Consider the following 101,389-nt stretch of genomic DNA (forward strand, 5'->3'; position numbering starts at 1 on the left):
AGATGTTAGAGGAATAATTAATAACCGAAGATAATATAGAATTCAGAAACAATATAAATTATGTGAATTTACTGTCTCTATTGTTTATTTATAGATTCATGGTGAGTTCAATTTTTATAAGCAATTGTTCAGAGAAAAAATGTTACATGTGATATTAATTATTTTGTAGTGGAGATCAAACGGGTTAAGTCATAAGAATTGTGATGTTTGTATTACTGCGGGAAAGATATTTGGCACCGATTATTTTGAAGAATATACTTCAGTTCCTAAATTGATGCATATGAAGACAAGGTAAAAAATGATAGTTTTTTTACCTCAGTTCTTAACCAAAACCTAAACTTCAACATCAGGCTTTAATTCTAAAAGAAATCAAAGAACAAAATCATAAATAAATAAATAACAGAAAATAAAATAAAATAAAAAATATCATGCTTAAGTTCTATTAACAACTGACATTTAATATCCTTAAAACTACATTATTTTTAAAAATTCCATAATTTAAGCATGTTTACAATAAAGTATTGACCATTACTCAAAAATGAGGCATGAATCTCTTAAAAATATATACATTCATTCTTATTAAGGTTGCCATAACACAAAATTTGATTTAATCCTAAGATGTCTAACCTATGTTATGGGAACTAGCAAAATTTTCTCTTGCAATTCCCTATCAAATCAAGGGCTATTTTCAATTTCCATCTCCTATGATCCAAAAATAGAAACCATAAACATCAAAAGCCATAATCACCGCCCCGAAGAAAATTTCTTGCACCCCACTCAAATTTTCACTTGGTCTCAATACAACAAAAGATGAAGGTGCCAACTTAGGAAAAACTATGAGGGGCGGGTCAAAATTTTCGGTCTACATTTTTTATGTGAGGCAGGCTAGCTTGGCTAACATTTTGCGGACCACTTATGAGGCAAGCCTAAATGGACCGAGTCGGCCTGCATTGTTACCCACAGTTTTTATTTTGGAGATTTTCTAAAATTCAATTTGGAAGATTAATAAATTTGGGCTTGCTTCTTTTGCTTAGAGATGAGTAATAAATATGAAATAAGGCCTCGAAGAGTGATCAAGGTTTTTAGTAGTGATGAAGCCTAAGGTACGATATATTTTATTAAGACCATGTCGTTTCGAAGTCTATAGGGTTTAGGGAAAAGTAGTGAGTTGAACTAGTAATCAAGGTGAGGGGAGCTAACTATTTTAGGTTTTCTAACTATTTTAATAATTCAACATGTTTTAACTTGCTTTTGTATCTTATTATACATATATAACGAGTTTTGGTGGTTTATTGGTGTGGTGTTGTGTGAGAAATCTTGTACGAGAAGGGGATGATTGTTGACATGTGTGTGCGTGATGATGATGACTTGACAAAAGGTGGTGAAGGTAACTATGTGTTGTTGTATCGAAAGTGACACGTGTGTACTTTGACGGGTAAGCTCTCGAGGGGAGCGATGGGAAGTGATACACGTGTAGAGGTGTCAATTTGGCCCCAAGCCCATGGGCCATCCCTGACCCACTCTTCATAAAGCCCCCTTTAAGGGGGCCACCAAATGAGGGGGCCAAAAAAAAGCCCTAGCCCCCAAAGCCCCCTCTCTAGTGGGTTAGGGCTAGGGCTAAGGTAGGTTAGTCCCCCAAATAATACTACATTAAGCCAAAGTCAAAGATCAAGTCGAGCGACCCGGACGGGCCCGACGACCTGGATGGACTCGACGATCCAGACGGGCTCGACGATCCAGATGGGAACGATGACCAGGACAGGCCCGATGACAAGGATGTGCCTGACGACTAGGACGGGCTCGATGACCAGGACAGGCTCGACAACCAAGACGGGCCTAACGACACAGACAGACCTGACGACACGAACGGGCCAAACGACCCGGACGGCCTCGACAACCCAGACGTGCCCCACGAACCGGACGGGCCCGAGGACCCGAACGGGCACGATGACTAAGACAGGCACGATGACCAGGACAGACCCGACGACCAGGACGGGCCCGACGACTATGATGGGCCAGGAAAAATAGACGGGCCCGACGAACCTGACGGGCTCGACGACCCAGACGAGTTCTACGACCCGGACAGGCCCGATGATCCGGAGGCGCTTGACGACCAGAACGCGCCCGAGGACCTAAACAAGCCTAACGACCCGGATGGGAACGACTGTGTCATAGGCCCGTTAGGGTCGTCGGGCCCGTCTGTGTCGTAATGCCCCTCTGGGTCGTCGAGCATGTTAGTGTCGTCGAGCCTGTCTGGGTTGTCGGGCCCGTCATGGTCATCGGGCCCGTCTATTTCGTTGTGTCTGTCAGGGTCGTCGGGCCCGTTCGGGTCGTTGAGCCTGTCTGGATCATTAAGCTCGTTCGGGTCGTTGAGGAAAATAATGAAAAGTGACACATATGTACTTCTCATGGTAAGGTCTTGAGGAGAATGATGAAAAAGGGAGCCTATCCGTAAGGCTTTAGAGAAGTAGGAAGTGTGGTAGCTCCAGTAGTGAGGTAGGTTGCATGCTAAAGTTACAAATTAGTTCCTGATGTTGGGATCATTGGTAGTTGCATTAATTGTTATGATGACATGTTTTAAACTTGTGACGATATGTTTGAACTATTCATCGAGATAATAGGCTTTGTGAATGATTAAAAATTGATGAAATTGAATTGTATTGTGAATCACTAGAGTTAGGAAGGTTTTGGTGAATTATTATATTATTATTTATGCATGTTATTTGTTACGATCTTTGAGGTTTCTGTTAGTTTACCCTTATATGTGTGTGTTTGACTATAATAATCATATATGTACAATGATATACCAAGAGAAGATGTTTTTATAGATATTTTGATATAGATGCATAACAGTGAGGAGTTTTGGATTGTTTCGAGAAAAATACTTGGAAATGAATTTGTTTTAGACAGATTATTTTGTAATAATGTATACTTTTATTTAATTATAGATTTTGAAATCTTACTCTTGAATTGTTTGAACAAATAAATGAAAATTGTTTGAAAAAAAAAAACTCAGTTTCGATCGATCTTAGACGGCAATATCACAATTATAAAATAAAAAATTTTAAAATTTACAATTAATTAATGACATCTTACTCGGACGTTACATTATTCCTGTTGCAAAATTATTTTCTACAAAATTGAGAGAAAAAAAGTCTTTCAAAATTAGTTACGCCAAACAAATAGAAATTTTAGCAATTTTGTAATTTTAACAATCTGTAATTTTAACTTACAATCCTGATTTCACATATATTAGTCTTAATATACTTTAGTTTTATCAAGAAATACCTGTTTTTTTTACTGAATACGTGCATAATTTGTTTTTTCTTTTTTTTTTAACGAAGAGAGGATGTAGATAATATCCATTTATGTTTACATTTTTCTTATAATAATAAACAAAATTACAGTTAAAAAATTTAATTTAATTATTATTAGAACAAAGAAAAATCACCAAAACATTAAAAGTAAAATTGCAATAAAGTATGCGAAAAAAATAGTTAAAAAATAATTTATTTTTTATTAATTATTATAAATTCACTTTTAATTTTTCATTACAATTGGTGATCTTTTTTAGATATTGAAAACTAAAAGTTGGTTAATGAAGATAATGGTCGAAGGATAAACGAGGTAAAAAAATAAACAAAAAATAATACATATTATGTTAGCATATTAATATAATATTTTATCGTTATATTTTTATAATTTTTAAAAATATAAGTTTATTGTTTTAATAGTTATTATTTCAAATATAAAATGATTAATTAAATAAAAAATTATAAATCATAATATAAAAACGAATTATAATATAATACAATATTTAACTTTATTTTAAGTATTTTTGAATTTTAATTTATCTCAATTGTTATAACATGTGGCGAACGAGTCACGTTATGTCATAGTGAAACTTAAGTTGCTACACTGTTAAAAAAATTTACATTTTTATTACTAATTATAGATTTTGACATAGTTATAAATATTTTATTCAACATTAATATATATAATAATATATTTGAATGAAATGTGTAAAAAAATTTAAAAACAGATTATGCAACTAATAAAAATAAAAATAAAATAAAACTTAAAATTAAAATTTTAAATTTGTCTCTTCTAGATCTCAACTCTGATAATTATCGAGTTTATTTATCACTTGTAATTTAGGTATAATATTCAGACTCAAATATTGATATCGAATACGTTTACCATTAGGCACATCTTAAATGAATTAATTGATTATAAATTAATTAAAGTCTAGCTAAAATGTTTTGAAAAATATAACCTACATAATTTGTTTTTCATTATTTATGTGTTGCCCAAGAATAATAAACACATAAATGAGAAATGAAGGAGTCGAGAAGTATTTGACGTCCTAAATTTATGTTTGAGTAAAATAATTATTTTGAAACATAAGATTGATATAGCGATAAAAGTTGGAAAAAAAAAATTTAAGAAGTTGTGGGTTCACGTAAGCCAAATCACATGTAACTTCAAGCTTAAAAGTGAAAACTGTCTTTTAAATAATGATGGGGTTGGGTTGAGAGATAATAATAATCATAATATTATTCTATTCTTAATCACACTATTTAATGTCCTCCTCAAAAATCATATCCAGTGTTATCAACTCATAATATCTTTGCTAACGGTATTATCTCTGCAATAATTGTCTCTATATTATTTTTGGACAATATCAAATTCAACAAAATTTCTTTGTTTTCTTGACTTTCCTTGCAAAGGGGATTTTCTTTACTCTATAACAAACAATGCTCATAATCAACTTTCCTTTTTCTCTTCCTTTTAATTTTCTCTTTTTACACTATGATTTTGTTGGTAGTTGCATGTAATAGGTGAAAACCCAATCATGCTTCTATACATGTTTATGTTCGGGACACTTTGATGAATGTCGATAAAAGCTATAAATTTGTCTCTTCATTTCATCGGTTAATTAATTAATTAATTAATTAATTAAAATAGGAAATTTGACTGATGAAAAAAAAAATTGAGATCTATGTATAACATGTATTGGAAGGGTATTTTTGAGTAAAAAATAGAATGAAGAAGGGGTTATAAGGAAATTGAGTTGGCATAAGGGCATAGTCAAGATTCTCATGCTTATTTGTCACAATTTGTTGTTTATCCCTTTCCATGGAATCATGATTCTCACTAAAATGATTTGAGAGGGCTTTTGTGTGTTTGTATGGTGGAGTGGATCACACAAACCCACCCACAATAAAAAGCCTCTTCCTTATCCCCCATTTTCCACACCCTTGTGGGAATAATAATCCTTGCCAAATCCTACCCAAAGATCTTTTTCTCTCTTTTTGTCTTTCTTTACCCTTTCCCTTCTTTCTCAATCCACACACAAATAGAAGAAATTTTGACTTATGGGTACCCTCCTAAGGACACTGCCCCATTTCCTTTGCCTCCCACCCTTTCTCTTCTTCCTTTTCTAGGCCCCCTTCACCCATTATCTTCGATTCTTCATCATTTTGTACTGCATACACAATCATATCCAGGTTGCTATGACTTTCTCAAATAAAATCAATTTTAGTATATGTATTGTGTATGTAGTTCTTTCAAAAAATTATAACACTATCTTCAATTTAACAATATAACAAATATTGTATCTAAGATCTCACATCGACTACAAATAAATTGAATTTACAGTATATAAGTAAGTATAAACCTTATCTTACAACCTAATTATTAAGAAGTAGATTGTAAATCTAACTCAACCCCACAAAACTGACTTGTAAAGTGAAATTTGCACTTACTTAATATACTACAGGTCTTATCTCTAGTCAATGTGAGATTTTCAACACGGTTGAGTTAAACTTAAAGTTTATTTCTTAAAATCTTATTGGGTTACTCGTTATCGGATCACTCATTAACATTTAATCTTACACTTTGAAACGTAGATATTTTGGAGTGAAAAAATGTATTAAAATCTTACATTTGAAAATGAAAACCCAATCTTTACCGAACTTGCATCTTCAATTTGAGAAGACATGAATCCTTTTACTTACGAATAAACTATGCATCGAAAGAAGAAAGAGAAAATGGCATTTGATGAATGTAGCTTTGCCTGAAATACGGAGAAAGAAAGGGTATGTGCCATCCCTTTCTACTTTACAAGAAAATGACCATACGGATTAACCTTTTAGATTAAGGCATATAATAGTCGCATGTGGTTTCGAAAGGGTACTAATCTGTGAGTAATTAAGTAGGATATGTGCCCTTATGAGAACCCTAAAGGGCAATGTGTTTGACATAACAGTGATGATAGTTTGAAGCGGCAAAACAAGTCAAAAGGCTCTCTTGGTTGGGTATTGCTAATTGATTGCTACATTCAAAACCAAAACTATGACCAAAATGTGCATTCCCACCTTTTCATGGAATGGGTACACACTACCTTTGGCAAAACCTACTGTGCTACAACCTCGTAGCTTTGCTTGTTCCCTGATTCCTTAATACCCTACATTAATTAACTGTTATCTGATTAAGTGAGATTAACTAACAACTAATCTAATCTAACTCATCATCACCTTTTTCTTTTCCTAGGTTTCTCATCAGATAATACATCACCATAGTATGGCCAAATAGGTTTCTTTCTTTCACTTTTTCTAACAACTTGGACCACATATTTTCTCCCTCAGATGCATATACAATAATTATCACCAACAAGTTTATTAAGTTTTATGATAATTATGTATATTCATAATAACGGTTATTGGATAATGCATGACGATTCAACTTTTTTAAAATATATGTTTTTAATTTCCTTTAAAATTGTCAATTATACTGTATCATGTTACGTTATATACGAATTGAATTTTAATTTAAAATTGATGATATTTGCTACGGTAAACTACATAAAGATATGGACAAAGTTGCATCGTCCGGTCCAATGTTTTGGTAAGGATAAAACTTTAGGAAAGTCACCTCCCACTTTTTCCGTTTCTTTCTTTTTCTTTTCTCTATTGCATGTTTCATATTTGTTTTCTACTTAATGAAAATATAAAAACTTTAATTAAAAAGGATATAAACAGCGTAAAATTGTACTGGCATAGATTCTCATACGAAACTATTACTAACTTTTAGAGTAGTTGTTATTTTATTAAAATTTACATCACAAGCAAATTTTTTAATTAATTAACAATTATACTTTTAAGTTCTCGCATCAAGTGAAATATTTATTAGTTTTTAAAGATTAAATATATTTTTACTTCGCATTGAAATTCATTCGTATATGAAATTTCGATATATTTCATCCATAAATTTTATAAATAAATGAATAAAATCCTTTTTAATCTAATTACGTTAATTGTTTTAGGTGTTAAATATATTTTCTAACAAATATTTAATTAAAAATGTGTTAAACAGTATAAATAATTTTAATACTAACATGAAATACATTCAACACGTCTTGAAAAACTAAAATCATATTTAATTTTCTTTTTATTATTCGCAGACAATTTTGACTGATTATTCTTTTAAATCTTTTGTTTCCAACTATAAAACTAAAATTCAAGACTGTCAATAAAAATGATAAATTTGTATGAAGCCAGTAAAAGAATTTTACACTGATAATATATTATAATTAAATTCTTAACTGACATGATTGGTACTTGACATAACAGTGTTTTTAGTACTACTAACACGCATTAACTGATAACAAATATGATAAAGAAATATGAAACAGTATCGAAATATAGATATATTAATAATTTGGATGAGATGAAATTATTAGGTTATAGTTGTTTGAGTAAACCTTACTCCATGAATTATGAAAAGGCATTGGCAGAGAGAGATAGCATGAAAGTGGAAGAACAGTCAACGTTGGAGGGGTGAGAAAAGATTGAATATGATTATCAAAGTTGCAGAGGACAGACACAAGAATAGGAATCTTTTTACTCGTTTCCCCACAAAAATTACTATGCCCTACTGTTAGGTGAAATAATAAAAGTAACACAACACAAACCCAGAAACAAACCACATCAACAAACGCACACTCATGTGTCTTGCTCCTGTCTCCAACTACTGCTCCATTTCATTTTTTATACTTCTTTCTTCATCTCTCCAACAACACACACCACTCACTCACTGTCGTACCAATCATACTCTCATTCCTCTTTTTCTTTCCTTCTAAAACAATATTAACACACTTTTATTCAAATAACATATACAATTATTATAAACAGTAACAGTTCTTTTCTTCTCTTCATGTGATTACATGTTTAAAACCCTAACTTAAATAATTAATTATGTATAAGTTTATACACACTTTCTTCAAAAATCCGACGCGGATTAGATATAAGACAATTTTATAATAAGTGAAAACGCGCAAACTTCATCTTGCAAACCAGTTTTGTGAGATTGAGTTAGACTTAAAGTTTACTTCTTAACATGGTATCAGAGTTATTGTTTAAAAAAACTTATTCTAGCGAGATTTCTTAGACATTCTGTTTCACTCGCTATCGGACCGCTAACGAACCATCAATTTTTAGTCTCACGCACGAGATGATCATATCTCGACGTGAGGAAAGTATGTTAGAAGTCACACATCACATCGACTAAAGATAAGACAAATTCATAGTAAGTGAAGTACAAACCTCATCTTACAAACCGATCTTGTAAAATTGAATTAGGCTTAAATTTCACTTCTTAACATAATCTATACTGTATTCTATGAAATGGAGTGTATGATCACAAAATTACTTCTGGTTGGCTTTTATCCATTCTTTATTTTGACAGGATTTTCTTTTAAATTCTGAATTAGATAGAACTAAATGTTTGATAAAATATATTTTTTTGTTTTTTTAATTTATTAAGTGGAAAATAAGTGGTGGTGTTCGTAGTACTATGATTCATCCAACAAGTTTACTAAATCTACTAAAGATGCATCTTTTCAAATGTTTCATTTAAATTTTAAAATATATTTTTATTTGAAAAATAGGGTTATAGACTGAGAGCAAAATTGAACGTTGAACACTCTTGGTGGCATTAGATTAAAGAGAGGCCTAATAATCATTCCTCTTGAAAATCACGATTCATAATCTTAGGTTACTACTAATTAATTCTAATCTCTATAAACATAGTAATAATAATATATAACTACGTGTATAAGCTTCATAATTCGTTGTAGCTTTAAAGCTTTAAATGAATATAGTATGGGAGGAGTAAAACAGATGAATGCATCACAAGATGCACGATTTCCAATGGAAGATTATTATTAATTAAACATCTTAATTAACAAAAGATACTTTACACATTAATTACATGATTATTTTAATAATAAAGCTGGGCAGGTAGGGACAGTGACTGGAGTGTCAGCCAACCAGAGTGATGCACGAGAATAGAAAAGAATGGAATGCAGAAGGCAAAGTATAGAAAGGAGAAAAATTATGGGGCATTTTAGGTTTTGATTTTCTTGGATTTGATTAAATAATGTGAGTTTGTTCTGTTCTATAAAGACATCAAAAACCTAGAACAGAAACAAAAATTAAGAAAAAGTTAACCCACTGAAGGCATTAACATGTGCTACTACTATAATAGTTTGAAATTCCAAATGCTACCCTAAGCTATATGAATGAATATATTTATTTCATCAGGATGTTAGGTTTATAGGTGTATCATGCAAATATACTCACTTCAACCTGATCAATGCACACATGTTTTTATACAATACTACCATTTTGTCCTTTCCAAACAAGAAACTACAACCACCCACCTACAAATATAGACATAAAATAAAGTTCAACTTCTTTTTTCAGTTTTTGAGAGGTTTTTTTTCATTGTTTTTCTGATATATTTTTAAAATATATTAATTTTAATATTCTAAACTTGTTAATATATTTTAAAATATATTTTTTATAAAAATAGTATAAATGGTACAATTTTTTTTTTGTGAGAGATGCACGACATAATTCACACAAACATGAAGAATATTCTCACTTGGTAAGAGAAGAAAAAAAGCACATTGATGTTGGGTATGTTGATAGATTTTGACTACTTACGTGGAATGAGTGTGGATGTGAGTTTAGTGGTGGATTTGAATGGGGGACATGAGAATAGGGATGAAAAATGTGGATGAGGGTTTTTTAGTGTATTTAATTAAGGAAAAATTGGAAAAAAAATTGACATTTTTAGAAATAGCAAAATTCAAGTTAGTGGAAAACTGTTTACTAGTATATAATTTACATTGTTCGATTCTTAGTGACACTCAAATTCTATAAAATTTAAATGGTTTGATAATTTAATTAAAGATACTCAATTTTAATATATAATATTTATTCGAATCTCACATTTTCTCATCAAAATAAAAAAAAATAAAAAAATTTAATAATTACTTTAAAAATATTATGAAAAAAACATTATTATTTTAGAATAATTCTTGAAAGTTAATGAACTTAATTATAATATAAATAACCAAAACATGTTAATTTGAAAACTCTTATAAACAATTTTATATATAAAATAGTTTATTAAAAATATAATATATTACATTTTTATGTAGACATCAACTCGGTGTCTACCCGTTAGTCAACACATAATAAAATATTCATCTGTTATTCATTCCGTTACACATCATTGAAAAATACTTGTAGGTATTTTAGAATCCGTAGGTATCCGTAATACTCACGGATATTTAAAAATTATATTTTATAATTTTTTAAAATAAAATATAAATAAATTACAAAAAATATAAAATAAAATATTAATTCAATTAATATAAATCAAATTTTAATTTAATTTAATAAAATATAAGTTAAATTTTATCTTTATTGTTTCGTGAGTAATGTATTTTCGCAACTAGAGGTAATATGATATCCGCATCTAAGTCGTTTGTAAACGAGTATTAGAATATGTATTATAATATCCACTACCAGCAAGTAATAGATACCCAAGAATATATTTAATTCTTTCAATACTTTATTTATTATTGGTAAAACGTGTATTTATATTACTATTCAGTTTATGATAAGTAACTATGATATAAATGTTAGGATCGAGGCTTACCTCTAGGACAAAAGCTATGGTCATTAGCCAAGACATAACTCTTTTTTTTTACTTAAGAATGTAACAGTTCAAACGCTACAATTCGATTGTGAATTGGGCTCTGATACCAATTTTTAGGATCAAACGCTTATCACTTGGCAAAAAACTATCAGTTGAAAGTCTAAACTTCAAGGAAGAGTAGTCTCCCTCTCAACCACTGAAATTGAGTATGTAATTATCTCATAAGCAACAAAGGAAATTATATGGTTGAAGAACATAAACATTTATTCATAGTCTTGTTTATTAAGAAACTTGAAAACATTTTTACCAATGTTTAAATTTTCAAAATCAAAATTGTTACTCCTTTTATTCTTTTCTTGGAACAACTTTCACAGTTTTAGCTTTAAAATATATTTTTCTTCTTCTTCTTCTTCTCATTTTCCTTTTCTTCTATTAATCTCCCAAATTTCAACCCATGTTCTTTAAATTTTTCAAACAATGTAGTCATATTTATGTAGGTAAGATCTCTAACCCTAGAAATTGTTGGACTTAGGTTGTCATGACATATTCAAACTTTTTAGAATATCGATGTTATGAACACTTGATTTTGTACATCATGCTAATGTTTACACAATAATGTAAACTAAATCATCTTGTTTTATTTTTTTTATTTTTTTTACACCAATGCTAAATAAAAATGAGTTTATCTTTATTTAATTAATTTTTGTTACAAGATCTCAAACTTTTTAATTAAAAGTAAATTAAAGTTTTTCTAAAATTTAATTAAAAGGTTGTTATTAGGTTACTTGGTCCATGTGGGTCAATAGTCAATTTTCTTTTTTCATTTATTAGGTCTTACTTTACCTTTCTAACCATTTAGTAGATATTCAAATCATATTATTATCCACAACCACTCCAAGAAAAATCTTAAATAATGATCAAATTTAGTCACAAAAAATTAATTAGTCACTATAGTTGACCAATTTAGATACTCATTTATAAACTAAAAATTATTGGTAAATAAACTAGTTTCAAAAAATTATAATTGGTCTCTAAATTAGTAACTATTTCTCTAAATTGGTCACTAACATTATTTATCTAAATTGGTCACTAACGTTATCTATCTAGGTTTTGGCTACCAATGAATTAGTCACTAAATTAGTCTCTAATTAATTATTTAGAGACCAATCTAGAAATCAATTTCTTTAGTAACCAAAACCTAGGTAGCTAACGTTATTGACCAATTTAGAGACAAATTCATAATAAAAACTATTTTAGTTACCAATTTAGAGACCAATTACAATTTTTTGAAATTAGTTTAGTTACGAATAATTTTTAGTTTATAAATTAGTATCTAAATTGGTTACTATAGTGACTAACTTTTTTTGTCACTAAATTTGGTCTTTATTTAAGGTTTTTCTTGTATTGAACCATCTTTATTTTTTTTTTGTATGACACATTTCTTTCTTTCTCTCTCTTCCTCATGTCCTTCCTCCTAAATAATATCAACTTCCTTCCTCAATTAGTTAATGATAATGTTTTTTCTCCTGCAATTTCACCATGTTTTCAATTGATTGACCATTTGGTTCTCATTTATTCTAGTTTCCTCAATTAAAACTAATAGAGTGTTGACCCTCTACAAAATTATCCAATAAAATCTCCTTGGTGCAACTCTCAATTACCCATATGTTATTTCTTGCATTTTCTTTTTTTGTTGCTTCTACTTTCCTCAACTAAAGATGATAAACTAACACTATTCATTTTGAAAAAAATAAAATAAAAAATTCCTCTCTCTAAAAATATAATGAGAGTGCTTTGTTGGTCTATAAATAGACTCTCCCAAAGTAAAAAGTGGTTGAAAAAAAAACAGATGAGGAGATTAAAATTTAAGATTGTGATTCTGAGATAAAAAATTATGAAAATAACAACTAAGAAATAGTAGAAAGAAGAAGTATTAATGTTGTGTCTTTGCATTGATTTATTGTGCAAAGGAATTGTCAAGCACTAATTACAATGGATTGCTCATGTTTGTTTGTGTGTGACAAGAGGCGTTTGTGAGTGATGAATAGCGGGATTGCTATGAAATCCCATCCCGCTATATGTGTTGTGAGTTGAAGGTGACCAACCACCATTTACCTTATTACCTTCATATCAATTCATATTTCATGCATGTGCTACCTTTGTGAAATAGGAATGGTGGTTGATTTTGTGTAGGAACACGGTGACGAAGAGGAAGAACCACTAGAATCAGATATGGAATAAGTTGGAACAATTCCTAAATATTGTAGAAGGAGTGGAAATACTTAAGCATGTGTTTGGATTGGGTTATTTACTATTTACATAGATTGAAATGTAAGTATTCTTCATGTTTGGTTTTATAAATTTGAACAAATTTGTGGGCGCATAAACGGGAAAGAGTATAAGTTTACAATCCTCCTCCTTTATATGAGAAAAAATGGTGAGAAAGTCACATCATAAAATGTAAAATTTCTCTCTTGCCCTCATTATTTTATAATTCTCTTTTCATTTGTCTTCGTTGCATTTGAGGGAAAAAAAAGCAAATATGTTGTTCTCCTGTTTTTATGTTTCTCTCTCCCTTATACCCCTTCACTATTGTATTTGAGAAAACAAAATTTATTATATTTGAAAAAAAAACTTATGCTACATTTAAGAAATAATAACAATAATAATATAATAATAATTATTATTATAACAATAAAAATAGTAGTAATAATAATATTTACATCTAAATTCATATCATATTTAGTTTTAAGGATAAAATGACAATCATTTAATTTCATTTCCTAAAACATTTTTTTAATTTATCATTTATATCACATACAAATCTTTACATATTTTCATTTCAAATTTATTCAAATCGCACATAATTTCTATATTTCAAATAAAATCACTTTCACTTTCTTTTCTTCTCAAACCTACTCCATCAAATTCAACTTCAAATTCAAACTCAACCTAAAAAGAACACAAGAAAAAAAAAAAACACATCCTAAATCCAAAGACAAGCTCACAATAGATGAAAATTATCATTATGCTTATAAGTTGTGCCAGTTCATAATTTCTTTTGAATAAAATAAATAGTAAAAATTCACAATTTTCAATATATAATTTATTTTAATATAAACTACGTGAAATAAATTTTGTATTGTATTTAGAAATACGTAAGAGCATGAGTCCACTTCTGTCAAGCTAAATATAAAAAATTTCTCATATACTAATTTTACGTAGTAACAATAATAATAACTAATTTATCTTTTAAACATGATAAAATAAAAAAAATTAATTAAATATTTAATTATTAAGATGAGATAAATATTTAAGAAAAATAAATAATACGCTTAATTAATTATAGACAATTTTTATATATAATATTTAATAATTTTTCTGCACATAATAGACTTTTGACTTCGAAATGAAATTTTACGTACCAATATTTTCTAAACGATCTTTTCAATATTTTCTAAATAAATATTGGTGACATATTCTTTCTTTTTTCTTTTTTTTTCACATGTCGCGTTATCAATTGTAAACTATGATGTATAGATACGATACATATATAGAATACAACACATATCTGATATGATAGGTGATATATGCATGTTAAAAAATGTACAATAATTCTTAAAAATAGGATAAATATGTGATTGAAAATAACATGTATTGAAAAGTCTCACATCGTCTAGGATAACTAAGGGGTGAATGTTAGTGACTATATAATGGGCTCTAAGTTCATGATGTTCTTACCCTAAGTCAAAGACACTTTGAGCTATTGTTTGATTTTTATTATTCTCTTGTAATAGAGTGTGGTGAGGTGTAATTAAATTTTTGCTCTGAAGGGTGTAAGTGTACTTGGGGTCAAATGATTGAGAGTGTTTTCTGTGTGTTGTACAAATTTACACATAATTATTATTCTTTGTGGTTGTGGTTTTTCTCTATATTTGGAGTTTTCACATTATATTCTTGTGTTCTTTGTTAATTGGGTGATTCTTGGGGGAAAACGGTAATGTTTTGTGGTTTTGCATCGTGGGTGATATTTATGCAAGGTGTGTGGTGATTATCACGAGCATTGATGTAGGGTGCATAGAAATTCTTGGGATGACTTAATTCGAAGTGGAAATAATGGTTTGATTCCAAGTTGAAATTCTTAGGATGATTTGATTCCAAGTGGAAATTCTTGGGATGGTTTGATTCCAAGTGAAAATTCTTCGAATGATTTAATTCCAAGTGAAAATTCTTCAAATGGTTTAATTCCAAGTGGAAATTCTCGAGATGGTTTGATTGTAAGTGAAAATTCTTGGGATACTTTGATTCCAAGTGGAAATTTTTGAGATGGTTTGATTCCAAGTGAAAAAAATTCTTGGGATAGTTTGATTCTAAGTGAAAATTCTTGGGACGACTTGATTCCAAGTGATATTCCTTATGAAGTATGATTGCTGGTATAGGCAATGAAGATGTGTTTATTTTAATCAAGGTGAAGGATGTTAGGTTGATGAAAATAACATGTCTTGAAAAGTCCCACGTCGCCTAGGATAACCAATGGGGTGGGTGTTAGTGACTATATAATGGACTCTAAGTTAATTATGTTCCTTGTCCCAAGTCAAAGACAATTTGAGTTAGTGTTTGACTCTTGTAATAGAGTGTTGTGAGATGTAGCTAAATTCTTGCTGTGAAGGGTATGAGTGTACTTGAGATCAAATGATTGAGAGTGTTTTCTGTGTGTTGTAAAATTTATACATAGTGATTACTCTATGTGGTTGTGGTTTTTCTTCGTATTTAGAGTTTCCATGTTATATTCTTGTGTTCTTTGTGTTAATCTCATTTATCTATTAATAGGGTGATTTTTGGAAAAAAATGATAATGTTCTTAATTGATGATGCATTTTTCCCAACAATAAGTAACCTCAAGAACATTACACATATTGTTTCTTTTACAGGCAGAAACTAAAACTTTGTATAACTCATCAAGCATGATAAAAGGAAGATAATTTTCACCACATTTGTTTTCGCTTAACAAATCACCGTTAACAATAAAATCTCCAATTTCTTTTTTCTTTTCAAAAAATTTATTAGTGAGAAACTTCTCATAATAACTAAGTTAATACAGTAAATATTCGCTTAACTCCGCACTCATCTAAGTCTGCATCCTGTCTAAATCCGTAGTTGGAAGGGAAAAATTTTGGGATCAATAATTTGTGATTTTATTTCAAGAAAAAAATCACCTAAAGTCATTTTACTTTATATTTTTTTACATTTTGTTATATATATATATATATATATATATATATATTATCATATATTTTATCTCTGGCATATTTTTACAATCCCTACAAATACTCAATGGTCATAATATTTCCTACTATGATTATATGAATAATAATATTTCATATTGTAATATGACTCTTAAAATTTCATAAGTCCTCATTCCAATTAAATCTTATTAAACATTCAAAATCAAAATGCAGACTTAAACGAATGTTTATTGTAATTAATATTTTTTTTCCTTGTTTTTTTTTTCTATGTATTATTTTCATTTCAAAATTATTGATGTTTTAATTAAATACAAAAATAAAGCATTTTTATAAATATACACATTTCAAATTTTTTCATCAGAAAAATTATTGTATTGATAAATTAATTAATTTAATTTTCATTAATAAAAAAACTATATAAATGACTAAATTTGAAATTTGTGGAATGAGAAGTAATAATTTTAAAAGAGAAATGGGTTTTGTTTTGTGATGGAATTGAGAAAGTTAAGAGGGAAAGAAAGCAAGAAGTTGCAGAAAAATGTGTTTTTGATTTGGAAATCTGAATGCATTTAATAGGTAATTAAAAGGGGATGACAAAAATCTGGTAGCCATTTTATCTTAGAGTGGTACAAGGGACTTAATCAGTACATCACAATTAATCATTCACACACAACAACTAAACAACCAACCATCATCACTGTCACACTGCAACGCATTACTATAATTCAAATCTCAATCACAAGAAATGCAAAGTGTCCAAAAACATGCATAATAAAAAAAATTATACCGTAGTCATTAAATTTGAGAATTTGTTTTTATAATTTAAATTGTTTTTTTTAAATAATTTTTTACTTTTTTATATTTCAAATCCATTTAAAATATATTAACTTAGATTACAAAAGAAAACTGTAAAAATTTAATTGTTATAATATCATTATTTCCATAATAATTCCGAGTTTTAAGTGATGGAAGCCAACAACAGACATCCTACATGAGTCCACATCATTCTCACTCTATCAGTGATGAACTTAAGTGTACATAATTAGAAACAATTATATTTTTTTATTCGGTTAAAATGATTACTAAATATATAAAATAAATTTATTTTATCCAAATTTTATATATTAATCTTCTTAATATATTGTTCTTAGATTTAACTGGTCTTCATGATCTGGCCTCCTTCCTCCTGGAATAAAATCATATTATACATTAATGTCCTTAATGGAACACTTAAATCTGCTATAACACTCTATTTAATATGGAAAGAACAATGAGCTATCATCAATTAATCATTTCCTTTTTAGTTTGTATCAACTTTGACTAGTTGCTCATGGAAGAAAGATTCCTTTATAGATTTAAGACTGATGCTAAGTTAATAAGACCTTTAACTGAAATATATATATATATATATATATATATATATATATATATATATATATATATATATATATATATATATATATATATATATATATATATAAATGCAAGTTTTTCAAAAGTGAGTGGATCCAATATTTAAATTTTATCATATTAGAATTGGACCTTTGCATTCATACATTTCAAAATATATGAACATTTTGTATTAATATATTATTATTTACACAAAATCATGTTAAACTTTTATTTCAAAATATATGAACATTTTGTATTTTATATTATTATTACTCTACCGTTGGATAATAATTTCATATTATTTTTAATTCTTATCTATAGTAACGCGTAGTTAGCATTCTCTCATTCATTCTTAACTTTTCACATTAAATAAAAATAAAATATAAAATATTATTATGGTAAAAATAATTGCACAAATACAAAATAAACTACACACTATACAAATTAGCACCATAGAGAAATTTTTGAATTTTTTAAATTTTAAATTAAATATATTTTTAATCTTTAAATTTTGATATAAAATTATATTTTATTTTTATCTGAAATTTTAATGTTATTTAATTTTAAATTGTAAACGTAAATATATATAATTCTTTTGATTCAATCGATTTAAATTTTTTTATAAATAAAATAATTCTTTATCTTATTCATATTTATATTATTTGACATATTTTAATTTAAATATCATACTAAAATGTTATTTTAGTAATAAAAATATTTAACATCTTTATGTTAAAAGAATTATAATAATTTAAGAATAAATATTTAGAATAAAAATAAATTTTAATTTTACATAATTTAATTACTATAAACATATTTAATTCTCTGTATATATATTTATATAATTTAAAATTTATATTTTTAAATTTTAAATATTTATGTATTTAAAAATAATGACTACATTTATATAAAAATTTTAACACTCTAAAATATTTATTATGAGTTGCAAATCCCTAATTTCTTCCAAGTTCCAATGTTACACACTACATACCACAGTAATTTTTATACAACCACAGTTGCTTTTGTTTACATAAAATTTATATTTAGAATACAAAAAGTAAAAACAAAGTTAATCTCCATTTCATTTAAATTATTGTATTGCTATTCAAAGAAACAATTAAGAGTGTATTCCTGTTGTACCTGCATCATTTAAATTAACTTTTAATTTTCATTGAACATTAATAGTAGTAGACGCACATGTGATTTAAAACGTTTTTTATTCACATTTTTTTTAACGTTAGAATAATAAATTTGTAAGAAAATACATAACTTCGTGATAATTATTTAAAAATATATAAAATAATTATTTTTGAAGTGAATAGTTTATTTAGTTAGTTTAAGTGTTAAATAATGGTATTATTTTTATCAGTTAAAAAAATATAATTATATAACTAAAGGATGATGACATTGAAAATCATATACTCTTTATTCAATATATTCCATCACTTCCTTTCAAACCTAGTTTGATAGACATTTATCTGAAAATTCTGTTGATTTATAAGGTATAATATTTTTGTTTAATTTTTCAATTAAGTTTAATTTCTTAATAAAAAACACAAACCTAGATAAAGTTAGCAGCTATTATTGTTTATTCCATTTGGTTACACTATTAGTGCTTTATCTTCCTGCTTCCTCTTGACCTTAGGAAAGTTGGTGGTATGGCATTCTTGTAATTTCACCAAAAGTTAGGGGCAATGAATGTGTGACGTCAGCAAGATAGCTACCCGCACTACTAACTCATGGGGAAAGATAAATTATTGAATGCTTTTCTTCATCAATGCATATTTATCACTTCAGGTTTTCAGTCAATTTTAACATGAAATTTAATTAAAAAGAACTTTTTTAATTTATTATCAACCCACAAAATCTGAGAATTCTATTCTACCATGTAATTTTAATTTTCTCATGTTTCATTGAACAGACATCTGAATAAAGGTTTTAAATTTAAACACAGATAAATGAAGTTACACATATTTTAACAAGATAAATTTTGAAGTTTATATATTGAAACTAAGATTGACTTTGGAAGAAAATGAATGTGTTGGTAAAAAGAAAAATGATCTTAAACAGAGGAAAATTTCAAATCAAACAATAATTTTGCCATGGCCACCACCAGTGCTGCTGAGAACAGACCACCTATGTTTCATTTCACAATCCGACAAAACTTTCTCTACTGAGTGGCTCCCTCTGTAATATTCCCCCAAATCCCTCCTTTTTCTCAACCCTTTTCCTCTCCTCTCACTTCCATTTATTTTCTCACAAGGGTCATCACAAAGAGAGAGAAAGAAAACACCCCACACACACAGAACACAGACCAGAACAGAGGAAGCTGAAGAAAGAGAAAGCACATCACAGTTCCACAGAACCTGAACGTAAACACAGACACCAACGATCTCACTCTCACTTCATCTCACCAACTAAACCACACACCCTACCCTTTTCATCTTCTTCTTCGTCATCTTCTTCGTTTTCTTCTTCTCTTCAAATTTATCTTTCTTCTACCATATTCTCTGCACAAATGGAGGTCATAGCTCTCTACAAGCTTGAATCTCGTGGGATAGTGTAGTCCCTCCGATACTTTTTCTTTTCGACTTTGTGACTCTCGAGGTCCTTCTTCTTCCTCTTCGCGCTCTCTTTTTCTCTCTTACCTTCCACTTTCGCTCTCTAGAACTTCCTCTGCCGGAGGATGGCCATCTCGTGTCGGAAACTGACCGTCGTGAACTTGGATCCGGAGAGAAAGCGAAGCGGGGGGTTGAGGACTAAACAGGCGGGGAGAGGATCGTGCCGTGGTAGTTAGTTTTTCGGGAATGTGCTTTTTGCTCTCTCTCTCTTTCTTCGTGAATGAATGCTAGTGTGACTCCATTGCGTTGGAAAAAGGATAACTTTTTACCGGTTTCGGAAACCCTTTTGCGAGAAACCAAATGGGGTTTTTGCTCAAAGAGGTTTTGAAGACTCTGTGCTCAAGGAATCGCTGGTCTTATGCCGTGTTTTGGAAGATCGGTTGCAACAATTCCAAGTGAGTTTCAAATGCCTTTTCTTTGTGTCTCGTGCTCTCTCTCTCTCTCTCTCTCTCTCTCTCTTTAGCTTGTGAGAAATTCAGAGAGAATCAGGTTGGCTTGTTGGTTTTTTTTTTTTTTGTTTTCGGTTGGATGTGATTTTGATGCTCGTACTTTCAAAGAGGGGATCTCAAGTGCTTAGATTCTATTTCCGGGGTTGCTTCGTTTTCGAGATAAAGTCCACTTGTTAGTTCCTGTTTTGGAACTTTATTTGGGCCTTTGTTGCTTCTCTTCTGTTTTGTTTTCAAGAATCTTTTGTTTTTTTTTTTTTAAAACATAAGTTTGTTTTTTTAGCTAAAAAGAAGTTTATTTGCCTTGATTTGTAAAGGAACTATCCATTGATTCAGTACTTGTTTGATTCTGTTTGGTCTTATCTTCTTGTGTCGTTAATAAAAATCTGACCCTTTTCTTCTTGAGCTAATTTGAAACGTTGCCGGTTTAATCTTATAATCTCTCTATTTAATACTAATCACCATGATGCTTTGAGTATTCTGTTGAAAAATCCGTTAAACTTTTAAGCTTTAAATAGTTAGATTCCTGAATCAATTACAAGTGGGAAAAAGGGTTTACTTAGCTCGGGATCTTCAATTTGAAGCTTGTAATTTTGAAAAGAATTATGAACTATAATTAGTAGTTTGTGCTTGGTTTTATGTATTGTTTTGTAGGTAGACATTAACTACAAACATAGAAAACTGCTACTTTATTTATTTTCTTTCCTTAATCTCCTGTAAACCTTTTCTTTTGTTTTTTAACCAAACATATGAATCTATTGTTGCTTGTCTTCTAACTTTTGTGTTTGCTTTCCCATAATGTTTTCTAACCTGCAAGATAGACGCCAAAATATTATGCTTTGACTTTAGCCCTGATTGCAGCCATGGTTTGTTTGTTTGAGTTAACTGAGTATGGTTTACTTGTCAGGCTGTTAATCTGGGAAGATCATTACTATGAACCCTTGCCATCTCCTTTCCCTCCACGCCATGTTGGGATGTCTAATTTTCCATACCGTGACGGGGAAGGGTGCTGGTTTTCTTCTGAGTCTCAACTGGGGATTCAGGAGGAGGACAGAGTCGGTGGATTGATTAACAAAATGATGCTGAATAATTCAGTCAGTATTGCTGGAGAAGGGTTGGTCCTCATTTTCATTGCTTATTATTATCAATGTTTCAAGTGTTTTCCTTCTCATTCCCATCTTACTCAAGTGCTGTCTTTTGTTGTTAACCAGGATGGTTGGACGGGCAACATTTACAGGAAACTATCAGTGGATTCTTATGAACAATTTCAGTAGAGATGCATATCCACCACAGGTATGGAGTTGATTCTAATCCCTCAGGATTATGTGCTAGTAGTTTATGATGAATATCTTGGTTTCCTTTTGAAGTTTGATGGTAAGGCACATAAATTTTCTATAATTTTCCATTGTCTTGGTCAAATGAGTGTATATTAATGTAGTATAAGAAGTGCATAACATAAGCCTCTTTTATGTGATAGAGTGTATTTATTCCAATAATGATCAAAGGCTTGGAGTAGGTGAACATATGAGCTTCTTTTTCATTTCTCTTTATTGCTGTCTTTTTTGTAGGTGTATACTGAGTTGCATTACCAATTTTCTGCTGGAATGCAGGTTTGTGATTTTTTTTTTTTTTTTTTTATGTTTCACAGTACCAGTTATTATCCTGAGTTGGATTTTTATTACTGTTTCTTAATTGTGGACTACTATTGTTTGCAGACAGTAGCAGTTATTCCTGTGCTTCCTCATGGGGTTGTTCAATTTGGTTCTTTATTGCCAGTAAGTCTTTCTCAAGCTTTCTGTAGTTTTTTAGAAACTTAAGACCATGTCTGAAGTGATATATTTTGATGGAAAATGGGATTATGATGAGAAGTCACATTCTTTGGATCATAAATAAGTGCTTCAGGTCAACTTAAAAGCCATATATCATTCATGGCATGAATGTGTCCATCCTTGAAAACTGAAAGAGTGGCATTCTTATGCTTAGAATGTGTCTATCCTAGTTCATGATTGTGAACATACATTTTCTGGTGCCCTGATGCTAGCTAATGCAGCCATTCAATCTTGTTACTGCAGATAATGGAAGATATTGGATTTGTGAATGATGTGAAGAACTTGATCTTGCAATTGGGATGTGTACCTGGTGCCCTTCTTTCTGAAGACTATTCAGCAAAAGTTTCTAGTGAAAGACTTGGTGTACCTGTCACTATTGATCCACCTGTCGTTACGTCTAAATGCACTCCCTCTGCAGCTAATGGCTCCAACCAACTAACTGATTCTACTATTGCTTCAAGGTCTATTGCTCCATCACCTCATCCGCCAAGGCAAGAAATAGATAATTACCAGGCTTCTGTATTGACACCTCAAACCTATGACCAAAACCAAATATTTGATAGCATTTGCCAACCAAAATCTCATTCAATGATCAAAACAATTGCCTATGGCCAGCAGAAGAAGACAGTGGTCCATGCTGAAGCTAAAGTGATACCTACAAATTTTGATTCATGTATGCAACAACCTTCTGCTTATAATTCCAGATCTGCATTCAATGAATTAGCTGGCTTCAATCAATCAAATCTGAGTTGCAACCTTAACTATATGGAACAACAAACATCAGGTGTTGGAAGACAGAGTCACGTTAATCCCAACATGAATCCATCAAGTGCCTCAAATATGCCTCAACTGAAAACAGGTGCAGGCAAAATTCTTGAACAGAATCAGAGTTCTGGTGGCAGTTCACTATTTGGAGGAATCCCAATGTGTGGTGGGAGTAATCTTTTGAGGACAAATATGATTAACTGCTCTGTTTCGAATTCTCCCAAAGTACCACCCACTTCTGAATTTTCTGGAAGTCACAAGCTTGAGTTTGGGCTTCAAAATAACAATTCAACAACTGATGCTGGACTCTGTTCTGTGCCTACTTTCTGTAATCAATCAGTTACCAGTCACGTGAATCTTGAAAACTCTGCTCAGAAGAACCTTCCCATTGATTTAAAGCATGCTTTCGTTTCAACTGAACAAAGGATACCCGATGATTTGCTTCATACCGCCCTTAATATTCCGTCTCTTCATCTTGAGGAGAATGAGCCTATGAGAGATCATATTCCTGGTTTTGTTCAAGATTGCCTCAATAAAGATGTTACTGGTATGGTGAAAATGAATGTTAAGCATGAAGACACCTATACTCAACTTCCATCGGGGGATGATCTCTTCGATGTTTTAGGTGTGGATTTGAAAAGGCAACTACTCAATGGAAACTGGGATAATTTACTTGCCACTGATTCAGAGGCCAACAGAGAAAATCTAGATAAAAAGGCAACATGCATGAATTTGCAAGGTGTACGTCCTGATAACAGCTATTCAGTTAAAGAAGCAATATCAGACAGTGGCATCTTCTCTGGAACCGGCACCGACCACCTCTTAGATGCTGTTGTTTCAAAAGCTCAATCTGCTCCAAAACAAAGTTCTGATGAAATTTCTTGCAGGACAACATTGACAAGGGTTAGTACTGCCTCTGTTTCCTCTCCTGCCTGCAACCAGGTTCTATCTGATCATGTCTTAAAGGGATTGTTTGATTTTCCCAAGAACGGGGCTAAAAGAGCTGCTGGGGAAACCAGTTCTCTTAGGTCTGGCTGCAGCAAGGATGAGGCTGGAAACTGCTCTCAAATGACTTCCATATATGGTTCTAAGCTTAGTTCATGGGTTGAGAATGGTAGTAGTGTGAAACGTGAAAGCAGCGTTTCAACTGGATACTCTAAGAGACCGGAAGAAGTTTGCAAATCAAATAGGAAAAGGCTTAAACCTGGAGAGAATCCCAGACCTCGGCCTAAAGATCGCCAAATGATTCAAGATCGTGTTAAAGAGTTAAGGGAAATTGTGCCAAATGGAGCAAAAGTATGTAGTCTTTCTTGTGCTCTCTTACATATCAGTCCTGAACTTTTTGTTTAGTTATCAGATCTAGGTGCTGATTTTATTTTCTTCAATTTCTTATCATAATTCAACAGTGTAGCATAGATGCACTTCTGGAAAAGACCATCAAGCATATGCTTTTCCTGCAAAGTGTAACAAAGCATGCTGACAAGTTGAAACAGACAGGGGAATCTAAGGTATAAATATCATCATCCACTGCTTTTTTTGTCAGTATGTTAGATTCAGGCAACTTATCTAGTTATGGTATCGCAATTGTTTTCGTTTTCACCAGCATTGTATTGATATGTTGAATAAAAGAAGGATGAATAGCTGATTCATTGTACTGAAAATTCATTCTTTCCTGAATATGCAGATTGTTAGTAAAGAAGGTGGGTTGCTATTAAAAGATAACTTCGAGGGAGGGGCTACATGGGCATATGAGGTTGGCTCGCAATCTATGGTTTGTCCAATCATTGTCGAGGATCTTAATCCACCTCGTCAGATGCTAGTAGAGGTAATTATTGAAGCTTTATAATTTTGTAACATCCCTTTATCCATTAAGTGTAAGTGTTGGAGTCCACATTCTCTACTGCATTTTTTGGTGTTGTCATTTGCTGAGCATTAATGATACACTGATGTTGGTACTTTAAAAATCTTTTTAATATATTTTTAAATATCAAAATCAGTGTTCATCCGTGTATTTTGAAGACACAGCAGATAAACAACACAGACAAACTCAGCAGAGAATCTAAATTCTCAAGTGTTGTTGCCTCTAATATGTTGTATTTGCTTGGTTTTTGCAGATGCTTTGTGAGGAAAGGGGTTTCTTTCTGGAAATAGCTGACTTAATCAGAGGATTAGGATTAACCATCTTGAAGGGGGTTATGGAAGCTCGTAATGACAAGATCTGGGCACGCTTTGCAGTTGAGGTAATACACTGTCAAGGGAAATAAATGATCATAACTCACCACAAGTATTATTTTGGTAGTGACATTATAAATTTTTGTTTGCAGGCCAACAGGGATGTGACGAGGATGGAAATATTCATGTCACTGGTTCGTCTTTTGGATCAAACAGTGAAGGGTGGTGCAGCTTCATCGAACGCAACTGATAACAACATGATGATGTATCATTCTTTTCCACAAGCTACCCAGATAGCAGCAACTGGTAGGCCTAGTAGTTTGCAATGAAGCATCATCCACTTGTAGTTCTTGGCATCAAATTCACTCTAAAAAACTTAATATGAACATAACTTAGTGAAGGGCATTTGAAATGCATTTGTATTTGTATTATGTACATGCATGTTTCCTCCAGTGCCTTCCAAAGCCAGTGTTGTTGGCAGTGTCTACTGGTGCTTTAGGCAACTTAGATAACTTGCATTTTTTCTTTCTCTTGTGTGAGTAATGCCATTGGTCACCAACTGGGATAAGGCTTTTTTATTGATGTTGTTGATGAGCAATGCCATTGGTATTGTTGTATAGAAACTGTAGGATCTGCAAAGGGCTCTTGCATGTGTTGCTCTTTTATGACACCATTTTTCACCATGTTTTTTCTTTCTTGGAGTGGTGATATTGGCTCTGTTATAATATACACTTTGTATTAATATCAGCTTTGTGTGGTTTGTATACCAGTCTAAGCTAAATGACAGTAATCATGCATCCATGAATGGTTGTGTTGTGCTAAGGATCAAGGTAATCTTGAACTCTAAAAAGTGATTACAGAACTTAGTTTTTTAATGTGAGAATAACAAGTTATTAATACTTGTTTTAAAATTGAGGTAGGGTAAGAATCCAAAACTTTTGCAATAATAAATATACGTCTACGTTGATGATTAGTTTGTTATTGGGTCATTTATAAATGTTTAGTTTTAAACTTGAAATATATGTCTAAATCTCAGGTTTGTTGGAGATTTGATATTAATTATAGATAAGATAATTTTAGGGTGGAAATCTTATCTTACAAACTATGTCTAAATCCAATATTTTACGTTTACAAACAACATAGTTTAGGGTTTCTGAAGTGAGTTCGTTCTTAACAGTTATCAAATTGTGACAGATAAAATATTCGCTTGTGTTTGGCTAAAACTGCAAGTGTGCAGTGTTCAGACTTTTTGATATAACAGAGAAAAATAATTTAAAGATTCACAATTTAATTCAATTAATTGAAAATTCAATTTATTTAGGAATGAGAATTTTGTAGAGGGTTCCGATGTATATGTATATTTTTTAATTTAAATATCTATGACGTCAAATTAACCTAAGTTATCTTCGGCCTGAATTCTGGAAGGAATTGGGTTCATTTGTTTTCTAATTGTCTAACACATGTCGAATTGTTTTGCAAAATAAATTAACATGACAGATAAAGAAAGGAAGAAAATAACACAAAAGGAAATTTGATTAATTGAACTGAACAAGTTTTCAAAATCTTCCAGTCTTAGAAAAATAAAACTGTGATAAAATTTTCGAAAGAAAATTATATGATTGGAAAATACAAGCATGAAGAACATGAAACATTCTAGATTCAGATTTTATTGAAAATAAAATGAAACACTCGTAAATTTAGTTTTGATCCATTAAAGGTTTCTCTATGGGTCGCCAATATGAAATTGACTAAAAAGTATGAAAAATAACCAAATAAAATCATGTTTTTTTATTAGAAAAATTTAGATCAGTTGGATTTCGAGACCTGAAAGCTCAAAATGTGTTTATTGAATTACTTACAGATAGATAACCACTATCATTGACACCAAGATTCAATCTCCATATTTTTTAAGATATGAGTTTGATTTTTTTTTTTTTTTATCAAATGGACCCATCTTTTTTCACCTCCATTCAAAACCTTTAATACACTAAACACAAAAAGTCCCATTTATTATGTAAATAATTTATTGAATTCTTTTTGTAATGAAATTTCAACAAAAACTTCATCCTTTTAAAAAATTAGTCATTAGAGGAGAAAGTAGTGAAATTGTTTTTTTTTTTCTTTGATTCCTTTATAGAAGGTGATTTGTGCCCAAACTATATTTACTCGTGCTCTTCTTGTACACACCATATTTTTTACATCACTAAATTTTTCAATATTGGAATCAACACACATTGTTATTGAGATTTAACTATATGATCTAAAGCAAAGTATGGCTTCTGCAACACTAATTTAATTCTAATTAAAATTAGTGTGAGATTAGGGAAAATAAGTTAGCAGACGCAGGTGGCAAATGGATGTCCCAATCAAATATTTGTCTGCTTAAAGTAAATGTTTTTTTAGGTTATTGTTAAAAGTGAGATCTTCAATCTTAGTGGTTGTCGTTATCAAGTTTATACCAAAACCCTATGCGCCGATCAAGCATATGCCTAACCCTACTTTTGAAACCACTAAATCATGCTCAAACCTTGTTCATTGAAAACAACAAAAATAGTGGCGACACATAATATTTGTTATTGAGTGAATTTAACGTCAATTTCTTACATAAATCTGGTACAACGTTTGTTTAATGGAAGGGCACGTGAAATTGGTCCAAATAAAGAATGTGGCTACAAATGGTATCAAGGAATATATTGTGAAGAATCCTTTTTTGAAGGTAAATAAATGATTGAGCAAAGTTGTATGGCAAGCAAGCCCTAGCTTGAAATCTAAGATTAGATTATATGCTGTAATGTTGAGTAGATGTTTCTACCATAAATCCAGGTACCAAGGAATCACCAACATTTTTGTTTCAATGCCATGCTTAATTCTCCTTCTCAACCGTTTATAACTATTCTATGCAGCAGCGGAACTTAATATCGTAGTATCCATTCCTAACTGACATCAAATTCAACATTTAATATTATGTGGGAATGGAACAACGAAACAAAAAATACTACCGTGAAAATAATTCTCCTAAGAAAAACAATTATAGAAAATGACAATAATAATTAATTATAAAAAGAATATCAATATTTTTAGCGGTGGAAAACTCTCTTAATACATGCATAAACCTATCAAACAAACTTAATCAAGAATAGATAAAATATATGTACAAGAGAGTTAAATAGAAAACAATAATGCTTTAAAATATGAAAAGTCAAAAGAAAGATAAATATTATAATAGAACAATAGTGTTAGACTTTCTTTAATCACAAACATCTAATTTACTATTCCAATAGTTAAAATAAAATATCCATATATTACAAATTTTATGTCAAAATTTTAGTTTGATGTAACGGTGAACGAAGTCGAAATCACAATTTTACTGAGGTAGCTCAATGAATATATCAACAATTTTTTTTTTCTCTTTTCTCTCTTTTTAAGGCTATGACATTTTTATTCTTTCATGATCTAAAAGACCCTTCAACAATTAGGTTAAGTGAGATATATTGGATTTGAGCAAGTTGAATTTTTATACACATAGTTGGAAGTCCAACCCCAATATTTTTTTTCTAATTGCATAATAAGGAGTCAATGTTGCTCATAATTACAAAGGGTGTAATTATTCCATACGCATGTTAGAGGTAAAGAAGTTCATCAATGTTATTTTGCCATCACCTCTCGTAATGAATTTTAGTAACTTGAGATTGATACTAGACATTTACACTAGGTGTAAGTATATGATAAATTTGAGAACTTTCAATTAGGTTTCTAATAAATTTTTATGGTATATTAAGTACAGAGTAAATTTATATTATTCAATTGAGTTCCTGTTATACGTTTATGTTGAAGGGATGATGAGACAATTAAGTGTCTCACATAGTTATTATCTTACCATATCATAACTAGGTTAATTGTACCACATGTTATTTTATAGATTTAAAATTTTATAATTTTAAAATTTATGATTTAATAATTTTAAAATTTAATAATTAAATATAAAATTATTAAATTTTAAAATAATATAAAAAAAATAACATGTGACGACAATCAACCAGATGACATTAAAATAACAATGCGTAGATCACCTGACCATCACATAAGTTATAAAAAGAATTTAACAACGATGATTCAATTGAAATAAATTAATTTATTAAATACTCAATGTAATATAACAAAAATATTAGAAACTCAATTAAAATTTTGCAAATTTATAATCAAAACTTTAAATTATTCTTTAAGTTGAATATATTATTTTTAATTTTTAAAATTATTCGTCAAAATTCATCTCTTACTCTGGACAAGTAGCGTAAGATAATTCATATGTGAGTATGAGTCTATTAAATAAAAATAAAAAAGTTAAACAATATATTAAAAATATATTAAAGAAACAATCCATTATTACTTTAGGGTTTTAACTTAGAGATGATGTTATTTTAAGCTAACTAATACTAAAAAAGTCATTGCTATCAGGTCATCATGTAGTGTGCCAACTTTGTTTCATATAATAGATATTATAATATGAATTCACATTGCGTTAGTAGTTTATATACAATGCATGTTATAAAGTGAATAATTTTTTATTCCATGGGCAAATGCAAATTTCCCCGTCTAACACGATCGAGTGTGTGCATTATTATTTTTTGCATTGCAACTTTTTGAACGGTGGAACCATTGACGAGGCATGTAATAATAACCTTCCAAGAAACTCACTGAATAATAATGCGAAAAGATCGAACAAGTTTAGCATGAAAAATGGCAAAACAAAATCTGAGCAAGTGATGCTTGTTTGATTCACATGTTCACTCTCTAATGACCACCCCACACACACATGTCATCCAACATATCGAATTTTCCCTACATATATATGCACCTTTAGAAGTTCATAGCTAGAGAGGAAGTGCAAAAACAAAAAGAACAATGATCTAATTAATGTGCTCGAATCTTTGTTAATGGCCACAATTTGATTTCAGCACAGAAACTCACAGGGATGGATACGATTCTTCAACTACTTCTTCTTCGGTTTATACTGTTTTTACTACACTCAATAGTTTCACATCGTTTAAGAGTCGAGGTTTAAAGTTCCTTATTGCATAGACCCATGTTTGTTTTCTACACTTTCATCCTACGAGACATCTTTGAAAGATAGAACTGTGATAAAATACACACTTCAAAACAGACAATATCTCTGATGTATGGTGATTGATAATAATTTTATCGACTTAGAATGAAAAAATATATATATTTTAAAAGAAAAGTTGAGGGAACGATGACTTAAAAGAAAAAAAATAATGAAATGCAAAATGCTTGATGTCTTAACATATACAAAGAATATATTCAGAAAATATGCATGCATGTATGCATGTTCTATATGGTGTTAATAACGAACGTTATTGGTTTCACGAAACTGACGAGTTCACTGTTAACGTGGAGCCTAGACCACGAGATTGTTTGAAGGTACGATGTGAAGAATAAAAGAGGTTAAGCAGAAGGCATCTTATCCCATGAAAGGTATAGAATAAGTGAAGAAATAATCGAAAATGAGGCTTCACATCATTTCTTAAAAGAAACCCTTTTATATGCACAACCTCTTTTTATGTGATTTTTTATGTTCTATTGTTGGGAATGTTTCCTTCTTTGTCTTTGCCACAATATTTATTTTCATCAATTTGTCTAATACATCTCCAACACATGATAATGTACATGTCAATTTTATTCCAATTATGGCACCGTCAACATTTTTCTTTCTTCGTCGTTTAATTCACCTTAGCAAGTGAGACATTAGTTATAGATGCTTGCATTTTTTTTTCTTTTTTTTTCTTATATTGCATGTTTATCTGATCTAAAATTGTGTGTTTTTTATCTTCCTTTCTATCTTTATATATATATTAAGTATAAACGTATAATTTCACTGTAGGGTATTGTTTTTTGTATGGTTAAAACTATTTTTAATATACTATGGATACGAAATTTTTACCGTTCACATTTAATCACAAAAATTATTATAAATGGTAAGAATGTTGTCTTTTATTATTTAAATGCATATGAATGATATGACTTTTCTTACCCTAATTTATATTTTAATCAGGTCACAATTTGACACAATAAGTTTTAGCCATGTATAGAATAAATTATCCCTCTAAAAATATATAATTATTTTTTGTTTTTTTATATATAAAATTATATAAAAATACTAAGTTATCCCGTTAGTATTTTTTTAACAAACAGGAGACAAGTTACTAACTACAACCTATAATTGATTAATAATTACACACTTCATCATTTATGTAACAAATTTTTTCTTCTTTTTTTCTTTGAGAAAATAAACTCATGACTTCTTGCTTGATCACAATCCTCTGATAAAAAAAAAAAACTTGTCGACCAATTTGTTGCTCAAAGAAAACAAACCTATGTAGTTCCTTGTGTAGTCAACTTTTACTAATAATTTATAAAAAATAAAAACTCACATATGTTCAATAATTGTTTTATTTTACAATGGATTCATTAATCACATATTCTAGTTTGTGATAGTCTTCATTTAACAGGTAAATAACAACTAATGGAGTGAAAAAAAAAATGAAAAGACAGCTCTTTTAGTACTAATAATTTCTACATATTCTTTTAAGGACTAAGAAAAATAATTGTGTTAAATTGAAGAACTAAAAGTATATTTAAATCTTGTAATTAAAATCATTTCATAGCTTTAATAATTGATTAATGTTATTAAATATCTCAATTATCAATGTTATTAGTTTCGTAAAGTTTTTCATTGAGTGTATAGTATTTGATATTATTCATTTAATATCAATGAAGAGTAGTTCTCTCTGTTTCTTATTTTTACTATACAAAAATGTAAGAATTTATAAAAAAAATATAGGATTTATTCGAATTGCACACAATCCAACATATTCTTGAATAAAATTGTGCCATAAAAGATGCAATACTATTATAGACATAATTGTGAGAAAAGGGAAATCTTTTTTCATACATAAAATTTATGGATTAGGTGTGTTGTGATATTCTTTGTTGTGTATGAAGCAAAACTTTAAAGCTGGATGCACAAAATATGATAGTTTGGAAGGAATCGTTTTGTAGTGGAATGAACTACCTATCCTAGAAAGTGAGTTACTAGCTGTATCACACGCCTAAGACCCAACACTCTACTTAGAAACTTCCACCAAAGTGTTTACAATTCAACAAAACTGGAAAAGATCAGAAAAAATAAAGGATTCGGCCAATATTTTAGGGTGCCAAAATTTGGGTTGAATTACCTTTTTGGTATATTTTTTCGTCCAAAAATGTAAAAATGTCAAGTTGATCCCCTAATTTTTTTCAGTCTCAATTTGATCTCGATTTTAAAAAAATTAATGCAATTTAATCCTTTTTGTGGTAAATTTCTTAAAGTGGAACAAAGATTTTTCATCAAAATTGACACTAGGATTATGTCAATTACACCAACAAAGGAAATCAACCTTATTCAAAACTTCAATCTTGATGAAAAAACGTTGATCCGATTCAAGAAATTTAACAGAAAAAAAGGCCAAATTGCATCATTTTTTCAAAAGTTGAGACCAAATTGAGAATAAAAAAAATTGGAGGACAAATTGATATTTTTGAACAAAAATAAAAACCAAAAGCGTAATCCCATAATTTTTATACAAACTAGTAAAACTATTGTCTTTACTTTTTTATGATAATAAAAAATAAAAAATAAAAAATTATAATTATTGTTATTATTATAATTATAAAATTAAATATAAATAATTTTAATAATTTTCCTATAATTAGTTTTCATTTATAATGATTAAGTTTAAGAAAATAATCAAATAAAAAAAGGATTAAATTAAACAAATGATCACTTAAAAGATAATATCAATAAAATAATTAATTTTATTTAAAAAATATTTAAAAGGTAAAATTGAAAAATAGATATAGAGAAAAAAAGACTTTACCTTATATATAGATATAGATGTATAAAAAAAATTATAGAATATCAAATACATAAAATATATTACAAATATTAATTTTAAAAAATATTTTTAAAATTATATATTAAATTATATAAATGCAAAAAAATTTGGGAGACCATGACCCTCTTAGTCATAACAAAGGACTGCAATTGATTGATACTTTAATTTTAATTTTCACCTACTATCTTTATAATGATCTTTAGTAAAATAATGAACACTTTATTTATAATGTTATAAAATAATGAGTTGATCTATCCATTTTGACTTTATCGTAATAAATATATAAAATAAATTAAAAAATATTCATTCATTTTATATTAAAATATTTTAATTAAAGATCAAGTATAGTCATGTTTATTAACTTGACCACTTTTCGTAGATGTAATAAACATAAGACTTAAATACTTTATTAGTTAAATTTTCGGAAATTTTATTTTGGTTGGTCCTATTTTTTGAAATGTTTAAAATGATTTTACTTTTTAAATTGTAAGTAATTTGGTCGTTTTTATAAACGTTGTTTAAATCATTAGAGAGAGATAAACAGTAATTGTCACGTGTCATTTTATGTTTTTTTTTAATTTTTTAAAATATTAAAATATTAAAATTTTTTAATTTTAAAAATGTTGTCTACATGTCAAGTCACCATTGTAACACTTGGCAATGTTACTGCCACGTGTCAAGCCTGTGTCATTGCCATGTGTCAACTTAGTGTCATTGCTACATGTTAGTGTTTCGTGACTTATATTCAATTCGGTCCCAATTTTTGTTAATTTTGTTCAATTGAGTCCCAATTTTTGTTATTTTTGTTCAATTCAGTCCCAATTTTGTCTTCCTCCAAATTGACCAAATTTAATTTTTATATAAATGTTATACTGAATTTTTTTTTTATTAAAATTCACATTTATTTTAAATATTTATTTTATTATTTTTATACCAAACCTAACTATACTTTTGGAAGGAAATTATTATATATATGTTTGATTTTTGCTACATAAAAAATATGGTTAAAGTTAGTTTAAAATTAGAGGATAAATTTTTCATTGTTTTTAAAATTAAAAAGAAATTTCTTCATTATTTTTTAAATATTAAGAAAATGTCTTAATTTTTTTTTTATAAATTAGAAGGAAAGTTCTTTATTATTTTTAAAATTAGAAGGAAAATTCTTTATTATTTTTTGAATGATAAGGAAAATTCTTAGTATAAATTTAAATTTTAATAAAAATAAAAATTTTAGTATAACATCTATATAGAGATTAAATTTGGTCAATTTGGAGAGAGGCAAAATTGGGTCTGATTTGAACAAACATAACAAAAATTGAGACTAAATTGAACAAAATTAACAAAAATTATGACCGAATTGAATATAAGTCACGAGACACTGACACGTGAGAATAACACTAACTTACACATGGTAGTGACACTAGCATGACACATGGCACTGACACTGTCATGTGTCACAATGCTGACGTGACAGTTATTGTTCACCTCCTGTTAATAATTTGAATGACGTATGTAAAAAGGACCAAATTAACTATAATTTACAAAAATTAGGACCATTTTAAACATTTAAAAAAATATGATCAATCGAAACAAAACTTACAAAATTGGGACCGATAAAGTATTTAAGCCGAAAAATAAAATACTTATGTTCTGCAACATAAATTATTATCAGCACGTATGAATTCATGATGTATAATCCAGTTTAATAAATATTATTTTGGAGAAGAGCATGTGGTGTGAATTTAATTTCATGTTATCTTGAAAAAACTTTATTATCTAAATAAGAGAAAAACCAGCCTTCAAATCCTCGTGAACCGAACTTAACATAATACCTTCGCTTTCAGGTTGTTTTCAATATCTTTTTCATGTTCATACTTCGGTTATATAACTCAGGCTATAATAAAAAAAAACAACAAAAAAATCTATTTCATATACATGTTTATGTTTGGAAGCGTTAGGAATCTAGATATGAATCAAAAGTTTGGTACTAAGTAGAAGTAATATATAAGAAAAATAAAATCTATAAATTTTAAATTTTTAAGATTTTATGTTAAAAATGATATAATTTTTATATGAACAATATTATCGAGATATCTCAATTTTTATATTAAAAATGTTATATCTTTTACATTTTTATATTAAAAGTGATGTCAAATAAAAAACACAATAAGATATGTATTATTTTTATTCTATAATAATGTGTATTCACTTTTTAATAAGTTTTGTTTTGATGACACACGTATATAGGCAAAATCCCCTTTAGGATTACACGATAATTCGTGATATCTTTTTCCTTATTGTTTCCTCCCTTTTATTTCTTTATGCATAGACAATAGAGTTTATTGTTTAGAAGTGTGTTTGATTCCTTTTAAACGAATGCAACTCTAGTAATTTTTACAGAAAAATTATATTTTGACTACTAAATTTTGACAACTTTCTCTTACAACATGAGATGTCATCTTCTAAATGGTTTTGAAATATTGAGAATGAGAAAATAAAAAAGTGGAAAACTACTTAGAAGATGTCATTTAAGGTTGTAAGAGAAAGTTGTCAAAATTTAGTAATTAAAAAATCATTTTTCATTTTTATAAATTTAAAAGGATCTGAGTGTGTCAGTTGCCTTTGTTTTTTATTTATATTTTTAACATTGTTTTGAAAACAATTTCCTAAACAATTTTTCAAATTGAAAGAGTAAAGAAGCTAGATGTTAAAGTATAAAAAAGGAACATACTTAATGGAAAGATGAAAGAAATAACTTAACCTTGGACGAGGGATTTTAATAATTCTAAAAAATTTAAATATATAGTATCTGAAGTATTTGCAATTAAATTCTTTTCATTTCTTAAATAGTTTGTTTAGATGAAGTAATTAAAATGTCTTAGATTTTAATTTTCTTGTTTGGATAAAGCAATTTCATTTCTATTCTAAGCCAAATTCAACTTTACCCGAGTTAGCTCGACCTTCCATCCGACACGACTCATCTACATTTTAGCTCGGGACGATTTGGCTCGATAATCCTAAGTTGACTCGGCTCGACAATGGACTTGGGTTAACTCGACTTGACCTTCAGTCTGGGTCGACTCGATTCGACTCTGCCCAAGCCAATAAAGCTTGACGTTCACCCTGGACAGACTCGACTCGACCTTCAACCTAGACCGACTCTTCTCGACTTTTGACACTAGATGACTTTACTCGACCTATGGCCTAGGTCAACTCAACTCAAACCTCCACAGTGGCTAGCTCGGCTCGAGCTTTGCCCTTAGTTGACTCAGCTCGACTATGACTAAGATGACTCAATTCAATGTTCGTCCCAGGCCAACTCGGCTAAACTTTCGTCCTAGACAGACTCGGTTTGACCTTCAGTCCGAACTGACTCAATTTGACCTTTGTCCTGGACAGAATCATCTTGACCTTTAGTTAATTTTGATTTGGCTTGACTTTCGGTTCGATGTAGACCAACATGGCTCAACCGTCACCTTGGGTAACTCGGGTTGACTTTCGACTTCACTCCATTCAACTCGACCATTGGCCAAGGACTAATCGACTCAAATTTTGTCTGACTGAAGGTCGAGCCAAGTCAGTTCAGACCCATAGTGTAGCCAAGTTGGCGTGGGCTAGACGTCGAGATCATTTGACTTGAGCTCAAGGTCGAAATGAGTCAAACTTTTGGAATTTTTTCATCTTGAGGAATAAAACAACTTGTGGAATTTATTCTTTTTTAAATGAATTTTAAATTCTATTATTTTATTTATTTGATATACCATCTTAAAATTATTAATTTCAATTTTCTTTTAATTTCCTCATTCAAGCAAGTCATTTTACTTCGAAGAATTTTAAATTCTCCAAATAAATGAATTACTTTCTTAAATTTTTCCATCTAAATACAACATAAAGATATATTAATGTTTTAGTTTTGTAAACTTAAAATGGAAGATATTTGTTTTGAAATCATTTTAAAAATTACTATATCACTATTCTTTTTATATATAAACCAAACAAGTTTTTTATTTTTTATTTTTAATGGTTTGCTAGAAACATTCTTACCCTTACTAAAAAAAGTAAGAGTGACAAGGTAGTTTAGTTGTCACATGGAATTAAGGGAATTAAGTGGGATAAAACTGTAAGTTTGATTTCCTCTCCTAACAATTTAAAAAAATAAAATTGATTTTGTAAATTTAAAAGAAATAGTGAAAGATATCGTGAGTTCAACTTTCCTATTAATAAAAATTGAACTTATTTTTTCGTCAATTATAATAAAAGGAATAAATTCAGTATGATTATTTCAATATATCGAATAATTAATCATAACAGTAGCTTGCTCTTGATATCTTTTTGACTTGATTTTTTTTTTTTTTTATATTTGAAGATATTTAATCGGTGGTATCTTTAATAGCCCGGTTCATGAATACAACGAGAACTATACATTGGTTATATTGACACTGAAGGCTCACATTTAATGATAGCATATGATCGTGTTCATGGATTTGAACATCTCATAAGTTTAATTATTTTTTAAAAGTTATCCAAATTGGAACATTATATATATATATATATATATATATATATATATATATATATATATGTTATGAAAAGACTTTTTATTTGTAGCCTATTTTAAATGTTGACAATACCTTTAATTTCTGCAAAAGATAATGGTTAACGGAGAAGGAGAAAAGAAAAGAGATTGATGACAAAAAAGGGCACATATGATATGATGTATCATCTCGTTATTCTTTTCCAATTACATGGTATTATTTGAAGATGTGACTCTTAGTTAGATTTCTACATGAACCTCAAATTATGTGACGAGTGACTTTCTATTTCAAGAAATTTGAGAAAAAAAAGAGATTATATATGGATTGAGTTGAGACAATCCAATTGCTTTCGTTTAATATATTTATTTTCTTATGATAAAAAAGAAATATGAAAAAGTGAAATATTATTTGATGAGATTGTCAAATAAAAACACAACAAAATTAAACTAAGATTGGAGTGTAGTGTTGTCACGAGGATTCAAACTTGATAATTTGTTATATGCTCCACAATTAACATGCTATTTAAATTTTATGATTCAATTAATTAATGAATCAAGTTGTATTGTAGAATTCAGTACTAATATTTATCTTGTGAAGTGTGAACGACTAACTAATAAGGAAGGTAACTAATAAGGAAGGTGATTGAAGCGGGTGAAAAATTACATTAACTTTTTTCTTTATAGTGTTCTTTAAATGAGTGTCTTGACTAGACCATGTTTCATTGTTTGAGTCATGACATCAAGAAATGAGATATCCTTCTACAAGAAAATGTCTCATTAACAATCAATTTTATGGTTAGAAGTTGTTAGTCACTATAACAATAAATTTAGATATCATTTTACAAAATAAAAAATTACTTGTTACTAAAATAGTCACTATCATGAATAAAAAATTATATTTGGTCTCTACATTGGTCACTAATTAATTAGAAACAAATTCCTATTGTAGTAAAAACTTTGAAAGCTAATCTACTCAAAAGAAACACTTGATCGATCCAAAACGTTTCTTAACTCTGTAACTTCCTCGTATGTAATTTAATTTTGAAAAGGATAAGAGATTGAGGATAAAAATTGAGATAGAAAGAAAAGGTAGAAAACATATGAAGGTACGAGACAAGAGAGGAAGAAAGAGCCATTACTCTCCCGATCATAACAAAGGTTTGGTCCTGCTCGAGATCATTTATCAAACAAGTTTAGTGGAAGTAAAGTCTAAACCTTTTCTATAGAACAAAAACTTTGAATTCCTGATAAATTTGGAAACTTTCAATTGAGTCTCTAATAGATCTGTGTGGTATTCTGAGTCCTTAAAATTTTAAAAGAATTTCAAATGAGTCCATTCCTTAAAATTTTAAAAGAATTTCAATTGAGTACATAACGTTAAATGTTGTTGTTAACTTTGTGATGTGATAGTTATATTGCACTTTCACAATAAATCACAAAATTAACATAAACATCTAACCGAAGGGATTTAATTGAAAAATTTTAAAACACCGAGAATTCAATAAATCACAAAAATTTATTAGAGACTCAATTAAAACCTTTTAAATTTACCAGGAACTCAAACAATAATTAAACCTACAACAAATTTATAATTTAGCCATCTTTAAAGGTAAAGTCCTGAAGTACTTGTAGCCTTCTAGGTTAGGGAGATTATTGATTTATATGTCCTCATGAGACCTGCTATACTTAACACGTATTATCCTAATTTATGCAGCAACCTTGTTAGAATTATTGGAAGATAAGAATTGTAAGATATTTGAAAAAAAGGAAGTTTGGAGCAAGTTCTTTTAAGTTCAAAGAGCTGGTGTAATTTAATTAGGCTAGCTCAATCATGCGAGTTAAAGTGGTTTACAAAACTTTTAAATATATAAAGCTTTGCGATATGTAAGATCTAAGCTTCTACTCGTAGATTTGATTATCAAGATCTTCATGCTTCAACTTTAAAATATACATATATTTGTATATTTAAGAATATATATATATATATATATATATATATATATATATATATATATACTTTATCATTATAAATAAAAATAACAAGAGAAAATGGTGGAGAAATTGATGGAGACACAATATACAGATACATAATTCAAAGCATGTAGTCACTTTTTTATTTCATAGTGTTTTAGTTTTGACTAGAACGAACATAATGCAAATACAAAGACTTATATAATGTAAACATGCAGACAATAGAAAGCAAACATTAGAACTTTTCAAATTTGTTTACTTTATCTCACAATATTATCTTTTCTGGTTTTAGTCTTCATGATGACAATGTTAGAAAAATATTTAACAAAATAATAATAATAATAATAATAATTATTATTATTATTATTATTATTAAGGCAATAATAAAATTAAGATATATATATATATATATATATATATATATATATATGAATTAGAGAATATTAATCAAGCCTAACAATTTTATATATCAATAATAGATAAAAGATAAATAAGAAAAGGAGTAGAAATATCCTGGACTAAGACATGCATAACGCTGTCCTTAGAGAGAAAGTGTTCATATTGCACCGGGCAAAACAAAATCATATGTGTTTCTCTCCCAAGATAAAACAACCCGTCAGATCAATCGAGTATAGCGAAGGATCTCTGAACCTTATGAATACTATTGTTTTAAGAGATAATATAGAAAAGAAAAGAAGAATACTTATGAGACAACTAGGGATGGCAACGGGGCGGGGCGGGGACGGGTTTCACTATCCCATACCCATCCCCGCATAAAAAATTCATCCCCATCCCCATACCCAAACCCAACGGGTATCAAACTTTTTTCTCATCCCCATCCCCACCGGGTAACGGGTATAATCTCGTACCCATACCCGTACCCATGTTCTAACTACTTCAATATTAATTTTTATAAAAGAAAAAAAATTACGGTAAAGAAAACATAATATTATGAAATATTCAATATTAGGAGGATTTTATTCGATGCCAAATACATTAAAATAAATTATAATTGTTTATATTTTATATTAGAATACCAAATAAAATTTCATGTGAACCAAAACATTTATTAAATTTGCAAACTACAACATTGATGAACTTAGTTGATAAAATTAAAAAATATTTCAAAAAAGTATAAAAGGAAAACAAATATTCAAATTAAAATATATTTTAAATGTTTGTTTACTTCAATTTTTTAAATTCTAATGAATCTCTTTTTTATACACTAATAAAAGTTATAATATATCACTTGATCAAAATGACACAAAGAACAAATATTCAAATTAAAATATATTTTAAATATTTGTTTACTTCAATTTTTTAAATTATAATGAATCTCTTTTTTATACACTAATAAAAAGTTATAATACATCACTTGATCAAAATAACACAAAAAATAAATAATAAACATAATAATAAAATTTTGACATAAATTTTGTATCTTTTGAACTTCAATATATGTTGCATAGTGACAAAAAAATATTCATAGAAATTACATTAAATTTTTATATTGTAGTAAATAAAAGTTATTTATACAATTAAAGTAAAAAAAATTACAGTATGATTAATAGTGAGTTATAAAATAACAAATAATTAGATAGAATATATCGAAAAATTTTATTCTACATGATGAAAATAAACAATAAATAAAAATATTAAAAAACTAACAAATGTGTGTTTTAGAAATAATTTGAGAGACTATCGAAATAAATCGCACAAAGGAAATCAAATGTATAATTAAGGTATGATAAAATGAAAAAAACCTTAGAGAACTAATTATTAAATTATGTTTGAAGTGGTTAAAAATAAATAGAAATATCATTAGTGACCAAAAAATTTGTCATTAAATTACAAATAAATTAGTAATTAAATTGGTCACTAAATCAAGTACCGATTCGATCATTGAATCAGTCACTAATTTAGACAATAAATCAACTACTACCACCAATGACGAAAAACAGTGACTGATATGGGTTACTGACTAAATCAGTCACCATTTCATCTTTTCTTGTAGTGAATTATTATATACTATTCCTAAATATCATTATATATATATATATATATATATATATATATATAATTTTAACCACTTCAAACAGAATTTAAAGTGAAACAATTACATTATGATATATTATTCTACATGATGAAAATAAAAACAATAAATAAAAATATTAAAAAACTAACAAATGTGTGTTTTAGAAATAATTTGAGAGACTATCGAAAAAAATCACACAAAGGAAATCAAATGTATAACTAAGGTATGATAAGACGAAAAATATCTCAGAGAACTAAGAAAACTTTTCAAATATCAACATATATACTTAATGGTTGAAAAATAACGAAAATTATTTTAATGAAACAAAAGAGTTCTTCAAATTAAACAAAAATTAATAATAATAATAAGAATAAGTAAAGAATTTTTTTTATATTACCTTAAATTGAGAGTATAAACATTATCATGTGAAAGGAAAATTTATAATAAATAAAAATATTAAAAAATAATATAAATATTCAAATGTAAGGCATAATTTTTTTTTATTAACATACATTATTTTAACATAATTACATAAAAGTTATGATAAGATAAAAAATATATTGGAGATGAGAATGAGTTTAATGACAAATGAAATAATTAAAAGAAATAAAAAATAGAATATATATATATATATATATATATATATATATATATATATATATGGGTTACTTGATTAATTGTGAATATTTTAATAATTTAAATGAGAATGAAGATATGGCGGGGACGGGTATTATGGCGGGTATATGTACATCCCCATACCCATCCCCATACCCAACTGAAAAAGTCGGGGATTCCCCATACCCATACCCATACCCAGTCAATGCGGGGATTCCCCGTCAAAACGGGGACGGGTTCGGACAATACCCACGGGGACGGGTTTATTTGCCATCTCTAGAGACAACTCTAGTGTTTGTTGCGTTTTTCTCCATGCACCTAAGTGGTATTTATAGGTAGAAAAGGGAGACACAAGAGTCAATTATAATAAAAAATATAGTTGTTAACATAAATAACATTAACCCATCAAATTAAAAGTTCATGAAAACTTGAGTAATAATAGGATTTTTATTTTAATTATATATTTTTTAAATTATATTAAAATATTTCCAACAATCCCCCACATAATTTTAAAATAAAATAAAACAAAATATATTATCTTTTAAAACAAAATATTTATAATTTAGCATAAGGAACCTTCCAGGTTTGAGCCTTACACCTAGTGCTTATAAACTTCCACCCGAGAAAATGCAGAAACTTGATTGTCTTAGACTACATCTCCTATGATCGGGTTTTAGTAAATAAAACATACAATATCGATCTTCATTATAGGTTTAGTGGGTGCACGTTACGGCCTTGTGCATGACATATATCTTGTTTCATGAGTGTCACTTAGAGACTTACTCATGTCTCAAAATGGCGACCCCACCATCACACTCACTAGGTAAACTCTCATAGTGGTTTGTGACTCACACCCCTACAATAATTGTCATTAGGTTTATTAAGAGGTATTTTAAAAAATAAGCATCTTAATGCACATACCTCAACCTACTTATTGCCACAATTTATAGTACACCTCTTCATAGGAATGAGAAGACATAAAATTTAATCATTCAATCAAATTAGTTGGTGTACTTTAGTCAACAACAACAACAACTTCGTTGGTACCCATTGAACTTCATTCCATGGGATCACCTTCACGTGGAGATGAGTGTCCATTGTTGCAACTAATTTATGAACTTCATTGTTATTCCCCTCGACTACATACTTGTTGATGCATCAACCTTTTGATAAGCAGATCTGCAATATTTCTTTCTGACATGACTTAGTCAAGAGAAATAATACCATGAGGATTTAAGTTTCTAATAAATTTGTCTCTCATTCTCATATGTCAATTTCATTGACATTTTTACTAGAAACTTTAAATATAACAAGATAAAAGTACTTAATTCAAACATATCTTCACAACTATATCATTTACCAACAAAAACACATGCCTAGAAATAATAATACTATTGCGCTAAAAAAAAACTTCATAACTTGAACAACAAGGAAGTTTCTAAATTCAAAAACTCATTTTTTAAAAAAAAATCTAAAAGACAAGTTTAATTTTACTTGACCATCCCCTTAATTTTTGATATGAAGATTTTATATTTATCAACACACACATGATCATAAGCATGATGTCAAATAATTCTTTTTAATTTCGTGTCATAAACAATATTTTTAAATTCTCAAATAATTCATTTTAATTTCATGTCATAAAAAATATTTTTAAATTCATAAATCTAATAAAAAATACATTTATTATCGATCATTTTTTCATATAAATAAAAAGCTAAACTTTTTTTTCGTTGCAAATGCATAGTTTAATTCAAGTGTTTTCTATAACTCAATAGTAATTTTAATATGACAAATATTTCATAATTTTTTTCATACAAAAACTTAAAATGTATAAGAAGTATAAAACATCTTTATCAATTGTAAGAGTAGAAGATGTTAAAGCATAAATTAATATAATAAGAAAAACATTAACTTTAGACATCACAAAAAATTATTCAGTGAGCTAGAATTTTATTTATCCATAGTTAATTTATTGTTATCAATAGAAATAGAAACAATTATACACAAATTTTTAGGCTTAGTTGATACTAATTTAATTATAACTATAACAAACACATTAGTTCATAAAGAATGTTTTCGATCTTATGCTATACATTGTCTTTAATTCTAGAAAAGAATAAGGTTTTCCCTCTAAGAATGTTATAAAACTGAATAAACAAAATAATACTAATAATAATAATAAAATGAATATAATAATAATTATTAAAGCAATAATAATGCTAAGACATATATATGAATCAGAGAATATTAATCAGGTCCAACAATTCTTATATCAATAATAGAAAATGAAAAATCGAGTGTAGCGAAGGATCTCTAAACCTTTTATAAACACCACTGTTTTAACAGATAGTATAAAGAAGAAAAGAATAACACTTTTTGAGACAACTATAGTGTTTATTGTGTCTTTCTCCATTCACCTAAGTGGTATTTGTAGGTAGAAAAAGGAGACACAAGAGTTAATTATAATAAAAAATATAATAGTTAACCATAAATAACATTAATTTATCAAATTAAAAGTTCATGAAAACTTGAGTAACAATAGAATTTTTATTTTAATTATTTATTTTTTAAATTATATTAAAATATTTTGACTATACAACAAAATGGAATTGATTGTAATGGAAAGAGTGATTCAAGGATTTTGATACCTACCAACTTAGTGCATGTTTAAATTTTAATTAGAAAGGTAAGTCAAATTAAACTCAAGTGTAAAATTGAATAAAGAAACTCAATTATAACTCTTAAGTCAATTAGAATTTGTAGGTAAATTAAAATTTGAGGTTAAGTAAGAACAAAGATATTTTGACAACTAAATTATGATAACTTTTTCTTACAACATGAGGTGGCATCTTCTAAGTGGTGTTGGAATACAGAGAAATAAGAAAACGAAAAAAATGAAAGCCACTTAGAAGATGTCACCTTAGATTGTAAGAGAAAATTGTCAAAATTTAGTTGTCAAAAAATCATTTTCTTTTAAGTAAAGAACAAAGATATTTTGACAACTAAATTATGACAACTTTTTCTTACAACATGAGGTGACACTTCTAAGTGGTGTTGGAATACAGAGAAATAAGAAAACGAAAAAATTGAAAGTCACTTAAAAAATGCCACCTTAAACTGTAAGAGAAAATTGTCAAAATTTAGTTGTCAAAAAATCATTTTTCTATAAAAAATTAGGACGTCATTTGTAACCGAAAACTTTAAAATAAAAATTTTATAAATTCTTCTATTTAGTCATTTTTTTATTTGTATCTAAGGTGAGACTTCCAACTTATCTTCCGTCTGTATAAGAATACAAAGTTGAAGGATAAAATTACATCATTGCATCGTAGATACAAAATGACAGTTGAAGGATAAAACTGCATCATCCATGTATAAGAAAGAAGACAGACTTTAAATTTGAAGTGGTGAGTTGAATTTTGGGGTTAATGAATCTTTTCGTTTAAAAGGGCATCATCATCCACACACGATTTCGTTACATAATTAGCAACTTCTGATTGAGAATAATTGTTTGCAACTGCGTGCTCACTATTACCATTAATTACATTTGGACCTACCTTCCGGCTTCCACGAACAATGACATTCCAAGATACAGATAAAATCCCCGTCTCATAAATTCCATTGAATCACCACCGACTAGTCCTTTTCATCAGAACCTTTGCCTTACTATCACTGATGTTCTATAACACGAACTTCAACAGTTGAAAATGATACCAAGTCCCAAATAATTACACATGGATGGCCATGTCCTTAATTACAAACTCATGTTAACTTCCATCTGATGTTATTGGCCTCTGCATGTGTCTGTTTTTCCAAGAAGATTGAACACAATTATGACTTCAAGCCATGATCCATTAATAACCTCCAAAAAAAAACAAAAACTTATCTTAATTGTTAAAACTCTAGCTCCTACTCAATTCCTTGTACATATCATATTCTTTCTTTGACAAAAAAGACTACAGCTAGCTACAGTCATCACATACAAACTTTTTTACCACTTAAAAGCTGTACTCCAATAACATTTTCCAGTTTTCACCACTTGAATGCATCCAAGTGGGTGCAATATTTCTTGTTTCACCTACCTGACTCAAGCCAAGTGTCTCCAGCCATCAGTTTTTTTGCAATTCTAAGCTTGTGGGCTACTTGCACCATGTAACACAATCCACACACGTCTAAAATGCACCATTATTGTCAACTTTTGTCGCATAGCACCAATCTATTTCTTTTCTTTATTAAGGGTCCATGTCAATTCTCCTACCTTTTTTTTCCACCTTACACACTTCAAAAACCCTTTTTGTATTTGGATAGTCTTTGTACTCTCACCGTACAACTATTAAGCGCATTAAGCCACTAACTAATGTTTATTATTTGCTTTAAAACATCATTCTCCAAAGTCTGAATCAGGTGCTTTCTCTTGCCCCTCTCACTCTATAAATAAACATGGAAGGTGGCTAGTGTAGAACCTAATTAAGCAACAACAGCATCATATCTATCTTTGTTCCTCGTTGCTTGTTGTTTTCTTTCAAGAGAGATGTCATCTCCAAACACAAACCAGGAGAAATCAGGAGTGGTTGGTCGAGTATTGGCCTTGCCACAAGTTCTTAAGAAGAAGGTGTTGGGAATTTGTAGATTAACAAAAGAGATAGCCCAAGATGATCCTAGAAAAGTTATTCATTCACTAAAAGTGGGGCTTGCAATCTCACTGGTTTCTCTTTTCTATTACTATCAACCACTATATGAGAACTTTGGTCTATCAGCAATGTGGGCTGTGATGACTGTAGTGGTAGTTTTTGAGTACACAGTCGGTAAGTTCATATTTTAACCAATCATCGTAATATACAAAACCCATGTTTGGTTTTGTTTTGTTTTGTTTTGTTTTCAATTGTTCCACAGATAAAATAACCATTGTATTTGTAATTTATGGCACATTTTTAGGAGCCACTTTAGGAAAAGGTTTGAATAGGACAATTGCAACATTGGCAGCTGGTGCTCTTGGTGTTGGTGCTCATTACTTAGCCAGCCTTTCTGGAGCAACAGGGGAACCAATATTGATTGGTGCATTTGTCTTTGTGCAAGGTGAAAAAATAACCAACAAGTTATTTACTTAATAATAAACAAAACAAAGAACAACAATGACGATGATGCTTTAAGAAAACAAAAAAGGCAACAGAATACGGCTCTTGGTGAAGCCATTTATATAGTACAATTGTTTTGATGTTTTTTTTTTGTTTGTTTGTTTTGCAGCTGCCATAGCATCGTTTATAAGGTTTTTTCCGAAGGTGAAGGCAAGATATGATTATGGGATGCTTATATTCATCTTGACATTCTCTTTGATATCCGTGTCTGGTTTTCGAGAAGTTGAAGTGTTGGAAATGGCACACAAGAGGCTTTCAACCATATTCATAGGGGGTTCAGCTTGTGTGATGATTTCCATTTTTGTTTGCCCTGTGTGGGCTGGTGAAGAGTTTCACTATTCCATTGCTCACAAGCTCGAAATACTTGGCGATTTCTTGGAAGGTTAGCTACATAGTACAAGTTATTGCATGTGGATGAAGTTACATATAGTTTACCTTGAAATAATCATGCATGACACTTGTTATGTATGTGTTTAACAGCTTTTGTACATGAATACTTTAACCAACCACAAGAAGGAGAATCTGAAGACAGCAAAGGAGATTCTAAAGACAAATCATTTTTGGAAGGTTATAAAAAGGTTCTCAATTCTAAAAGCATAGATGACTCTTTGGTGAGTGTTCTTTGTATATATTCCTTCACCCAAATGAAAATCTCATGCATGCACATGTCTCATCTAATTTACTTTCTTTATTATGCAGGCAAATTTTGCAAAATGGGAGCCAGGTCATGGAAAGTTTAGATTTCGTCACCCTTGGGACCTATACCTCAAGATTGGTGCTCTTTCTCGCCAATGTGCATATCGAATGGAAGCTCTAGATGCACACATTAATTCAGATATCAAAGTATATATTCATCATCATTCTAACACTAAAATATCATTAAACAGTATTAGCATGTAAAGAGAAAAGTTATTACATAATAGCCTGAAACTTGATCAATCTTTTTACCTGATATATAAAACCCACCTGCAATATTCAATTATATGTCACGTGACTTTGATATAAAAGTATTATGAACCATGTAATAATTTTTTCATCTGTGACAACACAAATAAATAATTGCAACTTTAACTATTGTGATTCTATTTTTACAACCAAATGAGTTTGCATGTATTTTAATGTAAAAACTTTGTTAAATTGACATGTTACTTGTCTCAACAATTGTAGGGGTCCCAGGATTTTCGTTCCACCATCCAAGAGTTATGCTCAGAAATGAGTTTGGAATCTAGCAAAGCCTTTAAGGAACTAGGATCATCGATTAGAACAATGACTAGGCCTTCTTCTTCAGACACACATGTTGCAAACGCAAAAGCTGCATTGAAGAGCCTCAAGTCATTGCTCCAATCATGTTCAAGGAAAGAAACTGACCTTTTATCACTCATACCAGCTGCAACAGTGGCTTCACTACTGATTGATATCGTGGAAATCACAGAGAAAATAGCAGATTCGGTGAATAATCTTGCCACCCTCACAGGTTTTGAGGTTGTAGATACAGATAAATCACCTAAAGTACCATCACAATCTTCACACTGTGAATGTGATGAAGCAGTTCCCAAAACTGATAATCTCCAAGTCGTTATTCTAATTGAGGAGTCAGCACTAGCTGTGTCAGATAATGAAAAATCAAACGTAGTTTGAGTTTGACAATTAGCACACGTAAAGATTGTAATAATATATCATTGCTTCATCTTATTCACAACAGAAAATAATGGTGCATTAATTGCACCTTATAGAGTGTTTTGAAGGCATACCCTTATGTTTTCTAAACCGTGAGGGGTATCTTATGTACAATAATGTCAAATTTGTAATCTGGATTTCAATTCATTTATGACCACCATTCTCATTATTTTTGCCTTCTGAATTTTAATCTGTTAATTAATCACTCTCCATTTTCTCTTGGAACATCATCTACAAAAGAAGACTGATAAACTTTTGAAATCACATGCGTGAGAGTTACATGTTAACTAAATAAATACGATGAAAAAGTTAAGTATCATGTTATTTAAAATTTAAGTGTGAATATAAGTATCTCGATAACTCCGAAATCCCATATTTCAGTAATTAAGCACTTATCATGATTAATCTAATGAGGATTATTTTAATTGTGGCTACATGCTGATAGGTATGGTGATGAGTATCTATGGCATATGACAGGTTACTTCGTCTCAGTTGGAAAGAAAGTGGAGAGATCTAATTAGTGGGTTCATGCTTTTTCACCGTCCCATTAATTCAATGAAAAAGATAAATTGCTTTCACCAACCAATATATATAGTGTCATATTACACTGCAATTATGGCAATGCTTCTTCTTGCGAAATTTCTTTACCAAAAATAAACCCCTAAATAGTGAATATTTACTTTTCTTATGGATGTAATATACCATAGCAAGCACTTATCATGGTTATCTAGTCAATTAGCTATGGTGGAGATGATTTTTCATTACCTGCATAATTGTGGCCATTATTCATCAAACATTATCCAACCTCTATATAATCATGCATCATAGAAGAAGGAACATGTATATTCTAGACTCTTCAAAAATATCTGCACCAAATTTTCTCAACCATTAAAAAAAAAGTAGAATATAAAAACTTCTTGCTTATATTTTTGTTTTCACTTCTACAGTATTTTATATTTCTGGAAATTGATCTTTTATTCTCCATCTCTCACCACAACTTTTATACCTTTTACGTAATTTTCTCAATAATGTTAAAATACTAGATAAAATAATTCAACTATAAATGTAAAATTTATTTGACAGCAAAAGAGCACTGAGACACTGACTAAGAAAAACAAATAAGAAAAAAGCTGTTACATGTACGCACGCACACTATTCACAGGCAGAGATATGCGCACACACATATCACTAGTAACGGTGTTCATCGCCTTTCACCAGATTTTAAATTTAAATTATTATGCAGACACTTATATTTAAATTTAATAATTATGCTACTTTTTCATTTTTTTTATCTTATTTAATTGTAAGTGGATGTCCTTTAATTTCAAATTTATATATGTAAAAAATACAAGGTAGTTTTGTATATTTGATATAATATATACTCTCTTCAAACATGGTATTGTATACACCTTAAATTAGTCCCTTTATTACAGTCATTCTATTTGTTCTGTAGGCTCGTAATAAGATTTTAAGATTTTATGAGATGATCTTTTAATTAGTTATATAATTTTTTTTATTACATTATTAGGTGATATCAAATAGTTGTAGTTCAGTGTAATATATTAGAAATAAACATTTACCTCTTAAACGTTCTATTTTGATGACGTATACATTAAATATAATATTGAGTTTTATTTTCTCTAAAAAAATAGCTAAGTAAGCAAATGTATAAGATAATAATTAATTATAAGAAGATAATTTATTTATAAGATAACTAACTAATCTCAATGTAATGTAGTAGGTATAGAAACCTTCCAAACTCATAATTCTGAGTAGAATGAATTAAAATGATGCTTGGTTTATTTATTTTGTTTAATCTGTAACAATGTATAAAGGGAATTTTCCTTTTTGTGTCCACTTTTCAAAATATCGATTTTACCCTTTAAATATAATAATTTATTAAATTTTTAAAAATTGACCGTTACTTTTACAAACTTTTTATATAAAATCATATGTCTCTGCTTCTTCTCTTCTTCTTTATTTATCAATGGTTATTCTTTTATTTGTTCTGATATATTTCAATTTATTTTTAATAAATATAATTTTAATATATATATTAACTTAATAACATTATAATAATATCACCTACTACTATAATATCATGCATATTTAAAAAATACATACACACAGGCGCGATAGTTAATATTTAAAGGAGATCAAAGAGCTTTAAACAACTTCAGTAACTCTTGTTTTGTTTAACTTAGAATGATCTTCAAGTTTTGTAAAATTTAGCATGATGATTTTTTTTTTTACATATTTTATAGCATATTGGAGCATTTTGAAAATGTTAATTCTAGTTGAGCTTTGCAAGGCCGTTATTGTTGGTGATATTATCGCTTGTAAGTAGTTTTGTTTGAGGAAATATATGATATTTTAATGACTAAATTTTGATAACTTTGTTTTATAACTTGGGGTGACATCTTCTAAGTGGTTTTGAAATATAGAGAAATGAAAAAATAAAAAAATAGAAAATCATTTAGAAGATGTCACCTCATATTGTAAGAGAAAAATGTCAAAATTTAATTGTTAAAAATTCATTTTCCTTCCTTTATACCATTTCACTACAAAAAAAAAAGGTATTACCGACGGTCGAAATCTGCCAATAACAACAAATATCCGTTGGTAATCTATTTTTTCCGATAGATTTTTGACGGGCTGAAATCCGTCGGTAAAAGGGTCGTAGCTAATTTTACTGACGGATAATTCGGTAATTATCGATGGCATTGTTCGTCAGTAATTTTCTACAGCCTGCTATTAAAGGTGCAATGCTATTAAAGATCCTAAATGAACTAAACTAAATTAGAGATACTTAAGGTGTGAAATCAAACTAAAGATGTTCAAGGTGGAGTTAGATTAGAAATACTTGATGTGAAGTTAAATTAAAAAGGTTCAAGAGACGAGATTGAGCTAAAAGTACTTAAGGTATGAGGTCAAGTCAAATATACTCAAGAAATGAGATCAAGATCAAAATAATTAAAATGTAAGGTTAAGTTATTAAGGCTTCAGGTGGGAGATTGAGTTAAAGATACAAAAGACGAAGAGTAGAACTATAAAGCATTTTTAGCACGATGTCAAGCTAAAAATCTTAAGAACATAAGATCAAATGTTTTCAAGGTTTTGAACATATCTAGATATATAAATTACATTAAAAACTTGTATATAAGGCTGTAATTGCTCCCAAATAAGTGAGAGACACACTACCATAAAATTTAGATAACAAGATCAATAATAGGAGTTTGACTACACCCACGTGAATATGAGAATTGTGTTAAAAGAGCTATATTTACATAAAAAATTCACTCATAGAGTTGTGGTTTATCTAGAAGTGACAAAATGAGTCATGATCTGGTTGACACACTAACCCAAAGCAAAAAAAAATTAGCAGGCCAAATTGAAATTTGCAACCTATTAACTCACCTTTCCTCATCCCACTTAACCTGTTTTGATTTGAGAACCAAATTTGGTAAAATTTGTGTCACCATATCAATCATATTGAGGTGGTAATTTGCTCCATTAAATTCCCATCTTAATTAGTCCAAATTCTCTTTTCCTAACCCCTAACATACTTTTTTAAACCATTTCAAAATTCGACAACTCCAAATTCTATTGAAATTTTAATCACTATAGAACCAGAAGAGTCAAATGAAGATGGAAAGAAATTGGAGAAATAATATCTATCCAAATTCATTTGGATTAATATATTTTGGAACAATATTATTTGCCGGAAAATGTCCACAATGGTCTGATAATTTTCCACAATATGTGTTGCTAACATGTATTTTTGGATCAGGTTTAGAAATTTGTTTAGTTTAATTGAATTTCCATTTGTTTTTATTTTCTTTTTTATCTTGTCAATTTACATGTGCACAGTTGTTTATTATTATTTCTTAATTATTTTATGTCATGAAGAATTGAAAACTAAACACAATTATTAGAAGCCTTTACATTTTGAACCACGAAGGTTTAATTCTTCCAAGTTTCAACTATTGTACAAAATATTTATACTGAAGAACCTAATTAAACGCAGGATTTGGCTAGATAGAGGTGATTTAGATTAACTAAAAGTAAAAGTACGTCTTCAAAGAAACCTAGTATATAACTTGGATTAATTAATTTGCATCTTTATTTATTATGTACCGAGTCTCTTTCATAATTTTATATATAATTTATAATTTATGATAAAAATGTGCGTTAAAAGAATAGATTGAAAATTTAGTGGTTGCACTTTTGTTTGAATTTAATACCATGCCTAATGATTTATAAAGAAACAAAATATTTAATAAATTTTAGAAAAACAAAGTGGTGACTAGTCAATGGGGAGAGTTATTTAATTTTGTAATAATTAAGGAAGGATGAGTGAGGATTCACGTTAGGTTATGTTATGAGTAACAATTTTCAATTCTATTTTTAAATAGAAAGTGCGTTGAGAGTCCATAGAAACCACAGAATGAACATGCTAAAGGGTGAAAAAGCAGAAACAGTGTGTAAGACAAAAAAGTGGGTTTTGAGGTGTCTTCCACCATAACTTTCTACTGCTACAACTTTTTCAAAACTCAAACAAAAGTGCTTTATTTATAACCCTTTTTGATTAGTTATAGCAGATATCACTTCTTCATGAATAATCTCCTATGCTTATCATCTATCTGTAACAAGTACCATTAATCCGAAATAATGATTTTTAAGTCACATTATTTACATGGTTAGAAAATAGGTTAAATCTTACTTAATTTTATAAAAATAAATTTTGAGGTACAATTTATTAAAATTATTCTTTTAATTCTAATTTGATCGTAGTGACATTAATTCATTTTGCTTGTAATATTTTTATTTGACTCAAATGAAATTTTATATTTTTTTCTCAATTAAATTTTTATTCTTTTAAATATATTTACATTGAAATTAACGTGTCGTCGTCTTTATAAATCATGTTCGTAATATTTTTATTTTTATTTTCTTTAAGTTTTTCATTTTAGTTTTTTTTTTTTTTAAATTATGTGTCATTGTTACTATGGTATTATGAACGTCATCCGACAATATCAATGTCATATGTTAGCGTAAGTATGATCGGTCAATATTAGTATCACGTGATAATATCAGTGTCACCTGTTAGTGTCAATACCAAGTGTCACTCTTGTATTTAATTTAGTCCATATATTTTTTTTAGTCACAATCTTGTTTAAAATTAGACAATGGTTTCCTTGCTTAAAATATGACAAAATTAGCAATTAAGTTTAACTATAACTTATATATTCATATTAAATAATTTTTTAAAAATTAATTTTTAATTTAAATTTAAAAATATACTTATTTTAAACTTATAATTTTTTTAAAGTTTTGATCAAAATGACAATCAAGTTTACTATTGACCAGAAAAACCAACTTACCTCTTAAAGGAAAAACAAAATACTAAAAATAATGTAACGTCCTTGGTATAATTTAAAAATTTTAACATTTTAAAAGTATATATTTTCTTTTGTTAGCTTATTTATAAATTTAATTCTTCTAAAAAAATTTAATATTCACATGAAATATAAACTAAATTATTAATACATTTTACATGTTTTAACTTAATTTGTCTATTTAAATAAATATTATAAAAAGTATGTTATTTTTTATGAATTTTCATAAAATAAAACACATTTTATATTTTATTTATTTTTATTGGTAAGTAAATTGAATTCAACTAATTTTTAAGTTTGTATCCGGTTGATTTGAATAAATCGAACAAGTCTTATATTATGGGAAGGGTCAATATTATGTGATTTTAAATAAAATCGAGACTCAATTTTTGATATCAAAAATAAATATTGAAATTGAATTAAATACAAGACACTAACATGTAATATATGAAAGCTTTTTTCATATAGTTGATTTGCAATTACGTATTTAGATATCTGATTAGAAATCCAATTTCAAGCTTGTGTGGCTGAAAAAAAAATGTTATAAATTCATCTTTATAAATAAATCTTACTAATTAGAGAAATTAGATATAATAAATATTTTGAACGATGAAAAATAAAAAGTAAAAAATAAAAGCAAAGCAGCAAAATGGAAAACGTAATACTTTGCACCTTGCTTAGTTGCGTGTTGAATCATCATCTTGTCCCCCATTGTAACTAGTAAGTCGCCATTATAAACCCTAACTTAATTTCCTTTCATTCCATTGTGATTTTTAATAATTTAGAAACCTACAAAATGCTTATTTTAATTGGAATATCTTCATGATAAAGAAATTATATTACTAGAAAGTGTAATTACCGTACAATTAAAGTTATAAAATTTAGTTTTGAAATTGAATTTAAAATAATTTCTATGAATAATATAAAAATAGTGAAAGAAAAAGCAACATGCAACAATAATTACCTGAATTTTATATTTTGACTTTCACATTACTTAAAGCAATCATGATGAATGACATTACTTAAAAAGATGTCGTACCACATTCGAAACGAAGTACAAAATGAAGTTACGCATTTCAAAACCAAAATGGTTACCACGTCATCCCATCTTCCTTGACTTTTATTATTTATAATAATTACTTTCTTTTAGAAAAATTATTTAAATTTTAAGAATATTATAAATTTAGGTATTTTAATTTTAATTTTTATTAAGAATGTTCTACATGTTGACAAAATTTTGTATTTTCATATATAATAATATCTTGTCGTTTGATTTTATTAGAAATAATATTAGAAATTATTTTTATCATTTCATTTTAATTTATTAACTATTTGTCTATTCACTTTTTAATATTTTATAAGTCACCAACTAACTCATTTTTTTAACAATGAATTGACAAAAAATTAGGTAAATTAGAGAAAAATAAATAAATTGATCCACATGTTAAAAAATATATTAAAATACAAATAAATCATTTTACTAATAATAAAAGCAATCAACAAAACACTTAATAAAAGAAAATCCAATAAAATTTAAAAAGAAATTCAAAGTTATTTAAACAAAAAAAGTTCTAGGATATATATATATATATATATATATATATATATATATATATATATATATATATATATATATATATATACACGCGAATATAAAAAAAGTTCACTAATATTCTTTTATGTACCCAACAAGTAATAGAGGGAGTAGAATGACAATTTTTTTAGGCGGAACAAATAATGAATAGGTATTACTCGTCCCGATCAACCCCTTATCAACTCTAATCTAAACATTATATGATATATTGATAATTTGTATTTCTATTTGTTTGTACAAAATAAGCTCTCATTTATATAGAGACCGATCTCCAAGTGTAGAGTCTTTTTTAAGTAAATTTTATTTTTTTCAATATTCTTTTTTTTTATATATAAGTAGTCTGAAACATTCTTGCCAATAAACTCAATGAACACAATAATTTAATAGCAATATTTACTCTTGTGATTAAAGTTGCTTTAATATTTCTGAATATATATTTATTTTATCTTATCATACAAATAGATAATATAGTAATTTCAGTTTTTTAAAACAGGTTTAGTACGAGAAAACGGTAGTCATCAAAGCCAATTGTTACATAGAATTTTAAAAACGAATATATTTGAGCTCTCTGATATATTCTTTGTATTTAAAAAAAAAAAAAAATTGATCTACTTATTTTTTCGAAGTATGATGAGTTTGATCTCTTGTTAGGTTGAGGGTGAAATCTAAATACAAAAACCAAAGCCATAGTTTTCAAATGAAGGAACTAAAATTAATTGTGACCTTAAAGGGAGTTGAAAAACATTTTATCTTGATTTAAAATATATATTTTATTTGTTAGCTGTTTAAAAATTATCCTAGAATTGAGAGTTTTATTTCTAGTTATTCAAAACTTTTAAAATCAACTTATCCTTATTATTTACTTTGGCAAATAAACTATTTTTTTTCATGCTTAAATTAATATACTAAAATTAAACGAAGTAAAGATCTGAGTTTCTGCATCCCATCAAAATTCCTTTCTGCACCAACACAATATAAGGAAAATACTTAAATATTCTTCGCCAGTGCATCACATCACTACTCTGTCATCTCCACCAAACCGCTACTGCAGAAGAAAATATTTTTTTTACGAGAACTCATTCATGATTTCTTTTTTCGAAAAAATATTTCAAGTTTTTCGGAGAATTTTTTCCAGAACACACTTAGCGTTTTACGGAAAATCCATTCCGGAAAGTATTATGTGTTTTAGAAAATTTGTTCAATCCAGAGTGTATTTCACCCGTTTTGAAAATTTTATTTCAAAAATCTTGTTTCAAAACTTTTGTTATTTAAAATTTCATTCTGAAAAATATTATTTCGGATATTCTAGAAATCTTGTTCAGGAATTGATAATGTGGAAGAATAAAACGGTCATTTTGGAAAATTTACGGGGTGCAGAAAGCAACTGCCTAGAGTTTTCCACAACAAGCTTAGTTTTCTTTTTCTTGCCCATTTCGATATTGGAACTAAAGCCCAAAATAATTGCCCACAAAATGCAAATCTTTTATTTCCTGTGTCTCCACAAGTTTTTTGCAATCTGTCTCAAACTTTTAAAATTATCATTTTACCTTTCGGAAAAATGACTTTTGGATTATATCTTTTTAAAGTTTTCCGAAATAAGTTTTATGGAATTTTTGGAACAATATTCGTGGAACAATGTTTTTAGAAACAAAATTTCTAGAAAATTTTCAGAATCTGATCCAAAATAGAATTTTGAAACGTATAAAATGTGTTTTGGAATAGATATTGCAGAATGCAGTTTTTGAAAAAGAACTTTACGGAACTTATAAAATGACTCCAGAATGAGTTTTCTGAAATAACCATACCTGAAATATGTTCTTATTTCGTAAGAGAGTTTTCCGAAACACATGATGAAATACGTACCGAAAAAACTTTTCAAAATGAGTGCTTTTCTATGCATTTTCTTTCTTATTCTTCTTTTGCAGCATTCTCCGTCTCTTCCTCTACCGTAGCAGTGCGACGATGGTAGAAACTGTGATAGTGATGGTGAGGTGTGATAAAAGGGTGTTTTGGATTTTTTCCTAAATATTGTGATTATGCACTTAATAATTGTGGTAGTGCGGGAAATAATAGCCCAAATGGAACTAAGCCCAAAGTCTAGGACTAAACCTAACAAAATATATATATATATATATATATATATATATATATATATATATATATATATATATATATATATATATATATATATATATATGGCTTTAACTTCCTACACGCCATAATTTCTTCGTGCACTCTCCCAATTTTCAAAATAACAATTTTATCCTCCTCAACAATAATTTTTTAATTACATGTTTTTGAAATATTTTTAAATTAAACTTTTCAAAATTTTCGATGCATGAAATATATTCTCACAAAAACTTTTTAAAATAGAATTTCTGGAATATATTTTTCAAATGCAATATTCTGGAGTAAGTTTTTTAAATACATTATGTTCCATACAGAGTTTTCCGAAACGCATTAAATACGTTATTGAATGCCCTTTTTTTTTCACGTTTATCTGTTCTTCTTCCTGTGCAACAGCAACGACGTACTAACGGTGGTGGTGGTCTGATGCACTGGTGAAGGATTAGGGATGGTAACGTGGGAGGGTGGGCACGAGTTTTATTATTCCATACCCATCTCCGTAAAATAAATTTATCCTTATCTCCATATCCAAACCCAACGGGTATCAAAGTTTTGTCTTATCCCCATCAGGTAAAGGGTATAATCTCGTACTCATACCCATAGACAATTTTTACTACTTTAATATTAATTTTAATTAATTTTTATAAAATAATAAAAAATTATGGTAAAGAAAACATAATATTATCAAATATTCAATATTAGAATGATGGTTGTTTCTTCGATATCAAATACTTTAAAATAAATTATAATTGTTTATATTTTATATTATAATACCAAATAAAATTTCATGAAAACTAAAATAATTATTAAATTTGTAAATATTAATGAAACATAGTTAATAAAATTTAAAAATATTTTTTAAAAAATATAAAAGGAAAACAAATATTCAAATTAAGATATATTTTAAATGTTTGTTTACTTCAATATTTTAAATTCTAATGAATATCTTTTTATATACTAATAAAAGTCATAATACATCATTTGATCAAATAATGTAAAGAACAAATAATAATCATAATAAAAGTCTAAAATAAATTATAATTGTTTATATTTTAGATTATAATACCAAATAAAATTTCATGAGAACCAACCAACACATTTATTAAATTTACAAACATTAATGAAACCTAGTTGATAAAATTTAAAAATATATTTTAAAAATATAAAAGGAAAACAAATATTCAAATTAAAATATATTTTAAATGTTTGTTTACTTCAATCTTTTAAATTCTAATGAATCTCTTTTTTATACACTAATAAAAGTTATAATACATCATTTGATCAAAATGATACAAAGAACAAATAATAGTCATAATAAAAGTTTAAAATAAATTATAGTTATTTACATTTTAGATTATAATACCAAATAAAATTTCATGAAAACTGTAACACCCCAGATGGATATTACTAGATAAAATTTATTTTCACAAAATATACTTTATGAAATTCAAACATTATAATAAATTCCCAAGCGCGAGAAATTTAAAATTTGTCTCGTTATAATCCATTCATATTGTCTCATCTTTATTACAAGCTCATAATGGATAAAACGTCATAATGTCTATTACAAAAATATAGGAAAACATAACATAAAGAGAATCCCCCATCGGTAGCCCCGCTCTGTCGCTAAGCATCAGCATGATCACCTGAATTCACGTTTGCTCCCACGTAACAAGTCACGTGATCATCGCCAAACATAAACACACAAACAAGAAAGGGTGAGCTGACAAAAAACACAATACAATCATAAGATAAAATAAATTGTCCCTTACTCAACCTAATTTAATTAATTTTAGTTTGGTACACTTGTTATCACAACATACTTCCAATCTCATAACCTATATGAGAAAGATTCAACTACAACCTTGGTCCTTAGGGATTATCATGCTCCCACGAACCTACCCGCTCGTGGTCCAACTCTACGGACCTCCCCGCCCGTAGTCCAACTCTATGAACCTGCCCGCTCGTAGTCCAACATGCGTGAACACCTACTATGAACCTCCCCGCTCATAGTAGCCTCAGGTGTGAGCTCGGAACATACGAACCTACCCGCTCGTATCCCCACACAAGAGTACAACAGATACTGTAAGACCCCGCCCGCATCAATCACGCATCTCACAACTCCGTTACGAACCTCCCCGCTCGTAACCAATCCAGCATATCCCTGACCAAGCTACTGAGAAAAGGAAAGAAAACGTCCATGCAAATCCATCTGCAAAGGACCCCTGCCACTACACTCTCGCCTAGCGCCCCTCTAGAGACCGCTAGGCGAAACACACTCCAGGCCGCCTGGCGGGGCTTCTTCCACTGCCGGGCGCCACACCAGTAAAGACACTCCCCTACTGGTTTAAGCACTTCCAAGGATTTTCTAACATATCCAATCACTTAATCTTACATCCAGATCACCAATTTCAAGCATTTACGACACTACAAACATCAAGCATCAAATTAACAAGCATCCCGACTTGCACATGCAATATTATGACCCGAATGCCATTATCAATACTACCCCATTTATTTACAAAGACATTACTTCCATACCGTACATCCCCAACAGATAATTTATAGCGATACTCACCACTCAATTCATTCACATGCTCCATATCAAATCAATATGACACTTTAACCATTATCAATATATATCATATATTTCGTAAAAGCACAACATCACACTAGCATTCTGAACACGCACACAATGGTACCAAATCAGTCCTGCCAGAACACTCATTCAATTATCTCAAGTCCACATAATATAGTTCATGCATCAACCCATCCCATTAGATAACCCTTACTCGCACAAGGACCCCCATTTTTATATTCATAAAACATTCTAACACCCATCACTTAAATCTTTGATTCCCCTCTGTGCACCACTCACTGGACATGCCAAAATGCTGCTGGCAGCTCGGGATCGCCTGGCGGTACATCAGGGACCGTCGGGCGGTGCATCAGTGTTTCCAGAACCCGTTCAGGTTCCCTCGCCCCTACAGAACCTATTATCCCTAGTTTTTCCCAATTAAATTCCTCATCACCGATTCACTTCATGTATCCATACAATCGCCACGAAATGTTCAATTTTTATACAACTGATTTAAAGCTTCTTTATTATTTTATTACCAAGTTACACATATCACAACAGCATTCGCACGCACTCCATAGGTCTCATGGGTTTGCACTCGACCCCATATCTATCAAATTCTCATACACCAATCCCTAATCACATCAATGACAAATTATTTGTATCATACAAGTGCAACAGTCCGATCACATTCCAAAAACATCAAAAACAGGTCAGATTATGTAGCTCCAGTGCATGCCGCCTGGCGGGTCCTCCAAGACCGCCAGGCGGTTCATCACAGAACCCAAAAAATGCTAAGAAACGTTGCGTCGCCTGGCAGAGCACTCTTAGCCGCCAGGCGATTCTGGGAATTTTTGCCAAGAACTTACGAGTTTGAGCACAAAATGGGTAAAATACAATCATCAAACCATAGAGGCATTCCAGAACAGAAAAAAATACAATAACACATATGAACAGCTCCCCTCACCTCCCTCTCCCGTTAACACACTCCTTTGGCAAAAACCTAACGACCTCCCAACTACCAAGTTCATGAACAACCACCAAACTAATTCACTCATTCGTATGAACTTAAATCATACTTTCCCATTCACAATATAGTAGCAAAGTAAAACAAAATTAAATAAATCTACTAATGACACGCTCAGGACTTGAACCCAATTCCCTTCAACCTAATTAAGTGCTCTAAACCACTTGGGTTCACGTTGTTTCTTGTCTAGGATTTATCAAAGAACTCTCTTAAGGTAGTCCCAACCCTTCATTTCTTATATTCTTTTAATTATTTATTTTATGAATTTCCTGGATCTCACAAAAACCAACACATTTATTATATTTGCAAACATTAATGAAACATAGTTGATAAAATTTAAAAATAACTTTTAAAAAATATAAAAGGAAAATAAATATTCAAATTAAAAATATATTTTAAATTTTTGTTTACTTCAATCTTTTAAATTCTAATGAATCTTTTTTTATACACTAATAAAAGTTATAATACATTACTTGATTAAAATGATACGAAGATTAAATAATAATCATAATAATACAATTTTAACATAGATATTGTATCTTTTGAACTTCAATTATGTTGGATGGTAATAAAAAAATATTCATGACAATTACATTAAATTTTTATATTGTAGTAAATAAAAGTTATTTATAAAATTATAGTGAAAAAAATTACAGTATGATTGATAATGAGTTAGAAAATAAAAAATAATTAGATAAACAACAAATAAAAATATTAAAAAATTAATAAATGTTGATAAACAATTTGAGAGACTATTGAAAGAAATCACACAAAGGAAAACAATGTATAATTAAGGGTATGATAAGTTGAAAAATATCTTAGAGATCTAAGAAAACTTTTCAAATATCAACATATATACTAAATGGTTGATAAATAACAAAAATTATTTTAGCGAAACAAAAGAGTTCTTCAAATGAAACAAAAACTAATAATAATAAGTAAAAGATTTTTTTTATATTACCTAGTAAACGAAAGGTTTGTGCTATTAAATAATTAAATTGAGAGTATTAAACATTCTCATTGTGAGAGGAAAATATATAATAAATAAAAATATTAAAAAATAATAGAAATATTCAAATGTGAGACATAAAAGCATTTTAATTGACATACATCTTTTTAACATAATTACATAGATTTTATGATAAGATGAAAAATATAATTGAGATGCGAATGAGTTTCATGACAAACTAAATAATTAGAAGAAATAAAAAATTATATATATATATATATATATATATATATATAGTTAGTTAGTTAGTTAGTTAATTAATTAATTATGAATATTTTAATAACTTAAACGGAGACGGGTATTATGGCGGGATATGTACATTCTCATACCCATCCCCATACCCAATTAAAAAAGTCGGGGATTTCATACCCATACCCATATCCAGTCAATGCGGGGATTCCTCGTCAAAACGGAGACGGGTTCGGGCAATACCCACGAGAACGGGTTTGTTTGCCATCTCTATGAAGGATACTTTAGTGTTTTCATGACTATGGGCTGGAGGTTCAGGAAGCAAAATATATATATATATATATATATTCTTCATGAATATATTCTTTAAAGAAAAAGAAAGGATAAGAACTATATTTTTTATAAATTAAAATTAATTTATATATTAATGTAATTACTCACTATAACGTGACATTTAAAAAAATACCAAAAGTGTTTACTTAATTTTAATATTTATTTAATGTCAAATATTTTTTATTTTAAACTGGTTTTACTACGATATATTTTGATTCATGTAATTTTATATTATGGCATCCCATTTAAATATAATACTTTTAATAAATAAAATATTACATAATTATAATTTTATATTATGGCATCCCATTTAAATATAATACTTTTAATAAATAAAATATTACATAATTATAATATTTTAGAGCACGTAACGACAATATATAAGAATATACTGAATACAATTATCAATAAATATATTAGGTACTAGAAAAGAAAACTAAGGCACACCGCCATAAAACATAACTAAAGAGGGCAGCTGTTTTACAAAAGACTACTCAGAAATTTCAAAGGCAATTGTGTCCCAAAAGACGCTCCATATATGCTCGCACCAATAATTTGGTGATCATTGCAAAAAGGAAAAGCCAAACAAAATCAGACACCAAACAGAAAGATAAGTTAGAGCAAAAATAATTTTCAACATGAGCAAGTAAATATTAAATCAGTAGGCAGCCAAACCATGTGATAGCAAACAAATGCAAGACCTTCTGACTCAATTATTCAGATTATACTCTTTAATGTAGAATTCTAAAGGAAGTATGCACCTATGCTGGTTTCTAAACTCTGCAGAATCTAGACATAAGGGGTTATCACCCAATCACACCCCAAGGTTAATCCCATGATTATCTAAGGCCATTATCCTACCAAAGACTGGGACCTCCTGCCACTTTCATCACATAAATCATTCTACTCCATATGAGTGTGAACGATTACTCATGATACCTTCTTTTATCTAGACATTTCATATATCAAAGTAAACACTAACCACACCATCACCAAGAATTTCCCGTGAGACTCTTTTATCAACAACATTTCACATGTCATCTCAAACATTATATTCTCGTGTAATTGCATAGCCAACCAACCAAGTCATGTCTCATTTCATACCAACACACCCATTTTAGTCTCATTAAAACATACAAAACAGGCATGGTCATATACTTCGAGCTTGAAAGGTAAATAAAACAATCATGAAGAGTTTTGAGAGCATACTCAGTAAGAGTTAATTTTGCACTTCAAGGAATGCAAATAACAAGGCTAATATGAGCAGTGAAGCACTTGACAGAAATATCAAAATCTACAACTCATGAATGTTGCCTTCAAGGTAGTTAATTCTACATGTCTGAATCTATGCTATTTTACGTTGCATGAGGCCAACTGTTTTATGAATGAGTAATATTTGGTGACATTGTTGATAATTGTAATGAATTATACTGAATTACTGGGGTTAAATTTTTTAGTTTTCCCCTTTTGATGGTTGAAATACTGTTCTGCATTGCTGCCTTTTGAAACCTAAGCTTATTGGCGTTTCTGAACATGTCTGACAGAATGGAATATATGTAATCCTGAATTATGTCCTGCAGTCTTTTGGGTCAAAATGTTAAACCGCCATTTGTGATATGCAGAGTTTAAATTGTGGCCATGAGAGGGCGAACGAAATCTCCAGAATGGTGCATAGGTTAGCAAAATTGATAAATAAAACCCACAGTAATTAGTGCAATGAATACAATGTAACACTTGTAAATTCAGCCTTTGACTTCAATAATACTTACATTCTGCCTTTGATTTCAATTCCATTTCTCAAGAAACAACACTGACCTCAAAATCAATAGGAAATTACAGATACACTGGAATCAGTTTGAAATACAATAGGGAAATAATCAAACACATAGAATTAACAGATACACAACAATGACTATGGAAAGGAAGAGTTGAAGAAGTGTATATACACCACTCACTAAACCAAATTAAGACTTTTTAACATTAGGTTCAAGTCCTAAATCCTTTCTGGTTTTCCCCACAAACAAATCTCCAGACTTGATCATACCAGGAAGCCTTCCCAGCACTGTAATGAATGGGAACTGTGCTACTGCAGTTTTTCTCCCCAATGAGACTATAGAGATTGGTGGTTGAGCCTTGTATGTTCCCAACTTGTTCTCTTTGCCTCCTCCTTCTATCAATAGCTTTAGGTTCTTGGCAACCAATTGAGCATGACCAGTTGCATACACTCCTTGTTTGATTTCCTGTCACACCATGCAATAGTTCATCAACAAGTTGCTTGCAAAGAATCAAATTACCAAAATGATCTTGTTTTGGTTAATAACACTTACTTGAACATCTGTAATATCTCCAATTGCAAAAATGTTGCTCCTGCCCTTCACTCTCAAGTTTTCATCCACCTTGATCCTACCATCAGCATCCAAGTCATCCTTCACAAGTGTTTCTCTAAGCCATGCTGAACCAAGTGGTTTCCCTGTGCATAGAAAATGAGCATCTGCTTCTATAGTCTCTCCATTTGAAGTTTCATATGTCTTATTTTCTTCCGAAGAGGATCTCACTTCGACAGATTGCTCTAGTTTCACATCAACCTTCTTTGATTTGAGCCACTTCAAAGTCTTACTTGAAGCTTTTTGCCCGATGTATTCCAGCAACCTTACACCTTTATGCACTATAGTCACCTTTTTGTCTGGAAAATCAACAGCAATCTCTGCTGCAAGCTCAACACCAGTTGGTCCTCCCCCAACAATCAAAATTGAACTAGCAGATTTGATTTTTGCATTTTCTGCCATCAAAAATTCTCCTCGTAAGTCAAATAAATACATTGAAACTCACTTCACATGCCAAAGTTTCTTGTATAATGGAACTTTGACTAGAAATACACAACTAATTTTTCTTTGGATACACTGCTCTATAAAACACTCACGGGAAAAGAAAATAAAGGGAAGTAAATTTTTCCTCTATGCTAAAACACCTTTGTTACTTTTCTGTAGAAAATATTTCATCCAACTTCTTTAGAAGCTGATTTTAGCTTATAAGAAAAAATTAATTCAATTTTGATGAAGTTCTCGTGTCGACAAAAAATAAGGTCAATTTATAATATATAAATAGGTGCAAATTTCAGCTTACTCATCAGTTTTATAAGATCAAATTAGGCTTAAAATCCACTTTCTAATAAATTTTATTATCTTACCAACAAGTTTTATTATCTTATTTTCTTCTCTACGTATTTATGAAAAGAAATCTATCCAACCAGAGCCCTACATATTCAAGCCTACAAAGGAAAATCATCCTAACTTCACAGTAAATAAATAATGAAATATCGAGAGTAATTTATATTCCATCAGTTTTTGAGTTTAGATATCTCTTTTTGCTTTTTGGCTTCAAATTAAAGTATTACCTGCTTTGTATTGGTCAAGTCTTTCAGTCCTGGTTTTGGGAATAGGTTCTGTGTGGCCAGTGGCAATAACAAGATAGTCATAGGCAATCTGCTGGCCATCTGCAGTAAACACTTCAGTTTCAGTTATGTTGACTGCACTGGATACAACAAGGTCACCCTTTTTGAAGTACTCTCTATGGTTGATCACTATCCTTTCAGCAAAAGATGGCTCAACCAATCCCCTCAAACTTGCCCATGGAATCTCAAAATATTCCTTCCTGTGTTCCACAACTCAGTCAATGCAACATACACATAACAGGCTCTATGGTAAAATTGGTTATAAACTCATTTGAACTTATCAAAAGAAGTAACTTATTTCATTAAACTGTGCAATCAAGCTCTTAAGTATCAAGCACTTAAGCATTGTTTGAAATGAACCACAGTTTTTATACTTGTATACAACATTGAACTTCAATTAGATACAGAAAAGAGGGAACTCACGGATCAATAAGGGTAACGTTGGCTTGATTTTGTATATTTTTTGCTAGGATGGCACCGGCAACACCACCTCCTACGATGACCACTTTCTTCTCCGCCATCTTTAGTGATTAAGAGTTGAACTTTTACTCTGTAATTTGTAATGATTGTGTTATGTTCCTGCAATAAGATAAGGCAACAACATAAATAGATGTCTCTGCGTCATTGCATGTATCATCAAAGTGAAATGTCAAATCTTGAATTTGGACACAAATAAGACTAAAGCCAAATGGAAGCTGTAGCTGTAGTCAACTCACCACCTTCCTAGTTCACAACCAGAAAGAAAGCTGTGTGCCAACTTCTATATGTGCAATTTCTTTAGGAAAATATTATTAAACAAAATACAATGACCCCACAATTATATGAAAATTTTTAATTACGTGGTATAATATACTCTTGAATCATTGACAATGATGGCTTCTTTAAAAAGGTTCTTAGGTGCCAGCCTGCATATGGTGTAGCTTGCTGATTCAGAATTCATAGAGGTGATTATTCAAATGCAACGGATTAAAATAAAAGCATGTTAGAAGATATTTTCCTTTATTTAATTTATTCTTTTTCTTTTTCATGCAAGGAGTCAAGGAGTTAGGGACAATGAGTTGGAGTTCCAACTTGGAACCACAGATTTGGCACCTTGTGATTAAAACTACCATTAGTTTTCTAGGACCTTCTTTCTTAGTATAGCAACAGATTAAGAACTAAGGGTTTGATTTAGTCTTGATTCGTTTAGTTTAAGATAAGGTTGTTATCTTTACTTTCATCAGCTTTTGACTAATTGGGCTCAAACTTGACTTTCTCTTCCTTCTAGATGAGTTAGGCTTTGGATTCTTCTTATGTCCCAATTTATCATTTTTAACATTTATGCTTTTATCCGGAACTTTAATATAAATGCCCCCAAGAGAACTAATAGCTACAGGATTCAGGTTAGTTCGGCCCAAAAGAAATAGTTTTTCCTTATTATTCTTAACGCTTTTTCACCTTTTGAAAAAAAAAAAATCAGTTTCTTTGCTGTTCTTATCTTTTATATAATTCACCCTCAAGTTTTTTGGCAACTTCCAGTTAATGATTTTTGTTCATTATTTAAATAGTGCAATCTTGATTTTTAGGGTAAGAGCAGAACGTACTCTTGTGATTTGAGACTGCATATATCTTTTACAGAAGACAATTTTTTTCGAATCAGTAAGAACAGAAGGACAAAACTTGTTTTCCTGTTTAGTATTAATGTAAGTTCACAAGACTTGAATTTAACACCACTCATTAACCTGAACATTTTTCATATTATTTTACCTATGCACTTAGCAGCCAAAATGCTCTCTAATGCCAGATGTTTTTTTCTTCTTTTCCATTCAGTTCCTTATATTGTTTTGAAAGTAACATTTTCGTTCACATGGAAAATGACTTCTTGATCCTACTTTATTCTCCTATGTAGATTGAAATGTGAAACAGTTGATTGACCTTAGAACTCAAATGTCATTGCAGATAGTGATCAAACTTTAAAAAGAAAGAAACAGTGTGAAAACAACGAGCCAGCACTTTATTTTTATGCCAGATTTGCCGGCGAAACACCATCATATGAAATTAAAATCACATTCTCAAATGCATGATCTATTTCTTTTCTACTCCTATATGTACCAACAACCATTATTAACGTATACAGCTATACCTACTCAAGGGAAATAGGTCATATGGATTAAACAATACTATTGTGTTCTGTCATGAAACAATAAAGTTTTGAGATCCATTAAGATCTTAGTATTTTAAAATGGCCTCACCTAAAGTTTTTCTTGTCCTATCTTCACCATGTCAAAGTTGGAATGCACTCTTAGAAGTGAACAGGGATACCTTTTTGAGAAGTTAGTGGATGATCACACAAAAATGATTAAATAATTTAATTAAGTATCCTTGTTTTGGATAGGATTTAATCTAACTCAAGATAAGTTTGCACATTGTACTAAAAGCATAATGAGATTTCATGCAATACAAGTGGCTTGTACGTTATTTCACCTGGGTCTATTTTGAAGTTTGAATATGTCAATGCTCATAGTTGATATTTTAGTCATTACCACAATTATAAGAGGATTGTCAATTGATTATGAATGAGAGAGGTTCTGAAAATATTATTTGTCATTTTCATATAGTGTCTCACTTTCTGCAGACAAACCACAACGCATCCAATCAATTTTATCAACCTTACATGTCAACGATACAATTGGTTCTGAATCACAATTATATCTCATGATGCAGGAAACACCATTTAAGCATAAAGATATTTTTCATACAGATGTATTCTTTAAAGGAAAAACAAATTGGAAATACACCAATCTACAGCACAAACTATGAAACGGACTGATTCTGTAATTTATGTACACACCATGCACACAATTTAGGGTCAAGCTTGTTCAATATCATAACTGAGTCCCATTTGTTTTCTTGTTTTACCAACAAACAAATCTCCAGACTTAATGAATCCCGGAATTCTTCCAGTGATTGTCCAGAATGGTAACTGTGCCACTGCTTCTTTCCTCCCAAGTGAAACTATTGCAATTGCTGAATGTGGCTTGTAAGTTTCTATCCAACATTCTCTTGTTCCTTGTATTATCACCTTCAGGTTGTTCACAACAACTTCAGCCTGCTGCTGTGCCAAAAACCCTTGCTTGATTTCCTGTAGTGTGGATTTCCATTAAAAAACCTCCTATTAGGTGGCTTGTAAGAACATTAAAATTCCAATGATCTATAGCATTTTAACCAATTTATATGGGGCAAAATCAAAGAGACTTCTATATAACGATCTTCAGTAATACAATCACATAAATTAGTAGTAAGAAGAAACTAAATTCTGGCCAAGATTCAGGCAGTAAACCATGATTTCTCAGTCTAGCTCAAGAGAATCAGCCAGAAGACCATGTTAAAAGCAAGAGATTCAGTAACTTATTGATTTGTGAATAAAACTATATAATTGTGAAAGGCTGAATGAGTTATTAATAGCACTTACTGGAATGTTTGTAATATCTCCTATTGCAAAAATGTTGCTCCGTCCATTGACTCTCAGTTTTTCATCTACCTTGATCCTTCCCTGAGAATCCAAGTCATTCTTCAACACAGTTTCCTCGAGCCATGCAGTAGAAAGTGGTTTTCCTACGCATAAAAAATGACAATCTGCCTCAATGGTCTCTCCAATTGAAGTTCGATATATCTTCTGTCCTTCTGTGAATCCATTCAAGTTAACTCTTTGGTCTAGTTTCACAACAACATTCTTTGATTTCAACCATTTTAAAGCCTTATTCCCAGCTTTTGCCCCTATAAACTCCAGCAGCCTCGATCCTTTGTGTACTAGTATAACCTTCTTATCTGGAAAATCAACTGCTATCTCTCCCGCAAGTTCCACACCAGTGGGACCTCCTCCAATAATCAGAATGGAACGAGCAGATTTTATCTTTCGATTATCTGCCAGAGAAAACGAACTTCATTACTCAAGTACTGACTAGGACAAATATTACATGATTCAACATTTGAACTATTCTAGAAAAAAGAACTATACTAAATGAGCAATGTCAATCCACGATTCAATAGACTAAAACACAATGAGCTCAATTTTTTACACTAACTAATGTGCCCCAGTGCTAGAAGACTTACCTTCATTGAATTGATTAAGTCTTTCACTCCTACTTTTGGGGACAGAATCTGCACGACCAGTGGCAATAACAAGATAGTCATAGCCAATTTGACGGCCATCTGCAGTCAACACTTCAGTTTCTGTAATATTGACGGCTTCGGACGTAACGATATCGGCATCGGTAAGGTAATCTCTGTGATTGATCAACGTTCTCTCTGCAAAGGATGGCTCAACCATTGATCTCAAATTTGCCCATGGAATCTCAAAATATTCCTTCCTGCATTCAACCACTCTGAATCAGGTGAAAACCCCAATGAAAAGTTGGCAGCAACAACCACCACCACCACCACCATATGAATTAAAAGTTAAACACTTCAATGTCAATGCAATGTATAGCTCACCACCATTTCAAACCCAACATATTTCCTATTGGCAAACATCTCCAAAAGCACACTTCTAAACCTAAAAATTGAAACTTGGAAATTTGGGAAGTTACAAAAGGCGATAAATATTCCCAAAATTGACAAGGGTGGAAAATGGCCACTCAAAACCCTTCTCTTTACCAAGAGGAAGAGAACCAGAATCTAAAAATACACAGCATAAACTTCAACCCATAAACCTCAGGGATTAAATACAGAAAATGGGTGCCTCAATTAGCCAAATTCAAATAAAAAATATTTCTGCTTGAATTATTAATGAAGAAAAAAAAAGTTGCAGAAAATATTTGAATTACGGATCAACGAGGGTGACACGGGCATGGGATTGAAGAGATCTAGCGGCGACGGATCCTGCAACGCCACCTCCAAGGATCACCACTCTCTTCCCCTCTTTTTCCATTTCGATTCTTTGCTTCGCTTCTTCGCCGACCGCAGTTTTCTACTCCGGTTTGTATCTGGCATTATATAATTAAAGAGAAGAAGTAAAAAAATAGTATCTAACAGTTGCTTTACAGGAAAATAGTATCTAACACAGTTGTCTGCGCAACCTTGTAAAGTTAGATAGATAGGTTGGACTGGTGTCACGACAACTACGATGATGTTCTGCTTCTCTGTTTGGGGTAAAGAAAAAGATAGAGAGCCAAAAAAAGAAAAAAAAAGAAATTGTTACTTTTCAAAATTCTATTCATTTTTTCTATAATTGTTGGATGCTTTGATTTCTGTTTACTCTTACGAAATGATTATTATAAAAATGGGAATCTATATACTATGTTTTTATTTTACTTTTGGAATTTATTTAAAATAGATTAATTGAGTAAAAGATTGGTTTGAATAACTTTATCATTTTAAGGTATTTTTAGCTTATTTTTAAAATATTTATATTTAATTTAAATTTTCTATAATTTAAAAATAATAAAACGAAAAATCAAACACGCTTTCTACCTTTTTTATTACACCAAATTAAAAAATGCTTAATTTTCTTAAAACAATAAATCCAGGTAGGATTTGCTTTAACTATTTTAAGAAAATCTTAAAATTAAAAGTTATTTATCTTCTTTAAATAATAGTTAAGTGAAGCAAATTAATTTTGAGGGTTTTATTAATGTTCAGGAAAATCTTAAGAAAAAAATTTTCAAATTACATCAACATTTGATTAGAACATATAAAATTTACATCAACATTTAAATTAAAATGGTCAAATATAAATATCAAATAAAACTTTAAATTAGAATGGCAAGATGTTAAAAGATCAAATATTCATAATGGATAAAAAATAAATCCAACATCTTTATCAACATCACTCGACTTTATCAACATCTTTATCAACATCACTCGACTTGAATCAAATGTAGTAAAGAGTTAGAGAAATTATACCCAATCCCAACAAGAAAAAGTTTAATTGCTCATGAAATGATTCCTAAAACAAGCACAAGGAACTTTTGTCGTTCTCCCATGGTTCTATCTAAATGTATTGTAATAAGTATCTAACAACTCCTAGAACTGAACTACAAAATCAGCATACAAATAATAGAGCAAGACTCTATTTTTATAGAAATAAAATGTGTAACTTCAACTCCAAAGGCATTGGTCAACCATGGAAATTTCCTCTCTAGGTGAGTTTCCTCCAAGGTTGAGCTCTTGGTTTTGAGGTCAGCAATGAAGGTTTCCTAGGAGGGTGTTCTCTAAAGCTTAGCTGCCAATTTTGGTGATGGAGATTTGTAGTAAACGTTTCTTCATTTGCGGCTTAGCGCCAATATCGTTGCTCAACTCCATGGCTCATATTTGAATCTTCAGCAAACCGTCTTACGGTGCCCAATGTCAGCTTTGGGGCTCAACGCCATACTCTTGATTTCCTTGAATTATCTGTAAAAATATCACAAACATATCAAATTTCATATTTTCTTACTTATGTATTCTCCATTCTGTAATTTAAAATAAAATGGATTGTTTCACTAAGATTTATGTCAAATTCATACAAGATAAATGTCAAAATGATATACAATATTAACTAAGATTTATGTCAAATTCATACAAGATAAGTGTCAAAATGATATACAATATTAAGTAAAGTAGACACTTATTAGTATCCAAAAAATTAAATTCAGTTATTGGAGATTGATTTCAAAATCTGAAATGTACTATAAGCATTTCTATGTGTGGAGATGATAATAACACGATGATGAAAAGAGTATATCTGCTCCTACAAATGAATTTTCATTCAAACCCTATGTCTTTTAGCCAATGCCATCATTATTATATTCATGTCTTCGATCATCTTCTTCACCATCAAATTGTGGCAACACTTCATCAATCTACAATTCTATCAAAACACAAATCTCATATCCAACCCACAAACAACATAAACAAACAAAATTTTCATAGTTTCGTTATCGGTTTTAACGTTGTCCAATTATTCTTTAATCAGAATTTAAGTTTTATTATGTCATTCTGCATAACAATTTATCATGTCAATATTCTTTATATATTATTTTTATTGTTATATATATATATATATATATATATATATATATATATATATATAATTTATATATTTTTGAAAAATAAAATAAAAATTAATTTAATGAATCTTGATTAATAAAGGACTAAGGTTTTCTATATGACTATAAAGTTTTTTCAACAGCAAACCACTAATAAAATGTAAATGTAAAAAGAAAGATAGATTGAGAAATGAAGATGAGAGAACAAAGAGATAGAAGAACTCGTATTCACACGATCTCCTTAATCAATATCTTAGTATCCTATTATGACTTATGTATGTTAGATTTATGATTCTTCCATTATGATATTCCTTCTAAATTAATTTTTTTCTAAATTAGTATGAAAACTAACTGGATTTTAGGGATTATTTTATGAAATTGACATGAACCCTAATTATATTTTTCTCAAATTAGTATAACCCTACATTATAAAATGTTGTGATTTTATGTTTTCTAGTGCATACAATGAATTAGTTGCATGATCTTGAATTGGACTAGAAATTAGAATGTCCATTTTGCGTGAATTCAATCAATTAGAAAGATTAAAAATTGAGAAGTATGAATTATAATATGAAAATGGTTTAAGTAAAAGAAATATTTTTTTAATTAATAAATTATATATAAAAAATTTAAATTGGCATCGCTTAATTTTTTGTCCAATTTTCGCCACTGATTAAAGGACAAAATATTAATTTTATTACAACTATATATAATTTGATCAGATGCACTAAATAAAGAAAACCAAGTAGAATCACTTCTAAATGTAACGGGACCATATAAAAATGTACAACTACTCAATAATAGGAAATAAAAGGAGGGCATTCGTACCTTACAAACACCAAACTTGCTATTAGAACCAGCCATCCCTCCAATAGCCCAAGAAACTCTTTTCCAATAGCCCAAGAAACTCTTTCATGGAATGACTTTTCCCTCATCCAACACCCCCAAGTTCTCACCTTTCTAGATCAACTCAAACTATAAAGTCTTTCATTTAAGCCTAAAATTCACACCATGTGAAAATATTTGCTTTCAAATTTACAATTACAATTTTAAAATAAGAAAAGAAGATAAAGAAATGCAAATGAAACAAAATTCCAAAAACAATGATGAATTACCAATTCACTTAAGGAAAAATGCAAAACTTACCGATATGGTTTCCAACGAAGTGAAAAAACAAATTTTCCAATAGAAATCTTTGGCACCTCTCTAGCAAGAAATTCCCAAACCAGCTGTTTCACAAAAAAATGAAGACTAAAAGAAGGGATTTCAAGAAAAAGATCAGAGTAAGTTGTCCAGAGAAACTAGATAGTAGGGTTTGAGATAGTGAAAAGTAGATTAGGATTTCAAATACATTAAACCATTTTACATTAAAATCAAACGTTTTAAAAGAACATAAAATGATAAAAATCATACCCTTTCAAAATGAAACCTAATAAAATCATACCTTTGAACTATTGGGTTGTTTGTGTTAACTCCGTCAATGCCATTGATCCTCAGATTCAGGCTCTCTCCGATAAATAGTCGGTCGGGAAGAACTCCGAGTTTCGCTGCTAACTCGTGCGAGAGGCTACGCTTGCTGATATTCTAACTAGTTCACTACTCTTTTATGTTGTTGCGTCACTATTAGATTTTTCTTTGCTTTTTTGGAAGACACTAAATGATGAGTTTTGTTGATGGTGAGAGGTAGAAGAAGATAAAACATTTTGAATTTGGAAAATGAGGGAGGTGTGTAAGAGACGTGGAAAGTGACAAATAGAGAAAGAGCGTGAGAGAAATACATAATCGTGAAATATTTCAAAATTCAAAAATTTGGACACATGTCACTTATATAAAGCACCACATTTTTTTTTCATTTAAGAAGGCGTTCTTGCATTTTAGAAGATCGTGTTCTTTCTTCTCGATACTTTTACAATTTCCTATTTCAGTAGTGACAAAAAATATGCTTTTTATTAGTGTCCTTAAAAACAATATAAAGTGACATGGCAGTTAATGGAAGAGCCACTTGTTGAATGCTGGAGATGCCACATGTTGAATGTTGAAACGCTCCACAACTTCCACATTTTTATTCCAAATTTTCAAATTCTAATTTCCAAGATTTAGCTTAAATTCTTATATTTTTTTTTCAAGAACTAAAAATATTATTAGTGTCCCTGATGCGAATAATTTATAGGTTACAAACTAGTTTTTCGATAGAAAATTTGTTTTAATATTTTAGAATCTTTAAAGGAATGATGAAAAAAACCACATAATCCGACTTTCTTTTTATCATTCCTAGCATCTATCTATTATTCAAACGAATATCATTAATTTATAATATATATATATATATATAAACTTGTCTCTTACATATAAAATTATTAGAATGCATTTAAAATAAAAAAGAAAGGTCTTATTACTAATTTTGGTTATGGGAATATATAATAAGAATTAAAGCCCAACAAAGTGACACTATGTTCCTCCGATGAAGAAATCAAAGACACATAATTTTCTTAATGACAACATAATCGTGACCTCTATATCCAACTCAAATTCACAACAACATGAGATCAAAAGAGTACGAAGCTGGGATTATATCTTTTAATTATTTTCACGGTGAAAATTCCTTTTCATTTTGAATAAATAAAAACTTAATTTATTTATGTATCATTACATTTTTACCCAAATTTCTCTTTAGTTCTTAAGAAAAACTTTTAATCAATTTATTAATAACTTTATATTCAAAATAAAAATGCAAAAAATTTAAATCTAACTCACGAGATTAAAAAAAATAAAAGCTCTAAAACAAGATAAATAATTTTTAAAAAACAAACTAAAAAAAAAGATTAAATCAATTGCAATGAACATATGACAAAACTAAAAAATATGACAAGAAGATAAACATTTTAAAAAAATAATCTAAAGAATATATTTCGATTTTCTATTAAAAGCTTACAAAAAAAATTATAATTATATATTTTAGAATGTTAATTATATCAATATTAATGTATAAAAAAATGTTGATTTATTGACATATAAATTTAAAATTGTATATACAAAATTTCAATTTTATATACGTATAATATACGAACATAATATAAACGAAATATTTCAAATTTCATTAACTAATGATTTTTTATTATGTTAACAGTCGGCTCAAATATTAGAGATGTAATAAATAAATAAAGTATTTAAGAATTAATCATATTTAATAATTAAATATACTAAAGGAAAGTTGCGAATGGAATGGAAAACAATTGTTTGAGAAAGAAAATATGACAAACTATTCACAAATTGATGTGGCTTTAATGAATTCAATTTTTTAAGTAAGAAAATATGGCACTGCACGTGTGAGAGAGAAAGTTGATCAAAAGCATTCGGTTGGTTCATCAAGCACAAGAAGCTCCTGCAAGCTGCTGTGCCTCACTCAAATATTTGCTGCTTTATCACAACCCTTCCGCTGCTTTACCCAGATCCCTTTGTTGTTGTATATTGAAATTGTTCAATTCCACCTGCACCGAAAGCACTTCGTCCCAACGGTAATTCACGAGATTGTAGTAGAACGTTTCCGACGGTACTTGACAGAAAATATGGAATTTGCGGTTAAGTTTTTCGTTTTGAAAATCAATTTGAGGTTTAGGGTTTCGATTAAAAATCATAAATTTTAGGATTCGAATGCATTTTTAGGGTTTAAGGTTTTATTTAGAAACTGACGTAGTTCTTATTATATGTATTATAATATCGTACCATTACCGAAACTAGGTCGAAAATTGAAGAAACTTGGTCGAAAATTGAAGGTGTAGTATTTACGGAACTTGCTGAGATCGAACCTTGGACCGATAACGTCTTACAAGTGATCGAGGAGACTCATTAAAGTCACGTCAGTTTGTCAATACTTTGTAACATTTTCTTTTTCAAAGAATCGTTCTCCAAAGATAATATACTTGGCTCATTAGTGAAAACTGATTTCAATTTATTGTTGTCACTACAATGCCTAACTGATTTTGAGCGTATCAAATTTAAAACTGGGCTTACCTTTCTTTTTAATAAATTAAAGACTTAATTATAGTTTTGGTATTTTAATTCAGTGTAGACAGTTTTAGTTTGTATATATGCTTTTGCAGGAAAAGTCCACTTTTATTAAAATTGGAGAAAATTTTCCTACATTTGTTATAATTTCATATTACATATATACGACGTGTATGGACATATTTCTGCAAATCAACATTTGAATTTATCTATAGATTTTGAGAATAGATATTTAACTATGAACTTATTATAATGGTTTATTTACCGTAACTAATCTATAAATTATTTTATTTTATTTACATTTTTTTATATTATCTACATAATTTTGCAATTAGTAATAACAATTTTTCTAGATATGTTATTTGATTTTTCTTAATTGATAATTTGGTCATGCATTTTTAATGGTTTAATTTTGATTTACATATTTAAAGAAAAAACTAATTAAAACTATAATATTTTTTTATATATTTTAAGTAAAAACCGTATCATAATAATTATACATTTTCTTAAACTTTTTTACCATTGTTCAAAACACTATACTTCCAGCTACATTTAAAAAAAAATAATAATAACTTATAAGTAAGAAAAATAATTTGTGCTTTTCAATACTGTTTACAGCTTGTTTTCTTATGTTAAAAATACACATAATATATTTTTTTAATTAAAAATTTTCATTTTTAATTTATTCTACGTAAAGATAAACACTTTTATGTTTTTTCAACGTAGACATGCCACAAGGTTTTATTATATATTAATTTTCAGTCAAACTTATAAATTATACAGCAATACACTTCTGAGAATAAGGTTTTCTCTTTTAACATGCCTCCTTGATCCCTCTCTCTTCTGAAGTGTAAAACATTGATTCATCTTCAAACTGATGTTGTTGACTCTCATCTTCAAACTGATGTTGACTCAGAATATAGTACAGAAAAATGAGAAGGGTTAAGGTAGTGTGGAACACCATATCAGAAGATTTTCTTCTCTGGTATATGCTCGCTCTATTTCTTTATACTATATGCACCAACAAACATCATAGTACCAAAATACATCAATATAACATGTAAAGTATGAAACAATATTTGATTTTGTAGTTTGTGTACACATAATGCATTACATGGACTCAAGCATGAACACTGTGAGGATCCAGTCCCATCTGTCTCCTTGTTCTACCAACAAACAAATCTGCAGATTTGATGTACCCAGGAACTCTTCCAATGATTGTCATTAATGGTAGTTGTGCCACAGCATCTTTCCTCCCAAGTGAAACGATCGCCATTGGTAGCTGTGGCTTGTAATTTTCCATCCTACATTGACTACAATCTTTTCCTCCATCTATCATCACCTTCAAGTTCTTCACAACCACTTCTGCATGTTGTTGTGCTGCAAACCCTTGCTTGATTTCCTGTTGTATACATTTTTCCATTAAAAACTACGGTGAATTGTAGTATAATGATGCAATGAAGAGTTCAAATTCTCTGTTTAATTTTTTGATGCTATCTTCAGCTGAGCATTAAAAATACATTCATTTTTGCATAGTTATTTTCATAACTAGTTAGAATAAACTAAATTAGCCAAACCCAGGAAACAAATCATGAACTTTTTGTCTAGTGAAAACAAAATCAGAAAATCATGTGAGCAGCAAAAGGCTTGGTAACTTATTTTATTACAGAGTAAGTTATACACACGACATTATGTGATTGTGAAAAGCTTATGCTTCTGGCAAGTACTTACTGGAATATCTGTAATGTCACCAATTGCGAAAATGTTTCTCCTACCAATGACTCTCAACTTTTCATCTACCTTAATCCTTCCTTCCTCATTCATGTCATGCCTCAACATGGTTCCCTCAAGCCATGCTGATGCAAGCGGTTTCCCCAAACATAAGAAATAACAATCTGCCTCGAAGGTCTCACCATTTGAAGTTCGATATGTCTTGTTTTCATATGATAATTCGTTCAGGTCAATTGATTGCTCTAGTTTCACCGCTATATTCCTTGATTGCAACCATTTTAGAGTCTTATCAGCAGCTTTTGTCCCCACGAAATCCAGTAGCCTAGGTCCTTTGTGCACTATCGTAATCTTCTTATCTGGAAAATCAACAGCTATCTCTGCAGCAAGTTCCACACCAGTAGGACCTCCTCCAACAATCATAATCGAACGAGCAGATCTTATCTTTTCATTGACTGTCACAGAAAACGAACTTCATAACTCAAATACACTGTCTTCAACAATTCATTATACTATTAACTGAAACTATTCGACAAAACATAATAAATTCACAAGAACATTATGGTAAAAGAGCAATATGAACTCATGATCAAAACACAATAATAGAATATAATCCCTGATAGCATGTGTTTCTCTTCAAGGTATTTTGAACTGATTATCATAGATAGATGTTGAAAGTTCAAACTCACATTCTACGAACTGATTAAGTCTGTCCCTCCTATTTTTGGGGACTTCATCTGCATGGCCAGTGGCAATAATAAGATAGTCAAAGGGAACTCTCTGGCCATCGGCGGTGATCACATCAGTTTCTGTAACATTGACAGCACTGGACGTAATGATATTGCCATGGCAAAGGTACTCGCTGTGATTGATCACCGATCTCTGTGCAAAAGAAGGCTGAACCATTGACCTCAAACCTGCCCATGTAATCTCAAAATACTCCTTCCTGCAATCAATCAGAAAGAAGAAAACATATCAAACACTTAAAATGGCAATGCAGTGTTTGGGGAATAATGACAAACACATTCAATACCACAATTTTCATCAACAAAATTGAAACTTGAAAATTTGGGAAGTTTCAAAATGCTATAAAAATTAAACACTTGAAATGCGAATGCAGTGTTTGAGGGAAAATGACAAACACATTCAAAAACACCATTGTCATCAACAAAATTGAAACTTGAAAATTTGGGAAGTTTCAAAATGCTATAAAATTTTCAGAAATCGACAAGGGCCCCTTTGAATTCCAACATTCTCTTGTCTAACTAACGTAGAGGGAGAGAACCAAAGCAAAAAGAAAAAGAAAAAGAAAACAGCCCATTAACCCTATGGATTAATACAAAAAAATTGGTGTCTCAATTAGCTAAATTGGAATTAAAAAAATTAACTTGAATAATTAAACATAATCATTGAAGAGGGAAAAGAAAGTGTAGCAGAAAATGTTATAATTACGGATCAATGAGGGTAACATGGGCAGTGAATTGGAGAGACTTAGCGACGAGAGAACCAGCAATGCCCCCTCCTACGACCACCACTCTCTTCTTCCCACCAGGATTTTCCATTTCAAATCCTTGCTTCTGTTCTTCGCATGTCACCTTTTATGTTTCATGGTACTATTTGTTCTCAGAACCAATTAATGAACAAACAGGTAATTAAGTAAATAAATAGTATATAACATAGTTGGCATGACAATTCCGGAGAAGCTCGTTTGGGGAAAATAAAGCAAAGTTGAGTTCAATTTTGCTTTTTTTATGCTTCTATTCAAATCATAATTTTAGGATGCTTTGAGTTGTTCAGAATAACTTTTATCATTTTAAGGTATTTTTAGTTTGGTTTTCTATTTTTGCTATTTATGATTATAAAATTGTGATTTTTGTTTTATTGTTTTTAAGAGTATAAACAATTATATAAAAATAGACCAATGTTGTTTAATTGTTATTTATTAAATTTTTTGTCATTTAGTAAATTACTTCTTGAGGTGAGGACAGTTAATTGCTTATCATTTAACATGATTGATATATTTAAAATAAACTAGAGATTAATTCATTATTTAAATTTTTAGTTTAGTATAAATTATTACACTTGGGATATATAATTTTGCTCCTATTTACAGGTTTGATCCTAGATTTATGTTAAAAAGTATACAAACAAAAAGGTTATTCTCTTGGATAGATACTTAAAGTTTATTAGTGTTTGCATTGGCATGTACCACAATAAATTTGTTATCAACAAAACTGGTACATGATATATATTACCTACAAAATGAGGAAGTTATTTACATTCAAATGTTAATAGAGGAACTCAAATATTATAGTTAGAGTATCTTGGAGATTGAAAAGACTATTTTCTTTCAATCCATGAAAAAATATACAGACATATACAATACCACTTATTCGAGAGGTAGTTGAAGAAATAAGTGGGGAAATATAAAATATTCACAAAAAAAAAAAACTAACAATGTTATAGTAAAATCACTCAGCATTAATCACTTATATCATGCTGATCTTACTATAGTGCATCAAAAAAGGCAAACCACAAGTGGAAAAAAAAAATAATAGTTTGAAGATTTGGTTATTTCAATTAAAATTTGGAAGTGAGAGAATTGTGAGAAGAGATTCTACATTGGAAAACTTCACCTCATTGCTTTCTTTTGTTATTACAAAAGGAGCATGGTAGCCCTAATTCATCCCATCAACCTTCTTTTCTTTTCTACTTGTAGTAGAAATTAATAGCAAAATCAAAACAGAAAAACCAAGATTTCTTAATGGTTACATTTTCCTATATTTTTGAAAAAGAGTATATGTCATTATTTCTTTTTTTTTTAATTTCATCTAAGTGTTGTAATTTCTTTCACTTAATTAAATTCTTTCTTTTGCTTCTTCAATATCATTTAGGAGTGACAAAATGGATCAGTCTCGTCCGATTTGGCCTTGTTTATCCTTGGTCTATTGGAACTACACAAGGAATTCACACCACTTTCAACCTAAAATATTAAGACAATGAATTTATGAGTCTTCATCCTTAATTATATAATGTTTCACTTTCTAATTTCTATCAAATGTGAAACTTTATACTAAGACTTGGATTCCCACCATGGTCCGCCAAAAACAATCGTAAAAAACGAGTTAGAAACTGTAACCCGTCTCATCATAGGACAGTTGGCAAGCTGACCTGCAAATTATTTTATATATATATATATATATATATATATATATATATATATATATATATATATATATATATATATATATATATATATATATATATATATATATATATATATATATATATATATATATATATATATATATATATATATACACACACGTGTATAAATAAATATTCAAAATATAAATATATTTAACCATACAAATATTTTAATCGATTATTTAATAATTTTAAATTAGATAAATTAAAATAATTATTATATTCATATGTTAAATTACTCTTTTATCTATACCTATATATAAAGAAAATCTTTTTATGATGTCTCGTCTCTTTTCCAATTTTACCATTTAAATAACATATTTTTCAAATTAAACAATTATTTTATTATTTTTATTGTTTAAGATACCGTTTCTTTAAATTTAACCATTTTTTTAACTATTAAATTACCTTCAAAATAAAGAAAAATTTATAAATTTATATCTAATGTTGTAATAATAATAATTTTATTATTTTTTATTATCATGAAAAATGTGAACACACATGTTTCACTAGTTACTAATAATTTAAACTTAATTTTTAAATATTAATTATTTCAATTATAATACTATTTCATATTTATAGTTTAAAAAAATATAATAAAGAAAATTTAATCTTTTATATTATTTTTGTTTTAATTTTTAATTTCAAAAAATAGTCAACAGGTCCAGGTCCAAACGGATTACCCAACTTTAGTCAATTAATTAATAAACTAAAAGAATCAAAACAAAATGGGATGACGGGATTAAAAATTCCAACCAACCTATCCTATTTTGGTGGGTTGGCATGATGGCCACCACCTATTTTTGTTGCTCCTAATTTCATTCTTCAGTTTTGATTTTTGTATTTTAGCTTAAATAATACTTTTGTTTATGTGGTTTTGAAAGCAAATAAAACTAACTAAATAACGAAATAAGACGGGTATCTCAAATAAAATTATAGGAATACTATTTTCATTAAAAGTAATATTTGACATCTTTTTGCATGTTTATCACTATAATAACTAAGTTGAAGACCATAGTTCAACCTCATTACACTACTAAAAATTCTTATGTTATATAAGATTTTTCTTGTAAATTTGTTAAAAGAATTTGTAAGAAAAGATTTTTTTTTATCATTTTTTTTAATTTTAATTGGTAGGTAATTCCTTCGTGAGTAATCATTTCTGATAAAATTATAAAATTTGTAAGTATTTTTTATAAAATTTATTGCAAAAAGTATTTTATACAAAATATTTTAAAAAAAATGGTAATAATTTTTTGTAATTTTTATTACAATAAAATTTATAAATATTTTCTATAAAAAAATTTCAAAACAAAATTGATAAGAAATATAAATTTTTTTTAGTAGTGTTAATTTTAAACCGATACATAATAAGATAACAGCCTAGCTAAATGTATATGCAGAAGCAGTAAAAACAAAAGCAAAAATATAATATATGGTTATATGATTCTCCCATATGATGAGTCTTTTATAGTATCGAATATGAGTCCAATCAACATTTCGATCAAAAATCTAAAAAAATATGAGTTTATAGATCTTCTTCTATGTTAACACCTACATACAAAATTGGGTTTTGCTCAATCTAGTTTTGGAACTAATTTTTTTTATTGATAAATATTAATTATTAGTATTTTATTAGAGAAAAATTGAATCTACAATCTCTTTCTTTCAAATTTATTAAACAAACTTTATAATTCTCAAATATTAATGAAAGTGTTGAATCCGCTTTATTATTTAGTTAATTCAATATAAAACAAAAGAGCATTAACAGAAAAACAATATATAAAAAAAAGTTCATCTTTGACAGGTATGACACGTGAAAGAAATGTGAGAAGCCGAAGGCGAAATAAAGAATGATTATTATTTCTACATCACACTGTGCAGAGGAGGCTATAATAGCTTATATACAGGACAAAAACTTACCTAAGATATATATTGCATTATTGTTAATGACATACCTCAGAATCAGATACAGTAATATACTAAATTAAGTTTTTTATTTTATTGAGAAATATTTAATTATACTATTGATGATTATAGAGAGAGAAAGAGATAGAGGGAGTAAATGTATGATATAGTTTGATAAAGAGCATAAATGCTAACATGTGCATGTGCCAGGTTGTTGTGTGCATATATAGTTTTTCAACTCATACTTTCATATTATTCTTGCCCTCTCACGTGCTTTTATTTATTTATTTTTGGCTTCTCTTCAGAAATGTATCCATCAATTTGTTCAACAGTTGCTATAGATCATGAGATCAATAATGGTACCAAACAACCCCTCCTAAAATAAGAAGAAAAAGCGGTCATCTTTTGCTTTGTCTCGATCTACATATCAATCTAGAAGAAAATCCATAACCAACAAATCCTAGAGGTTTTATATGGTCTAAAATAGTTTTTTAGGTTTTGGTTTGAAAAATTTAGGAGCATTGTTCATCAGAATGAGACCGACCATTTACTTTTTTTTACCGTCACTCAAGTGTTGGATGTGTCAATTTGATAATATATGTTGATGACATTGTTTTTACAGGTAGTGACCACTATGGTATATCCCAAATGAAACAACATGTTTGCCACCATTTTTAGTCCAAAAAATCTTGACAAACTCAAATATTTCTTGGATATCGAGGTAGCACAATCCAACGATGATATTGTTATAACTCAAAGGAAGTATGGATCGAATATTTTGGAGGAAACTGAGTTGATGAATTCAAAAACTGTTGACAATGGATCCTAATGTCAAACTGCTACAAAATCAAGGGTGCCTATTTAAAATCTTGAGGAGTATAGAAGATTAGTTGGAAAATTAGATTATTTGACATTACTTGTCCTAACATTTCCTTTGTAGCCACTGTGGTGAGCTAATTTCTTAATTTTCCATGTGAAGAAAACAATAACAAACTTTAGCGATGGTTGCAGGAACATAGGAGACGGAAAATTTTGTCCAAAGAACCCAATACTTATTAAATATAATAAAAAACTAGGTATTAGATTAATCAAAATTTTGTCAAAAAAACCTGATCGTGATAGTTATTGAATATGATGAAAAACTAAATATGAGATTAATCTCCATTTGGTAGGAAATAAACATAATATTGTATTTATAATAAAGAGATTATGAACTAAGCCCAAATTATAAATAAGAATAGAAAAGAAATAATAACATATAAACAAAAAATGAAAGATAAGATATAAGATATCTAATATATCTAATATAAATAAAAATGGTTACGCAAAAAACTAGTTTTAAGACTAATAATTATGATTAAAAGGATAAAAGAAATTCATCTTTCTTGATAAAATACCATTTTTAAATCGATTTTAATTGATTCAAAATTAATAGTAAAGTTTTAGTTTTAAACTCGTTATAGAAATAGATTTCATGAACGAGTGTAACAAAGTATATTAATTTGGTAAAAATTAAGTTTAAGTTTTTTCCTAACCAAGTGTTTTTTAGTTGATATTCATAAAAATGAATTTGTCGTAGTTATATGAATTTTTGTGACATAAATTGAGTAAATTAAGTTACAATAGTTATTACGTTATACTTGTAATTAGAAATATTCAATCTAATAATTAGTATCTACCGATGAATAAGTTATGATATTAAATAGATTTAATTAAATTTCAACTATCTAATGAACTTTGACATTTTTAATTAAGTTCATATTATTTTTATTTTGTATTAAGTACTCAATTTTTTTTTTACATTTTTTAATTGAGATTGAGTTTTTGTTATTAATTTTTCAATTAAATGAATGATGTGGTTGTTATTTCAAATAATATTATTATTAATATAAATGGTGATTTTTATTACTCTTTTGTAATAATGATATTGTCATGTTTTTCAATATGCTTTCACATCACTTATAATAATTAAGGAATTGTCCCATCACCATTATTGATGAGAGTGTTCTTGTCTTGAAACATGTTTTCAATTAAAGTAATAAAAGTCATTTGTATTTTACTTTAATACTAATGTTATTTTATATTAATAAAAAAATTACTTATCGATAAATAAATAAATAAAACAAAACAAAATAATAATTATATTAATTAAACAAAAGGGATCCAGTTAAAAATTATAAAATTTAAATTATTGAATAAATTAAAAAATTAATAAAAAATCAATTAAAAATTTCAAAATTTATCATAAATTTTAAAACCTATTGAATCATACTAATATTTTATACAAATATCTTTAAAAACATCGGCTATATGTTAAGCTCATTATTCACTAATATTTATTGGAATATTATTTGGGTTACTTTAGTAGAAACATGGTTACATATTTTTCCATCTACCAAATCTCCATAAGTCATGATTTTTTAAATCATGAATAATTTTATCTCTTCATTATTATATAACGTAAAACTTCTCATTTACCAATGATAATTCAATAAAGTTTATGAAGAGTTTCTGCCAAACAACACCAAATATGGCATTAAATTAGAAACCCAAGAATAATCATTCCCCAGAAGAAAAAAAGGACCTTTTCTTTTTCTTTCACGTGAAGGAATCTGTATTTTAACCTAAAAGTTAAAGAGAAAAAACCCAGACACAATATTACTAAATCTGAAAAGTGAGTACAGTTCGTTCTAAAAACTATCATACACACCATCGTCTTGTATCAAATTCCATAGCTTCTTCATCTCTTTTGACAAAGATAGAAAAATGGAGGAAGAACACTAGTGAATATTCTCGAATGGTTCCTGTAGATAGTAGCAGTAAAATTGATGAAGATAATGGGAGGAACCCTATTATTTGTGAGGTGTGTTAGTGTTTTCTTTGTGCATGGCATGTGGTTGTGGAGAGAATAATCCATTGATGGATGGAAGGAGCACATGCACATGGCGAAACTGTGCACAGTGAGACAAGGCACTGAAACCATGGCACTCTTACTCATATCTCTTGCTGTTTCTTTCTCTTTGACACTATTCCACTGTTCGTATGCCATTATATCATACTCTAATCATTGTTTAATATCATTGTCAACTCGTTGGGTTCTGTGAAAATGGTGGGTCCAACGTCCTCATCTTTCGTTAATTCCATTCTCTGCATCGTCTCTATCCTCACAAAATCACTCTCTGCAACATCAAACACTTGCCTACAATTGAAAATATTGAAAATATACCGTTTTATATTTAATGTTTACTAAGCATTTTATGAGTATATTTAAATTATTTATATTGTTAGATATATTTTTGTTTTAATATTAAGTCAAATATTATTATGAAATATATTTGAAATGTCAAATAAATTCAATAAAATTTGATTAAAAGAACTAAATCTATGTATTTCGAAAGATAAAGAATTAATTGGTCCAAAGTTTCGAAATGGATTAATTTTAAAATTCATCGAGAGTTAAGGGACCAAAATCATATTTAACTCTAAAATTAAATATAAATATTTTTTATTTTACCATAATTAATTTTCATTTACAATGATTAAGTTCAAAAAAATCAAATAAAAAATAAACAAATAATCACTTAAAAGATAATATTAATAAAATAAATATTTTTATTTAAAGGGTTAAATTTATTTTTGGTCCCTTAACTTTTCGTGAAACTTAGAATTAGTCTTTATTCGAAACTTTTGACCAATTTAGTCCCACATCTTTAAAAAATTGGTAAATTTAGTCATGTTAACAATTTTGTGAAGTTTATTTAATATTTTAAACATGTTTCTAAACTAACATTGAAGTAAAAATGAGTTAAACGTTGAAACAACTCAAGTACTAATATGAAAAGCGTTTGAAACGTCAAATAAACTTAAAAAAATGATTAAAATGACTAAATACACACATTGCTATACTTGTGGGACTAAATTAGTCAAAAATTTCGGAAAGAAACTATTTACAATTTTCACTGAGAGTTAAAAGATCAAAAACATATTTAACCCTTATTTAAAAAATATTTAAAAGGTAAAATTGAAAATATAAAATATATTAAAAATATTAAATTTTAGAAAAATGTATTTGAAATTATATACCAAATTATATAAATATGAAAAAAAAAATGGGGGGCCATGGTCCCTTAGTTTATACCAAGGTATGCCCCTGGTTATATGTTAATCCTTAATGAACTAATAGAATCATACAAATACAATAATTCAAATAAAAAGATTACTTGACCATCACACCATCAAATATTTGACTTTAAAATATATATAATCCTCATTATTTTATTTTGACAAAATAAAAAGTGCATTTTTAATTTATCTTCATCCTTCAAATAATCCGCACATCCCACGATAACAAAAATGGTGTCAATTGCCATCGGCAAGTGGCAGTGTTCCATACTACATGAGTACACGAAAAAAAATATAGGATTCCTTAGAGCAATTCCGACAAAGCCTTGAAGGGCCGCAATGTTGATGCTCTGAGATTTTTTGTACCCATAACAACAACGTCAAACCAGTCCACTTCACCAATTGTGACACCTCCAACGTCAATAATATTAGGCTCGACATCAAACACAAAGAAAAAACACAATAAAAAAACATTTAAAAGGATAATTGCGACAGATTCAAAACAAGGCAAAAGAGACAAAAAATTTTAACCTAGTTCTGATACCAGATGTAAAACTAATGCGAAAAAAAGATAAGGAATAACCTTTAGCTATTGCCACTGTCACGGAAATCCTTGACTGTACTTGTTTGTTTCAAACCCTCACCGCGTCAACTTTAATGGTATAGAAGAGAGTAGGTTTCATGACTCGGAGCACATAACACTTGTTATAAATTTATAGAGTTATTTGTCCATCATAGAGTAGTTGCCATATAAATTGTTGTCAATTATATTGGATTATAGTATAAAAAATCATGCAACTGTGGTTCATTTATTAATCAATATTGATTAATAAATGAACCACCTTTATAAAAATAATTAGAGATGTCAAAATAAGTTTCAACTCGTAAGCTAACCCGACTCACCATGGGTTTAAGCTAGGCTATATTGAAAAAAATTAAATTTTTTGAAAAGTGAGTTGAAATGAGTCCGACTCACTTAACTCATGGGTTTGAGCTGGAATGAAGGTGGGTTGACCCACTTATTTCACCAACATTTTTTTTACAATTTATTATTTTTTTTGTTATAATTATTTACTACTTCTAATTATATAGGTTTAAAATTTCATATTTTTAAATTCTAGAATGTTGCTCAATTATATTTAAATAGTTTTAATGTTTAATTAACTTGTTTTCCAAGTTATTTACGATGTTACTTTAATCTTTAACTATTATCTTTGTAATAATATTTCAAGAATCATGTGAACACTTTAATTCTACTATTATAAAAAATAAATGAAGTCAATTTCACTCACATTTTAATGCAATATATACATAAAATAAATTGCAAAAATTAAAAAAAAAATATATTTGTAAGTGAGCTAACGCACACTAACCCACCAACCCATGGTGGGTCGAACGAGGTTGTAAAATTTTTGACTCATAAAAAAAGTGAGTCGGGTTGAGCTGACCTTTTTTAGCTTAACCCGTGTGAACCAGGTTAACTCACTTTGACACATTTAAAAATAATTAACAACACATATCTAGGAAATTTTCAATATATATGTTTTTCTTCTTTTGTAAAATTTTCACATCTGTTCTCTTTATTTTTATTTTTTGAAATTGATCTAGATTTTATTATTACATTTAGAAAAAGCTCAGTCAGTTTGATTTCAATTACAACATAACACATCAATGATTTCTCTCTTTTATTATGCAAGTGATTGAAAAACAAGGTAATTAGTAAACAAGATGTGAGTGTAAGTATATTATTTTAAGCGTAACATGGTGCACATCTTCACATCTTCTCTTATACAAACTTGATTAATGTAAGTCACCAAGAGAGAGGTTTATTCCTATGAGAGGTATATTCTCTATCCACATCTTGTACTTTCTATATTAATTTCAATATCATTATTATGGGTTAAAACAATTCTTTAACCATCCCCAATAATTAATAATCTTGACAACCCAAAGTCTCCACCATAACAAATGACATTTTATACTGCTTCGTACAGTCACTTTCACTCTAAACCATCATTTTTTTTATAATTCATGTAAGTTCTTTCTTTTTGTTCACTTTCATATGTCCTTTTGTTAAAAGGTAGTCTTGAAAAGCACTAAATTCTTACAACACATCATTTTTTTTTTCGTGTCATGTTTTCTTTTTCAGTTAAATAAAGACATCAACCTATACTTTCCCATAAATACTTTCCCATAAAGATTAAATCTGTGAAGAGTTGCTTTTTATGGTTAATATAAATGTTCAGTTATTCAACTGTTTCTTCTCTTAAATTTGATTTTAGTTAAATAGTAGTTCTGTTTTTGCACAATTTTCGTTACCAAAACAACATTCAAGCCAAATTAGAAAAAGGTTAAAGATGACTGTCATAGTGCTAAATGTATAACAAGAATAAAATTTATCATCAAACCATATATAAATTATTTTTTTAATCTTTTATACAATGTCAATCTAAAAAACTTACTCAATCAATTAATTAAAAGTTACAATAAAAATATTTATTATAAAATCCATGCATTTACTACATTCAACCATCTATATAAATTTCTCTTTATTTCCGTTCGCAAATCACAATATCCATTAATTGTAGTTCCAAAATCATGTGGTTAACTTGGTGGATTTGAAGTCCAAATTATGACACAAACATTAGAAGTTGAAACATGAAACCGTTGGTGATGTTTGAAATGTGTCTTGTTATGGCAATGAATAACTGAGGGCATTTCACCCACGAAGGTGACACCTTTTTTTTCATCCATTAATGGATACTGAATTTTGAAGGAAGAAGAAGATGCAAACTTTGAAATAAAAAAAATGAAATTAATTAAAGTTAAAAAAAAAAATTTAGTCGAAATAAACGAACAAAAATCGAAAGCTCGGAACCAGGTAGACCAGCTGTGCCTGTCGGCGAATAACCAAGCACACCCATTAGCACCCTCTTCTCTCTCTTCAACTCTTCGATTCAATTGGTGACAGTTAGAGAGAGAGAGAGAGAGAGTGCGTGTGAGTGTGTGTCCTCAAAGTTTTCAATTCAGTTATGACATAGTTAGAGACAGGTTGTGTGTGTTTGTGTTGTACTTTGTTTTTTTCCTTCAACTTGGGAACAAAGGTTGAGACTTTCAACCATCTTCTTTTTCAAATCCTATGAAAAAGCATCATGGGTATGCTATTATTGCCCGTTGGTGTGGTTGTCATGGGACTAGTGCGGGTCAATGGAACGAGCCTGTAGCAGAGTGTAGAGAAAGATGAGAAGAAACGCACATGGTGTTTGGGTTGCATACGGTTGTAATCTATTGAGGAAGCAATGTAGAGCAAGTTTATTGCAACACTGGGTGGAGAAGAACAGTGGCTAGGACTACATGAGTATTTGAGGCTTTGGAAATGATTTCATGTGGAAAGTGAGGAATGGTGTCGCGTGAGATTGGTTGCTAGTTATTGGTTTTTGTTGGTTTTCTTTATTATATCTGTGTTGTTTTGGGGTTTGAGGGATTGAGTTTTGGTGGATCGAGAGCAATGGAGTCTCGGATGGATCAGTATGAGATCATGGAGCAGATCGGGCGAGGAGCATTTGGAGCTGCTATTCTTGTTCACCACAAGGCTGAGAAGAAGAAGTAATAGTCACAACTTTCATGTGTTTCTGTTCTTGAGATATTCGTTGATGGGTATTGGGTAGGTTCATACTAAGTTTCATGACTGAAGCTTCGTTTTATTGTGTTGTAGATATGTGTTGAAAAAAATCAGGCTAGCAAGACAGACTGAACGATGCAGAAGATCTGCTCATCAAGAAGTGAGTTGGGTTTTTTGTGTGTTTCCTGTTTGTTGATTTGCTTCACAGAATCAAAGTTCATATACCTGGAATCTGAATTTTTTTGGGAAGAGATTTGACTGTTGTTGCTTGTTGAGAATTGTAGATGGCTCTTATTGCTCGAATCCAGCATCCTTATATTGTGGAATTCAAGGAGGCATGGGTTGAGAAGGTGAGAGACCTTTAAGTTTCTATATAATGTATTCACAGTCTTAATTTCTTTGCTAAACACATTCTATTTCTGTTGCAGGGTTGCTATGTCTGCATTGTCACTGGATATTGTGAAGGTGGAGACATGTGAGCATATGATACTACCCATGCTCAATCTCTTAAAGTTTATTTGATAGTTTATGCTTATTTTCTCTTCAAATATGGGACAGGGCTGAATCGATGAAAAAATTAAATGGTGCTTACTTTCCTGAGGAGGTATTCTTGAATCTTGTCCCACACTTGCGTTTGTTTATGCGTGTATTCTTTTCCTATCTTACATTGAATGTTGTCGAAATTTCTCAGAAACTCTGCAAATGGTTCACTCAATTACTGTTGGCCGTGGAATACCTGCATTCAAATTTTGTTTTGCATCGTGACCTGAAGGTATACACTTATATATGAAGCAAATTGGTATATGATTCTTGTCCTTGATTTAAAATGTATTAAGTCTGATTTTGTTGACTCTGCCGACAGTGTTCCAACATCTTTCTTACCAAGGATCAGGATGTTCGCCTAGGTGAATTATCCTATCATGTTTATTTATATTGGAGATGGATAGTTGACTCCTCATCTGAATTTGTGTGCATTTTCCTGACATATAGGGGATTTTGGCCTTGCTAAGACACTAAAAGCGGATGATTTGGCTTCCTCGGTATGTGTAAACTGATGTTGATTTCTTCTGTGTTCTTTCAATCCAAATTATTTGCTTAAAAAGATCGAAGGATTCATGCTAAACATTTTTCTATCAGGTTTCCATAGCACTGATGCATTCCTCTGAGGTTTTCTGTGCACACACCGATTAATACTAAGATGACATCAATGTTATTTTCACATATAGTCATACGTAGATTTTTTGGCCATATCCTAACTTTTGTTTCCTATCTGTTTGGGAACCAGAGGCTTCAGTGTTAGCTGCTACTGGGTTTTTCCTCTATTGGCCAAACCAAGGACTAGTAATATCATCTCAACTATGTTTAGTGAAAATTATCCTGCTGTTAAGTTTTTTCTACAAAAACAAGTGGGACAATAATGTATTAATATTTGCTTCATGCAAACCATATATTTTCAGTCCCATACTCTTCCACATTTGCCGGCTCGTTTATAAACTACATTTTGAGATAAAGAAAAAAGCAGAAATAGGAATTGAGTGTTGTTTGGGCAAATTGAATTAGCTTGCTTGCTGGAAATTTGACAGATAAGAGGACAACATTTTTTTTCTAGAATTTGGGCTGATTCAGCCGCAGGATCATGTTGTTGTAAACTTGTTTATTGTTTCTCATCTTTTCCGCGGATAAATTTACATTTTAATAATCTTTTACTTCTAGAGGTATAAAATATGATATTGGTATCAATTATTTAATCTATATGATTAGCGTTACGTTTATATACAAATGCATAGTCACCAGAGATGGAAAATGTTTCTATGCAGGTGGTAGGAACTCCTAATTACATGTGTCCTGAACTGCTTGCAGATATACCGTATGGATTCAAATCTGATATTTGGTCACTAGGTATGTATTTTACAACAAGTATCTAGTAATTGCAGATATGGTTTTTCTTGAGCTAAAATTCTTTGTTGTCCAGGGTGTTGTATATACGAGATGGCTGCTCATCGCCCTGCTTTCAAAGCTTTTGTAAGTTTTCTTCTGATTTTTTTACTTTAAATTAGATATTGGTAGGATGTAACTTGAGTGAGATCATTTAATGCAATACCCTCATGTTTCAGGATATGGCAGGGTTGATAAGCAAGATAAACCGTTCTTCCATTGGCCCTTTGCCTCCATGTTATTCCCCTTCCTTGTAAGTTTCTTTCCGCTTGTGTTAATATCAATATTCTGTTGTTACTAATGTTGACTATTGTTACCTCAGGAAAACACTAATAAAGGGCATGCTAAGAAAAAATCCTGAACATCGACCAACAGTAAGATTCTCTTGAGAACAAATTTATTTCAATGTGGAAATGGTTCTGTCACTGCTTTCCCTAAATATTCTCACTTCATATTTTCTCAGGCATCTGAGGTGTTAAAGCACCCTTATTTACAGCCTTATGTGGATCAATACCGTCCAGCTTTCAGTCCTCCTTCAATTTCTACTGTCAACTATCCTCGGAAAAATATGGCTGAAAGTCAAAACAGTAATAGTTCCAACAGTGACAAAGATAGTTTGATGTCAACTGAGAAAAACATTGCAACAGCAGTACCAAAATGTGATAACAAAGCCACTGAGATGGATCAAACATCAATCGATGATGATGGTTCAGAGGAAGAAAGTGGCTCTAGTAATGCCAATGGGAATACCAAAACAACTGAGCAAGAGGTGATGAAACCATCTCATAATGCACAACATTCTCACGTTGAATCTAAGCAGCCAAAAACAATTAGAAATATCATGATGGCATTGAAAGAAGGAAAGGTTAGAGAAGCAACTTCTCCAATGAGAGGCAATCGTGTTAAGCCTGGTGGTGTGTCAGCACAGAAAATAAGTACTGAGACATTGTCTAAATTGCCTAAGCCTATTTTTATTGCTCCAATTGTGAAACCTATGCTAGAGTCACCAACTGTTGCACTTGCACGAGCAACCCCTGACTCTGCAAAAAGAATGCAGGGGTCACATCAATCAAAGCAACAGGTAATCATCATTGTTAAATTATCTATGTTATCAGCTCTTTTTAAAAAGAGATCCTCATGACATTGAGATTTATTTCTTGTATTTCATTACTTTATGGTCGCAGTTTCTGATGGTAGAAGCCTCACCAAAAGTTAAAGCTAGACATGATTTGACTCCACCACCTGCAGTTGTTAAACAAGTAGATGGAGATGTAGTTCCTCCCAGGCCTAGACAAAGGACTCCCCCAAGCTTACTTAGAAGACCTTCATTTTCTGGAAGAATGAGGTTGGCTGGAATTGATGTTCCAAATGCAGCAAATGATACTGGAAAACTAGGCACAGATAAAATAGTTCAGGAACATGAGACGAGCCCTTCTCAATTGGCCAACGACAATGTCCCAAGTATTTCGAGACAGGTTACTAGAGAGCCCCAGAAGATTTTTGAAAGAAGTTCCAGAGGAATGCAAACAGATAGCAGCAATTCTGCTTCGTCTTCAGTTTCTATCCGAGGTGAACTTGCTGATGATGCTACAACTTTTATTGACATGAGAGAACAGATGCTTCCTGGACATGTGAATGTAAGCCACATTGTAGGTGTGGAATCATGTCCTGACAGCAGCCCAGTGACTACTTGTGCACATTGTAAGATGGCTGAAAATGTTCCTAAAGATTCCTGTGAGATTGCCATGAATTTCCACAATACTATAAGCAGTAATGAGAAAGTGAATTCCAGTTTAAGTCAAGATCACCATGTTGAAGATTCTGAGGTAGCACTTGCTTCAGAAGGGGCTCTTCCTAAATCCCAGACAACTATGTCCACTACTTCTGGCTGTGATGATGGATATGTTGATCCCTCTGCTGGAGCCACCAAAGAAATCAAAGATTTTCAAGATGTTACCAAGGAAATGTCTTTGAACAAGTCTACCAAACACGAACCCCCAAGTTCTGGAGAAAAGTCTGTTCATACAGAAGTTAGTCCAGAAACTGAACCTGATCTACTGATTCAGCCAGCACTTGAATGTAAGTCCCCTGGTGATGACAAATTCACAGTGAGGGAGAGACTGTCACCTGTGGTTGAAACTGTTCCTCTGGTTACCCCTACTAAATTATCAAGCCAGAAAGTTTTGCAAGAGAAAGGAACTGTGCTGCAAAATCCAGCACCAGAAAGGCCTGATACTGGCCATCTTCCTCCAGCCTTTGATGATGTTATCCATGTCATACGCCATAGTAGTTACCGCGTTGGCAGTGATCAGCCAGTAAAGGAATCTGTGGAGATGGGAGTTCAGAATGTAGATGTTGGTAAGTTTATCAATGTTGTGAGAGATGATTTAGAAATGAGGAACATAACGTCACCTTTGACACTAAAATCTTCAAGCTGCTCTGATGTTACAAGCTTGAAATCTGACCAGTTGGAAATGAAAAACTTAAGCACTCCTCCCATCCTTAAATCTCCAAGTTTCTCAGATTCTTCCAGCAATTCTGATCATCCTGGTCTTAAGGAACAAGAAGTGAGTAACCCTCCTCCTCTAGTTTCAGAACCTGAATCTACTGAGCCCAGTAAAAGTAACACTCCTACGAATGAAGAGAAACCAGCAGCAAAGGAAACATTGGATGTGAAATCTTTCAGACAGAGAGCAGAGGCACTTGAAGAGCTCTTGGAGCTGTCTGCAGAGTTGCTGCAGCAAAACAGATTGGAGGAACTTCAAGTTGTTCTGAAGCCCTTTGGGAAAGATAAGGTTTCTCCAAGGGAGACAGCGATTTGGTTAGCCAAGAGTCTCAAAGGAATGATGTCTGAGGAAAGTGGGGGACGCTCTTCATAAGGTATCTCAAATAGTGAATTCTTATGTGATAAATTCACTTGTATTTCATGTTTAAAATTTGCTCTTAAAGTTAGTCCATAGCTATTCAAGCTCCACTTGAATCCATACGAGAACAAATTGTCTTTGTCCCTTCTTCCATTATTGTAATTCTTTCAGTGCTTTTATGCTATTGTAAATAGTTACCATACAAATTAATAACATCAACTCATGATTAAATTGTATGGACATTTTGTACCCAAGACTTTCTATGGTTAAATAGAGCTAAGCCAAGAAAACAGAAAAAATAAATTACCTGATCAACCACAAACAGAAAGCATACCACAATTTGCAGTCAGATAGCAATGTTTTCCGTCCACACTAATTTTCAACCAAGATGATATTATATTATATTCTAGACACAAGTAGGAATGTTATTGTAAAAGAACTATACGTTAGTTTTGCGTAGATTCCCTCATTTCTAGGTAGTTTCCTAGGTTTCCTCATTTCATAGAAGCATCGTGGAACCTTCCTCATATATTTTTGCGAACGTTGCATTTTAAGAAATGACGCGCTTTGCTACAGTATAAATATGTGAGCCTTTTGTGTGTGTTTTCATTCATCTATTGGTTTTCTTCTATTTCATGACAATACTGGCTTCTCCGTCGTCAACAACGGCACCAAGCCAAAATTGCACCAACCTACCAGTTAATTAGCATCATGATAAGACAAACTCTTCTTCCAAAATCCATGGTTTAAGTACTGAAAAAGATAGATTCGCTGTCCATAGTAATCGTACTTGAACTAATCAGGTTAAGTCTCGTAAAGAACATTTGTGTCTGACTGAAGCCAAAAAACATCCAAAAACCAATGGCTCCGACCAACAACCACAGGACAAGATGTGGTGACACCCGTTTTCCCCGAAACGTAATACTTTTGTTGGTTACCATCTTTGTTTTTTTGATGGCTGCTATCAGCATAGCATGGCTTGTCATGCACCCACATGACCCTGGTTTTGCGGTGACGTCACTTTCTGTTACCAACTTCTCTCTCTCAGACTCCCAGGTACGAGGAAGGTACGAGGTTGGACTAACCATAACAAACCCAAACAAGATCATAACCCAGGTGGTGCTTCACCGTCAGGGCTCCTTGCTGCTTTACGATTCTGAGTTGTACTCGAAGGCTGCAGTGCAAACAACCGTGAACCTGGAGAAGTTGACCAACAAGAGTGTGAAGGTTGACTTTGAAGTGAAGGACCAACACCAGAAGGTGGTGCCTCCGATTCTGGGTCGGGACTTAAACAAAGGGGTGGTGAACTTCAACGTGGTTTTGAAGGTTACGGTTAGATTCGAAGCTGGGATATGGCCAAGCAAGGATGAGTTATTGGATGTTACTTGTAAGGATCTGGATGTGGAGTTCCACCCTAAAACAAAAGGCACTGGCAACCTTCTGGGTATTGGGAAGAACTGCTCCACAAAGAATGCTGCAGGGAGAACTTGATTAGGAAGAAGTAAGATTTAACCATGTTATCGTCATTAGTTTATCCGATGTGGTAATAAGATAGATTCTTGTTGAATGTTTTATACATATTCACTGTTAATGTAAATTAAATTCTTCTTTTAGACATTTACATTTTGTTTATAGAAAAACAGTAGATTAGTCAATAACTTCAAAATTTATAGATCATTTAAAGAAGTACTTATATTTCTCAAAGAAAAAGAAGATTTGATCTTGTAACCTGATATATATGCAGGAGATTATGTCTTGTTTTACACGACCGAGTTTACTACTGTTACTTGATACATGTTAATGCCAGGTACGTTAGCATGTATATGTTTGTTGTAGTGTGAGACATTAGCAGAATGAATTCCAACGATTAATTGGGGAAGTAACAAAAGGGTTACTTTAGTAAAAGTACCTGGGAAAGACCTTCAAAAGAAACTCTTACAAGTTGCGAAAAAGAAGAACGTGGGACCACAGATCTCATCAGAGGAATAATGGGGACTATTATATCAAGTTTTTTTATGACTTTTTATTAAAGATGAATTCTGAAATATTTGAATTTCTGTTACTCAAATATTTAGTGGAATACTTAATTAAAATGTGAAATAAATTTATATTTCGGATTAATTTTTTCATAATTTTTAAAGAAAAAAACAGTATTCACGATGCAGAGACAAGGTGAAATGTATCTCTGAAAACTGCAACCAAAACAGGAGGAACTCATAAATATATATATATATATATATATATATATATATATATATATATATATATAATAACGTAAATAATTAAAACAAAATCAACTAATTTATTAATACTTAATCAAACAATTAATGTAATAACGATGATTCAAATTAAATGAAAATTTATGGGATCCACATTAATTTTATCTCTCTTAAAACACACATTAATAAATTACATTATTTCTTCCTTCAACATTTTTCATAATTCGCTTATGATCAAATAAATATAATCTAGTTCAAAGTCCTCGAATGCTTATTAACCAATTTTAAATTAATAATGACATAAACAACATCATTTATATATATATTTTTTTATTTCAAACGATTTCTTCTTTCTGTGCACCAAAAAAATACAAATACAAAAGTATTACTAATTTGCTATATTTTAATTCTAATTTCACAATTTTTAAGATCTTATTGTCTCAAATGCACTCCAATTACTTCACATACATAAGAACTATGTGTCAAACTAAGTATATGAATAACAAACCTTTGAAGGTCTAGATATCAATCTTCATAAGAAACACACCAAGTTGTTGGAGTTTTTTTCCAATTGCCTTTAGCCAATGAATTACCAAATAACTTTTCCTGGTTCTTGAAATATTGGATTTGAAAATCAATCAAGTGTTGTTCCTTAGGTTAACCAGCATATCTTGTATACATGTTGAAAATATTTTAATATAATTTAAAAAATAAATAATTAAAATAAAAAATCTACAATTATTTAAGTTTTCATGAACCTTTAATTTATGGGTTAATGTTTTTTATGGTTAACGACTGTATTCTTATTACAATCTACCCCTTTGTCTTCATTTTCTACCTATAAATACCACATAGGTGCATGGGAAAAAAGACAAGAACAAAACAGCAAAAACAACAAACACTAGAGTTCTCTCAAAAGTGTTCTTCTTTTCTTCTCTATATTATCTTTAAGACAGTGGTGTTCATAAGGTTCGGAGAGATCCTTCGCTACACTCGATCGATCTTATTATTATTATTATTATTATTATTATTATTATTATTATTATTATTATGAGTTAATCTTGTCTAATATATAAGAAGTCAAATCTAAAGATGAAATGAAATTCCAATTTCGAGATTACTAAATTATTTACCTTTTATTGTCACCATTAAACATCTTTCATCCATTATTCATTATCATTAAAACCTACTATTATGGGAAATGCACCATTCGAACATATGATAACTTGTGTACAAAGTAAATTGGAAGTTTAGGGACTTATATTGTAAAACGTAAATTGTAAACTAAAATAAAAAACCAAATGCAAAAATTAAAAAGATGAAAATAAATCAATCACAGAATAAATAACCAAACAATCTGAAATTCATATCGAAAAAATCAAATTCAAGTTTGAATAATTAACCGATTCAACTAGTTAACTATCAGTTTATACGAATTAAATTTCAATATCATATAATTTTATTCATATTTGACTATCAAATCAAGATTCCAATAAATTTCTAATTTGAATTATACTTTCATAAATGCAATCTAATACCATAAGAGCAACACCAAAATTAGAGAAGAGAAAAACAAACTTAAAACAAAAAACGATAAGTGTGAAACTCAATTCTTCTTATTTGATCTTGATTTCATGAATTGTTCTTTAAAATTTTAGTT

The 101,389-nt window shown here is 29.8% G+C and overlaps 7 protein-coding genes and 1 long non-coding RNA gene across 10 annotated transcripts; 4 read left to right on the top strand and 4 right to left on the bottom strand.

Moving 5' to 3' along the window:
• The first annotated feature begins 19,869 nt into the window (after positions 1-19,869).
• Positions 19,870-26,273, top strand: LOC114170608 (transcription factor LHW-like). The gene is made up of 10 exons (XM_028056122.1): positions 19,870-20,666; positions 21,625-21,831; positions 21,929-22,010; positions 22,286-22,327; positions 22,433-22,492; positions 22,790-24,607; positions 24,718-24,819; positions 24,996-25,136; positions 25,426-25,551; positions 25,636-26,273. The coding sequence occupies exons 1-10, from the start codon at positions 20,572-20,574 to the stop codon at positions 25,810-25,812; spliced, it is 2,850 nt and encodes a 949-aa protein (XP_027911923.1). The 5' UTR covers positions 19,870-20,571; the 3' UTR covers positions 25,813-26,273.
• A 20,747-nt stretch (positions 26,274-47,020) lies between these two features.
• LOC114169074 (aluminum-activated malate transporter 2) lies at positions 47,021-49,574 on the top strand. Its single transcript, XM_028054093.1, has 6 exons — positions 47,021-47,398; positions 47,529-47,669; positions 47,838-48,110; positions 48,209-48,339; positions 48,428-48,571; positions 48,896-49,574. Exons 1-6 carry the CDS (start codon positions 47,125-47,127, stop codon positions 49,364-49,366), a joined length of 1,434 nt encoding a protein of 477 aa, XP_027909894.1. The 5' UTR covers positions 47,021-47,124; the 3' UTR covers positions 49,367-49,574.
• A 15,808-nt stretch (positions 49,575-65,382) lies between these two features.
• Positions 65,383-67,745, bottom strand: LOC114170606 (apoptosis-inducing factor homolog A-like). The gene is made up of 4 exons (XM_028056120.1): positions 67,536-67,745; positions 67,056-67,312; positions 65,989-66,440; positions 65,383-65,901 (listed from the first exon to the last, which is right to left on the bottom strand). Exons 1-4 carry the CDS (start codon positions 67,631-67,633, stop codon positions 65,626-65,628), a joined length of 1,083 nt encoding a protein of 360 aa, XP_027911921.1. The 5' UTR covers positions 67,634-67,745; the 3' UTR covers positions 65,383-65,625.
• Positions 67,746-69,738: 1,993 nt separating this feature from the next.
• On the bottom strand, positions 69,739-72,270 carry LOC114170744 (apoptosis-inducing factor homolog A-like). The gene is made up of 5 exons (XM_028056295.1): positions 72,170-72,270; positions 71,918-72,076; positions 71,205-71,461; positions 70,564-71,015; positions 69,739-70,233 (listed from the first exon to the last, which is right to left on the bottom strand). The coding sequence occupies exons 2-5, from the start codon at positions 72,019-72,021 to the stop codon at positions 69,961-69,963; spliced, it is 1,086 nt and encodes a 361-aa protein (XP_027912096.1). The 5' UTR covers positions 72,022-72,076; positions 72,170-72,270; the 3' UTR covers positions 69,739-69,960.
• A 640-nt stretch (positions 72,271-72,910) lies between these two features.
• On the bottom strand, positions 72,911-75,863 carry LOC114170537. 2 transcript variants are annotated; one of them, XR_003601092.1, is made up of 4 exons: positions 75,564-75,863; positions 75,266-75,348; positions 74,948-75,116; positions 72,911-73,484 (listed from the first exon to the last, which is right to left on the bottom strand). It is a non-coding gene; the product is annotated as an uncharacterized LOC114170537 (long non-coding RNA). The 2 variants fall into 2 exon arrangements; XR_003601093.1 differs by having other exon boundaries at positions 75,266-75,370.
• A 3,004-nt stretch (positions 75,864-78,867) lies between these two features.
• Positions 78,868-81,548, bottom strand: LOC114170438 (apoptosis-inducing factor homolog A-like). Its single transcript, XM_028055911.1, has 4 exons — positions 81,305-81,548; positions 80,542-80,798; positions 79,856-80,307; positions 78,868-79,526 (listed from the first exon to the last, which is right to left on the bottom strand). Exons 1-4 carry the CDS (start codon positions 81,412-81,414, stop codon positions 79,245-79,247), a joined length of 1,101 nt encoding a protein of 366 aa, XP_027911712.1. The 5' UTR covers positions 81,415-81,548; the 3' UTR covers positions 78,868-79,244.
• A 10,415-nt stretch (positions 81,549-91,963) lies between these two features.
• Positions 91,964-99,131, top strand: LOC114169181 (serine/threonine-protein kinase Nek3). Of its 2 annotated transcripts, XM_028054222.1 has the most exons (15): positions 91,964-92,695; positions 92,805-92,871; positions 92,996-93,061; positions 93,140-93,186; positions 93,270-93,315; positions 93,403-93,483; positions 93,574-93,616; positions 93,702-93,751; positions 94,529-94,610; positions 94,684-94,733; positions 94,826-94,899; positions 94,969-95,020; positions 95,110-95,727; positions 95,831-97,526; positions 98,559-99,131. In XM_028054222.1, the coding sequence occupies exons 1-14, from the start codon at positions 92,598-92,600 to the stop codon at positions 97,523-97,525; spliced, it is 3,069 nt and encodes a 1,022-aa protein (XP_027910023.1). In that variant the 5' UTR covers positions 91,964-92,597; the 3' UTR covers position 97,526; positions 98,559-99,131. The 2 variants fall into 2 exon arrangements, with proteins under 2 accessions (XP_027910023.1, XP_027910022.1); XM_028054221.1 differs by having other exon boundaries at positions 95,831-99,131.
• Positions 98,372-99,001, top strand: LOC114170388. The gene has a single exon (XM_028055867.1). It carries the CDS (start codon positions 98,372-98,374, stop codon positions 98,999-99,001), a length of 630 nt encoding a protein of 209 aa, XP_027911668.1.
• Positions 99,132-101,389: the final 2,258 nt, after the last annotated feature.

This window comes from Vigna unguiculata, chromosome 11 (genome assembly GCF_004118075.2).
Source record: "Vigna unguiculata cultivar IT97K-499-35 chromosome 11, ASM411807v1, whole genome shotgun sequence".
Classification (NCBI taxonomy): Eukaryota; Viridiplantae; Streptophyta; class Magnoliopsida; order Fabales; family Fabaceae; genus Vigna; species Vigna unguiculata.

Coding starts and splice junctions, on each gene's coding strand:
- LOC114170438 (XM_028055911.1), bottom strand. CDS start 81,414: ATGGAAAATCCTGGTGGGAAGAAGAGAGTGGTGGTCGTAGGAGGGGGC. Junction 80,799..81,304: donor CATGTTACCCTCATTGATCC/GTAATTATAACA, acceptor GATTGATTGCAG/GAAGGAGTATTTTGAGATTA. Junction 79,527..79,855: donor GTGACATTACAGATATTCCA/GTAAGTACTTGC, acceptor TGTATACAACAG/GAAATCAAGCAAGGGTTTGC.
- LOC114169074 (XM_028054093.1), top strand. CDS start 47,125: ATGTCATCTCCAAACACAAACCAGGAGAAATCAGGAGTGGTTGGTCGA. Junction 47,399..47,528: donor AGTTTTTGAGTACACAGTCG/GTAAGTTCATAT, acceptor GCACATTTTTAG/GAGCCACTTTAGGAAAAGGT. Junction 48,572..48,895: donor ACATTAATTCAGATATCAAA/GTATATATTCAT, acceptor CAACAATTGTAG/GGGTCCCAGGATTTTCGTTC.
- LOC114170388 (XM_028055867.1), top strand. CDS start 98,372: ATGGCTCCGACCAACAACCACAGGACAAGATGTGGTGACACCCGTTTT.
- LOC114170608 (XM_028056122.1), top strand. CDS start 20,572: ATGGGGTTTTTGCTCAAAGAGGTTTTGAAGACTCTGTGCTCAAGGAAT. Junction 22,328..22,432: donor AATTTTCTGCTGGAATGCAG/GTTTGTGATTTT, acceptor TATTGTTTGCAG/ACAGTAGCAGTTATTCCTGT. Junction 22,493..22,789: donor AATTTGGTTCTTTATTGCCA/GTAAGTCTTTCT, acceptor TTGTTACTGCAG/ATAATGGAAGATATTGGATT.
- LOC114169181 (XM_028054221.1), top strand. CDS start 92,598: ATGGAGTCTCGGATGGATCAGTATGAGATCATGGAGCAGATCGGGCGA. Junction 93,617..93,701: donor GGATCAGGATGTTCGCCTAG/GTGAATTATCCT, acceptor CCTGACATATAG/GGGATTTTGGCCTTGCTAAG. Junction 95,021..95,109: donor ATCCTGAACATCGACCAACA/GTAAGATTCTCT, acceptor ATATTTTCTCAG/GCATCTGAGGTGTTAAAGCA.
- LOC114170606 (XM_028056120.1), bottom strand. CDS start 67,633: ATGGCGGAGAAGAAAGTGGTCATCGTAGGAGGTGGTGTTGCCGGTGCC. Junction 67,313..67,535: donor AACGTTACCCTTATTGATCC/GTGAGTTCCCTC, acceptor TGTGGAACACAG/GAAGGAATATTTTGAGATTC. Junction 65,902..65,988: donor GAGATATTACAGATGTTCAA/GTAAGTGTTATT, acceptor ATGGTGTGACAG/GAAATCAAACAAGGAGTGTA.
- LOC114170744 (XM_028056295.1), bottom strand. CDS start 72,021: ATGGAAAAAGAGGGGAAGAGAGTGGTGATCCTTGGAGGTGGCGTTGCA. Junction 71,016..71,204: donor ACTTAATCAATTCAATGAAG/GTAAGTCTTCTA, acceptor TTTCTCTGGCAG/ATAATCGAAAGATAAAATCT. Junction 70,234..70,563: donor GAGATATTACAAACATTCCA/GTAAGTGCTATT, acceptor TCCACACTACAG/GAAATCAAGCAAGGGTTTTT.